This window comes from Argiope bruennichi, chromosome X1, assembly GCF_947563725.1.
Source record: "Argiope bruennichi chromosome X1, qqArgBrue1.1, whole genome shotgun sequence".
Lineage (NCBI taxonomy): Eukaryota > Metazoa > Arthropoda > Arachnida > Araneae > Araneidae > Argiope > Argiope bruennichi.
Genome location: NC_079162.1, coordinates 79496260 through 79630451, shown reverse-complemented (window position 1 = coordinate 79630451; position 134192 = coordinate 79496260). Strand labels below are relative to the sequence as shown.

General features: G+C 31.1%; 4 protein-coding genes across 6 annotated transcripts; 1 reads left to right on the top strand and 3 right to left on the bottom strand.

The window, feature by feature from the left end:
• Positions 1-13755: 13755 nt before the first annotated feature.
• Positions 13756-22769, bottom strand: LOC129959456 (uncharacterized). Of its 3 annotated transcripts, none has more exons than XM_056072292.1 (4): positions 22599-22769; positions 21739-21825; positions 16323-16471; positions 13756-16013 (listed from the first exon to the last, which is right to left on the bottom strand). In XM_056072292.1, exons 1-4 carry the CDS (start codon positions 22625-22627, stop codon positions 15655-15657), a joined length of 624 nt encoding a protein of 207 aa, XP_055928267.1. In that variant the 5' UTR covers positions 22628-22769; the 3' UTR covers positions 13756-15654. The 3 variants fall into 3 exon arrangements, with proteins under 3 accessions (XP_055928267.1, XP_055928269.1, XP_055928268.1); XM_056072294.1 differs by having other exon boundaries at positions 13756-14633; XM_056072293.1 differs by having other exon boundaries at positions 13756-14507.
• A 15927-nt stretch (positions 22770-38696) lies between these two features.
• Positions 38697-39812, bottom strand: LOC129959294 (uncharacterized). The gene is made up of 2 exons (XM_056072114.1): positions 39575-39812; positions 38697-39181 (listed from the first exon to the last, which is right to left on the bottom strand). Exons 1-2 carry the CDS (start codon positions 39810-39812, stop codon positions 38697-38699), a joined length of 723 nt encoding a protein of 240 aa, XP_055928089.1.
• Positions 39813-61062: 21250 nt separating this feature from the next.
• LOC129958642 (protein FAM199X-like) lies at positions 61063-84299 on the top strand. Its single transcript, XM_056071243.1, has 7 exons — positions 61063-61259; positions 62036-62122; positions 67769-67917; positions 68817-68943; positions 77688-77836; positions 79191-79393; positions 81994-84299. Exons 1-7 carry the CDS (start codon positions 61231-61233, stop codon positions 82150-82152), a joined length of 903 nt encoding a protein of 300 aa, XP_055927218.1. The 5' UTR covers positions 61063-61230; the 3' UTR covers positions 82153-84299.
• Positions 84300-96789: 12490 nt separating this feature from the next.
• LOC129958718 (intracellular coagulation inhibitor 3-like) lies at positions 96790-119090 on the bottom strand. Its single transcript, XM_056071372.1, has 3 exons — positions 118973-119090; positions 103074-104234; positions 96790-97481 (listed from the first exon to the last, which is right to left on the bottom strand). Exons 2-3 carry the CDS (start codon positions 104211-104213, stop codon positions 97155-97157), a joined length of 1467 nt encoding a protein of 488 aa, XP_055927347.1. The 5' UTR covers positions 104214-104234; positions 118973-119090; the 3' UTR covers positions 96790-97154.
• Positions 119091-134192: the final 15102 nt, after the last annotated feature.

The window sequence follows — 134192 nt, the reverse complement described above, 5'->3', positions numbered from 1 at the left end:
TGTGGACGGTTGAGGATGATTGTTCAGTATTAACTTTACCCAGGTATAATCCCAATATATATTGCATTGCTTTTACTCCAGATGGAAATTAAATATCATACAGTCGCTCGAAAAAATATATGAGCACCATAACAGTATGAAATTTTTTTTAAAAAATGGGAAACGACACGATTCATTATGAGAATCGAAATATATATATTTTTTTATGATCCTAGGGATAATATAAATGAATGGTGTGATGTTATTATTTTTGGGTTATAATAAATAATTTAATAAAGATGTGGTTTGATAAATAATTTAAATGAGTTTTAATAAATAACTTGAAAGAATGGTGTCATTGTTTTTGGGTTACAATAAATAATTTATTTAATAAAGATGAGTTGTAATAAATGATTTAAGCCATTATTTTTAATATTTAATAAAGATGAGTTGTAATAAATGATTTAAGCCATTATTTTTAATATTTAATAAAGATGAGTTGTAATAAATGATTTAAGCCATTATTTTTAATAAAGATGAGTTATAATAAATAATGATAACTTTTTAAAAGAATGGTATTATATTCTTAAACATGAGTTATAATAAATAATTTAAAATGAAATGTTTCAAATTGCCCTTTTCCAAGATTGGGCATTTAGAGAACCCCCCAAAAAAATAAACCTAGGAACCCTTCCGAAGAAGAGTTCCTAGGGTTATTTTTTTGGAAATAATAATAAAAAAAAAGGAATTCAAATAAATAAATAAATTTTATTTCCATTAAAACAAATAAAGCAATTATATACATATGAAAATACAAGTTCTTTTACAGGGGGCACAATACATTTTTTTACAGGGGACAAAGTCATTTACATTTTGCAGGATATCAAGTTTTTTTTACAGGGGACATTTTTAAATTTTTAAATTTAATGGAAAAGTATTTTCGTTATAAATGCAAGTTTTTATCGGCGCACAATACAAATCTTTTTTTTTAATTGTCAAATTTAAAAGATGGGCTTCCTCCGAATTATCCGGAAGAAGTAATATTGTAGGGGGAGGTAATATGGTGTGATGATTGATATGAAAACACCAAAAATTATCCTGAGGATTCAATACTGCTGCTGGAGAGTCATGAGAAGGAGGCAATACTGCTGCTGGAGAGTCTTGAGAAGGAGGTAATAGTGCTGCTGGAGAGTCGTGGAACAAGTCCCTCCCAAATATCTCCAAAAAATTATTTATCTCGTCTCGTCCTAAAGTAAAGTCAAATTTTGGCACAGGTGAGGGCTCCACAAAGGTCTCGGGCACAGGTGAGTACTCCACAAAGGGGGTTTTGAGTTTTTTTTGTAGGCGGTTCACACTCGTGGGCAGGTGTTGGAGGTGGTAGATTATACACTTGGAGTGTAAACTCCTTGTGTGCCTTAAAGTTCTGGTGATGTTTCACCCGATCCCATTCCAAAATGTCGACGGCAAACAAAGTTTTTTGTACCGTTAGGATGAGGTACACTGTTCCAGGAGGCACGACGTACGTAGAGTTGGGTTTCAGCCCGTACCTGTCGTACAGAAACTGGTCGATTTCGCTGAAACTTCTCCGCGTTATGCAGGGTTTTGCCTTGCACCGAAGGCTCTTGACAGGCAAGTGGTATATCATTATGGGCGCATCCGACGTCTGGTAGAAGTGTCCTTCCGCCTGCGCCACATTTCTCAAACCAAACGAAAAATGTTGTTTTACCAGCAGCATGTTATCCATCTTGAATCCCAGCCGTTGATCCGAAGTTTTTTTCGCGTTGGTGGGGTTCCTCTTTAGCTTCCTCGTTGTTTTTTTCCAGCTCACTTTCAGGGCTCAAAAAACTGAACTTTTTTCGACTCTAGCACGGCCCGCTCAAAGTTGTCAACGTAGAGTCCGTTCTTTGTCCACTCTGGTATTGGATGTTGGAATATCCTCAGAGTGGTCAGATCCATGTAAGATATAAAAGCCTCTACTCTATCTTGCATCATGAGGCTCTCGAAGGGTTCCCATTTTCCAGGATGGGTTACGGGCACCAAGGTTGGCGATTTTGTTGCGGGAAACACGTCCATGCTGGAACGAAAAATAGGAGAGATTGCTGAGCTTCTGGGTGGTACCGACTGCCTGATGGTTGGGTTGACGGGGCGCCTAGCCCCGGTAGGGGCTTATCCCCGGTAAGGAGAGATTTCACAATGCTTTGCTCTCTATACTTTGCCGTGGCCGTCTTAGACGAGATTTGGAGATGGCGACTGTCAGGACTCATTGTGAATGTATGATATTAGGGTGGGGGGGTACGCTGCCGTTAGGCTTACCAAGTTTTAACTGTTTGTGAGCTAGAATTGGCTATTGAGATACTGTTTAATTTGGGTTTGAAAAAATAAAAGTTAGGAAGAAAAACTAAAGGGGTGAGATAAATTAAAGTAGTATATTACGAGGTCTTCTAGAGTTTGTAGAGGGTTTATATTTAGGGATTTTAGCTATTGCTTCATTTTCATTCGTATCCATGTTTTTAACGAAGTTAGTGGCTAGATTTTTAATGAACTTTTTAAGAGGGGGATAGTCTAGGCATAAGTACATATTTGTATTGGGCATGTAGTATTTCATATTGCAGAAATTTCTAATTAAGTTATTTTGCTTGCGTTCAATAAGTCTAAGATTAGTCTTGGCAGCATATCCCCACACAGGGCAGGCATAAGCTAATACTGGACGCAAGTAGGCAGAGTAAATAAGCAGTTTATTTTGTCTACTCATTTTGGAGTTTCGAGAAATTAAGGGATAAAATTTACGAGTAAGGTCTCGAAACTTTTTAGCTGTGTAAATAAAGTGGGGTTTCCAAGTTAATTTACTGTCTAGAATAACGCCTAAATATTTGCATTCCTTAGACCACGGGATAATTTGATTTTTAATTTTAACTGGGGAGAAATTCATTTTACAGTTATTTTTATTAAAAACTATAGCTTTAGCAGTTTTACTAGCATTTATTTCAATTTTCCATTCGACGAATCAGTCCTCAAGAGATTTAATATGTCGGTTTAAAGCTATGGTAATGAAATTTTGATTTTTGTTTCTAGCTAGTATTGCAGTGTCATCAGCTTACATGCACAACATAGTGTTAAATTGCTTGGGGGATATCTTTAATAAACAAGGAAAATAAAATTGGCCCTAGTTTAGATCCTTGAGGTACACCTGCAAGAATAGGTTTTACTTCAGAAAATTCATTGTTTATTTTGATTTTGAAGGATCTGTAACTAAGGTAAGAAATTATAATTTTGATTAGGTGTGGGGATATGTTGTAATTAATTAGCTTGTAAATAAGACCATCTTGCCAAACTCTGTCAAAAGCTTTCTGAATGTCAAGGAAAACCGCTGCAGTTTTTTGTTTATTTTCAAAACCTTCCTCAATGAATTCTACTGCTCTAATTAATTGGTGGGTTGTAGATAGGTTACGACGAAATCCAAATTGTTCAGGTGTTAGTATATTATGTTCTTCTAGGTAATTATTTAATCTATTGAGAATTATCTGTTCAGCAATTTTGCTGACAGAGGAGAGTAGGGATATGGGTCTATAACTGCAGGGATCAGTTAGGTCTTTTCCTGATTTTAATATGGGGATAACTGCAGCTGTTTTCCATAACATGGGAAAATGTCCTAATTTGAGAATGCTATAAATTATATTAATTAAAAATTTTAGGTAATTGTCCGGAAGTGTTTTTAACATTTTGTTGTTAATACTGTCAAGGCCAGGGCCTTTTTGATATTAAGTTTTTTAATATGATCCTTTAATTCATCAGTTGAGGGAGGGGGAATATCGATAAATTTTTGTGGCAGTGAGTCGAGAAAGCTTTTGACTGTATTATTTACATGTTCTGTGGTGAAATTGCTCAATTCCTTAAGTTGAAATTGTTTCTCAAGGCTAGCCGCCAGGCAGTTTTCTTTTTCTTTATCACTTATTGCAATACTAGCAGGGCCTTTAAAGGCCGGAATTTTTTGTTTTTTGCTTTTAAAAGTTTCCAGATTGATCCGTCTTCTGTGTTAACACTAATTAATTTGTGTATAAATTCATTGTTTTGGATTTTATTGTTAAGTTTTTCAATTTCCTTATTAATTTGGTTCATTAGTCTCTTGAAGACTGGGTCTCTAGTTTTTGAAAATTTTTCCTGGCAAAGTTCCTGTCGCTGATAAGGTCTCTAATTTTAGGGTCAATAGAATTTTGACTATTTATAATGGGGGTGGAGGCTAGATTTTTTGCATTAATAATTTGCGATTCGAAGATGTTTACAAAATGGTCAAGTTTATCTGGGTTTGTAAATTCATCAATGTTTGGGGTTTCTGATTGACTGAGGGTTAATTTAAAATTATTCCAGTTTGTTTTATATTTATTAAGATTATTGGGCAGGGAATATTTACAGAAAAATTTTAATAAGATGGGATTATGGTCAGAGCTAAGTTCATGTAAGGAGTGAATTTCATATGGGTACAGGAAGTCTTTAATTAAGGTGAGGTCTATTGTATTGGCTGACTAAGGCCCAAATCTAGTGGGGGTGGACGGTGCTATAATGTCTAATCCGGCGTGAAGGGCGAATGATTTTAGGGAATTACCTTTTGGGCAGTTACGCTTACAATCCCAGCTAACGTGGTGAGCGTTAAAGTCTCTGCAAATTATTTGATTAGGTCCTGTTTGCATCAGGTTTTCGATGTCGAAAATAAAATTGGAATTATCTGCACTAGGGGGGATATAAATAGAGATTAGGGTTATTGGATCTTGATTTTTAAAATTTAATTTTACCACGCTTGCTTCTACATGTTGTAGTAAAGGTGGGGGGACCTCACTGTGAGGTAAACCGTTTTTAATTAAAATTTTAATTAAACCGCCGCCAGCCTGGTTAGCTCTGTAACTGTAATATGAGAAATAGTTTGCCAGGAAAATTTTTCTTTGTGGTCTAAGGTGGGTTTCTTGCAGTAGTATTACATCGGGGTTATACTTATTTACAAAATGACGAAGGTCAATTATTTTATTGTTAATGCCATTTGCGTTCCAGTAGACTATGCGAAGGCTATTGCAGGAGAAAACTAGTTAATGACAGGTTGACTTGGGTTATCGAATGCCTTCATGAGTATGTCCAGTTTTTCCATAACAGTGTTTGCGGTTTTTAGTTTTTTAAGCTGTGAGAAGATTAACGGGTACTCGGTCGTTAGCTTTTTAAGTTCTTTCATTGCTTCTATAATGTCTGCGAAATCATTGCCTTCTAAAACGGTGTTGTTGGTATGTTTGTGACCATAGGTTTGTGGCACCAACTATGGTGGGCTTGTGTCGTAAGGTTGTAATCGAGGCGCCATCTCATGATTTCTTGTGTTTTTAAAAAGACCTGCAAAACTGACATTTGGCCTGATCATAGCTTGATTTTTGTGAAATAGTTGTCCCTATTTTTTCTCGCAGACTGAATTTTTGGGAAGATCTCACAGCCGCGGTAAGATGCTATGTGCCCTTGTTTGCCGCAATTGATGCATGTTGGCTTTTCAATTTTTTCCTTTATCGCTCAGGTATTAGTTTCGTGGCTTTCGCCACACTTCAGACATCTGGGCTTTATGTTGCAGTTATTCTCTGCGTGGTGAAAAAAGTTGCAACGATAACATTGCGAGACTAGGTTGCGACCTCTGTAGGGCTCTACTGTGATACTAAGGTAATCCAGATGTTCTATTTTAAAGATTTCCTCGGCCTTTTCAGATTTATTAAGTTCAACCATATAAAATGGAAGAGGTCTCTTAGTTCTTAGCTGGGTAAGTTGAACAACCCTAGTTACTGGGAAACCACTATCCACTAGGTTTTGAGCTATTATTTTTGTGTCGTATTCGTGGGGGAGCCCTTTGATGACTGCTTTTAATGGTCTTTTGTTTTGGGGGGTTATGATATAATAATCATAATACTGCTGCCTGCAGAAATTTTGAATGGCTTTGTGTTGATCAGCCGATTCTGGGAATATTTTTATGAACCCTTTATTCAGTTTGTTGACAGTTTTGCCGCAGGTTTTGGCATTTTGGGATAAAATTTCATTAAAGTTATCTGTGTATTTCAACATTATTGGTGGTATTTTATGTTCTGCAGTGTTGGGAGTTCCATTTTCAACTGGAATATTATTGAGGACTTGAAATTTGTTGCTTATGTTAATTACATTTTTAGGGGGTTCCGGTTTATTTCTGGCAAGTTTCCTCTTTGTTGGAGAGACAAAATTATCATTACTCAGGTTCAGGGAGGGTTCCTTAGAGTGTTCACATTTCGAGTCCTGACAAGAACTAACAGGGTTCATCTTACACAGAAGGGTCTCCATCTCCTGAATCGCTTGCTTTCTTCTAGACTCCATGGCTGCAAGATGCGGGTGGGCATAATCAATCTGCTCCCTCTTGGCATGCCTTGTGGCTTGGTTGATACCTTCAATTTCTAGTCTTAGGACTATTATCGCATCACGGATCATCAAACTTTCCTTGCAATGGATGCAAATATATTTCTCTTTAGTTTGAGGCACATCACTATGATCGCCATCAATGATCATTTCTTCATTTGTCTCCGCTCTCCGCGAATCGGACCACCTTCCTCGCAAACGCTACCGTTCATGACGGAAGCTAGCACGAGCAACGAATGGTACCGACTGCATCCCTTTTTATACTCAACCTACCCGGAAGTTATAACCGGTTTCTACCCACTACATGGTATCACATTTGCCAAGGACAAACCAAACACGTTTTGGAAGATTTTGGCATTTCACGATTAAATCTCCAGGTTCAGGAAATGTTCCAAATTTGAAAAATTGTATCATTGGAGGAGACTCGGGGGTGGTAGAGGGTCCAACATCCAACTCGGGGGTGGTAGAGGGTCCAACATCCGACTCGGGGGTGGTAGAGGGTCCAACATCAGATTCGGGGGTGGTAGAGGGTCCAACATCGGACTCGGGGGTAGTAGAAGAAGAAGAGGGTCCAACATCAGATTTAGAGATGGTAGAGGGTCCAGCATCAGATTCAGAGATGGGTCCAGCATCAGATTCGGGGATGGTAGTAGTAGAAGGTCCAACATTAGAGTTCCTCTTTGAATCTTGTCGAGTTTCTGTTGACAATCTTTTTTGCGGTAAAAGACTCTTTTGTACCTCTAATCGGTACAATTGCAAATCTTTAATAAAATGTTGAATGCAGTCATTGACAATGATGGCATTATCACCCGGTTCTTCCACACATATGAGCAGGGGTGATTTTCAAACAGTCATCACAAATTTCCTCATGCCATATTTATAAGCAAAGCCATCAAATAGACATTTTACAAATAATTGGGCCATTTCCGGGTTTTCTGCAGCGATCAAATTGTGAGCCACTTGAAAGTTGACGACGTGGGTGTTGAGGGTCTGAAGAGGGTTAGTGAAGCCTTTCAAAGGCAGTATTTCATGTCCTTGAACCGCCAGGAATTTAAATTGATTTTTGTAACTGCACGGTTTTTTTTTTTTTCTTCAACAGCTGTGCAATGTCTAAAAGTCGAAACATCATGTGCCCACTCTCGCTGATGAGTACGGTCACCGGATGAAGATAGGGAGTAAAAGCGAGTTGAAACCACATGATGATACAGTTTTGAAACACTGCAGTATTTGGGTGAAATTATATTCATTCAAAAGTTTTTTTAAAACTAAGCTAAACTAAAAAAAAAAAAAAAATTTTAGGATGTTGTATAGCTTTGTTATAATTACTTTTACATTATTAACATTAGTTTACAGTTTATTTATTATTATACTTTTACATTATTAACATTAGATTACAGTTTATTTACTATTATACTTTTACTTTTTCCAAAGATGGTTTATTTAATATTCCAAAATTAACATTACATTACAGTTTATTTACTATTAAAATTTTACATTTTTTTTTCCAAAGCTGGTCTATTCAAATTTTACATTTTTCCCCAAAGCTGGTCTATTGCCAAAATTAACTTTAGATTACAATTTATTTACTATTATCCCAATTTCTGATAAAGTCTCTCTTCAAGGTTGGCACACTCTTGAACCCAAAAAAATGGGAGAGAGCCGATACGACGCGAGTCAAGAAATATTTTGTCTTATCCACGTTTCCAAACATTCCCCATGAAAGTCGAGAAGCGTCTAGGGGCTGCTCCAAAAATTCTGCTCCGAGGGAAAAAGAAGGTGAAAATTTGCGCAGGGAAAATTGAGGCGATATGGTTGTGTCCGTTATTTATCGGCAGTTGAAAGATGGTTTTGAACGTATTTAAAACACTTTTATTTAATAATAAATGAAATTATAGTGTGCATATGAATAAGTATTATCTTTCAATCATTTACGAATGTAATTATTTTGTGGGAAAAAATTCGCGCGGAAAATCTTAATATTAGCTATGCCTATGGCTGTGTCCATTGCAAGCTGTACACGATACAAATATTTTGAATCGTTAAATGCAATTATAGTGTGCATATGAAAAAGTATTATCTTTCAGTTATTTACGAATGTAACTATTTTGTGAAATAATGTTTAATATGGATGTAAGAATTGCAAGCTGTACACGATACAAATATTTTGAATCATGTACAACTCATCACACATTTCTGTTTCTGTACCTGTTCATGTCAATTAAGAAGTTATAGGATTAGATGATAGTTCTAGATATTTATCTTTGTTAAGAAAATAACTTTTTATGAAATCCTCTAAGTCATTTTTTTCCCAGATTATTAAGCATGTAAATTACATTTAGAAAGTCATACTTTATTTACCTGAAACATTTTGTCCATATATTTTTACAAAGTTTACATATGTTGATAATAAATTTGATACACAACTATTTTTATAATTAAAAAAAAAGCATTTCATTGGCAATTGACGTAAAAAAGATGGACAAAAGATTATCCTCAGTTGTGTAAATAAATTGCACATCAAACTGGGAATTAAATGAATATCTTGCATTTAGCTAGGTAAAAATCTTGCATTTGATTTCTTAAGATTTTAAAATTATATTTACTTATATAATATTATGAAAGTTATTCAAGAGATTTTGTTATTGTTGAAGCCTACTACGAAGGCTTTTTATTACAGGATTTTTCCATGTAAAATTTTTAAAGAAAATGCTTCTCTTTATTTAAAAGCAAAAATGTTTATAAAAAAATCCTTTATATTCAATGGGATTGTATGTTTGAAATTACAGATCTATTTATGCTGTAACAGCTATGACTTCGTAATATGCTGAAAAGAAAAGCACCGCCAATGTTTTTATTTATTCGGAAAGAAAATATTTATATGATAAAATACCTTGTATATTTCATTATATCTGAAAATTTTTAAAGATAAATCTTACTTTATTTTTTTAAAGAATTATATTTAATGATTGTTAAAAGATTTTCATCGTATCATGTTATGAAAACTTATTTGTGTGTACCTGTAATGAGTCATGTTCTTCTATTAAAATTTGACCATATGTTTTTTACGTTTGATTGATTTAATTCAAATACTAGATACTCTTGTGCAATGAAAATATAAAAAAAGGTCAGTTAAATATCCCTAATATAGAATCTAAGTGAAATGAATAATGACAAATTGTCAACTTTTTTAGTGTTATATTGAATATTAGAACAGCTTTAGATTTTTTTAATTGTATTAGACTGACTGTATTTTAGATTTTTTTTGTGTTGTTGTTTTTACCATCTCAATTCAAGAATTTTTTTAGAGGTTTACTATCATGCATTTTAGTTTAAAAAAATATGTATATACAAGTAAGATAATGAAAAAATGTAAACCTTTTGTGTAATATCAATTTGAATGAAATAACCAAACTTCTAATGTGAGTAAATTAGCCAAAAATGCAGTAATTTTTTTAAATAAACATCTTTGTATCGCATAAATATTCTACATTATTTTAGATTTTTAAAGTGATTTAATTTTAGTATTTAGAAATGGAGTTGCTATAACTCTTTCTTGTAATCTATTTACTGAATAAATTATATATGAATTTACAAATTGCAAGTTAGTTTGGGTTTAGATAGAGAGGTATGCACTTACAATGATGGCTTCATTTAACCATCATCAAATTGTGAAGAATTATTTAAAATTCAAAAAGTAAATGATAATTGCAACTGTTCTGTTTGATGTAAAGATTGTGATTGTTGTATCCATAATTATATCTGCAGCTGCATTGATTCTTCAATCAGATGGAATATGTGCAAGCATATTCATTTTGTATGCATGTACAATAAGAAAACAAATAATGTTTCCAATGATGAAAATTGATAAAGCTGCAGAAACCTACAATCTTAATGAAAATATAGCATCAATTTCATCTCCCAGACCAACCAATGAAACTTTTATGAATGAATGAAACTTTTTATGAATTACCAATGAAAACTGAATTTAACTTTTAATGAATCGGATTCACTTATAAAGTATGTAAATAACAACAATGAATCTGTGATGCCTTTATCGCCACAACAAGAAAAACTGAGGGAATATTGTAATAAAATTATTAATTCCCTTGTTACGGCAGAAGAATTAAATGTTGCTCGAACAAAAATTTCTTTCATTATGCCCATTTTTAATGCTTTAAGATGTAATTTAAAACCACATGCTGCTACTTTTCAAACCAAAAGTAATGCTTAAGGAGACGCTTTTTTTTTACAAGAAGAAAAAATTTCAAGTCATGAAAAAATATTTCTGTCCTTTCTGCCAGTGAATCTAAAGCAATAGCTTTAAATCTTTTAAGTCAGAATATTAATTCAGCAAGCCAGTAACAAAAGTAGTGTAATTATCCAGCATACTTTTATATTCATATTTTGTTAATGCATTAAACCCAGCATCAAAAGCCATAATAATTTTAAATATTTTATCAGTTATTTATAAATAAAATTAGATTGTTATTGAAAAACTATTATCTGTTTTCAGTCATTTACAAATGTAATTAATGTGTGAATTTGAAAAATTATGAACCTGTTTTCAATTATTTATAACCATTATTGTAGTACATACTCAAAAGTATCTGAACTTATTTTTTAATTAATTTTAGATGTGATTGTAGTATGTATTTCAAATTTACTTTGGATTATTTCTAAATATGATAGTAGTGTGAATATATATATATGATTAATATAAAATGTTTTTAACCTTAATTGTTTTAATAATCTTTTCAAATCTTAATTTTAGTTGCATTTCAGAATTAAATAAATATATATGTATGTATGTTACAATTAAACTTCCAATTATGTAGAACTTCTTCCTCAATTCTATTTTTGAAATTGCTCATGTCTAGTAAACAAGTATAAGATTAGATGCTAATTATAACTAATATTTATCTTTATTTACAAAACTTTCAATGAATTCCCCCATGTCACTAATTTTTTCAGATTATTAAGCATGCAAATTGCTTTCAAAAAGTTCACTTTATTTACTTGAAATATTTTATCCACATATCTTCAGAAGTTTATATATGTTGATAATACATCTAATGTATAGTAATTTTTATAATATAGATGAATATTTCATTGACAATTGATACAATAATAAATTATTTGTAGTTTTTTAAACAGTTGGTAAGCATGACATTGAATATGAGCAAAAGATTATCTTCAAATGTAAATTTAAATCCTACATCAAACTGGGAATTAAATGCATGTCTTGCATTTAGTTATGTAAAAACATTTATTAAAATACAAAATCTTGTTTTTTTTAATTATTAAATTGTATTTTGTAATGAGATATGATAATAATTCAATATTTTTATTATTACTGAAGACTAACAAGACATGACTAATGTTGTTGTTTTTCTAAAATAAGATATCTTGTATATAAAAATGTTCATTTTCAATCAAAAATAAAAATCTTTATTAAAAAATGTTATGGTGAATGAGAATACATATTTAAAATTACATTTCTTTGTATTCTGAAAAAGAAATGATTTCATTGTATGCTGAAAAGAAGAGCACTGAAAACATTTTTATATTATAACATCTCAGCAAAAAAGAAAAAATATATATATGATAAAATATCCTTTTAATTTGCATTATATCTAAGAATTTTTTAAAAGATAAGCCTTGCTTCTTTTTAACTTAAAATTTCATATTTAATGTCTTTTAATATACTATCATCATTTCATGTCGTGAAGACTTATTTGTATATATGCATAGTTAGTCATTTTCCAATAATAAAATTCCATTTCATTTTTTTATGTTTGATTGATTTGATTTTTAATTCAAATACGAGCTATTCTTGACAATGAAATTATTAAAAAGACCAGTTAAATATTCCTAATGTAATAATGTAATTCCTAATGCAACGCACATGCACATAAAATGTTTAAATACAATTCTGTAGCTTAACGCTTTCAGAATCAACTCTGCCATAAATAATAGTACTACCTTCAAGAATCAGAGGGTTGAATTTATTAAACTATTTACTTTCTTTACATTATATATATATATATATATTGTGCAATCAGTTTCACTTACACTCTTTTTTAAATATCCCTTAGGAATCATTCAAAAATATTAAAATTAGTTAATAACAAATTAAAACCATAAAATAATTTTAGGTATCATCAAACCAACAATTATTTACTTAAAAGGATACTTGACAAATGGATTTAACAATTTGTTTAAAATAATTTCAAAAATAAAATCTTGTTCTTATTACATTTCAAAATAATTAATTTTTTTCATAAACTCCTCCCTTTTTATAGTAAAGATGTCCACCTCAAATGCTAGCTTTAACAAAATAAATAGGGTTTGAGTTTATGTGGGAGAGAAAAAAAAAATGATACAAGGTGAATATCAGTAATTCCGGATCTGACATAAAATTTCATGTCATAAGCAAAAAATAATTGCTCATACTTATAAGTATTTCCAAATGTGGAAATAATTTAAACCTGTCTGAGAGATACTTCTAAAATTTTAGCCTTTCAGCTTAACTGAACTTTACGTAAAAAATGAACAGAATCACATTGATATATTACATATGGTTAAATACCAATATCGTAATAATGGAGAAAATTGAGATCAATCAGTAAAGCTGTACATACAAGGACTTTAAATCCTGAAACTTGTTTTATATGCAATTTCTCAGCCTTAAAAAAAAAATGTCTATATATTTTTGATGCTATGCAGTTTTTCTTAAAATTAATCTGTTGAAGACTGTAAATAGGTATTTTTAAAATTATAGTACAAAAATTTCAATGTATATTAAGGTTACTAGGCCACTGTCATATTTATTGCAATTCATGCTCTTATTGCTCATGTCTAGTAAACAAGTATAAGATTAGATGCTAATTATAACTAATATTTAATATAAATGAGGGATAAAATATGCAATAGAGATGTAAGATTATTAAAAGTACCATAACTTTAACATCTATAATAATCAGATACTTAAAAATATTTTGTCATGGACATTAAGCATTATGTTATTATGTAATTTTTTTTTATTGGCTATATTTCTATACTAAACTTTAATGAACAAAATCGCAGCTTTGGGCCTTTATATTTTATCTTCTACTAACACTGGTTATTCAGATGTGCTTGATTTTACAATGATAAAATTCTAATATCTTAATATTTTAAGAGTTTTAAAATATCATAAGATCCTGTGATTTACAAATGTTGTCAGCAAATAAAAATATTAAAAATTAAAAACTAACATTTCAAATCATAAAATCTCAGTTTATATATATCAATTATTAAATATTAATAAGTAAAAAAAAAAAAAAAAAGCAAACCTAAAAGGCATGGAGCTGACAATAACAAAAGTCTAGTAAAATATTATTGAAGAAAAAAGGATAATTTATTGATCATGAATAATAAATGTTATTTCAAATCGTTAGTTTTTCACATTTTTTTTTAAATATAGGTACATTTAACATTTTCAATAAGCTATTACATATATAACATTTCCAATGGTTAAATCGTGCAAATTTAGATCACAATGTATAACATTTTCAAGAGTTAAATCGTGCAAATTTAGGTTACAATGTAATTATTAACTTTAGTTCTCATTGAGACATGAGTAAGGCTCTCAATTTAATTTATTAAAAAACAAAATTCAAAACTTAAAATTAAAAAGGAAAGGCAAAAAGGACCAGCAATTATGTACTAAAATACATTCTCATAGCAGAATAAGCAATTAACTCCTTCATAATCATCAGTTTAATAATAACTGATTTAACACTAATTTAATAATTTGGTAGTCAAATGAAACATCAAATATTTCAATGACACAGATATCAAGGCTAAGTATGCATCTACTCAAAACTGTAATATTAATTTACTGCAAAATAATATAAATAACTTTTAAAAATTTAAATGTCCTTTCAATATAGTTTAATAAAATTCACTTGAATTATGAAACTGAAATGTATGCACTTTAATATATAAATTTATTTTTCATTTATGGGATCTAAATATTAGACTCGTATATATCGATATTTCTTCATAATTACATTTTCAGATCTATGTATTTAATACATACCCAACTATATGTGTTTGAAAATATTCCTTAAAAATGCACATTGGCGCTGAAATATATATATAACAGTAAATTGATCAAATCATAATTTTCTCAAATAAATACAAAAGCTTTCAAGTTACTAATTGATAATATACAACAAAAAAATACTTGTCTGTTGTCACAATAACTCCACCTAAACAAATAATATGACAGTGTGTTTGGTATTCCGAGATACATTTATAAGTAAACTGAGCTACTTTCAAATTAATTAAAGTATTTAAAAAGTAAAGGAATAAAAAATAAATCAATGATTTGGGTGACATGGATGATAAATCTATAATGTATTCTTTATTTGAACAATAATTTTTTTGCAGCATCTTACTTTTCATATAATGTCATAACTTCTATATAAAAAAAGCGTTGTTATATTTAGTTCAATAACACTATTCTAAAATCAAAGGCATCTACATTTCAGAATTCCGAAGACAAATTTTGAAACATTTTTGAACATATAGAATTATACAGTTCAAGAATCTGACGAGAAATCACGTGGGCTGAAAAACTCCGTTTTCCCTAAACATCAGAAAATCCCTGTTTTTCACTAAGAGAAAAGTTTTGGTGCTGTCCCTAGAGTCTAGTTGAAAGTCGTGTCCGCATAAGGTCGCGATTTTTCTGTGTAAGGGCTTTGTACATATCGGGCAATCTCCCACACAACTTTCTGGCCCTGGGGAAGAGTAGATGGACTGCATGGTGAGTTCCCCTAATCTGGTCCATTTGTCCATTTCCCTCATATGTTTATCGTAATTGCAATAGAGTGTCATGGCAAATTCCATCAGACGGGGGATCCCTACCGTCTTCCACAAAAACCATAGCAGTCCATCCTTTTTCCGTGCAAAAGATCTCAACTCCTCGCTGATGATAGGTACCAACTTCAGATCAATAGTTGGTACCATCTCTTTTACAAGATTCACCATCTCTTCCATGTGGGCCTCACCCACATGAACCTCTGCTGGCTCCGGCAACCGCTCCAACACTGCTCGCAGCAATTGTGTATACAAAGACAGGGACATTTTGCAAGAAATGAAGTGAGACAGTCGCACGAGCTTTTATATATACTGTGAGTAGGCACATGCTCAGTGATCCCTTTTGAATAATATCTGCACTCATTTTTTATCTGCACAAAGTCCAAAGCTAGTTTATTGTAGAAGGCTGGTTCAGTGAGGAATGGGATCCATTTTTATTCTAAAAAAATTCTCGATGCCTCGTACTACGGCCAGCCAACGATGACATTTCTTCTTGCAATATATGCACTTTTCAATTTCATTTCGGCTGTTTAAAATAAAAGTTTGATGTTTTAGTTTTAAACGGCCAAAGATTTTTTTGTAATAACGTTTGGTTTTCCAGTCTGCAAAGAAGAGATGCGTACCAATTGTCTGTGCCAATGCCTTTCTCAAACGCTTAGGGTGCAGCTTATCGGACGAATGGGAGACGTGTCCGTTTGTCAATGTGAATCCCTTTTCATCAATGCATAGATGTTTTTCCCTTTCATCCCTTTTCATCAATGCATAGAAACCTATGTTTTCCAAAAATTACTAAATATTAAAAAATTATTAAAAAATTTGAGTATAATGAAGCAAGAACATGCTTAGTCACTGATCCAAATCAGTTGTGTACAATGCATAAGAAAAAAAAAGTTTTCTAAGCTAACATACATTGCTTTCACAAATCAAACTTTTATTGCATTTTATACCATATGTATATATATCATTTTGATCTTGTCAATAAAAACAGAAAGAAAGTGATTTAAAAATATGAAACATACCAAAATAACATATTTAGGAATGAGTTTCAAAGAATGCAATAATGGCAACATTAAACTCACCTGTAACACTATTATCTAAAATTTCAGAGACAAACGAGTCAGACAGATGAAAGAAATTATCAAAATCATCCAGCATTACAAATCCATCATAATCGGATGAACATGAGCTAGCATCATTTCGAGTTGTGTACCCAGACATCAATTCATCCCTGAAAGAAGTTAAACATTAAAATATAAAACATTTGAAGAGGGGAGGCTGAATATTATATCTCATTCTTGAATATAACATCTATAGAATATAATAATAATCAGTTCAAGCAATTCATTGCATGAAATTAGAGATGTGTACTTCAATTTAGATCTGCATTGCTTCAGATATTAGCAAATTAGCACTTCTAAATTGAAAAAAAAAAAAAATATATCATGCAATGCTTTAAAATTTTTGTAGCTCAAAATCAAAGAAGGTTTAAAAGATCTCAAGGTTATACTTAATAGATAATTTTTCCACCAATACATTATTTGATGAGCCATTTTTTTTACCCAACAGGTAAACAAACAAACAAACAAAAAAAACATTTAAAAAATAAGGATTCTACGTTATTTTTTTTCAAGTCTAGAAGATTTATTACAATTTTTGATTCATCATGAAGTAGTCTAGTTTCAGTTCCTAATATTACTATTTCTGTTGTGATTTAATGCTTACTTAACAATAACTTATTCATTCAGTCAGACTTCATTTAAAAATTGCATTTATTAATAAATATGCTTTGCCTTGCCTGCCCGATCATTTTTAAGGGACTACTGGACAATGTTAAATTCTTGGTGAATTTGAACATAATTTTCTAACCTTCATGTTCTTAATATACCATAATCATTCTTTAACTTACAAGCCCTCACCCATTTCATGCCTTATTTATTTTTTAAATAAATATTGCATTTGAACACTTTTTGCAAAAAGACAACACACATAAGATGAAATTTAATCATTCAAGATACAAAATGGTTACATGCATTAGATTATTTAGGTTATTCGGAGATAAAAATTTATTTGGTTAGTTCCATTGTTTATTTCAGTTGTCCTAATTTTTAAAGATGTACTTAAAATTTAATAAATATTGTTTAAATCGTAAAGAGGAGCATTTTCCCTTTATTACTCCATAGTTTTCAATATTCTACAGGAAAAATTAATAAGCTTTTGCTTTTTTTCTCCAAAATTTTGAAATACAATAATTATTTGGTTAAAATATTTCTAAACATTTCAGAGCAAGAGTTTAACATACAAATACAAAGTTAGATATATTTATCTGTTTCGCAAGATTTGTGCTATTCTTAAATATTTAGAAAACTGTGTGTGGTTACCAAAACTACTCTTTTAAGTAGAACTGGAGAAAATAACATAATAATTAAGCCCTTTCTGCAGATAAGCTCCATAAGTGTAAATAAAGTCTAGCAGACCTTCTTTTTGTAAAGGATTTTCTGTATCAATAAGCATGTGATATTGAAATCTGATACAGTATTCGTACCTTATAAAACGAAAAGATTAAATAGTATGGATATAAAAAAAAATTTCATTCTGATCATGAACAATTTCATCAATTTTCTAGAATTCAAATATACTCATTAATATTAAAGACTATGAACAAAACAATCTATATTTGAATCTATTAATTTTAAATAGAAATAAGCCCAATAAATTCAATATTTAAAATAAAATGTGCCTTGGATGAATATAGAAAAATTAAAAATTCACTAAAATACAAGATTCAAATTTAAGTCTGTTATAGATTACCAAATGCCAGATTGATTTAAAAAAAATAATTCAAATTCAGTAGAAAGGAATTAATTTAATAATCAAGAAGAGATTTTTGCTATTTTTTAATGAACACTAAGACATATGAATAATAGTACTAGCTTTTAAATATAATCTGCCGCAAAAGCAGTTTACATTTAAATATGAATGCTCATTTAATTCTGATCAACAACAGAGCATACATAAAAAGAAAGGAAATCAGTAGATTTAACATGACTTATAAACCTAGGTGTGTTTTTTTCCCCCTTGCTAATAAAAATTGATAATCCAAAATAAAAAGTTAAATATGAAGATCATTTTACTTATTTATTATTATAAGATTTAGAAACTGGCAACATAGAAATTTATATTCTTGTCTAACAGATATTATAACTATTAATTTTTAAGTATTATAGAAAATTATTTTACATTCTGAACTCAAAGCACAAATTTCAACATCAGAACGGTGTATCCATTAAGTAGTTAAAATTCTATAACTCATACTTTCATAACTCAACGAATCTAGGACAACTGTGAAAAATAAATATTTTGAATTGAGAATTTATACAATATTTCTCCATCAACAATTTTACAAATTATATCTTATTTCAAATTATCAGCAATGTAAATACTTTCATTTTATCATTAAACAGATTTTTGGATAGTACAAGCAATTAAAGTTTTTAAAAATGCAAGTTTTATTAAAATCATTTACACTCAAGACAAATGATTATGAAAATTTAATATGCATTTTGGACTCGAGTGAAAAAAGAGTCTTGCTTTGAAACTTGCTAATTTAATATTTTAAAAATAAAATATGCACTGCAAAAATGATTTCTTTAACTGCAGATTCTTTTTATAATTCTAATCATCTCTTTAAAAATATTTTAAAGCATTGACTGCTTATAAAAATCTTGAAACTTTTTTGCATTTATTTGAACTTAACGAAAAAAAAAAAAAATGTTAAAATATCAGACTAGGCAAAATTGGTCCAAATATCAAAAGTAAAGAAAAATCAAATTTACAAATAAAATTGCAGATGAAAATATGATTTTTAAATCCTATTAATTATCTTTTATAAATAAGTTTCATTCAAAAACCTGTTATAAAATTATACATATCTATTTAGCTTTTAATATAAATCCAAAGTCAGCATTTTCTTTTATGTGTTATTTCTTTTATATGATGTAAACTAGTTTTAAGTATCTACCTCTTTGAATTTAAACAAGAATTTCATATAAAAGCTTCTGTGGATAATGTTTTAATAGGTTTTTTTTAAAATTTTATTTTGGTAGTTTTTAACAGGTTTCTAAAAATTAATTTAAAAAGTGTCAGATAAATTTAAAAAAATTCTACTCAGCAATTACATTTTACATTTATAATTTCTACATACAATAATTTTAAAAAATCTAATTTCTCCACATCTTATTTCGTTATTTTTTTAATCTGAATTTTAACTCAGGTTATAAGCAGTCTCAGTCTTTAATCTGAATTGTAACTCAGCAACTAAGTCACGCCTACAGCTGTAATGCATTGTTAACATCTTATCATACTAAGAATCAAATCACTAGATATATGAAAAGATGCTGAAGATTTTATATAGGACAACTTCTGCAAAAATTACAGATATCGCCTACAGAAAACTACAGAATGTAAAATATCGCCAAATGCTACAAAATTCGCCAATTGTCCTCCATCTTAGATTGCTCCAAAATGGCGCTATTTTTACTTAAAAAATGACTCTAATGGGGGGGGGGCAGCCCCCCCGTCACAGAATCATTAAAAAGACTAAATAAAGCAATTTTTACTTAAAAAATGATAAAACAGACGAAAAATTAACCCTTTTAACGATTCTAATGAAGGGGCCAGCCCCCAACCCCCCGATTAGCAAATATTAAACATATTTAAAGCACAAATTTCACAGATCTTTTAATGTAGTGCACACTATCACGACAAACCCAAATCCATCCATCATTCAAATCAATCCTTTCAACCAAATTCTTCTTTTTCCCACACTTACAACACACACTCATTAGCAATCAATTTCTCATTCATACACCATTTGATCACATCCAGTTTCGGAGCCTTTCGTAAGTAAAAAAAAAAAGATCATACAAACCAGCATTGTCATCGAATTGTTTTTGGATTTGAAAACGAGGAAATTTTTTACCGATAGCACCCATCACGAGAAGCACGTGTTCACAAACTAACCCTTTCGAGGAGAAAAAACAAACGTCTGACCCTAACGGAGTGACAAGTGGAAAAGAGCGACCCCTGACCCTTACAGAACAGACCAATTTAGGGCTGCCTTAGGATAGCCACCGGTGAAGCATTTGGCGATATATCGCCAAGAAAAAATTGAAATTTGGTGCCGTACCTTAAACTTTACTTTGGCCAACTAACTATTTTTCTTTGACATTCTAGAAATTTATAATTAAAAAAAAACCTTGCAAATTGAAGATAAATTTTTATTAGTAAAAATGTTATTATTCTACATAAAAACCAATTCGGCTAATTATGTCAGTGACTTTATAAAATGACAGAAAGCATACATCTGGATTTTTACTTTTAAAACTATGAAAGGATTTCCATCATCCCACAGACTTTTTTTTAATTATTATTAAGTAAAGGTATCAAATGAAAATTTAAAAATTACGTACAGCTCAAATACATCATAAAGATTGTTTTCTTTTTTCCACCATTAAAAACGAGATACATATATCCAAAATATATATTTATATTACCAGGAGTGTATATTAACTTATCTCATGAATTTGCCACTTTACTTAAAGATGGTTCATACAAAGCAATTTGTTTTCTAACAAACCAAATTATGTTTTATGCTGGATCTTATTTTAATATTTATATTACTAATGAGAGAATCTAATTTCTGAGAGAATCTGTATACAAAATTTTGAAAATACTTAATTGCCAGATAGTTTTTAAAAATTTAGAGCACTTAATAAAGTTTTATAAGATTTACACAGCAATATTAACATCTAAATTCAATCAAATAAATCATGTTAATGAAATATTTAATATTCTGCATCTAAGTTGAAAAACAATTATACTTAAATTGAATAACTGTTCTTTTTTAAAAGCTTTACATCTCTTCCCCCATTAAGCAACACAATTATCTGAAAGTACTAATTGCAAAACTGAGGAAGTTTTTGTTCATACACACTGTTGTAAAAAATATTTTACAAGTTAAATAAAATGCACAGCTAGTTAGAAATGTAAAATACTTCAACAAATAAATATTCAAAGGATGAAATTAAATTACAATTTTTTAAAATGTATACTCTTGGATGTAAATGTAATAGGTCTAGACGGAAAAAGAGTACTTATGGTTCAAAGGTAACTTTACCATTAGTAAAAAATCCTTAAAATATCAGATGAATTGCACATTTCACGTTGCTTAGTTAACTAGTAAAACATACCATATAATCAACTTTATAAATAATAATACTGAGTAATTATATCTTGTCACATTCATTCATAACAAGTTTATTCATTTTAATAAAGCAATTAATCAGAAAATGCTAGATTAATTGTATTATGATCACAAAAGTATCCAGGACCAACATGTATAACACTAACATTCCAAAAAACTCAAACTCATTTTTCCTGTGAAAAATTGCATAAGAATAATTAATAAAGCTAAGGATCACAGAATAATAAACATACCTGGTCCTGTCAAAATCGCAATTTAGGTCTAAATGTGAGGAAGCATCAAATACATTTCCAGTTTGAAAAAGTTCAGAATCCCTGACACTGTAAAAAAAGAAAAAGAAAAAAAGATCTTCAAAATACAAATACTGACGACAAAATGTAATATTTCTTGAAAAATATAAAAAATAAACACACATGATGTATAACATCAATTTTTTAAAAGTTTTATTTGACATGAAATAAAAAGAAACAATTTAACCTAAAGGCATCGAGTTCATATTCTTCCAATATCCAAATTCAGTATAAGAATCAGCGTTTATTCAACAGCTTAAGCTTAACAAAATCATGTTATCAAGAGAAAAATTATTAATAAATACGCAAATAAGATGTGAAATACCCTAGAACGTCAAGTTACAAGCATTTCTTTTACATTTTTAATAAAGAATCCCTAGATGACTTCTTCCGGTTATAAAAGATACTATTTCGTACGACTTATGCGCCGGAAGAAAATGCAATTTTGGAAAATTTTTACTACCCATTTTTCAACTGCCGATTTGAATTAATTTTAAATGCGATCAAAATTAAATATTTCAGAGTAATTTTAAAATATGAAAATAACTGGAGTAACTGATGCACGTAAAATGATTACCAGGAACCAGAGCCCGCCAGACATGAACTCATTGTGATTACCTTACAAGTTAGGAGTTTAAAGATATAATACAATTGCCAACCACTGTTAAATTCCCCTTGAATTATCACCAACCTAAATGTCAAAATACATTTGTAACTCTATCCGATTTAACAGTAAATTTTCAAATCAAGTAACCACGTTGGCACGGCAACGTGGGTAACATATAAACAGCACATGTTCTTACCTGCAACTCATAAAGCTTGATTCAATCATATCCGAGAGTATTTGTAAAAAATTATTAAATAAACTGTGATGATTAAAATTTCATTCCTAACAGCTGCAATATCAAAGAATGTATGATTTAATTACATCAGAGTATCTAACACCACGCGGCTGCAACGCGGCACTCTTAAAACGTGGATTTGCAATCAAATCAAAGAAAACAATAATGCAACTGTTGCCTTTAACAAATAGAGAATTGTCCAGCCGCCTATACAATTTTTCGATTAAAGTAACGATAAAAGAAGAAGAAGAAAAAAAAAAAAAAAAAAAAAAAAACATCTGATTGTAACAATGGTTAATAAAATATTGGTTTCAGCAAGATAAATATTCTGTTATAATTTTTGGCATAAAAATTTACTTCGAACTACATATTACACACATCAAAAAACTAATATTTTTTTCATTTTAGTGAGCTTTATTCTCTTTTTCTGAGAAACCAGATATGAGAAGAGTGAATAAATGTAGGGATGACGAATATTTTACAAAACGTTATTGTCTAACCAATATTAAAAAGTCACAAATGCCAGTAATCAATAGTTTTTAAAGAAAGGTGTGATTCGTATATTTGATATGATTTTACTCGTGATATTTCGATTACAAATCCTGGATGATGATAGATAGTAAAAATCGATACGATGTGTCCAATTAAAACTAAAAACTACTAGAGGAAGGAAATCTTTCTAGAGATGCATAATCCTCGATTTTTTTGAATAACAAATAATTTTGCTATTGTTATTTTTAAATACTTGCTCCAAATATCTGTTATTTAAATCATATTATTATTTTAAAATTATTATTTAATATTAAATATAAAATTTATTAATTATAATTAATACTTAATTTACTAATTTAAGTAACGTGTGAATGAATTAATTTATCTATTTCAGCTTACTTCTTAAATTTGATTTTTTCAAAACTATTTATTTAATTTCTGTGTTGGAGTAAACCATTTTCAGAAAAATTTGAATTAAATATTAATGTCATTTCTTTAAATTGTTTACTTTAGTTCTATATTCTACCAATAGATGGCGCCAGCAGTAAATGGAATATATACAAAGTCAAATCGCAAGCAATTAAGAACGATTTGTTTAGAACAGTGCATCAACACATACGAATAACTTTTAACTTTTTATTTAATTTTTTTTATTTGTATATATCAAAACATTTTTACCTTGGTTTTTTTTATATATATCAAAACACTTTTACCTTTTTTTACTTGTATATATCGAAACACTTTTACCTTTTTTTACTTGTATATATCAAAACGCTTTTACCTTTCTTTTATGTCCAGAACATATTAATCTAATTGGCTTATTTGCATTTAATTTGCTTAGTTGAATTTGATTCTTTTTTTTAGTAATTACATTTTTGTTTAACATTTAGAATTGGTTTGAGACATGCGAAAGTAAACAATCTTCAACCTAAACTTACAACTACATATATATTTATTCATATATGCCCTATACACAGTTATACTGAAACACCAATTTGATATTTTTATTTATACACATTCATAATTATCTAATTAGATATCCACACCATTCTTTCATGTTTATTAAAATAAATTTCCTTTAGACCTTTGATTAGAACATGCAAAGCGGACATGCAAAGCAGCCATGCATCTTAAATCTAAACTTACAACTAGATATTTAAACGGATATAAAAAAAAATATTTAATGTCATGTCATTAAAATTTACTTAAACTGATATAAAAAAATATTTAAAATGAGATCATCTAAACTTACAACTAGATATTTAAACTGGTATTATTTTCTTAAACATTGTTTAAACTAACAACTAGATATTGAAGCCGATAAATGGAATCATTAAAATTTACTTAAACTGATATAAAAAAATATTTAAAATGAGATCATCTAAACTTACAACTAAATATTTAAACTGATAAATGGATTACCACTAGATATAAAAAAAATATTTAAAATGAGAGCAATTCAATTTAATTTTCTTAAACTCATCGAAAACTAAAACATGATCTAATTAAACTTGCTCCACTAAATATAAAAAAATATTTAAAAGGACCACTTGATGAGCTAAAAAAAACATATCCAGATGACATTTCCATTTGCTTAAATTTATCACTTGATGAGCGGAAAATATTTCCAGATGATATTTCTATTTGCTTAAATTTATCACTTGATGAAAGGAAAATTTAAAGTTAATTTCATTTATTTAAACTGGGCAGAATTTTTTTTCAGAAACCTGTGAACCCACTAGGGTTCACTCCATGGATGATCGTAATCATGCATTCACCGAACTGAGGCTCGATGGGAGGTAAGGCCAGTGTGGATTCGACTGCATCCACAGTCAATCGTCTACAGAGAGTGCAGTTGCTGGGCTATCATATCAGCCGGACAACGTCATCTGCTATAGGAACCTCAGTCATATAATACTGAGGGGGTCTCGTCAGTAAAATTCTGCAAAAAGCATGTTCTTTTTTTTTCAGAAACCTGTGAACTCACTGGGGTTCCCTCCATGATGATCGTAATCATACATTCACCGAACCGAGGCCCGATGGGAGGTAAGGCCAGTGTGGATTCGACTGCATCCACAGTCAAACGTCTACAGAGAGAGCAGTTGCTGGGCTATCATATCAGCCGGACAACGTCATCTGCTATAGGAACCTCAGTCATATAATACTGAGGGGGTCTCGTCAGTAAAATTCTGCAAAAAGCATGTTCTTTTTTTTTCAGAAACCTGTGAACTCACTGGGGTTCCCTCCATGATGATCGTAATCATGCATTCACCGAACCGAGGCTCGATGGGAGGTAAGGCCAGTGTGGATTCGACTGCATCCACAGTCAATGATCTATAGAGAAAGCGGTTGCTGGGCTATCATATCAGCCGGACAACGTCATCTGCTATAGGAACCTCAGTATAATACTGAGAGGGTCTCGTCAATAAAAAGAAAATGCTGCCGGGAAATGACAAAATGCTACTTGGAGAGAGCAAGACTATCGGGGAAAGATCAAAAAGTCAATATCCCGTCAGTGCATAGCAAATATATATATATATATATATATATATATATATATATAAGAGTTTTTGGAAAACCAACTTTTTTTATTCACACCCATTCTATTTCAATCACATTGTCCTGTGTCGACGCTTCTTCTCGCCAAATTTCTGATTTTTACCTTTACCTTTTTCCTTTCCAATTGCTTCTTTCGAGCGTCCATCATATCTAGTTCCACCTGAAGGTCGTTTCTTTTATGATGGAGCACCCTCACTTCCCAAATTCGGTTCTCTTTCCATTCTCGGGGGTAGGAAGGCATCGCATAAAAATGTCCTAGAAGGAAGAGTCTCCAACAATCGATGGCGTGTTCGATCGTGTATTCATGTTCACCAAAGCAGAACGGGCATCGATTCCCCACACCGTGCGCCTGATGAACGTGGTGCAGGTAGAAATCATTAAAAAACTTGAGTTGCTATCACCGGGAACACATCACGGGCGTCCAATCGTATTGATTGTTGTAAGAATTCATGGTTGCAGCAAGTGAAGAGTACAGCGACTCGGGCCGGAATTTTATACTCTCCCGAAACTATTTTCTGACCGGTTTTTTCTGGGTCTTCATGAACCACGTGATTCCTCTTTGAAATTCTTCTACTATTATTTCATTAATCCCTTCCAAGCATGAAGATCATCGTTCAAGAGTGTGCCAATCTTGAAGAGAGACTTTATCAGAAATTGGGATAATAGTAAATAAATTGTAATCTAAATTTAATTTTGGCAATAGATCAGCTTTGTGAAAAAATGTCAAATTTGAATAGACCAGCTTTGAGGGGGGGGGGAATGTAAAATTTGAATAGACCAGCTTTGAGGGGGGGGGGAATGTAAAATTTGAATAGACCAGCTTTGGAAAAAAATGTAAAATTTTAATAGTAAATAAACTGTAATGTAATGTTAATTTTGGAATATTAAATAAACCAGCTTTGGAAAATGTAAAATTATAATAGTAAATAAACTGTAATCTAATGTTAATATTTAAAAGTAATTATAACAAAGCTATAAAACATCCTTAATTTTTTTTTTTTTTAGTTTAGTTTAGTTTTAAAAAAACTTTTGAATGAATATAATTTTACCCTAATACTGCAGTGTTTAAAAACTATATCATCATGTGGTTTCAACTCGCTTTTACTCCCTATCTTCATCCGGTGGCCGTATTCATCAGCGAGAGTGGGCACATGATGTTTCGACTTTTAGACATTGCAAAGTTGTTGAAGAAAAAAAAACCGAGCAGTTACAAAAATCAATTTAAATTCCTGGTGGTTCAAGGACATGAAATATTGCCTTTGAAAGGCTTCACCATCCCTCCTCAGACCCTCAACACCCACGTCGTCAACTTTCAAGTGGCTTAAAATTTGATCGCTGCAGAAAACCCGGAAATGACCCAATTATTTGTAAAATGTCTATTTGATGGCTTTGCTTATAAATATGGCATGAGGAAATTTGTGACGACTGTTCGAAAATCACCCCTGCTCATACGTGTGGATGAACCGGGTGATAATGCCATCATTGTCAATGACTGGATTCAACATTTTATTGAAGATTTGCAATTGTACCGATTAGAGGTACAAAAGAGTCTTTTACCGCAAAAAAGATTGTCAACAGAAACTCGACAAGATTCAAAGAGGAACTCTAATGTTGGACCTTCTACTACTACCATCTCCGAATCTGAAGCTGGACCCATCTCTGAATATGATGCTGGACCCTCTACCATCTCTGAATCTGATGTTGGACCCTCTACTACCCCCGAGTTCTATGTTGGACCCTCTATCACCCCCGAATCTGATGTTGGACCCTCTACCACCCCCCGAATCTGATGTTGGACCCTCTACCACCCCTAAGTCCGATGTCGGACCCTCTTCTTCTTCTACTACCCCCGAGTCCGATGTTGGATCCTCTAGTACCCCCCGAGTCTCCTCCAATGACACGATTTTTCAAATTTGGAACATTTCCTGAACTTGGAGATTTAATCGTGAAATGTCAAAATTTTCCAAAACGTGTTTGGTTTGTCCTTGGCAAATGTTATACCATGTATTGGGTAGGAAACCGGTAATAACTTCCAGGTTAGTTGAATATAAAAAGGGATGCACGCCAGGCAGTCGGTACCATCCAGCAGCTCAGCAGTCTCTCCTATTTTTCACACCAGCATGGACGTGTTTCCCGCAACAAAATCGTCAACCTTGGTGCCCGTAGTCCATCCTGGAAAATGGGAACCCTTCGAGAGCATCATGATGCAAGATAGAGTAGAGGCTTTTATATCTTACATGGATCTGACCACTCTGAGGATATTCCAACATCCAATACCAGAGTGGACAAAGAACGGACTCTACGTTGACAACTTTGAGCGGGCCGTGCTAGAGTCGAAATAAGTTCAGTTTTTTGAGCCCCGGAAAGTGAGCTGGAAAAAAACAACGAGGAAGCTAAAGAGGAACCCCACCAACGCGAAAAAAACTTCGGATCAACGGCTGGGATTCAAGATGGATAACATGCTGCTGGTAAAACAACATTTTTCGTTTGGTTTGAGAAATGTGGCGCAGGCGGAAGGACACTTCTACCAGACGTTGGATGCGCCCATAATGATATACCACTTGCCTGTCAAGAGCCTTCGGTGCAAGGCAAAACCCTGCATAACGCGGAGAAGTTTCAGCGAAATCGACCAGTTTCTGTACGACAGGTACGTGCTGAAACCCAACTCTACGTACGTCGTGCCTCCTGGAACAGTGTACCTCATCCTAACGGTACAAAAAACTTTGTTTGCCGTCGACATTTTGGAATGGGATCGGGTGAAACATCACCAGAACTTTAAGGCACACAAGGAGTTTACACTCCAAGTGTATAATCTACCACCTCCAACACCTGCCCACGAGTGTGAACCGCCTACAAAAAAAACTCAAAACCCCCTTTGTGGAGTACTCACCTGTGCCCGAGACCTTTGTGGAGCCCTCACCTGTGCCAGAATTTGACTTTACTTTAGAACGAGACGAGATAAATAATTTTTTGGAGATATTTGGGAGGGACTTGTTCCACGACTCTCCAGCAGCGGTATTACCTCTTTCTCATGACTCTCCAGCAGCAGTATTGCCTCCTTCTCATGACTCTCCAGGAGCAGTATTGCCTCCTTCTCATGACTCTCCAGCAGCAGTATTGAATCCTCAGGAAAATTTTTGGAGTTTTCATATCAATCATCAAACCATATTACCTCCCCCTACAATATTAATTCCTCCGGATAATGGGGAGGAAGCCCATCTTTTAAATTTGACAATTAAAAAAAAAGATTTGTATTGTGCGCCGATAAAAACTTGCATTTATAATGAAAATACTTTTCCATTAAATTTAAAAATTTAAAAATGTCCCCTGCAAAAAAACCTTGATATCCTGCAAAATGTAAATGACTTTGTCCCCTGTAAAAAAATGTATTGTTTCCCCTGTAAAAAAAACTTGTATTTACATATGTATATAATTGCTTTATTTGTTTTAATGTAAATAAAATTTATTTATTTCTTTGAATGGCTTTGTTTCTTTTTTTATTATTTCAAAAAAAATAAAAAATAACCCTAGGAACTCTTTTTCGGAAGGGTTCCTAGGGTTATTTTTTTGGGGTTCTCTAAATGACCAATCTTGGAAAAGGGCTATTTGAAACATTTCATTTTAAATTATTTATTATAACTCATGTTTAAGAATATAATACCATTCTTTTAAAAAATCATTATTTATTATAACTCATCTTTATTAAAAATAATGGCTTAAATCATTTATTACAACTCATCTTTATTAAATATTAAAAATAATGGCTTAAATCATTTATTACAACTCATCTTTATTAAATATTAAAAATAATGGCTTAAATCATTTATTACAACTCATCTTTATTAAATATTAAAAATAATGGCTTAAATCATTTATTACAACTCATCTTTATTAAATAAATTATTTATTGTAACCCAAAAACAATGACACCATTCTTTCAAGTTATTTATTAAAACTCATTTAAATTATTTATCAAACCACATCTTTATTAAATTATTTATTATAACCCAAAAATAATAACATCATACCATTCATTTATATTTTCCCTAGGATCATAAAAAAAATATGTATATATATTTCGATTCTCATAATGAATCGTGTCATTTTCCATTTTTGAAAAAAATTTCATACTGTTACGGTGCTCATATATTTTTTCGAGCTACTGTATATTGGTACGCATATTTTTATGTGATGTTAGCTGATATACCCTGCGCTATTCTGCGATTAAAAATTTTCATGTCTAATTTTATATAAAAACTACTTTTGCATGAAATATTGTAACACAAAATCCTTTTATCATTTAAAAAACTTTTTTTTAAAATTAAAATGTGATTGTCAATAAAATCAGATAGTTTTCAAAAACAATCACTTGCTAATTTTCTCCATAATTTGCTCTGCAAATACTTCAAATTTTGTTCGGAAATGTTAAAATATAATAAAGGTTTTAATAATTGTTTTCAGATAATAAACTGATTAATTTGTTAGTAATAAAAACTTAACTTCATTGTTTCGCAAAAGACGCAGGTAAGGATGTTAATAGCAGTAATTTTTAATACAAATAAAAAAAAAAACTTTAGAATTCATTTAAAACCAATAAAAAGTGTTGCCAAAAATATTTTAAAAATAAAACAAATATCAAAAAGGAAAGTGTAATTTGAAATCTCACCATTACCTGATAAATGAGGTAATGAAGGTAATTTCGCTGTTACCTTAATGAGCAATGAAGTATCTATAAATTTCCTCGTTTCAAGGTCACCTATATCTATTCAATTATTAAATAAAAAAATGAAATAAATACTGCACCGAAAAAAAACTGGTAGCACTAAAAAAAAAAATGAAATTTTGACTTTTTAGATGGTATAAAAATGTTTTTTGGAGGATGATTTACTCCGATGCTGTCAGTGGCGTAACAAAGGTGGGACAAATAGGGTAAGTACCCTGGGAGACATTACCAAGGGGCATACAACAGAGTAATTAATTAATTAATTGTTTTTAAGGGAAACATATTTTTATTTAAACTTTTTTCCCAGAATTTTAAAAACTAAAATGGTCCCAATCAAATAGGCTGAATATACATAATATAATCTTTTTTACAACTTGTATACTAAATTTTTATTTATCAAAACGAAATAACGAGTAATTTTATGTTAACAAGATTTGAATGGTTGAAACCTCATCCATGAAAGTGAAAAATTCATTAAAGTCTTTTCAAAGTTATTTGTCTCAATACGAGGCGACGTTAGAAGGAGGAGGGGAGGCATTCTTGCTTTTTTTTTCTTTAAGAGCAGGGCAGACGATATATTAACCATTCCAGGGTGCCTTAGTGCTTCTGAAAGCAAACTTGGAGGTCGAATGCTATTGCCTCTAGATTCGGCAATGGATATCGGGTTCTTTAGAAGCTTATTACTGTTGTTACTTTTCAATAATTTCAGCATGGTTTTTGAAGACAGCAGATTTATTGGACATAGAAAACGAAAAGAAAAGAACACAGGTATTGACAATTACGCACACAGCATCTTGTTCGCGGGAGGAATGGTGCCGGAACGAAGCGCCAGAAGTGTATTCACACAGATATTCCTACGCGAGAAAAATAGTCCGCTCGCTTCATCCCAACACACCCCTCCTGCGAGTGACATTTTTCGAGCATTTATAATACACATAAAAATTAAATGCACACAACAATACAAAAAATTATATGTACATACAAAAATTAAGAAATTAACGAAATATTTTTCACAGAATACTTCAGCTTTTCTTCACTAACAGCTTTTGTAAGAAAATCTGCAATTAAACATTCTGTTTGAACATATTCTAATTTAATTACATTATCTTTCAACAAATCTTTTACAAAATGAAAACGTAAATTCATATGTCTTGATTTATTTGAAGACCTGGTGCACTTAATCCACTGAATTGCTGCTTGACTATCTGAATTTAAGATTATAGCATTATTTATAAATTGTTTACAGTTTAACTCAGTTAATAAGTTTACAGTCCAAATAATGTCTTTACATATTTCAGAAATAGCAAATAACTCAGCTTCACATGTTGACAGACTGACACTTTTTTGTTTATGACATTTCCATGAAATTAATGAATTACCTAATTTAATTACACCACCAGAAAATGATTTGCCATTTTCTGCATTCCCCCAACTAGCATCAGAACTTGCATTAAGAAAACCAAACTTACTATCATAAAACAATTTTTTATCTTTTGAACCCATTAAATATCTTAGTACTTATTTAGCTAAATTATAGTGCCTTTTTTCTGGTTTATGATTAAATTGTGACAAATATGTTGTTACAAATGATAAATCAGGCCGCGTTCTATTAGCTAAATATAAAAGTTCAAAAATTAATTCTTGATACATCGTGATGTCAACCAGTTCATTTGTGGAAGGGAAACTCTTATCTTCTCCTTTTACAATTGGAGTTTTAACACTTTTACATTTTTCTAGATTATGTTTAACCAATAATGATTCAATATATTCAAATTGACACAGACCAATACCATTTTCATGTTTTACAATTTCTATACCTAAAAATTCACCGGTTTTGTTCTCTTGTAATTCAAATATGCTTTTGATGCTATTTACAATCTCTTGATACATTTCATCATTATTAGAAAAAATTGCTAAATCATCTACATACATACATAATATAAAAATATTTTTACCAACAGTTTTAATGAATACACAATTGTCAGAGGCCAGTTGCATCAATTCTAATTTTTCTAATTCACCTTTTATAGTCATATACCAGTTTCTACCAGATTGTGGTAAGCCATAGATACTCTTTTGCAACTTACAAACTTTTTCATCTCCAATTAATTTTTCATAACCAGGTGGAGGTAACATATAAACAGTTTCTTCAATATCACTATATAAATATGCAGTTTTAACATCAAAGAACTTAAAAAATAAATTTAATTTAGATGCAAGTGCCATTAACATTCTGAAAGATTCGATGTTCACAACGGGTGAATAAGACTCGGAAAAATCTTTATTTTTTATTTGATTAAAACCTGCTGCTACAAGTCTCGCTTTATGTTTTGTTTCACCAGAGTTATCTTGTTTTAAAGAATATACCCATTTACTTTTTATTAATTTTGTTTTTGCAGGCTTATTTACTATTTCCCAAACTTCATGTTTATTTAACGAATCCAATTCATTTTTCATTGCTCTTTCCCAGTTCTTCCAATCAGCATTATTTTTTGCCTCTAAGTATGTATTCGGAATGTTATTAACTACATTAGCTGACATTTGTTTAGATTTGAGTTTTCCGAACGTCTGACTGGAATCTGATTTACGATATTATTACTACTTGATTCAACATCTGGTGTTTCGTTTCCATCCCCTATAGCGGCGTCTGTCTGACGCGAAGTTCTACTATGGTATAGAATTGATGAATCACTATTCTCATCCTCTGCCGATTCATCAGGAATTTCTAAACTAGATATTTCATTTTTTGTTTTTTGATTTATCTCGCATGCCGCTGGAGAAGTTTCAAGCAGTGAATTAATATCCGAAGTTTCTGCTTTCGTTTTCCCCAAATACGTACTACCTTTTAAAGATTCATTGAATTTAACTGATCTCTCTTCTATTATTTTTCGGCTTTTGATGTCATAAATTCGATAACCCTTTCTTTCTCTAGCGTATCCTAGCATTATACCACGTTTTCTTGGAACTTCAAATTTATTTCTCATTACTTTCGGAACGTGAAAATAAGCCACACAGCCGAATTTTTTAAGATAATTTAATTTCGGTTTTCTACCTGTCCAAATTTCAAGGGGTATTTTTTCTTTTCCTTTACGTGGGGTTACATTAGACACTTGGGTGCTACAATTAATGGCTTCGGCTCAAAATTTTAATGGAAGCTCACTTTCATATAACCAAGATCTAGCCCTTTCTAAAAGACTGCGGTTCGCCCTTTCAGCTTTACCGTTACTTTCACTATTGTATGGAATAGTTTTTTCATGGAATATTCCTGAATTAGCAAGATAAGTATCAAGTTGTTCATTTACAAATTCTAAGCCATTGTCAGTTCTTAATTTTTTAATTCTTTTATCGATTAAATTTTCATATTTGGCTTTAAATTGTGAAAATATATTAAACACTTCATTTTTATTTTTTAAGAAATAAGTAAAATACATGACAGAAAAATCATCCACCAATATCATGAAATATTTTGCGCCATCTAATGATTCAGGTTTAATTGGACCACACAGATAAGCATGAATCAATTCAAGAATTTCAGAACTTTGACTTACATCAATATTAGGATGAGTTTTTCTGGTTATCTTACTTATGTCACAAGTTTCACATCTAAAATCATTTATATCATTAATATCAATATAATCTTTCATTTTAAGCATATATTTAGGATTTAAATGACATAATCTGTAATGCCAAATCTCATAATTACTAGTGGATTGTTCAGAAAAATAACACTCTGAATTATACAATGGTTCCAAATATAATTCTAATCTATTGTTATTTTTAAATGCTTTAGTAACTAAATTATTATCTTTATCAAAAATCAACATACAATTATTATTCGATTTAATTTTACAACCCTTATCCATTAAACAAGTTACTGACAATAAATTATATCTTAGTTCAGGAACATAGCTAACATTCGTAATTGTTAAATTTCTAGGATTATTACTTACAGTTTTTGTTTTAACTGTTCCGATTCCCTCACACAAAATTTTAGAGTCTTTACCTGCTAAATAAATATCCCTTGTTTCAGGGATTATTTCTTCAAACCACATACTGTCTTTGGCCATATGACAAGAAGCTTCACTGTGCAGCAACCATATTTTATCACTTAGGCTTTCTTCTTGATGAGAAGTAGTAAACACATCACTAACACTTCGTCGTTTTGTTGATTGATTGGCACGATGTTGTGCATTTCTCCTTTGATTATTTTCTTTACATGGAGCACTTCTACTAGCATTTTTATTCCTGTAAAAACAGTCCTTGGCGATGTGATTTGGGCGTCTGCAGATGTAACAGAGCCTTACACCAGAACTTTTGTTTTTTTCTAGAATAAAACACTTCCGCACTGATTCCTTCAGCGCGAGTACTCGTCGGCGAATAACAGGTATTTTCTTCTTCACGTAAAATTTCTAATATTTCGTCCATTGACTTGTCACGTTGGGTTTTGAGAATTTCTCGCACTTTAGAGAATTTTCCTTTCAGTCCGGGCACTGTATAATAAACGAGCTCCCTAGGTGTGACATCCAGTCCTAAAGAATGACATTTTGTAGCAATTCCTCTTGCTCTGGCAACATAATCGTTTGTCGATTCATTATTTTTCATTTGAAGATTTTTCAATTCATTGCAGGCATCTATTTTGCGGTGTTCTGCTTGACCCGTAAATATGGACTTTTTTTTATCCCAAAGAATTTTTGCATTTTCCTCTGCTGTGAACTGTAGGGCCTGTTCATCTGACAATGATACAGTCGCTCGAAAAAATATATGAGCACCGTAACAGTATGAAAAAATTTTCAAAAATGGAAAACGACGATTTTTGAGTTATAATAAATAATTTAATAAAGATGTGGTTTGATAAATAATTTAAATGACTTGAAAGAATGGTGTGGGTTACAATAAATAATTTATTTAATAAAGATGAGTTGTAATACGTTAAGCCATTATTTTTAATATTTTGAGTTGATCTAAGCCATTATTTTTAATAAAGATGAGTTATAATAAAAAATGATGACTTTTTAAAAGAATGGTATTATATTCTTAAACTTGAGTTACATTTTTTAAATGAAATGTTTCAAATTGCCCTTGTCCAATAATGATAAGAATTCCTAGAGTTATTTGGTATTATATTCTTAAAAACATGAGTTACATTTTTTAAATGAAATGTTTCAAATTGTGTCTTGTCCAATAATGATGACTTTTTAAAAGAAGGGTATTATATCCTAGGGTTATTTTTTTTGAAAGCCATTCAAAGAAATAAATAAATTTTATTTACATTAAAACAAATAAAGCAATTATATATATTAGAAACTAACCATTTAAATAATTTAAAATGAAATGTTTCAAATTGCCCTTGTCCAAGATTGGTCATTTAGAGAACCCAAAAAAAATAACCCTAGGAACCCTTCCGAAGAAGAGTTCCTAGGGTTATTTTTTGTGGAAATAATAATAAAAAAAAAACAAAGCCATTCAAAGAAATATATAAATTTTATTTACATTAAACAAATAAAGCAACATATGAAAATACAAGTTTTTTTTACAGGGGACAAAGTCTTTTTAAATTTAATGGAAAATTGTTTTCATTAAAAATACATGTTTTTATTGGCACACAATACAAATCTTTCTTTTTAATTGTCAAATTTAAAAGTTGGCCTTCCTCCTCATTATCCGGAGGAAGTAATATTGTAGGAGGAGGTAATATGGTTTGATTATTGATATGAAAATTCCAAAAATTATCCTGAGGAGGTAATACTGCTGCTGGAGAGTCATGAGAAGGAGACAATACTGCTGCTGGAGAGTCGTGAGAAGGAGGCAATACTGCTGCTGGAGAGTCGTGAGAAGGAGGTAATACTGCGGCTGGAGAGTCTTGGAACAAGTCCCTCCCAAATATCTCCAAGAAATTGTTTATCTCCTCTCGTTCTAAACTAAAGTCAATTTCTGGCACAGGTGAAGGCTCCACAAAGGTCTCTGGCACAGGCGAGGGCTCCACAAAGGTCTCTGGCACAGGTGAGGGCTCCACAAAGGTCTCGGGCAGAGGTGAAGGCTCCACAAAGGTCTGGGGCAGAGGTGAAGGCTCCACAAAGGTCACGGGCAGAGGTGAAGGCTCCACAAAGGTCTCGGGCAGAGGTGAAGGCTGCACAAAGGTTTGATGCACAGGTGAAGGCTGCACAAAGGTTTGATGCACAGGTGAAGGCTGCACAAAGGTTTGATGCACAGGTGAAGGCTCGACAAAGGTTTGATGCACAGGTGAGGGCTCCACAAAGGTGGTTTTGAGTTTTTTTGTAGGCGGTTCACACTCGTGGGCAGGTGTTGGAGGTGGTAGATTATACACTTGGAGTGTAAACTCCTTGTGTGTTTTAAAATTCTGCTAATGTTTCACCAGATCCCACTCCATAATGTCAACAGCAAATAAAGTTTTTTGTACCGTTAGGATGAGGTACATTGTTCCAGGAGGCACGACTTATGTAGAATTTGGTTTGAGCACATACCTGTCGTACAGAAACTGGTCAATTTCACAGAAACTTCTCCGTGTTATGCAGGGTTTTGCCTTGCACCAAAGGCTCTTGGCAGGCAAATGGTAAATCATGATGGGCGCATAAGACGTCTGGTATACGTGGCCTTCCGCCTGTGCCACATTTCTTAACCCAAACGAGAAATGTTGTTTTACCAGCATCATATTGTCCATTTTGAACCCCAGGAGTTGATCCGAAGTCTTTTTTGCGTTGATAGGGTTCCTCTTTAGCTTCATTGATGTTTTTTTCCAGCTCACTTTCCGGGGCTCAAAAAAGTTCACGTTTTTGGACTCTAGCATGGCTCACTTGAAATTGTCGACGTACAGTCCTTTCTTCGTCCAGTCTGGTATTGGATGTTGAAATATCCTCAGAGTGCTCAGATCCATATATGATATGAACGCCTCCACTCAATCTTGCACCATGAGGCTCTCGAAGGGTTCCCATTTTCCAGGATGGGCTACGGACACCAAGGCTGACGATTTTGTTGCGGGAAACACGTCCATGCTGACTGCTAAGCTGCTGAATGGTACCGGCTGCTTGGCGTGCATCCCTTTTTATATTCAACCTACCAGGAAGTTATAACCGGTTTCCTCCCCAGTACATGGTATCACAGTTGCCAAGGACAAACCAAACACGTTTTGGAGGATTATGGCATTTCACGATTAAATCTCCAGGTTCAGGAAATGTTCCAAATTTGCAAAATTGTATCATTGGAGGAGACTCGTGGGTGGTAGAGGGTCCAACATCAGACTCGGGGATGGTAGTGGGTGCAGCATCAGACTCGGGGGTAGTAGAGGGTCCAGCATCGGACTCGGGGGTGGTAGTAGAGGGTCCAGCATCAGAGTTCCTCTTTGAATCTTGTCGAGTTTCTGTTGACAATCTTTTTTGTGGTAAGAGACTCTTTTGTACCTCTAATCGGTACAATTGCAAATCTGTTATAAAATGTTTAATACAGTCAGTGACAATGATGGCATTTTAACCTGGTTCTTCCACACATATAAGCAGGGGTGATTTTCCAACAGTCGTCACAAATTTCCTCATGCCATATTTATAAGCAAAACCATCAAATAGACATTTTACAAATAATTGAGCCATTTCCGGGTTTTCTGCAGCGATCAAATTTTGAGCCAATTGAAGGTTGACGACGTGGGTGTTGAGGGTCTGAGGAGGAATGGTGAAGCCTTTCAAAGGCAATATTTCATGTGCTTGAACTGCTAGGAATTTAAATTGATTTTTGTAACTGCATGGGTTTTTCTTCTTCAACAGCTGTGCAATGTCTAAAAGTCGAAACATCATCTGCCCACTTTCGCTAATGAGTACGGCCACCGGATGAAGATAGGGAGTGAAAGCGATTTGAAACCACATAATGATATAGTTTTGAAACACTGCAATATTAGGGTGAAGTTATATTCACTCAAAAAAAAATGTTGTTTAGCTTTGTTATAATTACTTTTACATTATTAACATTAGTTTACAGTTTTACATAGAATTACTTTTACATTAGATTACAGTTTATTTCTTATATTTTACATTTTCCAAAGCTGGTTTATTCAATATTCCAAAATTAACATTACATTGCAGTTTCCCCCCACAAAGCTGCTCTATTCAAATTTTCCCAAAGCTGGTCTATTGCCAAAATTAACTTTAGATTACAATTTCTGATAAAGTCTCTCTTCAAGGTTGGCACACTCTTGAACCCAAAAAAAAAATGGGAGAGAGCCGATACGACTCGCATCGTATCGACTCTCTCCCATTTTGTTGGAGGCATTCAGAGGACATTCATAAGCGATTCCAAGCATACCCGCAGAGGTTCTTTCGGCACAGTGGACAAGAAATGTTTTCTTTCATCCACATTTCTAGACATTCTCCATGAAAGTTGTGCCCGCATGAAGTTGTTATTTTCCTATGCAGAGGCTCTGTGCATATCGGGCAATCTCCCAAACAACTTTCTGGCCCTGGGGAAGAGTAGATGGACTCTATGGTTAGTTCCCCTAATCTGGTCCATTTGTCCATTTCGCTCATATGTTTATCGTAATTGCAATAGAGTGTCATGGCAAATTCCATCAGACGGGGGATCCCTTCCGTCTTCCACAAAAACCATAGCAGTCCATCCTCTTTCCGTGTAAAAGATTTCAATTCCTTGCTGATGATAGATACCAACTTCAGATCAATAGTTGGTACCATCTCTTTTACAAGATTCACCATCTCTTCCATGTGGGCCTCACCCACATGAACCTCTGCTGGCTCCGACAACTGCTCCAACACTGCTCGCAGCAATTGTGTATACAAAGACAGGGACATTTTGCAAGAAATGAAGTGAGACAGTCGCACGAGCTTTTATATATACTGTGAGTAGGCGCATGCTCAGTGATCCCTTTTGAATAATATCTGCACTCATTTTTTATCTGCACAAAGTCCAAAGCTAGTTTATTGTCCAAGGCTGGTTCAGTGAGGAATGGGATCCATTTTTATTCTAAAAAAATTCTCGATGCCTCGTACTACCGCCAGCCAACGATGACATTTCTTCTTGCAATATATGCACTTTTCAATTTTATTTCGGCTGTTTAAAATAAAAGTTTGATGTTTTAGTTTTAAACGGCCAAAGAATTTTTTGTAATAACGTTTGGTTTTCAAGTCTGCAAAGAAGAGATGCGTACCAATTGTCTGTGCCAATGCCTTTCTCAAACGCTTAGGGGGCAGTTTATCGGACGAATGGGAGACGTGTCCGTTTGTCAATGTGAATCCCTTTTCATCAATGCATAGAACCATCATGGTCATTTGATGCTTATACTCTTGAGTATGAGCCGGCTTCAGCACTTGGTTGGTCTTAGCAGATGGCTCCGGAATAGGAGAGAGAGGAGGTGGAACGACGAGCATGGGTAAATCCAACAGCATGGTTGATTGCAATGTTAAGCACTTGAAGCAAGTAGTGCTGTGAAAGTGTCTTCAGAAATATATATACATGAAAAGACAACACACAACAACTTAAAATTTTTTTTTTACTTTCTTCTTTACACACTAACGTTAAACAAAAATTTTCTTGCCCCGCTGAAGGTACATACTTTAACTGTTTAACATGGCATGTTTAACAAAGAGTCAAAGAGTCATGAATATCATGGATCACGGTGCCATTCGTGAGGGTCTTCAATGATGCGGAATGCATTCTATCGGAATTTTTCTAATGAAATTCAGTCCACAAACAGCCACCCATCTCACACAATTCCTTTTACAGGTGGGGCAATCACCAGCATCATTATTCAATACAATGACTGATATGTCATTGGTTTTGTGTAGCAGTCTCCAACGAACCTGGGTGGCCGTATCCGTCACGTACAAAGTAGTTATCTTCATATCGGTCACATGTTGTAATAGCTTCCTCTCAAAGTCTGGATCATTTTCTACGACATAGGAAGTGATACCATTCGTCAGACAATAGGCATAGTTTCAGAAGCACAATACTCCCATACCATGTCGGTGATTGTATTGTTGAATCGATCTCCAAGGAGAAATACGAGTCATTCCTCGTCGACGTCGGCACTGGAAAAATGGTCTTTCTCGCATGGGCACGGCATTAGGGACCGTAGTGGACAGCGGCACAGCATTAGGAGATGACATGACCTCAGTGGAAGACGGCACAACATCAGGGGATGGCATGGTAACATCGTCCAATTCTCCATCGGAAAGGGTAACAGTCAGAATGAGTTCGTCAGACATGGTTGATAATAGAGCAGTTAGAACACACTACCAATTTACAGCTGACAGAAAATATTTTCTTGAAACTATTTCAGAGAACGCAGAACAAACTTAAAAAAAAAAAAAAACACGTTTTTTTTTTTTTTTTTTTTTTTTTTACTTTGTTCTGTGTTCTCTGAAATAGTTTCAAGAAAATATTTTTTCCTATTCATGTCGAATCCAATAATGGTTATATGAAACAAATGAAATCGCTATAGGTGGAAATATTTCCATTCTTGGTCCTCTCAAGAGAATCATTTTCTATATTTATTCCTCGCATCCAATAATGGTTATATGAAACAAATGAAATCGCTATAGGTGAACATTCTTGGTCGTCTCAAGAGAATACTTTTTGTTGTTTTAACTGGTTCTGTCACGTGACCGGACAGTATAAATATCGCTCCAGTCGAAGCGAGAGCTCACTTTGCCTCGTGTACCCTACTGCTACTGATGGCTCTCGAGTATTTGGAAACTGTGCGATACGTTGCACATGTACACATGTTCCGTTTCAACAATGGAATATATCTCCCGGTGGAAATTGGCATCGCTGAAGTGCTTGCAGACGGACAAATGGAGAGCCAGTGCCAGACCCTGCTCCTGACCATTAATCACTCCAATGATTATATGACGATGAAAGACCGGAGAGTCAACCGAGTAGCGAGTGAAAATAGCTCCACGCTGCAGGTTGATTTCCAGGGAGACATGAGACTGGAGGAGGCGCATCGACGGGCCCGGCAATTTGTAGGCCAGGAACTGGTGGCTGTGAAGGGAGAGGAGGCCAAGAAATATTTTAAGTGTATTGGCCTCCCAAGAGTAGTAGACATAAAGACGCAGATTGCAGGAGACTGCCCTCGAGTGAGAGAGCTGAAGTCCACCACTCGTGAGAACCACTTTGCACATTTGATACTCGGGCGGCGCAGCAGAGTCATCGCAGTGGGATACGCTGGATTTTTGGAAGAGAGACGAAAAGAGGAAAGAAAATTAGCCTGCGACGACTGGATTAAAGACCCGGGGGAGTACATCCCCCCACCTGTGCCGGCATCCACTCCTCCACCCGTGCTGGTATTTGTACTTAAAATTTAGACTTAATAAATATTATTTGATTTGAAAACCCATGTGTCGTTATTTATTCCAAAAAAATGGGAGAGAGTCGATACGATGCGAGTCGTATCGGCTCTCTCCCATTTTTTGGATTGAAGAGTGTGCCAACCTTGAAGAGAGACTTGATCAGAAATTGGAATAATCCTCATTTTTTTAGGTCTTTATTCGAAAATATTTTCATTCTTGGTCTCAAGAGAATAATTTTTGTCTTTCATTTAAAGACATTGTTTTCTATATTTTAAAAAAAACTAGGTCTCCAAATTTTTTGATATGATGTTATCTTTCTATATTTTTTATAAAAAAAACTAGGTCAAGGTCATTTAAACATTTAAACGGTTTTTTTATATTTCAAAAGATTTGGATACTATTTCCAAATCTTTTGCTATGTAAAAAAACCTTTTCATTCTCCAATTTAAATACATTCTTTTTATATTTTAAAAAAACTAGGTCAAGGTCATTTAAATATTTAAACGGTTTTTTTAGATTTCAAAAGATTTGGATACTACTTCCAAATCTTTTGCTATCTAAAAAAACCTTTTCATTCTCCCCAAAAATACTCAAAGATCCACCAAACATAAAACGCATTTCTCCCCCAAAAACGCATTTCCCCAAAACATATCAAAGACCCAACAAAAGATATAAAAATGTTTCACCCCAAAAAGATATAAAAATTTTTATGTCCCCCCAAAATAGATAAAAATGTTTCACCTCCAAAAGACATACAAATGTTTCACCCCCTAAAAGATATAAAAATGTTTCACCCCCAAAAGATATAAAAATTTTTATGTCCCCCCAAAATATATAAAAATGTTTCACCCCCAAAAGTCATAAAAATATTTCACCCCAAAAAGGCATAAAGATGTTTCACCCCCAAAACACATAAACGCATTTCCCCCCAAAAGACATAAAACGCATTTCCCCCAAAAAGACATAAAACGCATTTCCCCCAAAAATACTCAAAGACCCCCAAAAGACATAAAAATATTTCACCCCCAAAAGGCATAAAGATGTTTCACCCCCAAGAGACATAAAACGCATTTCCCCCCAAAATACTCAAAGACCCCCAAAAGACATACAAATGTTTCACCCCCAAAAGACATAAAGATGTTTCACCCCCGAAAGACATAAACGCATTTTCCCTCCAAAATACTCAAAGACCCCCAAAAGACATAAAAATATTTCACCCCCCAAAAGGCATAAAGATGTTTCACCCCCAAAAGACATAAATGCATTTTCCCCCAAAAATACTCAAAAATATTTCACTCCCAAAAGACATAAAGATGTTTCCCCCAAACATATCAAAGACTTAAAAATATTTCACCCCCCAAAAAGCCAAGTAAATATCACATACATTACAAAATAACCATTTCAATCTACATAAATTTGATTAACAATATAAATAAAATTTTATTTTTATGTTACTATGCCCACCCTCCCTCCACGCATAGTAACATTACCTTTTTTATTTATAACCATGAATAACCTTTTTTTCATTTATAACCATGAATAACCTTTTTTTCATTTATAACCATGAATAACCTGATTAACAATATAAATAAAATTTTATTTCATGTTACTATTCTCACCCTCCCTCCACGCATAGTAACATTACCTTTTTTTTAATTTTATACCCATGAATAACCTTTTTTTCATTTATAACTATGAATAACCTTTTTTTGCATGCATAACCTTTTACCTTTTATACCCATGAATAACCTTTTCTTCATTTATAACCTTTTATGTTACTATGCCCACCCTCCTTGCATAGTAACATTACCTTTTTTACTCCAAAACACTTTAACCTTTTTTACTCCAAAACACTTTGACCTTTTTTTACTCCAAAACACTTTTACCTTCATGTCCAAAACATATTAATCTAATTGGCTTAGTTGCATTTAATTTGCTTAGTTGAATTTGATTCTTTTTTTTAGTAATTACATTTTTGTTTAACATTTAGAATTGCTTTGGGACATGCGAAAGTAAACAATCTTCAACCTAAATTTACAACTACATATATATTTATTTATATGACAGTTATATTGAAACAACAATTTGATATTTTTATTTATACACATTCATAATTATCTAATTGGATATTCTTTCATGTTTATTAAAATAAATTTCCCTTAGACCTTTGATTAGAACATGCAAAGCGGACATGCAAAGCAGCCATGCATCTTAAATCTAAACTTACAACTAGATATTTAAACGGATATAAAAAAAATATTTAATGACATGTCATTAAAATTAACTTAAACTAATATAAAAAATATTTAAAATGAGATTATCTAAACTTACAACTAGATATTTAAACTGATATTATTTTCTTAAAAATTGTTTAAACTAACAACTAGATATTGAAGCTGATAAATGAGATCATATTTAAAATTACAACTAGATATTTAAACTTACAACTAGATATAAAAAATATTTAAAATGAGAGCAATTCAATTTAATTTGCTTAAACTCATTTAATACTAAAATATGATCTTGCTCCACTAAATATAAAAAAATATTTAAAAGGATGAGAGGAAATATATCCCAAATGATTTGCTTAAATTTATCACTTGATGAAGAGAAAATTTAAAGTTAATTTTATTCATTTAAATTTATCACTTGATGAAGGGAAAATTTAAAGTTAATTTCATTTATTTAAATTTATCACCTGATGAAGGGAAAATTTAAAGTTACTTTCATTAAGGGCAGAATTTTATTTTCAGAAACCTGTGAATCCACTGGGGTTTCCTCCATGGATGATCGTAATCATACATTCACCGAACCGAGGCCCGATGGGAGGTAAGGCCAATGTGGATTCGACTGCATACACAGTCAATCATCTATAGAGAGAGCGGTTGCTGAGCTATCATATCAGCCGGACAACGTCATCTACTATAGGAACCTCAGTCATATAATACTGAGGGGGTCTCGTCAATAAAAAGAAAATGCTGCTGGGAAATGACAAAAGTCTACTCTAACTAGCGGGGAAAGCTCATTGAGCCAAAATCCCGTCAGTGCATAGCAGGTACCTAGTTTTTATTCTCTCTCGAAAATATTTTTCAATACTCTCACTGACGCACAGACACTAATTTTTTTTTTTAAAGTAGTAGTAGTGTTGACAAGAAACACACAAAGAGTTTTCGGAAACCAACTTTGTTTATTCATACACATCATTCTATTTCAATTACATTGTTCTGTGTCGACGCCTCTTCTCTCCAAATTTATGATTCAACAGTCTCTTTACCTTGACTTTTTCCTTTTCCAATTGCTTCTTTCGAGCTTCCATCATATCTATTTCCACCTGAAGGTAGTTTCTTCTATGACGGAGCACCCTCTTTTCCCAAATTCGGGTCTGTTTCCATTCTCGGGGGTAGGAAGGCATCTCATAAAAATGTTCCAGAAGGAAGAGTCTCCAACAATCGGTGGCGTGTTCGATCGTGTATTCATGCTCTCCTTCAGCGCGGCAAGAAAATTTTTGTTTAACGTTAGTGTAAGGAAGAAGAAGAAGAAAGTAAAAAAAAAAAGAAAAAAATTTTTTTTTTTTTTTTTTTTTTTTTACTCTTCTCTTTCTCTTCTTAACTTTACTTGTATTTGTCTTTTCAGTTTTCCTTTTACAAACTATTAGTGAACGTTCTACAGCACATACTGTTACTCATCATGTCGATCTCTTTGTCTGACGATTACTTGCCCGTAACGTGTCCAACTTGTGACAAACTCATGTGGTTTAAAGACTTTTATACGCATCACGTTTATCGAGTGCACGGATTACATATCCAACGATGCCCTTATTGTATGGGAAAGAGATCGTACAACACCATCCATGCCATCTATTGCAAGGAACAGTTTTTGCAAAAGAACCGATACGTCGATAGCGATTTACAGCAAGAACTGGAAATGGAACATAGGATAAAGTGTTTAAAGTCTAAGATTGCATACTTGGAATGCAAAAAGGAAAACTTGGACTTGAAAGAGGCTTACGAGGAATTGCAAAATGAATGTGAGAAATTGAGAACAAATCTTTCTGATGCCTCCACTTCTGATCTGACTCCCAGTGGCAATATGGAATGTGAAAAGAATGTGCGTGACGGATTTCTGATGAAATTCTAAATTGGATTGATGTTGCTTAATGCGTGGAGTACCCGATAATTTTCAGCTTGACGAGATAGATAATCGGAAATGAGTTGGTGATGGAAGAGATTGGCTTGTGAAAAGAATTCTGGCGGCTTGGCCCGAGCAGCCAAAGCCTGAGAAAATAAACTACCATGTTTCCATTTCTTTTGTCGGCGTTTTTTCTGCTGGAAAAAGGTAATATTCCGATTCCAGTCTTGGAGAGGATGCGAGGGATTATCTACAAAACTTACGCACTGCAACCAGTTGTCAATAGTATCAATGGTTATACTTGGCTCAGGTTTAGGCAAAGGTTCAAGTAATTGTAATAAATCGTCCATAATGTTAAACATTAAAAGTATGTATCCTCAGCGGGGCAAGAAAAATTTTGTTTCATGTTAGTGTAAAGAAGAAGAAGAAGAAGAAAAGAGTTAAAAAAAACGTTTTTTTTTTATTATTTTTTTTTTTTTTACTTTCTTCTTCTTCTTCTTCTTTACACTAACGTTGAACAAAAATTTTCTTGCCCCGCTGAGGGTACATACTTTTACTGTTTAACATGGCATGTTTAACAAAGACACAAAGAGTCATGAATGTCGAGAATTTCCTGGATAATGCTGACAAGACTATTCACGATGCCATTCGTGGCATGTCCCAGGCTGACAAGTACCAGTTGTGGTATCGGTTAAACACCCTTTCAAAAGTATTGGAGTTTGCTATAAGATCCACCCAATTGGGTTGTGGAGTCAACCCCTGTTTGATATCTGACTGCGGATGGCATTTATCCTGCTGTGTTTATCCAGACAAGAAAGATTGCAGTTGCAAGTTTCATCTTTTACATCCCAAGCGTTACTTTTTACGTGAGAAAACGTTGATCAATAACGTCTTGAACCGAAGAATTCATTGGGATTATTGTCCCTTGTCCAAAATTGCATGTGAAGATTTAATCATGCTGAATACCAGTCGGCCATTTCAGTGTGAATGTCGCATCGCTATGAATTCTGTGGAAGATGAAAAGGTAAATGAAGAATCTCTGCAGGAAAATGTCATTATTTGCACGGGTACAAAATTTACGTGTGATGTGTAGCAAGAGTCAACAGAAAAATTTTAGGTAAAGAAAAATTTTCAGAGCAAAAAGAATCCAATAATGGTTATGTGAAATCGTAATTAATAAAAATATTTTTATTCTTGGACGTAATTAATGAAATAATCGTTACGATAATCTTCACGCTATATGAGGACGCGATTCATGAAAATATTTTTCATTCTTGGACAATGACCTTCATCACGCTATATCATGAAAATATTTTCATGCTTGGAACCGGTTTAGAAAATAGTTTCGGGAGAGTATAAAAGGCCGGCCCGAGTCGCTGTACTCTTCACTTTGCTGGAAGACATGGATTCGTACAACACTCAATACGATTGGACGCCCGTGATGTGTTCCCGGTGCCAGCAACTCATGTTTTTTAAGGATTTCTACCTGCACCACGTTCATCAGGTGCACGGTGTGGAGAATCGATGCCCGTTCTGCTTTGGAGAGCATGAATACACGATCGAACACGCCACCGATTGATGGAGACTCTTCCTTCTGGCCCATTTTTATGAGATGCCTTCCTACCCCCGAGAATGGAAACAGACCCGAATTTGGGAAAAGAGGGTGCTCCGTCATAGAAGAAACTACCTTCAGGTGGAAATAGATATGATGGAAGCTCGAAAGAAGCAATTGGAAAAGGAAAAAGTCAAGGTAAAGAGACTGTTGAATCATAAATTTGGAGAGAAGAGGCGTCGACACAGAACAATGTAATTGAAATAGAATGATGTGTATGAATAAACAAAGTTGGTTTCCGAAAACTCTTTGTGTGTTTCTTGTCAACACTACTACTACTTTAAAAAAAAAAAAATTAGTGTCTGTGCGTCAGTGAGAGTATTGAAAAATATTTTCGAGAGAGAATAAAAACTAGGTACCTGCTATGCACTGACGGGATTTTGGCTCAATGAGCTTTCCCCGCTAGTTAGAGTAGACTTTTGTCATTTCCCAGCAGCATTTTCTTTTTATTGACGAGACCCCCTCAGTATTATATGACTGAGGTTCCTATAGTAGATGACGTTGTCCGGCTGATATGATAGCTCAGCAACCGCTCTCTCTATAGATGATTGACTGTGTATGCAGTCGAATCCACAATTGGCCTTACCTCCCATCGAGCCTCGGTTCGGTGAATGTATGATTACGATCATCCATGGAGGGAACCATAGTGGATTCACAGGTTTCTGAAAAAAAAAGAACCTGCTGTTTACAGAATTTTATTGACGAGACCCCCTCAGTATTATATGACTGAGGTTCCTATAGTAGATGACGTTGTCCGGCTGATATGATAGCTCAGCAACCGCTCTCTCTATAGATGATTGACTGTGTATGCAGTCGAATCCACATTGGCCTTACCTCCCATCGGGCCTCGGTTCGGTGAATGTATGATTACGATCATCCATGGAGGAAACCCCAGTGGATTCACAGGTTTCTGAAAATAAAATTCTGCCCTTAATGAAAGTAACTTTAAATTTTCCCTTCATCAGGTGATAAATTTAAATAAATGAAATTAACTTTAAATTTTCCCTTCATCAAGTGATAAATTTAAATGAATGAAATTAAGTTTAAATTTTCTCTTCATCAAGTGATAAATTTAAGCAAATCATTTGGGATATATTTCCTGTCATCCTTTTAAATATTTTTTTATATTTAGTGGAGCAAGATCATATTTTAGTTTTAAATGAGTTTAAGCAAATTAAATTGAATTGCTCTCATTTTAAATATTTTTTATATCTAGTTGTAAGTTTAAATATCTAGTTGTAATTTTAAATATCTAGTTGTAATTTTAAATATGATCTCATTTATCAGCTTCAATATCTAGTTGTTAGTTTAAACAATTTTTAAGAAAATAATATCAGTTTAAATATCTAGTTGTAAGTTTAGATAATCTCATTTTAAATATTTTTTATATTAGTTTAAGTTAATTTTAATGACATGACATTAAATATTTTTTTTATATCCGTTTAAATATCTAGTTGTAAGTTTAGATTTAAGATGCATGGCTGCTTTGCATGTCCGCTTTGCATGTTCTAATCAAAGGTCTAAGGGAAATTTATTTTAATAAACATGAAAGAATATCCAATTAGATAATTATGAATGTGTATAAATAAAAATATCAAATTGTTGTTTCAATATAACTGTCATATAAATAAATATATATGTAGTTGTAAATTTAGGTTGAAGATTGTTTACTTTCGCATGTCCCAAAGCAATTCTAAATGTTAAACAAAAATGTAATTACTAAAAAAAAGAATCAAATTCAACTAAGCAAATTAAATGCAACTAAGCCAGTTAGATTAATATGTTTTGGACATGGAGGTAAAAGTGTTTTGGAGTAAAAAAAGGTCAAAGTGTTTTGGAGTAAAAAAGGTTAAAGTGTTTTGGAGTAAAAAAGGTAATGTTACTATGCAAGGAGGGTGGGCATAGTAACATAAAAGGTTATAAATGAAGAAAAGGTTATTCATGGGTATAAAAGGTAAAAGGTTATGCATGCAAAAAAAGGTTATTCATGGTTATAAATGAAAAAAAGGTTATTCATGGTTATAAAATTAAAAAAAAGGTAATGTTACTATGCGTGGAGGGAGGGTGGGCATAGTAACATGAAATAAAATTTTATTTATATTGTTAATCAGGTTATTCATGGTTATAAATGAAAAAAAGGTTATTCATGGTTATAAATAAAAAAGGTAATGTTACTATGCGTGGAGGGAGGGTGGGCATAGTAACATAAAAATAAAATTTTATTTATATTGTTAATCAAATTTATGTAGATTGAAATGGTTATTTTGTAATGTATGTGATATTTACTTGGCTTTTTGGGGGGTGAAATATTTTTAAGTCTTTGATATGTTTGGGGGAAACATCTTTATGTCTTTTGGGAGTGAAATATTTTTGAGTATTTTTGGGGGAAAATGCATTTATGTCTTTTGGGGGTGAAACATCTTTATGCCTTTTGGGGGGTGAAATATTTTTATGTCTTTTGGGGGTCTTTGAGTATTTTGGAGGGAAAATGCGTTTATGTCTTTCGGGGGTGAAACATCTTTATGTCTTTTGGGGGTGAAACATTTGTATGTCTTTTGGGGGTCTTTGAGTATTTTGGGGGGAAATGCGTTTTATGTCTCTTGGGGGTGAAACATCTTTATGCCTTTTGGGGGTGAAATATTTTTATGTCTTTTGGGGGTCTTTGAGTATTTTTGGGGGAAATGCGTTTTATGTCTTTTTGGGGGAAATGCGTTTTATGTCTTTTGGGGGGAAATGCGTTTATGTGTTTTGAGGGTGAAACATCTTTATGCCTTTTTGGGGTGAAATATTTTTATGACTTTTGGGGGTGAAACATTTTTATATATTTTGGGGGGACATAAAAATTTTTATATCTTTTGGGGGTGAAACATTTTTATATCTTTTAGGGGGTGAAACATTTGTATGTCTTTTGGAGGTGAAACATTTTTATCTATTTTGGGGGGACATAAAAATTTTTATATCTTTTTGGGGTGAAACATTTTTATATCTTTTGTTGGGTCTTTGATATGTTTTGGGGAAATGCGTTTTTGGGGGAGAAATGCGTTTTATGTTTGGTGGATCTTTGAGTATTTTTGGGGAGAATGAAAAGGTTTTTTTAGATAGCAAAAGATTTGGAAGTAGTATCCAAATCTTTTGAAATCTAAAAAAAACCGTTTAAATATTTAAATGACCTTGACCTAGTTTTTTTAAAATATAAAAAGAATGTATTTAAATCGGAGAATGAAAAGGTTTTTTTACATAGCAAAAGATTTGGAAATAGTATCCAAATCTTTTGAAATATAAAAAAAACCGTTTAAATGTTTAAATGACCTTGACCTAGTTTTTTTTATAAAAAATATAGAAAGATAACATCATATCAAAAAATTTGGAGACCTAGTTTTTTTTAAAATATAGAAAACAATGTCTTTAAATGAAAGACAAAAATTATTCTCTTGAGACCAAGAATGAAAATATTTTCGAATAAAGACCTAAAAAAATGAGGATTATTCCAATTTCTGATCAAGTCTCTCTTCAAGGTTGGCACACTCTTCAATCCAAAAAAATGGGAGAGAGCCGATACGACTCGCATCGTATCGACTCTCTCCCATTTTTTTGGAATAAATAACGACACATGGGTTTTCAAATCAAATAATATTTATTAAGTCTAAATTTTAAGTACAAATACCAGCACGGGTGGAGGAGTTGATGCCGGCACAGGTGGGGGGATGTACTCCCCAGGGTCTTTAATCCAGTCGTCGCAGGCTAATTTTCTTTCCTCTTTTCGTCTCTCTTCCAAAAATCCAGCGTATCCCACTGCGATGACTCTGCTGCGCCGCCCGAGTATCAAATGTGCAAAGTGGTTCTCACGAGTGGTGGACTTCAGCTCTCTCACTCGAGGGCAGTCTCCTGCAATCTGCGTCTTTATGTCTACTACTCTTGGGAGGCCAATACACTTAAAATATTTCTTGGCCTCCTCTCCCTTCACAGCCACCAGTTCCTGGCCTACAAATTGCCGGGCCCGTCGATGCGCCTCCTCCAGTCTCATGTCTCCCTGGAAATCAACCTGCAGCGTGGAGCTATTTTCACTCGCTACTCGGTTGACTCTCCGGTCTTTCATCGTCATATAATCATTGGAGTGATTAATGGTCAGGAGCAGGGTCAGGCGCTGGCTCTCCATTTGTCCGTCTGCAAGCACTTCAGCGATGCCAATCTCCACCGGGAGATATATTCCATTGTTGAAACGGAACATGTGTACATGTGCAACGTATCGCACAGTTTCCAAATACTCGAGAGCCATCAGTAGCAGTAGGGTACACGAGGCAAAGTGAGCTCTCGCTTCGACTGGAGCGATATTTATACTGTCCGGTCACGTGACAGAACCAGTTAAAACAACAAAAAGTATTCTCTTGAGACGACCAAGAATGTTCACCTATAGCGATTTCATTTGTTTCATATAACCATTATTGGATGCGAGGAATAAATATAGAAAATGATTCTCTTGAGAGGACCAAGAATGGAAATATTTCCACCTATAGCGATTTCATTTGTTTCATATAACCATTATTGGATTCGACATGAATAGGAAAAAATATTTTCTTGAAACTATTTCAGAGAACACAGAACAAAGTAAAAAGAAAAAAAAAAAAAAAAAACGTGTTTTTTTTTTTTTTAAGTTTGTTCTGCGTTCTCTGAAATAGTTTCAAGAAAATATTTTCTGTCAGCTGTAAATTGGTAGTGTGTTCTAACTGCTCTATTATCAACCATGTCTGACGAACTCATTCTGGCTGTTACCCTTTCCGATGGAGAATTGGACGATGTTACCATGCCATCCCCTGATGTTGTGCCGTCTTCCACTGAGGTCATGTCATCTCCTAATGCTGTGCCGCTGTCCACTACGGTCCCTAATGCCGTGCCCATGCGAGAAAGACCATTTTTCCAGTGCCGACGTCGACGAGGAATGACTCGTATTTCTCCTTGGAGATCGATTCAACAATACAATCACCGACATGGTATGGGAGTATTGTGCTTCTGAAACTATGCCTATTGTCTGACGAATGGTATCACTTCCTATGTCGTAGAAAATGATCCAGACTTTGAGAGGAAGCTATTACAACATGTGACCGATATGAAGATAACTACTTTGTACGTGACGGATACGGCCACCCAGGTTCGTTGGAGACTGCTACACAAAACCAATGACATATCAGTCATTGTATTGAATAATGATGCTGGTGATTGCCCCACCTGTAAAAGGAATTGTGTGAGATGGGTGGCTGTTTGTGGACTGAATTTCATTAGAAAAATTCCGATAGAATGCATTCCGCATCATTGAAGACCTTCACGAATGGCACCGTGATCCATGATATTCATGACTCTTTGACTCTTTGTTAAACATGCCATGTTAAACAGTTAAAGTATGTACCTTCAGCGGGGCAAGAAAATTTTTGTTTAACGTTAGTGTGTAAAGAAGAAAGTAAAAAAAAAATTTTAAGTTGTTGTGTGTTGTCTTTTCATGTATATATATTTCTGAAGACACTTTCACAGCACTACTTGCTTCAAGTGCTTAACATTGCAATCAACCATGCTGTTGGATTTACCCATGCTCGTCGTTCCACCTCCTCTCTCTCCTATTCCGGAGCCATCTGCTAAGACCAACCAAGTGCTGAAGCCGGCTCATACTCAAGAGTATAAGCATCAAATGACCATGATGGTTCTATGCATTGATGAAAAGGGATTCACATTGACAAACGGACACGTCTCCCATTCGTCCGATAAACTGCACCCTAAGCGTTTGAGAAAGGCATTGGCACAGACAATTGGTACGCATCTCTTCTTTGCAGACTTGAAAACCAAACGTTATTACAAAAAATTCTTTGGCCGTTTAAAACTAAAACATCAAACTTTTATTTTAAACAGCCGAAATAAAATTGAAAAGTGCATATATTGCAAGAAGAAATGTCATCGTTGGCTGGCGGTAGTACGAGGCATCGAGAATTTTTTTAGAATAAAAATGGATCCCATTCCTCACTGAACCAGCCTTGGACAATAAACTAGCTTTGGACTTTGTGCAGATAAAAAATGAGTGCAGATATTATTCAAAAGGGATCACTGAGCATGCGCCTACTCACAGTATATATAAAAGCTCGTGCGACTGTCTCACTTCATTTCTTGCAAAATGTCCCTGTCTTTGTATACACAATTGCTGCGAGCAGTGTTGGAGCAGTTGCCGGAGCCAGCAGAGGTTCATGTGGGTGAGGCCCACATGGAAGAGATGGTGAATCTTGTAAAAGAGATGGTACCAACTATTGATCTGAAGTTGGTATCTATCATCAGCAAGGAATTGAAATCTTTTGCACGGAAAGAGGATGGACTGCTATGGTTTTTGTGGAAGACGGAAGGGATCCCCCGTCTGATGGAATTTGCCATGACACTCTATTGCAATTACGATAAACATATGAGCGAAATGGACAAATGGACCAGATTAGGGGAACTAACCATAGAGTCCATCTACTCTTCCCCAGGGCCAGAAAGTTGTTTGGGAGATTGCCCGATATGCACAGAGCCTCTGCATAGGAAAATAACAACTTCATGCGTGCACAACTTTCATGGAGAATGTCTAGAAATGTGGATGAAAGAAAACATTTCTTGTCCACTGTGCCGAAAGAACCTCTGCGGGTATGCTTGGAATCGCTTATGAATGTCCTCTGAATGCCTCCAAAAAAATGGGAGAGAGTCGATACGATGCGAGTCGTATCGGCTCTCTCCCATTTTTTTTTTGGGTTCAAGAGTGTGCCAACCTTGAAGAGAGACTTTATCAGAAATTGTAATCTAAAGTTAATTTTGGCAATAGACCAGCTTTGGGAAAATTTGAATAGAGCAGCTTTGGGGGGGGAAACTGCAATGTAATGTTAATTTTGGAATATTGAATAAACCAGCTTTGGAAAATGTAAAAAAATAAGAAATAAACTGTAATCTAATGTAAAAGTAATTCTATGTAAAACTGTAAACTAATGTTAATAATGTAAAAGTAATTATAACAAAGCTAAACAACATTTTTTTTTGAGTGAAAATAACTTCACCCTAATATTGCAGTGTTTCAAAACTATATCATTATGTGGTTTCAAATCGCTTTCACTCCCTATCTTCATCCGGTGGCCGTACTCATTAGCGAAAGTGGGCAGATGATGTTTCGACTTTTAGACATTGCACAGCTGTTGAAGAAGAAAAAACCATGCAGTTACAAAAATCAATTTAAATTCCTAGCAGTTCAAGCACATGAAATATTGCCTTTGAAAGGCTTCACCATCCCACCTCAGACCCTCAACACCCACGTCGTCAACCTTCAATTGGCTCAAAATTTGATCGCTGCAGAAAACCCGGAAATGGCTCAATTATTTGTAAAATGTCTATTTGATGGTTTTGCTTATAAATATGGCATGAGGAAATTTGTGACGACTGTTGGAAAATCACCCCTGCTTATATGTGTGGAAGAACCAGGTTAAAATGCCATCATTGTCACTGACTGTATTAAACATTTTATAACAGATTTGCAATTGTACCGATTAGAGGTACAAAAGAGTCTCTTACCACAAAAAAGATTGTCAACAGAAACTCGACAAGATTCAAAGAGGAACTCTGATGCTGGACCCTCTACTACCACCCCCGAGTCCGATGCTGGACCCTCTACTACCCCCGAGTCTGATGCTGCACCCACTACCATCCCCGAGTCTGATGTTGGACCCTCTACCACCCACGAGTCTCCTCCATTGATACAATTTTGCAAATTTGGAACATTTCCTGAACCTGGAGATTTAATCGTGAAATGCCAAAATCTTCCAAAACGTGTTTGGTTTGTCCTTGGCAACTGTGATACCATGTACTGGGTAGGAAACCGGTTATAACTTCCTGGTAGGTTGAGTATAAAAAGGGATGCATGCCAAGCTGCCGGTACCATTCAGCAGCTTAGCAGTCAGCATGGACGTGTTTCCCGCAACAAAATCGTCAGTCTTGGTGTCCGTAGCCCATCCTGGAAAATGGGAACCCTTCGAGAGCCTCATGGTGCAAGATAGAGTGGAGGCGTTCATATCATATATGGATCTGAGCACTCTGAGGATATTTCAACATCCGATACCAGACTGGACGAAGAAAGGACTGTACGTCGACAATTTCAAGTGAGCCGTGCTAGAGTCCAAAAAAGTGAACTTTTTTGAGCCCCGGAAAGTGAGCTGGAAAAAAACATCAATGAAGCTAAAGAGGAACCCCATCAACGCAAAAAAGACTTCGGATCAACGCCTGGGGTTCAAAATGGACAATATGATGCTGGTAAAACAACATTTCTCGTTTGGGTTAAGAAATGTGGCACAGGCGGAAGGCCACGTATACCAGACGTCTTATGCGCCCATCATGATTTACCATTTGCCTGCCAAGAGCCTTTGGTGCAAGGCAAAACCCTGCATAACACGGAGAAGTTTCTGTGAAATTGACCAGTTTCTGTACGACAGGTATGTGCTCAAACCAAATTCTACATAAGTTGTGCCTCCTGGAACAATGTACCTCATCCTAACGGTACAAAAAACTTTGTTTGCTGTTGACATTATGGAGTGGGATCTGGTGAAACATTAGCAGAATTTTAAAACACACAAGGAGTTTACACTCCAAGTGTATAATCTACCACCTCCAACACCTGCCCACGAGTGTGAACCGCCTACAAAAAAACTCAAAACCACCTTTGTGGAGCCCTCACCTGTGCATCAAACCTTTGTCGAGCCTTCACCTGTGCATCAAACCTTTGTGGAGCCTTCACCTGTGCCCGAGACCTTTGTGGAGCCTTCACCTCTGCCCGAAACCTTTGTGGAGCCTTCACCTCTGCCCGAGACCTTTGTGGAGCCTTCACCTCTGCCCCAGACCTTTGTGGAACCTTCACCTGTGCCAGAAATTGACTTTAGTTTAGAACGAGAGGAGATAAACAATTTCTTGGAGATATTTGGGAGGGACTTGTTCCAAGACTCTCCAGCAGCAGTATTACCTCCTTCTCACGACTCTCCAGCAGCAGTATTGCCTCCTTCTCACGACTCTCCAGCAGCAGTATTGTCTCCTTCTCATGACTCTCCAGCAGCAGTATTACCTCCTCAGGATAATTTTTGGAATTTTCATATCAATAATCAAATCATATTACCTCCTCCTACAATATTACTTCCTCCGGATAATGAGGAGGAAGGCCAACTTTTAAATTTGACAATGGGGTCAATTCATGTGACGTAAAAATCACATGTCATGTACCTCTTGCGCATGGCATTTAAGTTTCATCCGCGCCGCTCTCGTCGATCAGTCTGCCATTAACGTTCTCCGCCAAGTATGAAGCGGATTTTTTGTTTACATTTGAAGTTATAATTTTTATTTTATTTATTTTTTGTTAACAGAGGAAATACTGGTGTGCTGATGGATGCATGCTTTAATGCGAAATACAAGAGTGACTGTCATGATAAAATGTTTTTTTATTTTCCTTTCAACAAACCTGACTTGGGTTGATAGCTTTGGTATAGATTTTTTCAAGCCTTCGAAGTCAATGATATGCTCCGATCATTTTGAAGAATTCCTTCAGTTTGTGTCCATTTATTAAATATAGCTGTTCCAGTAATTTGGTAGAAAAACTCTTCGAAGAAAAAGAAATCGGTAAGCGATTTGCCACCCAAAACAATCAAACAAAATCATGAGTGCATTTCTAATTTACTTCATTCACATTTGATGAAATTTCTGATAATTTTGAATATGCTTAGAAGGTTTTAAAATGTTTACATGAGTATTACATTGCATTTTTTTACAAAATCTTATCTAAATTTAATTAACGTAAGTAAACAAACTCCTATTGCAAAAATAACTACTGCTATAATGCTAAACTTAGGTGGAAGTGAATATTACTAGCTTTCTCATTACATTTGCAGATTTGTGATGGAATTAAAGTGAATTTATATCAAACATCTTTTCTATTGTTCAAAATGAAATGTCAATAGTATATTGTATTTAAACTGAAATTCACTGTTATCATAATATCCTGTAATAACACTGTGCACCTCAGTGATTTCTGTTTTAATAAATAAATATCTTTTCATTGAAAATCACTTTCCATATCAGCATTTATTATATAATTTTTATTCCCAACTTCATTGCAACATGCATGTTTCACTTTTTTTTTTTTTCTTTTTCTTTAACATATCAATTTTGAATTATAAAATACTGTGAAAGCATAAAAGTGTTTCTTTCAACTCCTCTTTATATCCTATTTAACTTTTATCTCTATATATATGTATATATATCATAACCTTATTGTTGTTTATTAAATTTACTCTATTATATGTTTTTGTTTTATTTTATGATATTCATTCAATTTAATTTTTATCAATGTAACTTTAGCATTTAAAAAAAATTCATAAATGTTCTGCTTTAAAAGTATAATGTTCAACATTATGTTTTTATTAGTGATAAAAAAAACTGTTCTTTAGTATCTAGGATGTTTCTGTTGAATAAAATTGATTTCATCATTTACATTGACATTCTTGTCATACTGTGTTTATATTATTTCTAAGTGTGTAGAAAAATAAATGTTGATAAATAGTTAATAGTTTTTTTTTTAGTTGTTTGTATTAGTGAGTGCATTGAAACATACATTGGATCATATTTTTTCAAATAATTATCACATATATTTTATATATATATATATATATATCTCTCTCTATATATATATTTGTAATGTGTAAATAAAAATTATGAAAGCGTGATTTTGTTTGTTTTCCTTTAATGATTTCTACAAATTAAAATGAAATTATTTATTCATAAGTTGCATAGATTTAAAAAAAGGTATCCATACCTTTTATATTTCATAATTTGAAATTGTAAATACAATTTATTCAATATATACTAATTTGAGTTTCATGTTCTTTCTTCTAAGCAAACTGAAAACATCAAATAACTAACTCTCAACATTTATAAAAGTAATTACATAAGAAAAAAAAATACAATAATTTCCTTAGTAAGCTTTAAAATATTAACTTATCTAAGAGTAATAATTATTTTTAAAAAGAACTAACTGGGGGAACTATATTCATAAAATTCAACATTCAATACTATTTAAATAATATGTAAAAAAGAACATATGTAATTTTTCAAAAACACTGCCATAGTCATTTGTCAAAATGTATCCTTCGGATGAAAAAATGGGGGTGGGGGGATATGGGAAAGGAAAGAATAAAGCGGCACCAGACGAATTAAAAAGCGATGTTAGTTAATTTTGCATAAACAATAATTCTATTGAAAATATTAATTACAATTTTAATATAAGAAATAAAAATATATAACTAAGAAAATTTGGAGAAAATAATTCAACATAATATCTTTAAAAAAAGTCAGAAGTTTTTAATAATTGATCGGCTAGCTTAATATTTACTAAACAATGTCAACAGTGTCAACGTTATCGGCAGACATCACGACATGCGCAGAACGGTTGAAAATTGAACAGAAGCGGTTTGTTTGGTACCTGACACGTGACCGTGAATTGACCCCATTAAAAAGAAAGATTTGTATTGTGTGCCAATAAAAACATGTATTTTTAATGAAAACAATTTTCCATTAAATTTAAAAAGACTTTGTCCCCTGTAAAAAAAAACTTGTATTTTCATATGTTGCTTTATTTGTTTAATGTAAATAAAATTTATTTATTTCTTTGAATGGCTTTGTTTTTTTTTATTATTATTTCCACAAAAAAATAACCCTAGGAACTCTTCTTCGGAAGGGTTCCTAGGGTTATTTTTTTTGGGTTCTCTAAATGACCAATCTTGGACAAGGGCAATTTGAAACATTTCATTTTAAATTATTTAAATGGTTAGTTTCTAATATATATAATTGCTTTATTTGTTTTAATGTAAATAAAATTTATTTATTTCTTTGAATGGCTTTCAAAAAAAATAACCCTAGGATATAATACCCTTCTTTTAAAAAGTCATCATTATTGGACAAGACACAATTTGAAACATTTCATTTAAAAAATGTAACTCATGTTTTTAAGAATATAATACCAAATAACTCTAGGAATTCTTATCATTATTGGACAAGGGCAATTTGAAACATTTCATTTAAAAAATGTAACTCAAGTTTAAGAATATAATACCATTCTTTTAAAAAGTCATCATTATTTATTATAACTCATCTTTATTAAAAATAATGGCTTTGATCAACTCAAAATATTAAAAATAATGGCTTAATGTATTACAACTCATCTTTATTAAATAAATTATTTATTGTAACCCACACCATTCTTTCAAGTCATTTAAATTATTTATCAAACCACATCTTTATTAAATTATTTATTATAATTCAAAAATCGTCGTTTTCCATTTTTGAAAATTTTTTCATACTGTTACGGTGCTCATATATTTTTTCGAGAAACTGTAACTTAATGTAAGCAACGACGTCAGTATTTTTCTGGTTCCATTCTGCTGCATCTTTTTCACTTAGATTATCTGGTTTCACCGCGGATATAACAGAGTCCAAACTTTTTAAACTCAGTGCTGCCTGTATTTTCAATGCCCAAATGAAATAATTAGTTCCATTCAGCTCAGGGACATTTAATTTATCCATGCTGGCAATTTCGTTTTTGACAGTTTCGTTTCAGTCACACAGTTCACTTAGAAATTTTAACGAAATATTTACCACAAACCAGAACCACGTACTGCTACCAATTTGTTGTTACTTTTCAGTAATCTCAGCATGGTTTTTGAAGGCAGCACATTTATTGGACATAGAAAACGAAACGAAAAGACGACAGGTATTGACAATTACGCACACAGCACCTTGTTCGCGGGTGGAACGGTGCCGGAACGAAGCGCCAGAAACGTAGTCACACAGATATTCCTACGCGAGAAAAATAGTCCGCTCGCTTCATCCCAACAATTACAAATAAAGAAAACATATTATTCCTACTTTCAAGAACACAGTAAAGCGCTGAAAGAAATGCTTATGTATATTTGGTTAAAAATGAAGGGCTAGTTTGCAAAATTAAGAGTTTCTATGGATGAAAAAATACTGTAAAATTACTGTAACAGTCCCCTTGACTTTAATTTGAACTGAACTGCTAATGCCACCTGGTGCGGCGTTGATGTTAAGAAAGATTTCTTTCCTCTAGTAGTTTTGAGTTTTAATTGGACAGATCGTATCGATTTTTACTATCTATCATCATCTAGGATTTGTAATCGAAGTATCAGGAGTAAAATCATATCAAATATACGAATCACACTTTTCTTTAAAAACTATTGATTACTGATATTTGTGACTTTTTAATATTGGTCACACAATAACGTTTATTCACTCTTCTCAAATCTGGTTTCTCAGAAAAAGAGAATAAACTCCCTAAAATGAAAAAAATATTAGTTTTTTGATGTGTGTAATATGTAGTTCGAAGTAAATTTTTATGCCAAAAATTATAACAGAATATTTATCTTGCTGAAACCAATATTTTATTAACCATTGTTACAATCTGATGTTTTTTTTTTTTGGTTCTTTTATCGTTACTTTAATCGAAAAATTGTATAGGCGGGCTGGACAGTTCTCTATTTGTTAATGGCAACAGTAGCGTTATTCTTTTCTTTGATTACAAATCCACGTTTTAAGGGTGCCGCGTTGCAGCCGCGTGGTGTTAGATACTCTGATGTAATTAAATCATACATTCTGTGATATTACAGCTGTTAGGAATGAAATTTTAATCCTCACAGTTTATTTAATAATTTTATACAAATACTCTCCGATATGATTGAATCAAGCTTTATGAGTTCCAGGTAAGAACATGTGCTCTTTATATGTTACCCACGTTGCCGTGCCAACGTGGTGTACTTGATTTGAAAATTTACTGTTAAATCGGATAGAGTTACAAATGTATTTTGACATTTAGGTTGGTGATAATTCAGGGGGAATTTAACAGTGGTTGGCAATTGTATTATATCTTTAAACTCCTAACTTGTAAGGTAATCACAATGAGTTCATGTCTGGCGGGCTCTGGTTCCTGGTAATCATTTTACGTGCATCATTACCTGCAGTTATTTTCATATTTTAAAATTACTCTCAAATATTTAATTTTGATCGTATGTAAAATTAATTCAAATCGGCAGTTGAAAAATGGGTAGTAAAAATTTTCCAAAATTGCATTTTCTTCCGGCGCATAAGTCGTACGAAATAGTATCTTTTATAACCGGAAGAAGTCATCTAGGGATTCTTTATTAAAAATGTAAAAGAAATGCTTGTAACTTGACGTTCTAGGGTATTTCACATCTTATTTGCGTATTTATTAATAATTTTTCTCTTGATAACATGATTTTGTTAAGCTTAAGCTGTTGAATAAACGCTGATTCTTATACTGAATTTGGATATTGGAAGAATATGAACTCGACGCCTTTAGGTTAAATTATGTTTCTTTTTATTTTATGTCAAATAAAACTTTTAAAAAATTGATGTTATACATCATGTGTGTTTATTTTTTATATTTTTCAAGAAATATTACATTTTGTCGTCAGTATTTGTATTTTGAAGATCTTTTTTTCTTTTTCTTTTTTTACAGTGTCTGGGATTCTGAACTTTTTCAAACTGGAAATGTATTTGATGCTTCCTCACATTTAGACCTAAATTGTGATTTTGACAGCACCAGGTATGTTTATTATTCTGTGATCCTTAGCTTTATTAATTATTCTTATGCAGTTTTTCACAGGAAAAATGAGTTTGAGTTTTTTGGAATGTTAGTGTTATACATGTTGGTCCTGGATACTTTTGTGATCACAATACAATTAATCTAGCATTTTCTGATTAATTGCTTTATTAAAATGAATAAACTTGTTATGAATGAATGGGATAAGATATAATTACTCAGTATTATTATTTATAAAGTTGATTATATGGTATGTTTTACTAGTTAACTAAGCAACGTGAAATGTGCAATTCATCTGATATTTTAAGAATTTTTTACTAATGGTAAAGTTACCTTTGAACCATAAGTACTCTTTTTCCGTCTAGACCTATTACATTTACATCCAAGAGTATACATTTTAAAAAAATTGTAATTTAATTTCATCCTTTGAATATTTATTTGTTGAAGTATTTTACATTTCTAACTAGCTGTGCATTTTATTTAACTTGTAAAATATCTTTTACAACAGTGTGTATGAACAAAAACTTCCTCAGTTTTGCAATTAGTACTTTCAGATAATTGTGTTGCTTAATGGGGGAAGAGATGTAAAGCTTTTAAAAAAGAACAGTTATTCAATTTAAGTATAATTGTTTTTCAACTTAGATGCAGAATATTAAATATTTCATTAACATGATTTATTTGATTGAATTTAGATGTTAATATTGCTGTGTAAATCTTATAAAACTTTATTAAGTGCTCTAAATTTTTAAAAACTATCTGGTAATTAAGTATTTTCAAAATTTTGTATACAGATTCTCTCAGAAATTGGACACTCTTTTAGCAGAGTTACTGCATTGAAAATCTAATTCTTTATAATGTTTGTTTTTATATTTAAAGTTAACACATGTTTAAAGATACAAAATGTAAATAAGAGGTATTTATAATGCAGGATTTCCTTTTAGATAATTGAAAAAAAAATTAATGCAGACTTAACTGTTTCTGGTTTGAAATTTTTAATTATTTAAAAATTTCAAGGAGTAACTTGAAATGTTTCATAAATTATGCTTAAAATTATCAAATGTAAATGCTGTTATAAATACTTAAATAATCAGCTTTACAATTGAACCCCTTATTATAATTCTTTAATATTTATTAGCTGGATTAATATTAATCTGTAAATACTACATCGTAATAAGATTAAGTTATTAGTAATATAAATATTAAAATAAGATTCAGCATAAAACATAATTTGGTTTTTAGAAAACAAATTGCTTTTCATGAACCATCTTTAAGTAAAGTGGCAAATTCATGAAATAAGTTAATATGCACTCCTGATAATATAAATATATATTTTGGATACATGTATCTCCTTTTTAATGGGGGAAAAAGGAAACAATTTTTATAATATATTTGAGTTGTACGTAATTTTTAAATTTTAATTTGATGCCTTTACTTAATAATAATTAAAAAAAGTCAGTGGGATGATGGAAATCCTTTCATGGTTTTAAAAGTAAAAATCCAGATGTATGCTTTATTTCATTTTATAAAGTCTCTGACATAGCAGAATTGGTTTTTATGTAGAATAATAATTTTTTTACTTATAAAAATTGCATTATTTAAGAAGTTTTTTTCCCAAGAGAACTTTTTCTGATACTGTCCTTTTTTAAAAAAGTTTATCTTCAGTTTGCAAGGTTTTTTTTAATTATAAATTTCTAGAATGTCAAACAAAAATAGTTAGTTAACGAAGTGAATGGAAATAAGCATATTGCATCAGCTATAAATGGTCCAATATTAATTGAGGTGAAGTCTAACAGGCATATGGATTCAGCTTGAATCTGAAACTTTCATTTTCATGAAAGCAGTTACTGGTGAATCTTATACTTGCAGAATATACCAAATAAGTTTTCAATCTCTTTCTGTGCTAAAAAAAAAAAAAAAAAAGAAAGAAAGCTATTGTATCTGAGCTCTTTTAGATCATTTTTTGACAGCAGAAAAAGATCTTTTTATATGAAGACCAATTGGGTATGTTTCTTTTTTCTAAAAAGTGCTGCATATAACTACTAAAGAACATACTGATCAGACAAAGAATAAATGGTAAACTGTGCTTTTCTTATTTTTAATATCTTAATAATAATCCTTTTAATATTCCTGACATTATTCCAAGGAATTTTTGACATGTTCTGATCTGAAGAGAGATGAGGATAGATTATTAGCTATGTAGCACAGTGAAAACTTTTATTTGGGGTAGATGGAAAAAATTATTTTAAAATAATTTGGTGGACTATATTGGTTTTCAAATGTTCAGAGAAGGGATTGAATAAATTTGTATATCTTCACACAGTTTTCCTGCAAGAACCTATGCTGTAGCTTACTGGATTGAATTGAGTAACTTAAACTAACTTGACAACCTTCAAGGATCTGAAGTTTTTGCAGAAGTTGTCCCATATAAAATCTTCAGCTTCTTTTCATATATCTAGTGATTTGATTCTTAGTATGATAAGATGTTAACAATGCATTACAGCTGTAGGAGTGACTTAGTTGCTGAGTTACAATTCAGATTAAAGACTGAGACTGCTTATAACCTGAGTTAAAATTCAGATTAAAAAAATAACGAAATAAGATGTGGAGAAATTAGATTTTTTAAAATTATTGTATGTAGAAATTATAAATGTAAAATGTAATTGCTGAGTAGAATTTTTTTAAATTTATCTGACACTTTTTAAATTAATTTTTAGAAACCTGTTAAAAACTACCAAAATAAAATTTTAAAAAAAACCTATTAAAACATTATCCACAGAAGCTTTTATATGAAATTCTTGTTTAAATTCAAAGAGGTAGATACTTAAAACTAGTTTACATCATATAAAAGAAATAACACATAAAAGAAAATGCTGACTTTGGATTTATATTAAAAGCTAAATAGATATGTATAATTTTATAACAGGTTTTTGAATGAAACTTATTTATAAAAGATAATTAATAGGATTTAAAAATCATATTTTCATCTGCAATTTTATTTGTAAATTTGATTTCTTTACTTTTGATATTTGGACCAATTTTGCCTAGTCTGATATTTTAACATTTTTTTTTTTTTTTCGTTAAGTTCAAATAAATGCAAAAAAGTTTCAAGATTTTTATAAGCAGTCAATGCTTTAAAATATTTTTAAAGAGATGATTAGAATTATAAAAAGAATCTGCAGTTAAAGAAATCATTTTTGCAGTGCATATTTTATTTTTAAAATATTAAATTAGCAAGTTTCAAAGCAAGACTCTTTTTTCACTCGAGTCCAAAATGCATATTAAATTTTCATAATCATTTGTCTTGAGTGTAAATGATTTTAATAAAACTTGCATTTTTAAAAACTTTAATTGCTTGTACTATCCAAAAATCTGTTTAATGATAAAATGAAAGTATTTACATTGCTGATAATTTGAAATAAGATATAATTTGTAAAATTGTTTATGGAGAAATATTGTATAAATTCTCAATTCAAAATATTTATTTTTCACAGTTGTCCTAGATTCGTTGAGTTATGAAAGTATGAGTTATAGAATTTTAACTACTTAATGGATACACCGTTCTGATGTTGAAATTTGTGCTTTGAGTTCAGAATGTAAAATAATTTTCTATAATACTTAAAAATCAATAGTTATAATATCTGTTAGACAAGAATATAAATTTCTATGTTGCCAGTTTCTAAATCTTATAATAATAAATAAGTAAAATGATCTTTATATTTAACTTTTTATTTTGGATTATCAATTTTTATTAGCAAGGGGAAAAAAACACACACCTAGGTTTATAAGTCATGTTAAATCTACTGATTTCCTTTCTTTTTATGTATGCTCTGTTGTTGATCAGAATTAAATGAGCATTTGTATTTAAATGTAAACTGCTTTTGCGGCAGATTATATTTAAAAGCTAGTACTATTATTCATATATCTTAGTGTTCATTAAAAAATAGCAAAAATCTCTTCTTGATTATTAAATTAATTCCTTTCTACTGAATTTGATTTGTTGTAAAATTAGTTCCTGTCTACTGAATTTGAATTATTTTTTTAAAATCAATCTGGCATTTTGTAATCTATAACAGACTTAAATTTGAATCTTGTATTTTAGTGAATTTTTAATTTTTCTATATTCATCCAAGGCACATTTTATTTTAAATATTGAATTTATTGGGCTTATTTCTATTTAAAATTAATAGATTCAAATATAGATTGTTTTGTTCATCGTCTTTAATATTAATGAGTATATTTGAATTTTCTTTAAAATTCTAGAAAATTGATGGAATTGTTCATGATCAGAATGAAATTTTTTTTTATCCATACTATTTAATCTTTTCGTTTTACAAGGTACAGATCCTGTATCAGATTTCAATATCACATACTTATTGATACAGAAAATCCTTTACAAAAAGAAGGTCTGCTAGACTTTATTTACACTTATGGAGCTTATCTGCAGAAAGGACTTAATTAATCTGAAATTTTCTCCAGTTCTACTTAAAAGAGTAGTTTTGGTAACCACACACAGTTTTCTAAATATGTAAGAATGGCACAAATCTTGCTGAACAGATAAATATATCTAACTTTGTATTTGTATGTTAAACTCTTGCTCTGAAATGTTTAGAAATATTTTAGCCAAATAATTATTGTATTTCAAAATTTTGGAGAAAAAAAGCAAAAGCTTATTAATTTTTCCTGTAGAATATTGAAAACTATGGAGTAATAAAGGGAAAATGCTCCTCTTTACGATTTAAGCAATATTTATTAAATTTTAAGCACATCTTTGAAAAATAGGACAACTGAAATAAACAATGCAACTAACCAAATAAATTTTTATCATCTATGAATAACCTAAATAATCTAATGCATGTAACCATTTTGTATCTTGAATGATTAAATTTCATCTTATGTGTGTTGTCTTTTTGCAAAAAGTGTTCAAATGCAATATTTATTTAAAAAATAAATAAGGCATGAAATGGGCGAGGGCTTGTAAGTTAAAGAATGATTATGGTATATTAAGAACATGAAGGTTAGAAAATTATGTTCAAATTCACCAAGAATTTAACATTGTCCAGTAGTCCCTTAAAAATGATCGGGCAGGCAAGGCAAAGCATATTTATTAATAAATGCAATTTTTAAATGAAGTCTGACTGAATGAATAATTTCTTGTTAAGTAGGCATTAAATCACAACAGAAATAGTAATATTAGGAACTGAAACTAGACTACTTCATGATGAATCAAAAATTGTAATAAATCTTCTAGACTTGAAAAAAAAAATAATGTATAATCCTTATTTTTTAAATGTTTTTTTGTTTGTTTATTTACCTGTTGGGTAAAAAAAATGGCTCATCAAATAATGTATTGGTGGAAAAATTATCTATTAAGTATAACCTTGAGATCTTTTAAACCTTCTTTGATTTTGAGCTACAAAAATTTTAAAGCATTGCATGATATTTTTATTTTTTCAATTTAAAAGTGCTAATTTGCTAATAATATCTGAAGCAATGCAGATCTAAATTGAAGTACACATCTCTAATTTCATGCAATGAATTGCTTGAACTGATTTCTATAAGATTCTATAGATGTTATATTCAAGAATGATATATAATATTCAGCCTCCCCTCCTCAAAATGTTTTATATTTTAATGTTTAACTTCTTTCAGGGATGAATTGATGTCTGGGTACTCAACTCCAAATGACGCTAGCTCATGTTCATCCGATTATGATGGATTTGTAATGCTGGATGATTTTGATAATTTCTTTCATCTGTCTGACTCATTTGTCTCTGAAATTTTAGATAATAGTGTTACAGGTGAGTTTAATGTTGCCATTATTGCTTTCTTTGAAACTCATTCCTAAATATGTTATTTTGGTATGTTTCATATTTTTAAATCACTTTTTTTCTGTTTTTATTGACAAGATCAAAATGATATATATACATATGGTATAAAATGCAATAAAAGTTTGATTTATGAAAGTAATGCATGTTAGCTTAGAAAACTTTTTTTTTCTTATGCATTGTTCACAACTGATTTGGATAAGTGACTAAGCATGTTCTTGCTCCATTATACTCAAATTTTTTAATAACTTCTTAATATTTAGTAATTTTTGGAAAACATAGGTTTGTCTCAATTAGTACTTTAATAATCACTATCAGTTTCTTGTTGAAGTCATCAAGATGAGCCTTTGTGAAGGTTTACATTGAATATATATTTTATAGTATAACTTTCCTGAATTTTGAAAATACTTTCTGTTTAATAGTTGCCAGTTACATGAGTGTTAAACTTTTACTAATTGTAAAAAGTTAATTTGAAATTCAAGAAGGTAGTTATGTTAATTTCTTTCTTTCTTCTTAAATGTTATTTTAGCTCTATAATTATTGATGAAACCTTAATTGATTTACTTCCCAATGCCACATAGTCCAATATAATCCAACATTCCTCTTGCTTGCTCTAAGACAAGAGCTTCTTCAATGTAAGTGTTTTTCTACATTCCAAAGGAGCAAGCTTAATTGTTTGACAGCAAATTTGTTCAATGCATATATGTACACCTATTACTGTATTAACTCTGCAAGGCATATATATAATATGGCTCATAGTACTTAAAGGATTAAAGGAACTGAAATCAGCCCTGACATTTATTATAATTTTCGAATGGTTAAAACTTGATATGATGGCATTTTGCTAACTGAATTTTTTATCCCTTTATCAGGTATTTCTGAACTAGATCGAGTATCATCTGTGGATAGTCCCCAAAAAGATGCAACAGTTTCTAGTTATAATCCTGGAACTAGTGCGCAAAGAAATGCTATTGACTATTTATTATCGTCAAAATTATGGTAAATTTACTTTTCTCTGCTTTATTTTTGCTTAAGTTTTCAGACATCTTTTCTGTCAGATATAGATTTGTATATATTTGCAATTGACAAATAAGTGCATTAAAACTTTTGAATCTATTCACATTTGGTATATGCTTATTTGTTTGATCTTTAAATTATGACTTTGTTTGAGCCAAGATAGAAATTTGTACTTTTCTGAATGTGCATTTTATGTTGTCATTGGATGATTCAGAATATGAAACGTTATCAAATATTTGAAGAATTTATGAAAGTAAACTGAAAGCTATGACTGCTTGTATTTTTTTTTCATGGTTACTTATTTGTAATAATAAATTTTAAGAAAGATAGCGGTCAATCTGATTTCAGGAATTTCTGAAAATTTATTTTAAGCAGAGGTTTCTACAGTTCTTCTTTCAAAATGTAAAATGTTTTTAAACAGTTCTACTATGATAATTTTGTTGCTACTGCTGTGCTGAATTGTTTAAGGATTTGTACATACAAATGCAGTTTATTTATATAATTAGTGGATTTTTTTTAAAAATTGAGGAATCCCCTCAAGGGCTCACAATTCTTTAGGTGAGTATGAGTGTCCCAAGCCTGAGGTACCCAGGGATAATTCCTCCCCTTAAGTTTCTTCTTTTCTACACGTTTTGCTTTCAGCTTTTTACTTATATCCCCTGCCAGCAAGTAAGGAAGCTCCCCATGAGATGCTGTCACCACTGTCTGTTTCGTGCTTCTCATGGACTATCAAAAACCCAATGTGTTTATCGTGCGTGGCAACCCACTAGATGGGTGGTGTACTGTTGGTTTCCGGTGTATCAGTTCGGCTGGTAGCTTAGTCACTTAATTGACTCAGTTTGCTAGGGATCTAGCAAAAATGGTCAACTTCCGCGGCTTGGCGTTAAGGATGGTCAGTGTTCCTGGAAGTGGCCCTGAGTGTATAGATTATAGATCTTGGCTAGCACCAAGTTAAGCTCCGAGGCTAGGCAGGGAGTAGCTGCCATCCTTTGTTGGGCTCTGTGGTGGACAGCACTGCAGGGACACAAAACAATTATTGGTGCCAAATTCTTCATTATGCACACTACTAATAACTTTCACAATGTTTCACATTCTTGATTCATAGATCTATCATGTCAACAATTGGCGAAGTAAAGAATGTCAAAAAATTATGTTCTGGCGATTTGTTAATAGAAACAGCAAATCTTGCCAATTAAAAGGTGTGTGTTCTGCTTGTAGAATTAATATCAGGCATAATGGCTGCATATCTGCCCAGCATATCGTTTTGGCATTTACAATCCCAGAAACGCCCAAATTTGTCCGAGTTGGCTATATACATAGCCATGTCTGCAAATATGCGCTGAATCCTCTTGGATGTTTTAAGTGTCGACGATTCGGGCACTCTCGTGCAAATTGCCGTGGTACGCCAACATGTGCGAAATGTGCAGAGATCAGTCATGTCACAAATTCTTGCAGATTAAACGTATAAACAACTCAGGCCCTCATCTAGCGTATTCACAAAATTGCCAAAATGAAACATTAAAAGAGGTTTTATCACTTAAAATTAAACAAAATTTATAATTTCCTGAAGCAAGGAAATTCATTACAAACCGGGCACCAAAAGAAGGTATTTCATATCCCTCAACTCTTAAAACTCCCTCACAGACACATGCAATTCAGTGGAATTCAAAGAATCTCTCGGCACCTACCAAAGTTCTTTAACTTACAATAACTCCAAAATTTCTTTAAAAAATTGAGAGAAATTTCTAGTTCCAAAACAAATAAATCAGTAGAGCATTTTAAATTGGAAAAATCATCAGTTGTGACTTCTGTTCTCCCAATGTCTAACAAACCCCCAAATAAACAAATCGACCAAAAATTAAAAAAAAAATTCAAAATCTGACCTCTCGGAGAAGGGGGTAGATAAACGCCTTTTTTTAAAACGCTTTCTGGGAAACAGGCATTTACCAAACTACCAGGCCTTCCTTTAACTAAAGATGATTTTCTTAAGAATTAGAAAATCAATAAAAGCGACGGTGACACTATCGCTGCAGATCCTTTAGATACAGATGAAATGCCGACTAGTGAAATTGAAGATTTGGCATCCTCTACATGTGATGTGATATGAATGAAGACACTTTCAAATACTGGGTCTGTAAGTAAAATCTTAAAAGAAAAACCTGCAAATAATTCCCAAACTATCTGGCTTTTTTTTCCGTGGAAACGTCTTGATTCCTGTCGACCATATCAAAAATCTGATTTATGAGAAATTCCAGTTTGCATTGCATTACAAGAAACTTTAAAACCAATGGACATGGCTAAAATCAAAGTACAGTACAGTGCATAAAGATGTTCTCTCATAAAACTTCAAGAGATGTTGCTATACTTGTTTCACATGACAGTTCATCCTCTGTTATTCTTTTGCATACTAGCCTGCAAACTGTAGCTGTGATGGTTTCCCATACACTCATCAATTACTGTATGTAGTCTATATCTACCTCCCTCTGTTTCCATTTCTCGGAGAGCTTGATGAGCTGATAAGGGAACTTCTACCTGTCTATTTTTGGCGACTTCAGTGACCATAACCCACTTTGGGGAAATGAATCAGTTGATACTCAAGAAAGACAGAATTTATCAATGATCACTCTCTCTACATATTGAACAATTGTGAACATACATACTTCCATCAACAGAATAGAACATTTCATTCTATACATATTGCTCTTTGTTCTGTATCCTTAGCTACTAAATTCAATTTGAGTTGGGAAAGATTTACTTCAGAGCTTATAATTTTCCCCTTTTTTATCGACTCCGTTTGACCAAATGGCTCCTTGTAGCAATGCCCATCTCGATACATCTTCTCCGAAGCTGATTGGGAGGGTTTCTTGTTTAGGGCTGTTATTGCAAGAGATATGGTAGACACTGATAACATAAATGAGGTAGTTAATTTGTTAACTCACACTTCGGTTGTTTGCTGCAGGTGCATGCTTTCCAAAATCTGGGAATTACCCCAAACATCGCTACATATGGTGGAATTCGTATTATTCGGAAGCCTGACGAAATGAAAAATGAGCATGGAATAAATTTAGGAGGTGCCTTACGACATCGAATCTTATCGCTTCCCAGCGAGCAAAAAGCATTGCACGGTCAATTAGATACAGTCAGTGAGGCTTCTGGATAAATTTTGTGTTGGGAATTAATTCCTCTATTACAGCTGAAGAAATGTGGTTCAATGTTAGAAAAGCTTGTGATATCTACTCAGACCCCCCCCCTCTCAAAAAGGATGGCAGAGATATTTGATATATAAGAAATAGCTAACACCCTCGTGGAAGCTTTTATATTTGCATGCACTTCCAGCAACTGTGGAGATCCTTTCACCTCAATAAAAAGAAACTTGGAAGGCATACCGGTACGATAACACAGATCGCAGCACCTTTTGTATAGTTCTGATTTTACTTTTCTGGAATTGCAACGTGCATAATGAATGCAAAACATCACATGGACCAGATGGCATTACCTATTCATTGCTGAAACACCTTTCCTATGATTCTCTTAAAAATATCTTGCATTTGTTCAATCGACTCTGGAGGCAACATGTCTTTCCTATCCAATGGAACTATTCAATAGTAATTCAACATTGCAACCAGGGTGCGATGCTCATGATTCTTTCAGTTACAGACCTACGGCATTAACTAGCTGTCTATGTAAGTTATTTGAAAAATGTATTTACGGCTGATTTACGTATTGGAAGAACATCGCTATGTTTCGTAATTTCAAAGTGGTCTCTGAAAGGGACATTCAACCACTGATAACCTTATTTCGTTGGAAATTGACATTCGAACTTCGTGTGTGTGGCGAATTCATAGTTTTTGTATATTTTGACATAGACAGGGCTTATGATAGAACCTAGAGATGCGGTATTTTAAAAGACCTTTACGATTTTTTACCCCTTTTAAACTTTTTAGCACATAGATGGTTACAAGTGAGTGTGTGTGTGGGGGGGGAATACTTATTCGGATGTTTATTGCCAAGAAGAGGGAGTGCCACAGGGTAGCATTTTGAACGTCGCCTTGTTTATTTTAAAAATTAATCAAATCCTATCGGTTATACCACCTATTGTGAGTAAAAATATCTATGTGGATGATATATAGATCTCTTTCTCAGCAAGAAACATGCGTTTCATTGAAAGACAACTGTAGACAGCAGTTAACAACATGGTGTCTTGGTCTAATCACAATGGGATTTCGTTTTCAACTCAGAAGACCCTGCGTGTACACATTTCTGCAGACTTTTGTATTTGGAACCAGAACTATTTTCCCGTGTTTTCCATGAACTGTAAAGGATCGACGCAGTTTTCTTGGTGTCATATTTGACAAACGCCTGATTTTTATTCTCCATATTTCTTATTTGCGAAACAAGTGTCTGCGATCATTTAGAATTCTACTTAGAATAATATCCAATATAGCTTGGGAAGCTGATCGGATAGAAGTCTTTTACGTATTTACCATAGTATTATCAGATCCAAATTAGATTATGGGTCTGTTGTGTATAGTTCTACACGGTCTTCCTACCTTTAAAATCTGAATTATGTGCACCACCAAGACTTGGCCGTGCTGTAGGGCTTTCAGAACCTCTTCAGTGAACTTTTTATGTGTTGAGAATCATGAACTACCGCTATTTCGTAAGTGGAATATGATCTCAATTGACTATTTCTTTCGGGTTTTAAACAATCATTCTCATCTTCTGCGGAAAATCATTTCAACTCAATCATACTCAGTTATTCAATACTAGTCCTTCCTGTATCCCTTCATTGTAAATATGTATACGCCAATTGCTTCCAAATAGCTTCTATAGCATCGATGTAGCTGAAAATTTTCTTCAATATCCCTCTGTGGTTTGGATATAAAATCACTTTGCTTCATCCATTACAAAACTTCACTAAAGCAAGACACTTATGACTTGGTATTTAAGTCCATTTTTAACTCTCACCGACAAATGCCATTTGGGTTGTACCTTTACTTGCGGAGATGAAGTTTTAAGTCGGAAACTTTACGTTTTCTTCAGTATTCATCTCCGAAATAACTGCCATTTAACATGCACTTCAATATGTGATAAAACAAGGGTTTCAAAAAGATCATTATCAGGGTTGCCACGCCACCGGGGAACAGAGAAATCGCAGGGATTTAAAAAATCGTCTAAAACCGATTGGAATGCAGGAAAATTTTCATAAAAACAGGGAAAATTCAGGGAATTTTAAGTTTTAGTTATTTTTCCCCATCTAAAAAATGTCTTCTAACGATTGCCAGAATGAAAGATCGTAGTCATAGCTTCTAAGAATGAAATAATACCGTTCGTGATTGTGTAATGTGGAAATTCACCCCTTTTCTCTCACCCCCTTTTTTTCAGCATTAAATCATTCTAGTTTCGATTTGCGAAGCAGTTCTTTTTCCATGAGATGCCCGAATTGTAGCTGATGAGCATGCGAGAGATTTGTGTAACTGCGTGTAAGTAATTCTCTGGCGGGAGTAGCAGCATTCAGTCTGCGGAAGCAGCGTGATGGTGTTTAGTCAATCATACTTGAGTTTAGTGAATGTTTATTTGAAAAACTGTTGGCTTGTTTAAAGTAGGTTAGATAATTTTTTTAAAGCAATGAGCTGCTAAAATCCGTATTTAATACGAATTGGACGGATAAAAAAACCCACCCAAATCCTGATTTTGCTGAATGGGTTAGAGAAGTTATGCAAAATCGTCAACTGCACACTGTTCGCTTTGTAAAGAAGATTACAACCTTAAGTAATACGGAGAAACAAGCACTTAATGGTCATGCTCAAAAAAATAATACAAGACTGTTTGGCAGTTGAAAGGAATGCTGGATCGGAAAGGAATACAAGAAAAGATGACGCTTGAAAGCCGAAACCGTCAAATTTGATGTCCGAAAATAAACCAATTTCAAATTTTTTAGTGCTACAAAATCACTTAAAGCTCAATTTTTATGAGTATTAAAGCTTGTTGCGTCACATTCGTCCTTTAATCCATTCAGTAATATGTCGGAAATATTTTCACATGTTCACTAAAAGTGAAATTGTTAAAAAATTTATGTTAAGCAGTACAGAAATTCGTACCATAGTTGTTACGATATTAATGTACGGTTACGGTATTAGCTCCTTGAAATTGATGGCCAAATATTTGAATTGGCAGAAATGAATAAATGAAAGAGTTATTTTGCGTTGTAATGTTTTTTAACCTCTTCAGGACCGAGCTCTCTGAAGTGGAGCGTCACCACGGGCACACACAGTTAAGCTTAATTTTACAAAAAAAATTTATATAAAATCATCATTTTAATGTAATCAGTTCACAAGTAACATTTGTAATATACTGCTACTTAATATGTTCTAATATAAAGATTATAACGTTAATGGAAATAAATGAAATAAGCAAAACATTTAACAACTATACCCACGAAAAAAAAATATATTTCATGTTTATAAAATATTATACACTTGAAAACAAAAGCTATAAAAATTGTATAATATTTCCCTCTCACCCCCAGTAACAGACATCTGAACGCACTTTCCCATATTCTCCTAACGAGGGGGGGGGGCGAAACAATCTACAAGAACGCTGGAATCCCTTTAAATCACACATGCACTTTCAGAGAGCCATTTGTTTATACCAATAAACCTATCAAATCTAGAAACCCGGAACAGAAACTAATGCCTGCTCAAATAAGAAGGTCGAATGCCATACAATTAGACTGTTAAATATTTCACTCTTTTCATAATGAAAAGGCAAAATAGAACTGATAAAAAAACATTCAAAATACTATGTAGCAGTTCCAAAACTGCAAACAGTAAATCTGTTCCCCCTACATAAACCGATAAGCATTCCATTCTCTTACCACTCAGTCAAAATATAAACAGAAACCTAGAGCAAAATAAAAATGACCCTTTAAATGGCCAGTCCTCTTGAAAGAGCTGAACATGTGCACTTACTTAAATGTTTAAATACCCCTAATCAAGTTAAAAAAATAATCTCAGAACCGAAAGCGTATATTGAATGTCAAAGTTATAACGGTATTTCAAAGATATAACGGACTTCAACCGCCATCTAGTGTTATTTAAATATTTAAATAAAACGTTCCAAATAGAAATCGCACCGGCATGATCGTGGACCCATATAAACGGAAAGGCTAATCGCGTATATGATACCGGGGACCGTGAAAAGAGACTCGCGTGATCATGTATACTTGATCATGAGCCTGAACGGGTTAAGTAATCATGAAATGCTCTGTATCATAACAAAAATATTTAGTGTTTTATTTCACTCGGATCCTTAACTATGCCTGACTTCCAATTAAAGAGTATGAGAGGTGATCAGTATTTCTCCCCACCCAATATATAAATTTTGTCTTGTAAATTTTAGATAATAAAGATGAAATTGTTTTTGTTTGTAAATATAAACCTTCTTTTAATATGCTATTTTGAATAATGTTAAATTGTTGCTTCCTTCCCTTGCCTTTTCCTACTCCTTAAAACCATATTCCATTATAACCACAGCGTTATGGAGGTTTACTGCAGTTCATTGGCCACCAGCTTTGGCCTTCAACTGCATTTAGGGAAGAATTTAGGTTTGAGGCGAGTGAAATTCCGTGGGATGATCCCATTATAGCCAGCATATGAGTGCTATTCGCGTATTTCCTTGTATATTGAATATATGTACAGGGAATTTTTTCCAGATTTGAGTGGCAACCCTGATTATTTACTTTTGACTCTTGGAGTGTTCTGCAAGCTGTCACTAGCTCAAATCCAGATAATCCACTCATACTTAAAATTCATTACTTACACCATATTCTATTCCAGAATGATTTTTATATTTTATTTTCTTGGACTTTTGTTGTGGTATCCAGGGCCGATGCTGCTGCATAATCTGCAAATGTATTTCTTGTGCAGTCTTTTCCTTATGCTGATGTACGAACACATGTTCCAAAATTGGTTTTTAAAAACTGGTTAAGTCGATGGAATTTAAGTACAGAAAATAAATTGTACAATGTAAAATCTATAACAACACCATGAACTTCTACTTTAAACCGCTGATACATTGTCATCTTAACTGGTTAAGGATTGGTCTTTCAAGACTAACCGACAAATATCTACTTCTGTCAGAGCTATAGGAACTATAGGACATGTTTTAATAGATTGTTCAAATTTGGCCTCCTTACATTTTAAGCATTTTGTTTCGGATATTTGTGATCTGCCATACCTATTTGGTCAAAAAGCGTATTTAATTTTATTCACTTATACTTTTTAACTTTTACCATTTCCGGGTTTACTTCATGTATGTGGTTTTTAATTCTCTTTCTGAATAGAATTACAATTATGTTTTAAACCTTAAGCTTCGGTGTAATTTTTCCTACAAAAGGTATCTTGCATCAGAATAATACCCATATCTACCCACAATATAGAAAAGATAGATGGAAGATAGAAAAGATAAAACTTCATGCTAACACAATTAGCATATTGGTTTGTAAACATGGATTTGACTCAGAATTTGAGTTAACTTTTTGCAATCTTTAAAGACATCTGTGTTCAGATGTAGATTATCTGCATGTTATTTGCTGTATTAATCATGCTTTACAATTTTCAAATATGGCAAATTTGTTATGTGAAAACATTTTTGATTTTATATCAAAATATTTAAAGGAAATTTGGTGGCTATTATACATTTACTTAGATTCTGTTTGTTTTTAGGTCCCATATGTCTCCTGCAGAACAGCTAAACACATTACATGCTTTATCAGAAGTTACATATTACATGGGATTGCGTGAACAGATGGAAATTATAAAAATAATTGACCCAACAGCTATAATAGCACCTGATTGCAAAGAATTTGCATTAGGTAATTCTTACATTATCAGTTTGAATTAAATTTTTTATTTTAAATTAAATTTTTAATTTGGAGAAATTTGTTCTCTTTTGATTCATCTTTTATGATAATTTATTAGTTTGCATGAATTGCTAGACAAGCACAAATTACGATAAAATGTTTTCTGAAAACGTTGTTATCTGATCTTGAATTTTGATCTTGCTCTGTATCATTTGTTTATATAATGAAAATAATTTTATAAAGATGTTGAAGTAGAAAAAATGTTGTAAAATGAGATATATACAAATTGTTAAAAAAAATCCTGTTTTATCGGCAGTTTTAATTTTGGCTTCAGATTTCTTGATTTGATGGTCTGATATAAAAGATATTTCATTTACAGTATTTAACCCTTTTTTATATTTTTTACTGTCAGTATCATATATATAAATTTTTTACTGTCAGTATATTCACTTATGATTTTGCTTGCATCTAAATCTATCAACAATCTGTTAGCATTCCTATGAGGATTTTTAGAATTCAGGGGAAATACACCATAAAATAGTGTGCAACTTGTTTGAAAGGAAATTTCTCTGATAATTTTCATTAAACATTCTCAGTAGCAAATTGTTTTCCATAGTTTGAGGACAAAAGGTGCTGTTGGGAGAATAGTATCAGCTTGAGTCTTTGCACTCTCACAATAACCTAGCACACTTTTTCTTCACCATAGCTGTTGCAGAGTTAAAAAGTCATTGGTACACATCTTTCACTCCCAGAAATAGTTGAAGTGAGATTTAAAAAAAAAATCCTGTTTCAGGAATATATTTCTCGAAGCTCAAATTTTGAGTATTGATATAAAAATAAATATTGATGAATATTAAACAATTAAATATTTTGCAAATATAAAAGTAAAATCTCTGCACATGTATTTATTTATATTTATATGATTTCTTTTAACTGTTCAGCCACAATTGAATAAGTTGAGTTGAATAATTGAGTAGGGAATGCTAGAAAAAATTACAGTCAATATTTTTTAAATTTAATTTTTAATTAAAGATTAATTACTTGATTTTTTAAAGAGACATGGAGTGGAAAAAAATCTTATTACCTTATTGACTAATAATTTAATTATTCAGAATTATTAGATAAGACAAAATATAAGTTATGCTTAAATGCATCGCTTAGATTTGTAGAAAAAAATTTCAGCAACCTCCTGTTTTTAAAATGCATGTGCCCACCATTTGTTATAATTTTTTTTCTATGTGGTATTTGTTTTTACATTAATGGCATAGTTAATCAAAATATTTATATTATGCATTATTAATAAATTACATATTTTGTTTTAGGAAATGACTTGTCAGCTTTAATCCTATTGTTTTTTCTTTTGCAGATAGCACAAACTTAGACGACTTAAAACTGAAAAAAATTGTTAATTTTATCATGAAACAGAGACTTCATTTAAAGAATTCCTCACAGTCATTAAACAACTTTTCCTCTTTAAGTTCTAAAAACAAAAACAGTTCTTCATCCACGTTGCTTTCTAGCAAAAATGATAGTACATCTTTTGCTAGAACAAAAAGGAAATCGCAAAAGGTAATATATTTTAAGGAGTAATAGTAGCAACGTTTATCTTTTATTTTAACATGATTTTATTTTTAAGAATAATATTGTGTTCTTTTATGATTAAGCAAAACGATGTGACAATAAAAAATAAATTTTAAATGAATTAACTGGCCACATCGAATTAGTTCTTGTGGCATATAGTTTGTTATAAGATGTTTAATATTCTTAGTATTAGTTAACTCTTTGCAACACACTACCTATTAAATTTTAAATTAAAAAAACAACAACAACTTATAGGTGACCTATTTATGCCCACAGATAAAATTTCGTGAAGATTGTACTCATTGTTTTGATTCTGTGGGTGTTCCATCAGTTGAGTACTGCACCATTGGAGCTCTGAAAAATGCAATTGAGCGAGCATTACTGTGAAGCGCAAAAATGAATGAAATCTCTTGTATTTGTATAATAATAATGAGCAAACACTTAACACTAGTGTAGCAGATGTAGCATGGCCCAAGGCGCACCACACGAAGACATGCACAGATTCGCTATTCAAGAGCAATGCCTGAAGCATTTTTGGTGCTGCGGATAGGTTCTCCATTTTCGATACAATTAATTTGCAATAAAAATTAACTGCTCTTATATTTAAAATAAAAAAAGAATTTGTTAGATATATAATTAAATAATATTTACACTATTATTTGAAGCGATCGTTAGCATAAGTCCAAGAGCAGATAACTCCGTGCAGCTCTACTAGATAAAAATGATTAAAGTTGCTCATAAAAAAAACTCCTACAAACGCCTACTTGAGGGAACACGCATATACCTGATGGAACGCCTAAATTTATCCAACGATTATACGTATGCTTTATTTTTAAAGAATTAAATATACATATAGAATAAATAGTTAAGATTCAATCTACAAAATGATATTGAAATTTTTTCCTATAATTATTTTTTATTGGAAAACAAAATTCCTTGGGGGAAAGCATGCTTTTACTTTGCTGAAAATTATGGATCTGCTTGATTTACACTCGTTTTATTATTAAAAAAGAAAGTTAAAAGTGAATTCTAAATTTGTTTTTCGTTTCGTACGAGTGGAAATGAATTGGAATTTATAGCATCAATGGCTTTATCTTTTGTTACTCCTGCGCATGCGTGAATTTTCAACGCCAATTGGGGCAACACAAATTACGCCAGTTGGGGTAACGCAATATAGATTATCAGTTTTTAATTTCCTTTATTCTGTTTTATTTTAATTCAAAAGTACTTCAGAATGAATAAGAAAGATCGATTAATTAACAATGCTTAGTTTTAAATGTATCGAACACTAAGAAAATAAACAGAATCGTTTGAAATAAGTCAATCATGTTAAGCCTAATCCCATTGGCGTCGGGGGAAAAAAAAACACCCCTGAAGCCTTACTCATTTGGCAATTTGTGGCGGGAAGGTTAGTTTTTAATTAATAAACAATTAACCATTCAATGAAACGGAATAAATAGTAGCCTATGTCCTATTCCAGACTTTAATCTATCTCTCAGCTAAATTTCATCCAATTCTGTTCAGCCGTTCTGGCGTGATTGACTAACAAACATCCATCCATCCATCCAAACTTTCACATTTATAATAGTAGTATAGATATAAACACAATTTAATTACAAAAGCATTCAACTAACCTAAAAACAATTATTTACATAGTATACCTGAAATTAAACAAATCAAGTTCGTGTTTCTTTAAAATCATGTCAAGTCTATTTTATTTATCGATCGATATTGAGATAGCTACAACAGTATAATTCACATAATTTTTAAGCTTTCAATTAAAATGAAAACACAGTTGTCAACAATCAGAACACACTGCGAATGCATGAATTTTCTACGCCAGTTGGCGTAACGCAAATACGTGAATTTTCTACGCCAGTTGGGGTTACGCAATACAAATTAGAAATTTTCAATTTCCTTAATTCATGTTTTATTTTAATTTAAAAGTACTTCAGGATGAATCCGAACGATCGATTAATTAACAATGTTTAATTTTAAGTGCATCTAACACTAAAAAAATAAATAGAATCGTTTGAAATATTCGGTTGAAAACACGTTAAGCCTAACCTGATTAGCATGGGGGGGGAATTGAAGCCTTATTCATTTTTGGCCTCAGATTTTTGGCGAGAAAGTTAGTTTTTAATTAATAAAAAATTAACCACTCATTTAACCGGAAAAAATAATAGTACCTCTATAATCTACCTCTTTGCTAAATTTCATCTAATTCCGTTCTGACGTGATTGACTAACAAACATCCATCCAAACTTTCACATCTATAATTTATAACTGATTTTAACGATTTTTAAAACCGAGCGAAGTTAGGCGTTTCATGTAGTGACACTGTGCTGCAAAGGGTTAATGTGTTACAAAAATCATGAGGTATTCACAATAAATTAAATTGTTGCTTGTTTTGTTTCTTCTTAGCATCTGTCTATAGGTTTATGATGGAAGTTATTTGATTTTATTTTAAATGAGAAATTTTGTCTGCATGGAGTAATTGTTCATGTTTCAATATCTATATTTAAAATTTTTTAAACTTTTTTTTAAAAAAAATTATTCGTTGATTTTAAATTTGTTATCTGTTACAGAAGCAGAGGAATATTTTATTTAATGGGGAAGAGAAAGAGAAAAATCTTAAACGAATAAAACAGACAAGAAAAGAAAGACGAAGTGGTTTTTTTGTATATGAAAAGAAGATGGTTATCAATCGAGCACTTGAAGATGAAGATATAAATATACTAGAGTAGAGGAAGAGAAATAACAAAAACAATTTCATCAGAGTATTTTCGCCGTGTGATCTCTGTTAAAACTTCTCATTCTAGTTGGTTGCTGTTCAAAATCAGTGGTTATAATATCAAGAATTAATTTGTTACGGGTTAGTGAGGAGCTTCAATTTATCTGTAAAATATATTGATGTGAAATAAGTGTCAATTTAATATTGTTAATCTGCATGAATTATTCAAAAAGTTATATTGTAGTTTTAGATCTTCTCTCATGAAATGTATAATATATATCTGTTCTATTGATTATTGATACATTTTCCACCAATTGCTTTCCAGCCTATATTGTTGGGTATACTAATAGCAAACTTTTTATTTGTTAATGAATTTTGAAATGTGAATATTTTGTTTTAATTTAATGATAAGTTTTATTCCATTTAATGTTTGAACCAATTTTTTTTTCAAAATGACTGAAATTGTTAAAAAAAGGAATTCAGCTTATCGTTTGATTGTTATTGAAAACCTTATCTTTTACATTTGTTGAAATACTTTTGGAAATGCCTTGCACTAAGTCAATGAACTATAAATATACTTTGACACTACAATGTTATAGAAAGATGAATTTCTTTATATTGATTATAATTGTTATGGATTATTATATTATTGTTATTATTAATTAATATCAACTTAATGAAATCAAATTACCAAATCTTAATCATTTATTCAAAATCGAAATTTGTTTTGTTCAATCTTATTGTTTTGTCAATTGATTGTGGTGTTGTATTTTCTGACTTTATGAATCATTCAAGGTTAATTTCTAAATGCACTATATAAAAAAAAAAGTAATTTCTAGTTATAGTTTGCCCATAATATCAGCAAATTAAGGCTGAAGTTTAATTACATTTTTTTATTTAAGATTTAGATGGGGGGGGGGGTCATAGCAATATCTGTTAAATTCTGGGACCATTAATTGTAACAAATTTTAGCATGAAAAGCATCTGAACTTTTTGTGTGGTTTTCTGAGGCGGTAAAATTTATTTTGATTTTGACTAGTATGTAACTGGAATCAAAGAAGTACACAGTGATTCATAGTTGGAATTCTTATTTATTACCCATATATGTTGCACTGAAGTGTGTTCTTTTGTACAGAATATATTGTTATGTAAATTTGTGTAAGTTTCTATTCCAAATATGAATCGGTTCATCCTTATTACTAATTAATACCAATCGTTGTAATAGGTTATTGAGTTTAATTTGTTTTCTTCAGTTGCTTATGTAGTTCTCATTCAGTAGTTCACAAAATGGCAGTTTAAGATAAAAATTAAAATTTTAGCTTTTTTTTTTAATAATTTACACAGGGGTTGAAGTCAGCTAAGAATGAAAAAGATTTTTTTAAACAGAATTATGGTGGGCATTTCTAAAAGTTCTTTTGAACTAAGATAAATATTTAAGTGTTCGAGGCAGTTAATCTTTATTTTAAATACTCTATAACAAATGCTCCGTTTTATACCACATACTCTGTAGTAAATAACATTTTAGTTATTAAATTGTTCGAAGCAGTTAATTTTTATTTTAAATACTCTTAACAAATGCTCAGTTTTATACCACATACTCTGTAGTAAAGAACATCTTTATCTAATATCAAGTTTATTAAACTTGTTATCATGTACAGTAGATGAGAATTTTGCTTAAACTAATCCAATACTGGTTATTTTTAGTTTTTTTAGGTTGTATGTGCAAAAAAAAAAAAAAAAAAAAAAAAAAAGGTTTTTGCTTACATGAGGTTTTTTTTTTAATTTTATGAATGTTTTTGATTTGAATGAATGGATATATAAGAGAAAAATTCATGACCAGTATTGGATCTGCTTTATTGTGTATTGTTGAAAAATTGCTCTTCGTAAATTAATTTCTTGAAAATTTTTTCAAATTAAAGTCTTATAGAATTGTGTGAATTATGGGATCGTGTTTTCATATGAGGTTCGGAATATTAGAAAGAATAATGACTATTCAAATTTGGCTGCAAATTGCATATATTAAAAAAAGAGACTTATTAATGATTTAAATGACTTAGTTAGAAAATGACTGAATTTTTGAATTTGAGAACATCTGAATTGTAAATTTGACTTTTTTTTCTACTTTTTGTAAATTTGAATAATAAACTGTTCAGTTTTGTATTTTATTTGTGATTATTTACAGCGTTTTAAGAACATTGAAGTTGATATTAATTTTATTGGTCATATTTAGTTGACAAATTTTAATACCAAGGTTGCTACCGCACCGGGAAAATGCACTGGGAAATATTGGGAATTTTAAGTTTCTTAGTTTTTGTTTTGTTTTGCTTTGTCTAAAAAATGTAGATCTGTGAGCATTGCAAGAATAAAAGATCGTTGCCATCGCTCCAAATACGGAACACCACTCTCCCTTTATATTACTGTTAAGTTTAATAACGATTTGAGAGAGTTGTTTTCTTTCTGTGAGATTCTAGGATTACAACTAATGAGCATGCACGAGACTGCCCAAACATTGTAAGAGTAGAATAAATTTTTCTGGCGGGAATAGCAACATTTAATCTGTGAGAGCACGCTGCGATGTTTAGTCATTCACATGTAAGTTTATTGAATGATTTGTTATTTGCGGTAGTGAGCTTATTCAGAGTATATTAAGGATATTTTTTAAATAATGATCTGCTGAAAATCCTTATTTAATACAGATAAAAATAGTTGCTAATTTTGCTGAATAGGTTAGAAAAGTTCCGCAAAATATGACTTATTATGGCGTATTGCTCGCTCTGCAAGAAAATAAGCTTATGTAATATGGGATAACAAGCAAACAAGTCATTCCCAAAGAGGGAAACAAAATTGCGTGCAAGTTCAAAAAAAGTCTTTACTGATATTGAACTTTGCATCTGACGGAATACAGGAAGAGACGACAGGAAATTTGATGTCCGAAAATAAGCCGATTTCGAACTTTTTAACTCTAGAACAATCAATTTAAAGCTGAGCTTTTATGGGCATTAAAACTTGTCACATTCTTCCTTTAATTCATTCAATAATATATCGGAAATATTTTCACATATATTTACTGATAGTAAAATAGCCAAAAATTGTGCTTTTGGTCATACAAAATTGTGCAATATTTGTCATGGATTAGGTCCGTTTTTTGAAGAATCTCTTTAAGAAATCTTTAAACGATAAAAAGTTGTAAAATGCTTTGAACCGTGTTTCCCAAAAATATCAAATGGATCTTATTTTTTAAAAATTGGTGCGAGTCAATCGGTAGTCTCTAGAAGATACTGGAATTCAATATTTTTAAGGCATACCACTGTTCTAGAATTGTTTAAGAATTTTAAAGAAGCTATATCAAGTTTGGACATACAATTACTTTTACAAATTAGTATGGATGGACTTGAAGTAAATTAAAATTTTTAAAAAACATGCCAAAGAATTTCTGTACGAAAATGACTAAAATTTTAGAATTAGGTACTTGTAGACTACTTGTAATCTGTTGAGATTTTCGGTATGATCATAAATCTACTGAATGGGAAAATAGATGTTATTCTAAGAGCAATGTATAGAATATTTAATGACAATCTACACGTGCCGATTCCCTGCAAGTTACTGGTTCCGAGTTTTCAGTAAAGTTTTGTTCTTTCCACTGGATAGAAAATATCAGTGTTTGCGAAAGTGTTCTAAAAGTTTTTGATGACATAAAGGAATACCTAAATTCCATTAAATTTTTCCTGGATCTGCCACAAGTGGTATTATTATAAATGCTTGTCAGGGTAAACTGATCACAACTAAAATGAGCTTGTATTATACTGCCAATATTCTTCAGCCATTTTTTTTAAAACAAAACTCAGACATCTGAACCAATGGTGCCTTTCTTATATGAAATCTCTTCATTTTTGTTAAACAGTCAATGAAAAAACATTATCAAAAGAAACATAATCGAAGAAGCAAGAACATTACATGCTTATTTTGATAGAGCTTGATGATCTTAAAAATCTGAGCTTCGCAGAGCAGTCCCCTGGTGGGAGGGATTCAGGCAAAGCGCTGGTGCTCTACATTTTTATGGCAGCTATGTCTGTGGTGCGCATGTCACGTATAAGTAATTCGCGTATCTCCTTACAATGTGTGAACCCTAATAGCGCCATCTATCGGCACATTTTGGAACTATTTTCCTTCACCAAACAAAATTCCATTGCCTCACGATTGTTCTGCTAAAATATCAAGTCATTCTAACCAATAGTTTAAAAATTATCGATTTTTGAAATCGTAACTTTAATTATAATCACCCTGTACATAGAAGAAAAACAGGGATTTTTTTTTCCAGATTTGAATGGCAACCCTCTATATTCATTCACAGATATAATGAGGTTTGTTCAAAATTAATCCAAGAGGCTTATTTCTGAATGTACATCCTACATTTATAAATACATGTGTAAAAAGATACGTAATGCTTATTAGAATGTTTCTGTTACTCTGATATGATCTCTGTTTTGGAATGGGATGATTACAAGTTCGAGACGCGATTCCACCTGAAATCCGACGTGTATATCGACCTAATACACGTTGATTATGCCATCGTAGTTCACTTTTCCTTATAACATTGCACTTATTTTAGAGAGTAGGGTACTCGCTCAGATTTTAATCTTATTCAGAATTATGAGGTCTGCCTGAGAATAGCCATTGTATAGCCTCGAGATGTGATATTTTTTCATAGTTTCATGCATAATTTTAGAAATAATAGATTCATTTAAAAGCTGATATGAGCATTTAAAAAAAATTTCTAATTGAGTTAGGTGTATATTGCCTTTCTCGAGTGTTGTTTTTTATCCTTAATATGTGGTAAAGTTTTAAATAATAATTTTTACTTTTCCTTTGTTTTCTGTTAAAGGCAAAATTGCAAGGATTGGAGTATCCTAAATAATTTGCATATTTGCAACGAATATTTTTTGTCCTAAAAAATGACGAATCAAGTTGAACTGAAGCAAGCATATGTTGTTACAACGTGTATTTTAGTATGTTTTTGATGTCTAATTAATGTTTCGACTGGAGTACAGCTATGCAAACATCATAGAATCTTCCTTCTGGTTTTCAATGTTGGAAATTAAACTATGTATTGCAGCATCAAAACTCTTTTAGAATTGATGGTTTCAAAGCTTGGGGATGCTTCTTCCTGGAACATCCAGATACGATTTATAGGATTTATTTTAACGACCACATTACTGGCCACAATATTTGGAATACTGTCGTCTTTTAGAAAATGGATTGGACGATTGCAATATTGTTTCCAGTTTATAAGAACAACATCGTCTCCAACAGAAAATAGAATAAAAAGCGTAGCATAAAGTTCAAGAACCTCTTCCTGTTGCACTGTGCAGTCCCAGTGCTTAAAGTTAGACAGTTATGCATGGGTTTCGAACATGATGCTTCCCCAATCCAGGATTCCATTTTTGTACTGAAATAATGGCTTTTCCTTATGTTGGAGGTACGATAGCAGGTCCTAGGTCTAATTTTTCGTTTTTTAACTGATTCTGCATAATAAGAAATCTTCAAACACAAAATCTTGGACAAATCGTTTTAAAATAAATGAAGATATTTGAGAAAATATTTAGGGCTGTTTCAATATATTTAAAAGTAGAAAATAGGTCATTCTATTAATACATTCCTTTAATGCAAGTTTTTATTTCGGTCGTATATGGTAATTTTGTTTTAAGATTTTTTTTTTTAATACATGACCTTGTTAGGAATGAAACAAGACTAAATAAGAATTCGAAATGCATGCTTTTATTTGTATATTTAATTGTATAATAAATGATATTTTCGAGGCTTATTATTTAAAAACAATAATTTTTTTTTGGAAAAGTTTAGCAATTAATAAAAGTAGCTTAAATTAAAAGGTTTTTGGAGCAGCTGAAAAGTAAAAGTCAGATGTTTATTTTCTGAAACATTCTTTTATAATTGAAAGACAAACAGCATGCTTTTGATTTGCGTTTTCGAGTTTCCGTCGAACTTCAAATCATTTTTGGATTTTTTTTTTACATTCGTTATCTTTTTAACAGAAATCGTATTAAATAAAAGAAATAATTCACGAATGGTTTGAGTTGTTTCATTAAAAAAATGGTATGTGAAAATCCCGTATTATTGCGTTATCTGGGTATGAGGAGTTTCTTAACCGGAGTCAATCTGTTGCATATATCAATTCCCCCCCCCTTCCCCACACACACACCATCATTGGCTTAACTAAGGTGGGCAGGCAGGGCACATATCCTGGGTGCAAAATTAAGGTATCAGTTTGTTGCATTTAAAATGAAATTTTATTATAAGTTCTTATTCCCAAGATTTTTAAAAATGTAAACGCTTTCAGCAAAATGAGAGAAAATTAAATCTTTCAAAGACAGTAGGCTTCCCTTATTGGGAATAAGAGTTTATTAGATGCTTATGATTATTACTTATGGCGCAAAGCTTATGGTTATTTTATGTGTTAGAGAATAAATTTTAATAAAACTCATATTAAATAACTTTTTTTTTTCCATGGAAAGCGAGGAGTAGGGCTTTTAATTCGGATTTATGTGAAAAGAAACAGTTTTGTTTTTTGATTCTCTCAAAAGCAACGAGCACATGACAATAACATAATTGGAGATTGTATAAAATTCAAAATCTTTCATTCAGAGTTTCATGTGTTCTATAAATGAGACGTTTTTCAAATATTTGGGCAGTACAACAAATGATCGGAAACTACTTTCCTGAAAATTGAATAATGAATATCAGAAATATTTATTGATAACCGAGACATATATCTAGGTAAAATAATGAATGGAAAGTACACTCATAATAAAATTAAATTTCCCAGTTTCTTTATTCGGAGTGTCAAAAAGAAGAGGGAGAAAGAACTGCGACTCCAGACTAGATGTAAATCAGCAAGAAAGATGCATTTATTCTTCATTCATTTAAATCTCTATTAATGAGGTACAAAAATAAACGGTATTCTAGACGACTGATCTTTTACATATTGAACTAATGAAAACCAGAAACAATTTTCATTAAAAATAAAAGGGCCTATCCTAGAAATTATAAGTAACAAAAATACTGCTCGTTTCAGTATTCCGAGACGACCACTTTTCGACGATTCTATCTCATGAAGGGGAGAGACGCGGAAGGATGAGCGCATTTCCGGAATTATTCGTCATTCTTTGACCATAATTTTCGCCCTATTAGATACTTTTTTGTTTAATTTTTTTTTTCACGTGTATGCGATTAGCGTGTCGTTTCTGACCGTATTATTTTAATTCAGTCTGCGAATAATCCGAGTTTATTTTATTGGTAAATATAAACATCCCCTCCTTTCATCTTTCCTCCCACCCCCATTTTGATGAATTAAACTCATCCTAACACATGTGCAAAAGCGCGGAGGGTTTTAGAATCCGTTGCCAAACAATACATACTAAGATTTAATAAGGTGCAGATATAACCAAAAATCATTTGGATATTTTTACCGCATATACACATTTATAAATTTATTATTTTTATTTTTAAATTATGCGAGTCATCTCTGCTCATATTTTTGGCCATAGAAATATCAAGTGCCAACAGCAAGAAGTCTTTTGGTTAATTAAAGCTTCTATTTTTGAATCTCAGAGCTTCAGTGCAAACACAATGATCTAGCTCTTTTGAGTATGAATTGACTTCAGCGAAATTATAGTTTCGCGTCTTTAATAATGAATCAGGAGAATTTATAACATTTCTGACACTTAAAGCTCCGCTTTCGGAAATAATCTCATTTTATATGTATTAAAAATAATTTTTTAAAAATTATAGCAAAATGCAATTTTGCATATCAGACAGATTAATAATGTGCTAATTTTAATTCATCTTTGAATCAGATCTTTGAGTTTTGCTGCAATTTCATATCTTTTTTATTTAACACAATGCATTTTAATTTTGTCACTGAGTGCTAGAGATATTGTGAAACGTTATTGATAGTAAATTTTGATAGATAAATTTAATGATATGCACGAAATAATTTTGCAGTTTATTATCGATATTAACTTGATTACCAAAACTTGTGAATATTTTTATATGTGTTAGCAATGGATTTATTTCCACGTTCAGAACTTTCGCATAATGACAAGGGCAAAAAAAGTGATACATGTAATTTTTTCATTATTATTTGTACATATAATCCTCTTCATTGGATTAACGGGTTTATACACATTTATATATAATTAAGTATGATATACATAGAAATCTTTTTTGATTTCTATTTTTCTAATATATTAAAAGTTTCGCTCTAAAACTATTTGAATTTTTATTTGGGTCTCATTTAAATTATTGAAATTAGAATGGAGAAAAATTCTTTGTGTAAGTTTAGCTTAAAATTTTCGCACTGAATTTATAAAATTTGTTTTCCAAACATTTTTTGAAATATTTATATTTTAGGGCTGTTCATTGTGAACTTATTTGTAATTTTTAAATAATATCAATTACAAAATATATTATTTATTATTATTAATTATTTTATATATTATTATTTATGTTTAATACCACCTTCTTTGTGTCAGAAAAGATCATAAAAATATAAAGGTTGCGTTTCAAATATATATATATGTTTGTGTATGTGTGTGAGTTCGAAGAGAGACTGTAGAGCGCAGTTTTGATATTTGCGTAGGGCGCGCTTTTACGTATGTACATCACTACCCATCAAATTATTTTAAAAAGAAAAAAAATATATCAATCGAAAGCAAAATTGAAAAACATCCTTTGTCTTGTACATTCATACATATACATATGATATTTTAAACTGTAGAATTCAAATATGTAGTCAAAATCAGGCGTTGAGTTTCGAAAAGCTGTGAATGTCACTAGCGCCTAGATGTTTTATTTTCATAGTTCCGAGCGTGAGCATTTTGTAATTCGCAGTACTTTTGTGCTTGAGTGTACTACAGCGAATAAAACCTAGTAAGTATTTTGTACGACATTTTCCCTTTCGAATAAAATCAAAATATTACACAGAACTATAATTTAATTAGAAGATCACATCTAAATTTCACCCACCTATGTCGTTGCATTTTTGAGTTATCGCGTTTACATAAATGTACTGATCGACAGACGGTCAGCATTTTGACGGATTTGCTTCAAAATTTCACAGGGATATTATAACTTTGTACCACATTTTATTAATCTAACTCTTTGTATTTTGTAATTATCGTATCCACTTGTATTCGAGCAGAGAGATAGACTTTCTGAGATTGGATTTCGTTGAAAATTTGATAGAACTCTATAAATTTGATATGAAAAATCACATGCCAAATTTTATATGCTTATCTCAAAGCGTTTTTGAGTTACCGTAAAATTAAACATTGTTAATTAATCCATGTTTCAGATTCATTCTGAAGTAGTTTTGAATTAAAATAACACAGAATAAAGGAAATTAAAAATGTATAATCTGCATAGCGTTACCCCAAATGGCGTAGAAAAATTCACGCATTTGCGTTACAGGAGCTGGCGAAGAAAATTTACGCATGCGCATTCTGATTGTTGCCATGACAACCGTGACCAACGGATGATTTAAATTATTTTTAGGTTAGTTGTATGCTTTTGTAAGTAAATTGTATTTATGTTAGTTATATATTTTTTTGTATATGCTTATAGTTTTAAGTACATCGTTTTTTAAGTAGATTTTTTTAACCTGTTTTCAATTATTTCAATTATTTTTAGGTTAGTTGCATGCTTTTGTAATTAAATTGTATTTATGTTAGTTATATATATTTGTTGTATATGCTTATAGTTTTAAGTACATCGTTTTTTAAGTAGTTTTTTAAACCTGTTTTCGACCGATTATTTTAAACGATTCATTTTATTTTCTTAAAGTTTGATGCATTTAAAATGAAACATTGTTAATGAATCGATCTGTTCATGATGAATCTGAGAAAATTTTATTGGCAAATTCTTGAGATATTACATAATTTAAGAAAGATATTCTTTAGTGCCCATAAAGTTTAAACGCTCAGTGACTCTATTATCAGTAATCATATTATTAAAAAAAATGCTTTGTTTCAGTAAAAAATATTATTATATTAATTGCAGTTTAGTCATTTCCATTTTAATTTTAAGCATAAATTCTACCGGAACTAACAGAAAATTAGAGAGATACATATTATGTTATAGCTGAAGGACTTTATATTATTATGAGTGAATTACATGACTATCAAAATTTGAAGCTTTAAAATATTTGATGAAGAAGCTATTAAAGTAGGAATTACATAAAATAGTTAATTATTAAAATTTTAACGAGCATTAAGATTGGCGAACCGGCTGGTCGCCAAAGGCGGCTAGTACTTATAATAAAGCTCAATGTGTGTGTGTGTGTGTGTGTTGGCGCTCTACAGGCCAGGTCATTTGACATACAGCTATCAAATTTGGTACATGTATACCTTAGAGGTCGGGAAAGTGCACCTGGGGTCCCTTTTTTTGAAATTTTAATTATTAATTAAAAACTAACTTTCCCGCCAAAAAAATCTTCCATTTTTCCCCACCGCCAACTTTTCCGCCAAAAAAAATCTTCCATTTCCCCCACCGCCAAATGAGTAAGGCTTCAGTTTATTTTTTCTCCCAACAGTAATGAGGCTAGGGTTAAAGTTTTTCGGCGGATTATTTCAAACGATTCTGTTTATTTTCTTAATGTTTTATGCATTTAAAATTAAACATTGTTAATTAATCCATGTTTCAGATTCATTCTGAAGTACTTTTGAATTAAAATAACACAGAATAAAGGAAATTAAAAATGTATAATCTGCATAGCGTTACCCCAACTGGCGTAGAAAAATTCACGCATTTGCGTTACCTAACTGGCGAAGAAAATTCACGCATGCGCATTGTTCTGATTGTTGTCATGACAACCACTATCAACGGATGATTTAATTTATTTTTAGGTTAGTTGCATGCTTTTGTAAGTAAATTGTATTTATGTTAGTTATATATTTTTTGTATATGCTTATAGTTTTAAGTACATCGTTTTTTAAGTAGTTTTTTTAACCTGTTTTCAATGATTTAAATTATTTTTAAGTTAGTTGCATGCTTTTGTAATTGAATTGTATTTATGTTAGTTATATATTTTTTGTATATGCTTATAGTTTTAAGTACATCGTTTTTAAATAGTTTTTTTAAACCTGTTTTAGACCGATTATTTTAAACGATTCATTTTATTTTCTTAGTGTTTGATGCATTTAAAATTAAACATTTTTAATGAATCGATCTGTTCATGATGAATCTGAGAAAATTTTGTTGACAAATTCTTGAGATATTACATAAATTAAGAAAGATATTCTTTAGTGCCCATAAAGTTTAAACGCTCAGTGACTCTATTATCAGTAATCATATTATTAAAAAAATGCTTTGTTTCAGTAAAAAATATTATTATATTAATTGCAGATTAATCATTTACACTTTAATTTAAAGCATAAATTCTACGAGGGGTAACAGAAAATTAGAGAGATACATATCACGTTATGACTGAAGGCCTTTATAATATTATGAGTGAATTATATGACTCTCAAAATTTGAAGTTTTAAAATATTTTGCTGAAGAATCTATTAAAGTTGGAATTGCATAAAATATTTAATTATTAAAATTTTAACAAACATTAAGATTGGCGAACCGGCTGGTCGCCAAAGGCGGTTAGTCTATACTTATAATAAAGCTCAATGTGTGTGTGTGTGTGTGTGTGTTGGCGCTCTACAGGCCAGACCGTTCGACCAATAGCTACGAAATTTGGCACGTGTATACCTTGGAGGCCGGGAATGTGCATCTCGGGGTTATTTTTCCAAATTTTTAATTAAAATTTTATTTATTTAAAAAATAAGCGAAATTTTAGCGTGTTTCTGCTATAACTTCCGAAAATATTACCGCACAAAAAAGATTTTTACATCAAGTTAAAGATCAAAAATTTATCTTTTAAATGATACCAATGTTTTAACCTTAAAATTAAATTTCTATTTTTAATTAATTTTTAAATAAATAATTTAACTATATTTTTCAACAATTTTTTTCGTACAAAATAAAAATAAAATTTAAGCTGCACGAGCACGTTTCGCATTCATGGGGAAAAAATTAGCTTTTTTCAAAGTGTTGCCATCACATCGATTAAAGCTCCATTTAAAAATAAATTAAATCTTTTTGGAAATGAAATCTGCTAAAATATGATTTTCGTCACGTGTCTGTAGTAAATGAAACAAATATGAAATATTATTTTTTTTCTAAAAAATAAATTCAAGAAAAATTATTTTATGATCTTTTACACTATCTGTATTATTAATCCAATAAATCAGTTTTATTTTAAGGCAAGTTTTGTTTAATATGAACAGGATATCCATTCAAATCAGGGCCACACTGCTAATTTGTAAACCTTTAGTAATAGACACAGATCTGCTAAAATGGTCTAAATGGAAAATGATTATATTTTATGTAACTTGATCCAATAAATACTCTAATATATAACGAATTTTTGATTTTATATAAAGCTTCTGCTGTGGAAATCACATTTAACAAAATGTTCTTGAAACACTAATATTTTAAATAAAGAATTAATTTCCAATCAACAAAATCAATCACTTAAACTGACTGATTTATAAAAATTTAAATATCACTATTCAAAAAAAAAAAAAAAAAAAGGATAATTTTAGATTTTCCATCGATTGTTTTAAAGAAAATACGCCAATCAGCGCGCAGGTTTCTCAAGATTAATTGGCCTAAGATTATGAAAATGTTGAGTTTTTCTAAATTTTTAACATTCAAAACTTCATAAATCAGTCTTAGTTAATCGTGGAAAATAGAAACATTCATTCATTCATTTATTTAAAATTTGGTGTGTCCAGAATATTTCTCAGAATATGATACCTTACTGCATAAAATTTAGACTTCATAATTTTTGAAATATATTTATAGGCCGGAACAAAATATTATTATTGATTTCATTTCAATCCTTTTGAAAGCAAAACTAAAAACTGAATTTTATGCTGAATCTGAGAAATTTTTGTTGAATTATTCTTTGAGATATTACGCAAATTATGAAAAATATTTTGTAGTCCACATAAGACTTTAATACCGAGCGATTCTGTTTGCAGTATTCATATTCAATAATAAATAACAATAAAAATGATAAATAAAATAAAACGCTTGGTTTCATTAAAAAATATCTTTATATTAATTGCAATCTCAGCATTTCCACTTTAAATTAAAGTTGAAGTTTTACCGGAAATAAAAACAAATTAGGAAAATATATATAGTAAATTGAACGAAACGATCTAAACAACAGTATAAGTTTGGTATGACTATCAAAATTTGAAGATTAAAAATGTTTTGTTTGAGAAGCTATTAAGAGACAAGTTACTTAAAATATTTAATTGAAAATTGTAGCGAGCGGTAATACTGGTGAACCGGCTGGTCGCCATAGGCGGCTAGTAAATAATAAAAAGTATATCTTAATTTTGTGTGTCGATAATAATGTTTACTTCCATCACCGATTATTCAGTCCAGTGACAACGAAATAAATATCATTGATCACAAATTTTTATTGTCAGGACATTCATTTCTACCGAAGGATCGTGATTTAGGAGTGGAACTATCCAGTAACTATTCAATCCAGAAACCAGTTCCTTGCATATTCCCCAGGATTATTATAAAGTAATACAAAATTGTCGAAAACATAATAAATTTTTAGTACATGAACTTAAACATGGAAATTTATTTTCAACCCAACCTCTGGAAAAAGCGGTTTTAAAAAGAAAGAGAAATACCGATGGGGAAACCGTGAATTGATTAACTATATGTTGGATTAGATATACAAGGGATGCTGCACCATACAAAATGTTCGATAGAACGAGATTTTGAATTTAAAATTATCGATTTGTCAACACAACGAGGAAGGTAAATAATTCCAAGTAATTTTAGAAATATAAAATTATCTTTTATGTAAGAAAAAAAAAGGAGATTTATTACATCTGAAAAATACATGGATATGATGGATTTATTACCATATATACCTCCCGTTCATCATGAATTTTTTAAAATGTTAAATCTTGAATAAAATTCAAATTAATTATACCTACGTATAAACTGAAATATATAATTTCATTGAAATTCTTAATAAAACTGAATGGTTTGTTGTTATGCTATACTTTCTACTAGAATATTCTTGGTTTTGTTTCCCTTTTTATCAAATGAATAAATATTTATAAAAATTTGAAAAGTATTTTATTTTTATTCTTAAAAAATGGCTAATGCAACTGAAATATTATTTCCCAATTAAATGAAGGATTGCAATAATTCTTTAATTTTGAAAGTGAGGCAAGTTTATTTAGTTATAATGGAACTTTTATATTTTTAGTCAGCACTGTAAATACTATTGGCTTATCAACCTACATTATCTGGTACCACAAAATACAAAAAATATATCTATTAATACTTACCAATATTTTTAAATTTATTGAAACGCAAACCTTTAAATATCTCGCAATAACAAAAAACGGACTTGCCCCATTTTCAAAATAAACGGCTCAAGTATCTACTCTTTTATTCTTCGTATACGAGAAAGAAAGAAAGAGACAAATATTGCACACAAAATATGAGTAAATTCGATGTTCTTTATTTCAAAGCGAGATGAAATGAAAGTCATAAGATACATGCTTCAAAACCGTGAACAAAAACTTTCAAGAGGAAAAGAAATAATAAAAAAACACATATAAAATCACAGTAAACTCTTAAAGGTGAAATGAGACAAAGATCCATGACAATAAAAACAGTAGCTGGTGATTCCATATGAACACATACCAAGCTGCGTTTTACAAGTGTGTGCAATATCAACTGTTTAACCATGCATACGGTTTAACTTATTCAAAATAACTTAACTCATCCCAAAATATAAATAGATACAACATAATAAAAATAAAGTCTGAGTATCGGTGAGTGATTATTTTTCTTTTATTTCATCTTGTCCTGTCTTCAAATGTATATTTCATGTTTTGAAAATGTTTATAAACGACGGTTGGCGGCCATTTTTCCCATCACCAAAGCCAAACCGCTGATGTTATCGATGACGAAAAACAAGAAAGGCTTCTCTTGGATATTCATATGAAGGGTTTCTTGACCACTAGCCGGAGCTGGGGATTGATGGTTAATTCCATTGCTGTTTTTGATGTTCACATTAATCTTGTGGATCAGATTGGTAATATGTAACCATCGGAAATCACTCATGCCGAGAAGTTCTGCAAAACCAGGCGTGAACAGGTCAACAAGGCCACTTCTAAAAAGGGCCTGGGTCAAGTTTTTTGGGCTATCTTCGAAAGAAATGTGAGGCATCTGCAACGGAAAAGAAACCATGTTAATGAAAAATAACACCATAAATGCATGCAAACAAAGCGGAATTCAATTAATACAGCCTTTGGCATCAAAAGATTGCAGAGCAATCTTGAAATACAAATGGAGAACTCTACATAATCTATGATCAAAACTTTTAACAATATATTCTTTTTAAAATTTGGTGATCCGATGGATAGTTCATTAAATGCTTGACTAAAATTCTTTAGCTTTGTAATTGGTGGTCTCCACGAAAGAAATAGGCGCATGAATTCAGTTAACGAATGCTATCTAAAGTGAATTTTATTTTGCTATTTACTTTATTGAGTTACGTTTATAGAAAGGAATTATGTCGATATAGATTTGTTTTAATTTATGGTAGTGATATAGAAATTAGAGAATGGGTTAAGATATTCGTATTATCATTTAATATGAGCTTTTTATGTATTTTGAATGTCACTAAAGTTCAGAATCGTTTTTTAGATCTTATACTTATGAATCTGATGAAACTACTAAGTTATTTTAATAAATTAAAATGTCTTCTCTGATACGTAAAAAATCATGTAAAGGGAAAAAATAAAAGTAATTTTTTCCTTATTCAATACTAGCTTAGTATAATATTTTTCTTAGTCTTTATGTCGTTGAGAAAGAAATAAAAAAACCTGGAGAGTTCTCGAAACCTATTTAAATAGCTGATATTGAACTATAATTTCTCTATAGTAAATATTTTTAGCAAGCTGATAATGTTTGTTTGATTAGATAGTTAAGCTGCATCAGTAAAGTTTGTATTTTTGACTGTGTAATTTTAAAATATGCTTCAAAATTTCTGTTACTTTAGCATGACATATGGAATACTGACATATAATTTCTCTTGAAAGTGAAACAAGAATTTAAATAACGGCTCTAAATTTTAACCTATTTAGGAGTCGGATAAATTAGAGGTAAAAACCGAGTTCATAAGAAATAATTAAGGATAAATAAAGAATCCCAAAACTAGTTAAGTTCTCTGTCTATACTGAAAATTACTTTCTTACAATTTTGCCCTAATACAGATTTGCTAACATTTTGTAATACAATTTATCAATATAGTATCGCAACATGAATTAGGTGTAATTCCTGTCGCTGTCCTGTAGGTATAATACCTAACTTTATAGCTATAATTCAATTCAGAACTAGGGTAACATTTTAAGCTCATGCTCTGTTAAAAAAAAGTTTTTTAAATGTGCGCCTCGTGAAAGAAACTGAATTTAATTTAGAAAGGAAAACGAATCTTAACCATAGGGGAAAATGAAATAACCCTTTGGAACAAATTCTTGTTATTTATTACTTTACAGTTATAGTTGAATTATTATAACTGTAATAATTACTTGGGTTGTACTTTAATCTTATGTTTTGTGAAAAAGTTATTTTCTTTTGATATGTGGATATAAATATTTTACTATAAAGGAATCTCAACCACGATTCAAAATGAAATAATACTTTCCAATGAATTTATGTCAGCTATTTAGTACATGCATAAGTTATTTGATACTTTCTTGTGGATGATTGAATATATAAGTCTGTGAAACGTACACAAGCAATTAGGCATAAATATTTGGCGAATGGAATCGATACATGCAATCATACATAATTCAGATATATACTCAGGCGAATTACATGTAAATCACTATTAAAATGCAGAAAAAGGAAGCCATTGGCATGCAAATATAAGAAGGCAATTTGAATGAATATGTATAAATCTTAAATTTGTCGTGACAGTATTTACAGCATGAGCTGGTAATGTTAAGTAGAAAACGATTCTGCATCAATTTTAATCTTAATTATAAGCAACTTACGTTATTTCTAGATAGTTGCTTAGTTTATTTTATTTCTAACTTGTTAATTGATATTTTGGGGTGAATAATTCATGTAGGCAATTACACATAAAATGTTTCGTAATAAACGTATATGAATACTTTTTTTCATGTTTTTGTGAGAAAATGAATGAAATTGCAAGTAGGGGCAAGAAATGGCAGATTTCCAACTAGCAGATGTCTAGGGCCAAGCTAGGATGCAGGCAAGTCAATTAAATATATGTTATTAGCTTAGTTGCCTGATAAACTGAAAAAAACAACAACAACAAATTAAATGAATTATAAAATATTAGGACTTCGTAAAACATAGTTGATCAGGTTCCTATGTGCTTTATTATGTTCACATAATTATTTATTGACATAAAATATCTGCTGAAATAATAGTGATACAGATGTGGATGCCTCGAAGTCAAGAGTTATGCAAAAATAGATAAACTCCCATACATTTTCACAAAATTACTAAAATTAAAAAGTAATCCGAAATAATTCATTACCTTGCTAATTGATTTGAATTACATTGAAATGGGAGACTAAATTGGTCAATTAACTAAAAGAAGGGAGTTTCATAATATGCACTGTCAAAGGCCGTAGAAAATCTAAATCCGCCATTGGCAAAAAGGTTGCCCCGTCGTAGTATGCTTTGGATTTAGTTTAGTGACACCTTTTAATAACCATAGTTATTAAAAGTTGTCCACCATTTTGTTACCCATAAATTTATCCATTTTATAGTAATTAAATTTAAGCACTTTCCTCCAAATATGCAATAAAAAGAATGAAAAAACAGAACAGCTGAAAATTATTTGTATTTGCAAAGTATACAAACCATTAGCTATATGTAGAACGTAAAAAATGTTTCGATTTAAAAGTATTTAACAAAGTAAGAGTTAGAAGATATTTTTTCTTTATTAGCATGGGCTTAATAAAATGACTTATTGAAAATTATGTTCATTTAAGATAATATGTTTATTCTATATTATCATAAACTTTGAGGTACACAACTTCTAAACCTTGAGGGTGTAGATAGTGTCTTATGCTAAAATATAAATGAAATGAAATGAAATTATCATATTTTCATGTTTTCAGAAAGAAAAACAAAAACAAAATGCAATTTATCATCGCCATTAAAACTCCCATAGTATAACGGTTTGAAAATTGCTTATTAACAACTAAAAATTAATTATTAATATTCAAATGTATATTTCAATTAATGCATTTAGTATATTTCATCGTAGCGATTTAACTTGACAATTAATGCTAGTAGTATTACTTTATCCGTAATGAAAATATTTGAAATAATTTTAAAGTCTCAAAGATTTTTATTAAAGCAAAATGAGTTCAAAGACAGTTTTCTGAATCGCAAATTAAATTTATCCTTAAAATATAGACAAAATTGATTCTTACACCTGGTTCATATTTTTAGAAATATTTACAAAAACATTTTGAATTTCATAACGACAAACCTAACAGTTAAATCTTAGATTTTGATTTGATTTCAGCTTTATTTATACACAACAAGAATTGATGGGATGAAATAAGTATATTTCCATTAATTACATAAATTTATTGAAAAATATAATTTTCGGAAGTTGAAATAAAGCGGGTAATTTAATCAAGTTAATCAGCGTAAATAAGAAATGCATCGAAAACAAAAATATTTTTAATGTACTTATTTATCATTTCAATAAAGGCTCGATCATTTGTATATTAAATTAGCCAACAATTATACACCAGTTTTAAGAATAAAAAGCATACAAAGATGCATTTGTCAAATGTTTCGATTTTAAAAAGCACAAAGGCTTATACAGTATTTCTCATTTAAGCTGTTTAAGAATTTATTATTGATTATCCTCACGAAAAAAGAACTGAATGAATTGGAACTTTTTAATAAAAAAGAAATCAATTTGAATTTTGTTTTGAAGAAAAGAGAGGGCTTCTTATTAAGTAGTTGGCAAAAAATGTGGGTTCGAATCCCTTTCTAATTTCAGTAAGTTGCCGAATTGAGCTAATTTTGGTTTAATACAGATCGAACAACAAAACACTTTGCGATATTATACTAAACAAATTAATCTCTGTTACAAAAGTTTTACATTTATTTTAGGATCAGTATTAAATAAAAGAAATAAAGAACTTAATTTAAGTAATATTTTTCAGTTTTTGAGTGTAGTTTATTCAATTGAAATCATTAATGTAAAAAAATAACCATACGTATCGCAATTATTTTACAAAGCCTATTATTAGCAAGCTTTATTTTTTTAACATGAAGTGTCTTTATAATTTTTTATTAATTATTAATTATTATATTTGCATTCAGTATTTTAGCATTGATTTGTATGTAAATATTATTTTTATATTTATTTCGTACTTTTTAAATGTTATTCACAATGTATCATTGTATTTATTTTATATTTTTTAAGTATTTATTTACTGACTTAGTTTTACGAATACGAATGATGTTATTGGGAATCAATTTTGCCTTCCGGAAGTGATGGCATCTGTTAAAAGGTAATACAATGCGTGATCGTACCTATTCTAGTATCACAGGTGGACATTCAATGACCTCTTTATCAGACAGCAACAAATACGACATCTTTTAGGACTTCTGTCATCTATATGACTGTTTTAAAACGCATGAAATGACAGGTTTAAACAGGACATTCCTGTATTCCGTGAATAAGCGTTCTGACTGCTTTTTCGTCGCTCTTTTGTGCCATTGATCTTTTGTATTTATTTATGTCATGCTCCAAAAAAAAGTCCTGATCGATATTTGGACAATAATGATGTAAGTATTAAGCTATTTTCGAGCATATAATTCACAGAAGATAGAAAAGCTATTTTTTTAAAAATTGGTTGATAGTTTGCGTTTAGAAGGCGAAAGAGCCAGATTCAACTATACTGAGCTAAATATATTGTGATAATAAATCTGCAATAAAAAACTCTGAAAAAAATTAATTTAAGATCTTTTATGGTAAAAAATAAAAAATGATTTGAAATGAAGCGATGAATATTTGTCATGTAAGTTAAAGGCAAGAAATACTGCAATAATAGAAACACCAGAAAAAAAATTAATTAAAAAGTTTGTTGTTAACACTTTGATAACATTGTATGGTTAAAGACAAAAATGCGATATTATTGTTAACGAGTTTAGTTTAGCTTTATTAATATCCTTTTTAGAAGCAAACTAGAGATATTGTAAGTCGAACCTCTCAAATTTGAAATGTGATGGGATGACGAGGTAATATCTGAGTCGGTGTTTCCCTCTTCATATATCCACGTTATACGAGTGGGAGGATGTTAAACCCTCGATGAATCTTACACATATTAGGCCTTTACACACATCGGATCTTTCTCAGAATCAAGTTTTTAATTTGGAATCCTCCATTTCGGAAAACAAGACTATAACAAGACCCCTTGAATGGGATTGTAACAGAAACATAAAATAAGCAGAAATGCTAAAGTAAAAAAAAGATTTAAAAAAAAAACTTTCCTTCTTCAGTTGAAACTATTTATGAGGTTGCGAAAGATAAATTTTGAATGTAGTTTTCTATCAATAAATTTTTGTTTAGTAAGATTATTAAATATTTCAGTTTCACACTCAAGATTTTTTTGGAATGTTTAAAATGAAGCCCAGACATTAATATATTGTTTCTACTCTAAATTAAAATAGATTTTTTTCGAATGGGAGCATCAGCCTTGAAACAGATTTTTGTACCTCCCTTAGTGTATTAGAAAACAAATTACTCACCTCAAGTATTACATTCTTGCTCTGCATTGTGCCCAAAATATCTGTTATATGTTGGGCATTAAGTCTTGTTTCTAGCATATTTATACTAGTAGTATCACTTGGAATCAGTAGCACCAGAGACAGCAATCCACTTCGGAATGGTATTTCGACACCTGTGCAACCCAAGTAGTCATAAGTACCATGGCGGAGACCACCTTGTCTTGTTCTTGTTGGTGCTGTGATGAAATTATGGGAAGTGTAGGGACTTGCAGCAGCATATGGCATGGCTTGGGCGAAAGATGGTGCGTAATAAGAAGCAGCAGGACCTCCCATTGGTGGCAGACGACTATGAGTTGGTTGGAAAGCATGGTTTAGACTGAAAGAATGACCATTGTAGCCTGTGGAAGAAAATTGATTGTACGATGAATGACGATGAATATCCTCTTGCGGAGGGTTGACTGTCGATCCTGTAGTGTCTAATATACCTTCAAAAGACAAAGCGTTCAGCAACAAAACACTTGTCGTTTTTGGTAACGGCTGTGATAAAATATTTTTGATATTTCCTTTGGTCTGCTTTTCTACGATGGCATTTATATGAAGTCTGCTTTCTTCTCCATACATGCTGAAGTCCAGAGGATGCACAGATGTATTATAGAAACTATGCAAGAACTTTTGGTAGTGATAAAGAATGCTATATTCTCTTTGGACATAGATGCTGTTAAAAAGCAATATTTCGAAATCCTGAACTCCATATTCTTGGCGATATCCTCCATTGTTATTAGAAACGTGATCAGCTATATGATGGCCAGGAGTCACCTGCAAATTATCTCTCAAGTGAATCAATAAATCGTGGAAGGCTATATGCACATCTTCTTGTCTTACGCCCCACAGATATAAAGCCTGTTGCAAAGCATTTGCTGATCGACCCTGAGCTCCGAGAAGAATCATGGCCAGAGAGGTACTTATGCAGAAAGGACAGAATGCAACGCCTTCATTTTTTGGCACTTTCAGTGCTCGGTAAAGATCGATTCCGAATTGATTCGTAGAGAACGCAAGTTTCCTCATTGCAAATGTGAGTGGTCTCATTTGTGGTTCGGATGAAAGGAACTGTGATGACACTAAAGTCCATGTCACCATCCAAATGCTCAACAAACGAAACATATTGTCTGCTACTAATAGAATCTGGAGAAGAAAGAAAAAATGTTAAAATAACATTGATGAAAGTTAAGAGATAAGATTGTCAAAATTATTATAGCAAATGATTATTATACGAACTGTATTATGATTGTTGTAACTCCAAGGAAAAAGTAATCATTCAATTTATCTTTGAAATAAAGTAATATTATAGAAGAGACTTAGGAGATGGATATCACATATTTTAATCCATAATACGTTAATTTATATTCTGAAAAACAAGTAAAACAATAGCAAATAATGGCAAGAAAATATATTATCAAAGATCTATAGTCTTTAACCCTTTTTGTTTTTCTGATGTCTAATTAGATGAAAACTCGTGTTTTGGGTATATATTGTATTTATTTTACTAAGTCCACAGAGCACTTGAGTTTATAAATTTCGCGCTCTTTTTGTATAAAATTATGATGTTTATGAATAATTCAATTTTAGTTGTAAAGCTTTAAAAGTTTGCTGTCACGACTTACACTTGTGATTAGAACATTCTAATTAGATGACTCCGTCTTTGCTATCTCTTAGTCGCAGTAGAAAAGGGGGCATCTAATTGGAAAGTGTGAATTACAGGCGCCTCACGAGGCAGCCAAAGTATGAGAAGTGTGACAATCCAATGGATACGTAAAACACAGGTATGAGAGTTTAGTGGGTAAAAAGTTGGGAAATTATGGTACTAGCAAGAATAACAAATAAGCTTATGACAAAGCAACTTTGCATTTGGACATGCTTAAATCATTTATGACGAAATTGGGTCGATGAAATTGTTTATCGAAAATATGTTTTGAAAACGTTTTAATTTCATTCAACATTTTTTTTCTAATACAAATACAATGTGCTATCAACTGTAAAAGAGCATTTGTAGTTAATTAAAGCATTTCGATGGGATTGTGGCAAATATTTTTCATTACTGAAAATCATTTTGGTGTTATTCTAATAAAAAGCGAAGCATATTTTATATCAAACAACAGAATTGTTTTGCTTTAAAAAGTTTTTGGTATTTTTTAAAATAAAACTATTATGTTTTCTGAAAGGAATGTTATAGCATCTTCACGTGCATTAAATTACGCATTATAAGCAAAAGAATTCAAAGCTTAAAATGCATTTTTGTTCATTTATAATATTTAACAACAGGTTATCTGCTATAAATTCATACTTATAAAACCCATTCGAAATAGGCGTGTTTGTTGTGGATCTAATCTCTGTGTGCAGGACAGAGTAAGCGGATGTTTACTTCTGAATGAAAGCAGAAGAGCTGTGGAGTATTGACACGCAAGCTTTCAAACGGTTGATAATAGTTATTGTTCTTTCTGAAAGCATCTAAACGGATCTCGAATACAATCAAACTGTGTCGTCTCAGACGAATACATGGATTGACCTAACTTCGAGAATGGATAAATGCCTTTCAACAGATGAGCAATTTTTTAGATACTACATGCTCTAAAACCTTTAATTGACTGAATTCGAAAAACCAAGTTAAGAGTTTTTATGTCTGTGAATAACAAAAATTAAATAACTTTGCCGGATAGAATATTTTATTCGATGCAATATCCCAAATATCGTTTAAATAAAATAGCTGTAAAATATAAATATTAGGTAATGTATTATACTTTTTTTACTTCTAATTCTTACCATGATTTACAAAAGAAAGATCACCAAAATTATTATTTTCGATCGTCGTAGCTATAATCTAATAAACATTTTGTTAACCATCTGATGGTTAAATAAACCACTCACCATTAAATTGTGATAACATTCGATTATTGTTGTTGTGAATGTATTAATGGTAAACTCGAATTAAACTATTTCGTCGCAAATGAATGCATGGATTTGTTTTAATTCCAGAATGCAGAAATGCCGTAAAATAGATGAGCAATGTTTTAAGCGTCACATGTTCTAAAATTTTTAACTCACTGTATTCCAAATAAGTAAAATGAAAATTTTTACGCTTCTGAAGAGCGGTAATCCAATAACCATACGAGTCAGAATATTTCACTCATTATGTCATAAATACTATCTAAATAAAGCGGTCATAAAAAGATATTATGTAAATAGATATCCTTATTGTTCTTGCCTTTTTCTATTACCTTATTTACAAATGAAAAATTGACGGAATTATCATTTTTGCGGTTTAATGACGATAAACGTTTTGAATTTTCTATATAAGGGTAAATTAAAAACTCGGCAATATTCGATATTGCCATGGTATATATATTCAAGGTAAATCTCATATTATTTGAGGTTCTAACATCTTTAACAATTAAATAATTACTTGGCTAAAACTGTATTTTTTATTAATTCAAAATGTACGAAACATAGCAAAGAATTTAGTTAAACTCTCTCTAAAGCTACAATAATCTCATCATTGTTACTGTATTGGTGAAACAGGCAATTTTTACACAGCATGATTTTCTATTTACCAATAAAAGTTGTGTAAATCTATGTCAATATAGGGAATGAAGGGAAAATGAGTTAAAAATGAAATTTTGAACCTTATTTTTAAATCAAAATATCATCAAAAATATTAATTAGCTCGTTAAGATTTCTGTACTAAACAGTTCTGTTCTATTTTTTGTTCTGATTAAAGTAAAGAAATAGCAAGTTAATAATGTTACTGACAAATTATTAAATTATTCAAAATTAGCCTCCAAAATTTAAAAAAAATGGTAATGATTCAAATATGAATCATTGGGCAATGTAGGATTAAAGCGGACTACAATCTTCCAGAGGCCGTGAAAAAAGTGCTTTTCACTTCAATAATCTTTTATGAAGGTGATATTAATGAATTTCATGAAAATAATTGCTTCCGGAAGTGAAACTTATGTACCTAACAAAAGAGTTAAATGGGAGAAACGGACCGAAAAGAATGCGATTATGAACTGAACTCGGCACATCCGAAATATCCTAGTACAACAGAGATAAATACTTTGGAACGATAAAACGAGGGATAAAGATGATATATTTTAAGTAAATCTTTGCTCAAAAAAACTAAATGTGCTTTAAAAAATATATAGTTTGGATACTTTTTTTCAATTATTATTTAACTTCTCTTTCTGATTTTTTCATTTTTTACAATGTTGTTAATAATAAAATTAACTTTTATTGCTACACTAACATATGGTTTCTGGAAATAAAAATATTATATAATGAAAGGAATACTTTATCGTCAGACAGTTCTTTTAAAAAACGAAACTTAGTTCTGAAATAAAATTACTGTTAAATAAAATGAGACCACGATAAGATCAAGCAAAATAATCAAAAATATTTTAGATTATTTTAGTAAATATTATGCTAATCATTTGGGCTTTTTTTGCATTATAGTGAAGTTTATTCATTTTGAATTCATCTTTCCTCATTATTTTCTCAAATTAATTTCTTGAATTTCTTTTTATCTACTTACTATTTTATTACCTTTTACGAATTTTATTTATTTGAGATCTGATAATCATGAAAGATAATTTCTAACTGTACCGATTTAATTAGTATCTTAGAAATAATTGATCTATAAAAATTAATTTAGTGGGAGTGATTATTGCTAAAACTCACGGCAGCAAAGCCATTCTGAACAAGGTATTGGGGAAAAGTATTTCCAAAGTTGTTTCTATTTAGAAACAACTTTAAGAATTTAATTGTACAGTTAGAAAATTTGATATTTATAGCTGACTGATATTTTTTCAATTAAATTTATAAAGACTGTTGTAAGATATTATTTATCTCTATAGCATATTCTTGGTTTTACATTTCTATAGTAGTGTTACGGATTGATTGAGAATATATTGAGAATATATACTCCCTATTCGAACAAGATACTCTACAATACTGCAATGATATTTTCACGATATTGTGTACCATTCAGAATATCCAACATCTAGTAGATATCGTACATTGCATGCTAAAGGGCATTGATTTATTTAAAAAATGAAGAATTGTGAAATAAAAAAGAAAGCAATAAAAAGTGAATCTCTTTCCTTAGAAAAATAATTTTCTGATAAGGGAAAAAAAGTCCTTCAACAGAGCCAAAACTTTAAAAAAGGGAATTAAATTTATAATTATAGTTCATATTATAACATTGCTTATTTTTTATGAAAATTTCAAGGAAAACAATTTGGTGCTCTTAAAAGTACAACGGTTTTGCTCTTTATGAAAACCCAATAATTGTAATTTATTTATTGTAATACTGAATATAATCTATCATATATTTATATATGCATGTTATCGTTTGGATTAACTGAGATAACGATGTTGAATTTGGCAGTTTGATGATGAAAGCGTTTCAGGAACTGTTTAAAAATATTCGTATTCTCCAGCTGAAGATCGATCATAATTTTCTATAAATGGTATGTTTATTGAAAGTAAACCTACTGTAAGTTCAAATATTAAAAACTTTTAAGTGATCAACGCAATATCTTTGATAACACTTGATTAAAGGACAGACAGAAGGAACAAAGTTAAAAAATTCGATAGAAGAAGAAGAAGACATAGAAGTTTCATTTTAATAAATAAATATCCTGAGATTTCCTACCAAAAGTATATGGATGAGAAAAGGGCTGGTATAGTAAGCTGGTTCTCACTCCCCTTGGATGTTAGTAATGTTGTTATTGTCTGCTTATCGAATTGATAATGTTCATAGGACGTATCTCTTCAGGGACTGATCGGTGCAATGGGGGCTCGTAATGGGTGTTATTTTGTGCAGATCCCAGTACTGATATTGTTCTCTGCTAAAACTTAACCATCCAGATCAACCGAAAGGCTCAGCATCCAATCAGGGGTTCTCATATTTCCTTCTCACATTCGTTTTTTCAAATTTTAATTTTTACCTCTTGTGAACATTTAAGAAAATTATCACGATGTATCATTACATGAGAAGGCACAAATCAATTTCTTGTATTTTAGATTTTCTTTTGAAGCAAAAAAAAAAAAAGTTCATTCTTTTGAAGAAAGATTTTTAAAGGATAGAAAAAATAGCGTTTCTATATTTTATTCGCAAGAGTAATTAGGTAATTGATATCAATAGAAAAGCAATGCATTAAACACAATTATAAATCCTTTTATCTAAAATAATAATTTCATATCCATTTAACTTACTTCACATCTGACACATGTATAACGCCTGTTAATTTTGAGTTGCTCATCTATAAAAAAAGCGATTAGTAAAGTTGTGAAGCACCTTTTGAATGGTGGACAGTTTTGGCATTTCTATTCAAACTTCATTCCTAATTATTATTCAAATGATTAATAACTGAAAGGTTATTCCTAGCGGCTAGGTGAAAACTGGAACCCGTTATTTCATCCGCTGGGATGTCAAAAAGTATCCCTTTCATTTCGGTCGTGAAATCCGTGTAATGTTTGGCCTTCGCGGAAGAGTTGTTTTACGGCCATTCACCTGAACCGTGCATATCATAAAAATTAACTAGAAAGTCAAGCACTTTGACCCCGAGTATGTCTATTTTTTCACCTTTCTTCTTTTTATGTCATAGTTAGATAATCAGTATCCAAAAAAGAAAGTTATTGGTAGTAATAAAAATTGGTATTTAAAACCACCTTTTAAAACTAATTAAAAAAATATTTTCTACTATTTATTTTTGAATTTATATTTTATTATTCTAATAACTTATAATTATAATTATGAATTTTATTTACTACTTTATAATTCAATATCGCAATTATGTTTGATTTTTTAATTTTGAAATCTATTCTTTATCAAATTCGTAACCAGGTGGCGTTACTGTTATTCAAACAGAAATTTAATTATATTAATATAATGAGAGATAGTTTTATTCTGAAAATATTATAATATTGTATTGTCATGAAAAATATATAAGTGTAAGGAATTTTAAAATTCTAGCACATCAGAAAGTGAGCGCAAAATCGATTGCATCCTTACAAATATGAAACAATTTAAATAAAAATGTATAATATAATTACTGAAAAGCTAAATTAATTAAAATAATTCAGGAAAGAATTTCACAATCATGCATTTTGTTCATGCATTTTGTTATGATCAATAATAGTTAAATCAGACAGTTGCTGGTTAATAACTTACTGGTGATAGCTAAACATCTGAAACATTGTTTGGGTTTGGTAATTTTAGAGTGCTTACTTACGGTCATATATATCTATTTATTCAAATTATATCCAACGATAATAAAATATTTCTGTATTGTTTTCAGCAGAAATGTGATTGGAAGTAATTAAAATTTACATTATTAAACTTTTTAAATCTCATTAATTCTTTATTTCGAGTTAATCTGATACACAGATTTGTTAACGTATTCTGATTAAAATTAAAATCTGATGATATTTTTTAAATCGATTGCAAAATTCCGTCCAACACAGATTTGTTAACGTATTCTGATTAAAATTAAAATCTGATGATATTTTTTAAAAAATTCATGCCGAATAAAATTTTTAATATATTAAGTTTAAACTATCATAAATTTAAGGTTGGTGGTTAAATAAAATTATTTTCACAGCTGTGAGTGTTCCGCAACGTTCAGTTTGGTGGCCTGAAATTGTCCATTTCATGATCATACAGGCCTACTTATACAAATTGTAGATAATGATATTAAAATATTTCTTTCTTATTTTCTGAAGAAATATGATTAGAACCGATATTATGTTTTTTTTTTAATTAAAGATCGTTTATTGCCAGTTAGTCTCAATAGAATGAATTGATTCTGATTAAATTCTAAGATAAATTATATATATATTTGCAACTTTCGTGCCAGTTACATGCAGATCGTGGTTTCAGAAGCTGCAAATGGTTGATTGTATAGATGATTCCGTTAATGGTTTACTGTGTTTTACAATTAGATATGGTTTAAATACAAATAAATTTCTATACATGAGTGAGATGATAAAGATTGGGGAGTTGGATAGTTGTTATTTCATATCAAAATTATTACCATCATTCCAAGGGATAAAATAACGAAATCTTTGACACGATGCTTTTAGAGTGGAATGCTTATTCAATAAATTTGCAAATCTGCAAGAAATTTGAAGGGATAGATATTGTAAAAAATAAACGTATTCCATATTCACAAGACATATTCATATAACTTTATTTACATATATCTGCATTTAATCATGATGGTAAAGCTCTATTCACCCGAAAGTTATAAGAAATAAAGAAGCGCATTAATTTTTAATTATTTTCTACAAAAATACGATTAAAAGCAAGTCCAAAATTTTTTTACTGCTATATGTTACTTACTGAGGATATTTCTGTTACTTTTTCAGTTTTTTTTTATAGATAGAAAATTTTTCACTTTCTTTATAATCTGAGATGCATTTTTCCTAAAACAAATTTAATGATGAAATAATAGGAGTAAAACGAATCACATTTATCTTAAGGAAATAAAAAGAAGAAAGGAAATAAACAAATGGACTGAATATTTTCTTATAAACTGAATGAATCATATAAAGTACTTACTAATACTATCCATAGATGTGTTATGCAAAAAGTTCTTTTCATTAAAAAAAAGAAAGAGGGGAAATTACTTATACTTACTGCATTCCTTTGGTTAGAATTCAACTAAGCTTACTTACTAAGATAAAAATTTTCTGTACTTACAAATTTTGTCAAAACTGGATTTTGCTTTAAAAAAAGTTATAAAGAAGAAATATTATTGTACTTACACCACAAAACGGTGTACAATACAAAGTTGTAGAATAAAAGGATCTTAGAAACCAAACTTTTTTGGAATAAGTCGTTTGTGTAAACATAATGTTATATATTAAGTATAAATTAAAATTTGTATTTAAAATAACTAAATGAAAATTGCTATATATGCACATTTCATTTGAGAATTACCAATGAACGAATGTATAAGTTAATAAATATTACATTGCTTTACTGCTGAAAGTGAAAGTTAACAATTTGCTATTAATTTCCTGATGAAAAAATAAGTTATGTTTTTATTTACCGATTATGGCAAATAACTTTAGGCTGTGCGTTTTAAATTTGAAGTTTTTCGAAACTACTCAAGAGCAATTTATTTGAAGTTTAATGATTCACATTGCAAAAGTAACGAATGAAGAGCACTGAGAATATGCATGATTAAAAATAACAGCTATAAGGAAAATGATTTACAGATATTCTCCAAATTTTGAAGCTACTGCATTGACAAAATAACTTAATTATTGTAAAGTCAGAATAATTTATATAATGACCACTCTGATTATATACACAATTATCTTTCGTGAAAGGGAAATCTGCTGAATTTGTCCGAATTTTATGAGTTTTAAAATATTCCTTGCATGAGAAGTGCAAAAGATTTCAAAATTGAGATGATTAATTCTTATTAAGTGTTTTTTAGCCTTTAAACATTTAATAAAATTGTAACTAGTAAGCATTCTTAAATAGAATGGTTTTTAATTCTTAGCATAATTCTGTTAATCAATATATAGTATTATTTTAGAAGTACATCTTAAACCAAATATTTCTGATGATGATGATATCGTGTCCGCATTACCACGGAAAGCGAGTGCAGTAGCTTCTGAGGGTCAAGACCCTTGAGCACCCGAGAGCAGAAGTCTGACTTCAATAGCTCAAATGAAGATGAAACACATACATTCACTTGCACAACCCCATTTTAAAGGAGGGCTCATTCACACACCTCACAGATAGATCACAGGGGAAGAACGGCCATGCCCGAAGCAGGACTCGAACCCGAGACGCACAGATCACGGGGAAGACGCTATACCCCTAAGCAAGGACGCCGGCACCAAGCATTTCTTTAACAACCAATATAAACGAAATATTGTAAAGTCGAAGTTAATTTTTAAAGCAAATTTTCACCGCTTGGATAGCAGAAATTTATAAAATCTCCCATCCAAATCTGTTTCATTTAAAAATGTTAAAATAAAGTGAATATGTAATTTATTTTTTTACCTTAGTAGGTTGAGAGTAATCTAAGCAGTCAAATATTTATAGCATACTCTTGGTAAATGTGAGTATAAAAACAGGTTAAAAAAATTATATTTAAACAATGATGTTAGAAAATTCCACGAATTCACACTTTTTTAAACACAAAAATCACAAATGATTTCATAAATATATAAAATTTAACATATTGTTTTACATTGCAAAATAATTTGTTTAAAGTCCATTATTGCAATGCTATATTAAAATCTATTTATTATATGTTCAAGTTAGCATTTTGAAAATAATATGAGTAATAAAAAATTTATAACACTTCTCTTTTTTATAGATTATTAGAAATATTCTTAAGAATGATTTATTGCTAAATATTGATAGAAAATTCTGAGAAGTGTTTTTCTTTTTTAAATAAAAAGAAATTCACAAACAGCTCCTTAAAAATGTAAATAAATTTAGCATTTACCAAATTTTGCAAGTAGAGACGATTTTATTAAAAATGCAATATTGTAAATTTTCTATCTTAACAGAAAATATTTCTTGGCTTTTATGGATTTTTACTTAAAATAGAATGCTGCAAATTTCCTTTAAAAAAGAACTTAACATCAAACACCTCTTTGTTTTCATGCCTTGCTAAATTTTGGACATGTTCTACTGACTCTCCCATCCCGGGCAACTTCATTTCACCTTTTGATTCACAATATTTCAGTTGCCTGTGAAAGGTTGGGAATATTATGACTTGGTGTCATTTCTGTTCCGATTATTTGAATTCTTATGTGAGCATACAATGATTACATTTCCAATAGTACATTCATGAAACACCGAGAGATTCTTTCAGAGGATATTTCCGGGAAACTGGTGTCATGACAAAAGAAATCCTGTTGAATCACCCGAAACCCTGCTTGGGGAATAATGGTAGAAACTCATCGGGTGATTGCTCTCTTTATCCCGCAGGTTATCTCTCACTATGTGGCCAATAGTGAGGATTGCAAGAGCGTGATAAGTTCAACATGGAAATGAAATATTAATATATACAGAGGAATTATACATTAGGAGAAAATTTATTGCACTGACACTTAACTTCCTCTAGCTAAGTTCACCTCACTCTAAGCACCGAATATATAGAGTGGTTAGATCGATGTATTTCGGTGATAAGCATTTCAAAAATCAAGGAAAAAAAATGAGAAAAAAGCAGAGATCGGGTAAAAATGAAAATTTTTACCACTTAAGCTTTTAAACATTAATTAAATTGAGATTTGGATGTTTATAACAATTGGTAATACAGTGGATTCTCGTATAACATAAGTTCGTATAATGTGACAAAAAATTGCGATTTGTTCTCATAGATAGGGCCGAAGTAAGCTTTGTAGAGGGTCTTTAGGCAATATAAAATTTCAGAACCTTTTCCCTTTCCAAAGTTAGACATATTTTTAAATGATTTTAATTTAATATCTGTCCAATCAGTTTTTAAATAACAAATATTAGGAAATGATGAAATAGCAAATATTTAATTGGGGGTTAGTTTCAAGAAAATTAGTTCCAGTGTTTTGCGCATTATTATTATTTAAAAAAAATTTAAATTCAAAAGTAATTTTGAACAAAATTGTTAGAACATTATACTACAATTTTAAATAAAATTTTTACATAACATTCTAAATACTCAAATACTGATTATAACTTACTATTACAATTATTAACTTCTGTTACTTGGGAAACAGTTAATAATATTTATTATTTAAGGTTGCTAAATTATGAGACAGTCATCAAATAAAGAACTACAATGATCTACGAATGGTATTGAAAACCTGAAAAATAATCCAAAGAATAGTATAACATGAGCTTTATGAAGCATTTGAAAGGACAAAGATTAACCTGAAAATATCTTAGGATCACCTATATTGGAGTAGTTCCGAGGCGACTAGGCAGCTGCCTACTTTGCCTATTTGATAACCCTTCCCTTCTAGAAGAGAATCTCGCCTTATAAGTAAGATAAATTTAGTATTTTTATATACTTTTTTCTTACAAAAGCGAAGAATATATGTATTCTTACCTGTTGTATATATAATAATATTGAAACTGATTGGTTAAAAAAACTACATCTCACTAGAAACGTACGTTATTTAGAGACACGTTTAAACTTACGTCCAATAATGCATATTCCGATTTATGTGATTTCCTGTTCAGCGAAACGTATCTCGCTTGTTATACGCGAGTCCACTGTATTTATAGTACTCCAAAGCCTCTTTAAGTTTATAATTAATATACAAAACAACCATAATTGAATTATTATATGATGACGATTGAATTCTGCTTATTATTCATTATTTTATTTATATTAAGGCCTCCTTAATGAACTCTATTAAAAACCCCTAATGAAGGTGTTGTCATTTCTTTTCTCCGCATGGATACAGTACTCAGAATTTTATTTTCATGGTCCTGTTTATGAACTTCTGAGTATAGTCAAGAAAACTGAGTGTGAATTTTGAATACTTTTTTTGACCGATATAAACCAAAATGTGATATAGAACTACAATTTTAGTAACAAGATGGCATGAAATTTTAGTCTTCCAGTCGTTGCGGTTTTGAGTTTACATGCATGTGAATGTAAGACCAATAGACAATCACTCGATGGAAGGATTCGATTCCAACTTTGCTACGGATCTATATTTTAAATGCTAAATCTATCTACAAAATTTTTATCTATCTAGCTAAATGAATTTTCAATATTCCTAGAATTCTGAATAGAGCAATGAAGTTTAGTTAAAATAATGCTCCATTTTGAAGATATACGGAGTTTATTAAGGACGAATCTCTTAATTTTAAACTATCATCAAATCATGAGTACGGCACCTTAATCGACATTTCTTCTCCTAGTTTCCATGCCACAGGAGCAAGATAATTTTTGACTCTCGACGTCATATTTATCATGTTTCTGACGCGAATTCACGCCGGATCTTTTGCGGGATTTCAATTCTGAACCCTTCGGCTCTGAAATAGAGACTTTACCACCTCATTTATGACTGAATTATTTCTTCTCCTTCCGTAATATATCTATATCTTCAGGAAGCACCTTAAATAGGGGATGAAAAATCACTGGATAAATAAGCGGGTTCTTTCTTCCCCTGTAAGTATAATAATGGTGGCGTTTTCATCACCGATGATGGAACACCCCTTCTATGAGTAGGGTTTGTGCATGGACAAGTGATGGTTATTTTGTAATTGACCTTAGTATCCATGTTGTTATTCAGACGATTGGTTATTCAGATACATCTCCATTATCTGGATAACCTGACAGGGTGGAGTGATTCTTTTATGTCTTCCATCCCACGGTGGGCACCTCAGATATGGAAAGAAGGAGCTTCCAGTATTGTGGTTGATTCTCGCTTCCCTTCTGGGTACAAAAATAGTATGGGATCGAGTGACCATCACTTCGATGGCGAGTGATATCTTTATGTGAGGGATGGATGCAAGAGTCGCGCCATAAAGGGCCTATAACGCACTTATTTTAATTTTAGCCCAGTGTTATATTTCAATTTTTCGTGGCGACTCGGTCATTCAGATTACCCTGGACGCTAAGTCAGGTTGGGGATAATTTGTGATCTTTTGGGGTTTGTGCTGTTATGTTTTCCAGTATACCATTTTTTTTGGTGCTTTCTGGCTGAATTCTTTTCCCCATGATATGAAATATATTCCATGGATATTTGATATTTTTATAGCTGCAATTTTTTCTCTACAGTTCTTTGAATAGATATAACTTAGATACTTGTCATTTAATTTTACTTGATCGAAATTCAAGTAGGGTAAGTTTTCTGGTGATTCAGCTCTATATATGCTTATAGAACTTAATCGAATAATAATCTTACAATTAAAAAAATTAAGAGGATAATTTTTCATATGCATATTAAAACTTATATGAGAATTTTAAAAGGTCAAATACAAAACTTTTTATTAATCACCCACTTCAATTTTTCAAGCATTCGTTATTTTATCTATGTTTTTATTTAATTTTAAGGCAAGTCGTAAAATTTTGTCCTTAAATTATTGACGGAAACATTTATATATTTGTATGATTTGGAAGTTTCGGAGAATATGGATGTTGGGCCATAATTTTCTTTTATATCCGACTTTAGATACGCATTTTCAGACATTCACAACATTTTTCACTGTGAAAATGTATAAATTTAAAATAGGTTAGAATTCAGCAAGATAAAAATTCCTTATATCTTAATATTCAAATTGGAACTAAGTCACCAATTTTTTTTTTATATCGCAGGATCTTGGTTATTTTAAAAAAATATCTGAAAGCTTTATAAGAAAATTAGATCCATTAAGTCTTCTGTTAGGTTGAGTTAAATTATTTTCTACATTTTTAAATACAATTTAAGTTGTTCGTAATGGCAAATGTCATTAGCATTAAAAATCTTTGCCATTTTCAGAATTTCCATTTTTGGTTTAAATATGTTTCAATAAAAGAAATTTTTAATTGTACATAAACATTTGATATGTTACCTAACAACTTAAATAAAACCATAAAAACAAATATTTTTTTTTTAAGACATAAAAAATAATTAGCATAAATGGCAAACTATTATGAGAAATTGTAATTTTTTACATACATTTATTAAACATCTATCTATCTATCTATATTTTAAGTTGGATTATTTAATTAAGTTTTACAATCATGAAAAACAGAGCCATTAGCTTATATGGATAGATTTAAATTTAGAAAGTATTTTAATGTTATTTTTCAGCTAAATAAAATTACGATCTTTGAGATTGCATAATTATTTCTGTATTTTGTTAAAAAGAGAAATTCTTCTTTTAGTAAAAGAAGACAAAGGATTTCATATGCAGTTAAGTGTTTAACTCAGCGATTTGATTCTATCGATTTTTTTCTTATTTAGATGACCTCAATGAGGAAATCATTTTAAATAAATATAATGAAAAACAGAAGATTCGGGATTTTCTTGGTTAATTATTGAAGTTCAATAGATAATATTAATATGTTTTTTATCTTTGGTATAAAATTTGATTTTGTTTTATAGTCAAAGTAAGGCTCTAATATAAATGTGGCTCTTGTCATGAAGCAACACGACTTTTTCATAAAATGAACTTATTCTGGATGCTTATGGAAATTAAATATTTTTGAGAACTCGGAGAAATATTTAATAAGATTCTCGAATTAAATGAGGCTATTTTAACTTCAGATTTTTTAAAAACTAAATTAGACATTTCTTAAGAGAAAGGTTTAAAAGCTAATTTTTTAACGCATATTATAAAATAAATATTTAAATTATTATTAAGTAAATTATATAAAATAAAATATACAAACAAATAAGCGAAAACTCATTTAAAGCATTTTGAATTAAATTATAATCATAAAAATCCACAGATACTTAAGTACTAACACTTTCGAAAACTTTTATACTGATATGAACAGATAATCACTTCTTAAAAATTTAATACATATATGAATTAAAAATGAACTTCTGAGAAGTTTCATAAAGATATACAGCCATAAATATTTCAAAGTTTTATATGGGTAGCAACGAATTATTTCTCAAATATTTTATATTGACATAATTAATTTTTTAAATAAATATTAATAGATTATCAATTTTATACAGATTTATGTACAGATATATGAAACAATTAATGTTTTGAGACTACATATTAATGGATTAGTTCTTATCAAAAGCTTTATATAGATATATAAAAATTTATGAATTAAAGTTTTATATATATATTAAGAGATTATTACTTCTCAAAAATTATTTTGTAAATGGATTTTATCCTTGTGATATTGATATTTAGTATTCGGCAATGATTTCGGAGGTTGAAAAGTGCTTTTGCCTACCTGCAAGGTTTTTCTTAGGTCGAAATATCCAGAGGCTCTGCTGGTATCTCAGTTGATGCACTGATCGAAAAAACGGTTATCTGAACGCTTTATTGAATAACCCATCCTTATAACACACAGGAGAGCCGGCATTGGGCGGTGACATAACAGTGACCACAAAAGAATTTTTAATGCACCAGTGATAGCGATACAATAGTTTAGCGCCATCTTTTGGCGTGACACAGGCTTGTTAGTTTGGAGTAGGGTTGCCAATCTACTTTTTTTTTCTTTCTTTCTTTCTTTTTTTTTTTTTTCTGCTCTCTCATCACACATTTTCAATGTCAATCGGGAAACACGTGAGAAACATAAATCACGTTTTGCTATGATTCAGTCGCGTGACTCTGGTCGAAGTTCCGACAGTATTGGTCAAATATTCCTTTTTTTTAATACAACTATTTCATAACTGAGATTGATCCAAAAGAATTATGCGGCTATAAATGAGTTCAACAGACTTATTTCCGGAAAGGGTCTCTCTCTCTCTCTTTTTTTAGTATCTTCCATGGAACTTATCATCAATCCAAAGTCTCACACCTGTTGTTGGTATGTCAGACGACCGAATTATTATTTTACCATATCTGAATCCCAAGAACTGCTTCAATCAATCTATAGATCTCTGCTTTCTGTTTTTTAGTCTAGAAACTTCTAACTGTTTTAAGCAGTTCCGAAGCAGAACACATATTTTCTGGAAAATTCCAACAGACAGAGATAAAATCAATCAGAAAAAGAATTTTTTTTTGTGGAGTAATTTTAATGAGAAACATTTCCACAGAAATCTGTGGTATCTTGACTTTTTTTCTGAGAATAGACTATTTTCAACCTTTAACAATGTTTTTTTCTGAAACGATACCGTTTCATTTAAAGCAAACGTTCTATGGGTTGCTTTATTAAATTCGTAGAACGTAAGATCAAAAATGCATTCCAGTGGCATTTGGCTAGTTCGAAGCTGATGAGATTCGATTTAATCGAACATTTAGAAATAGAAAAATTAGGTTTATCAATGGGTACAAGAAAAAACAGCTATTTTTAAACTAAAATAATAATACAAAACATAATAGATAAAATGTAAGTAATTTTTAATAAATTAAATAAATTTAATATTTTTAGAACTACAGTAATTTAATGAATAAATAATTTAAATAAGCTAGCAATATGTAATACTTCGAATACAATTGTCAACAACAACTATTTAAAAAATATAAAATAAAAGTTTTTAGGTTATTAAGCAATTCTCAATTCAAGTATTTAATGTTTTTTTTAAAGTGGGACATTTTTTAATTGGTTTTTTTGATGGAATATACACAGAGCAGAATAGTTTTCGCGAGAATTAAGAGTTTTGTTCATTATTATCACTGAGAACAGATAATATCGGCTTATTTAACTAAAGAAAACAACTCAGAAGTACTAACATCTTATTCAATTTTTGATTTTGACTTTGAATTTAATAAAATAAATTCGAATTATAAAATATATTTTAAAATTATGTTAATAAGAAATTAAAGGAAGCAGTGGAAAATTCGAATTAAAACTATTTGAATTAGTCGAGTTTCAAGTTTCATTGCATTTAGAAGTGGTAAATAATTTTTTTTCAAGATACTATATTAAATTTATAATCGGCATGTCAAAAGTAATCATTTTTTCAGTTGAGATACAATTTAAGCTTTCATTTAAACTCTTTGAGGTACTAAAGTGGTATAATGATAATTCCACCACTGAGTGATCACATACTGTAGTTCTGATCCCACCAAAGACTCGCGAAAGTGTTAAGATACTTTGCTTCTGTGATGGTTTGATTTTCTACAAGTTGGTTTAATTTGGATACATAATCATTTTGTATCAGTAAGATAGTTATTTTAAATCGGAAGTTGTAGTTTTGAATTTTGGTCAGATGAGGAGAATAACATCTGAGCTGATATCTTCGTCTCAACTTCTTCGTTCGAAGGATATTTGGCCCTCGATATCAAATTCAGTTTACACACGTGGTAGTTAGATTTAGCATACATGCATACATTTAGTCCCACATTCATGGATTACATGAGATGAAATGTGCTATAAATTTAGAACTCTCTGTCTCGGTGCCGAACACGCCTCTGTGTATAGGAGCATGGCGTGTCATAGATAATATCGTTCTCCTCCCACGGTCAAAGTGTCAACATACATAGTTTGTCCATAAGAGAACTCGACTAACTTTAAAACGGGACGTTGTTGTTGTTTCCAATGGCACTTGCCATGAATAAGCTCGCTGACGAAGTCACCGATTTAAGCCGAGGGTGCGTTTCTTGTTTTATAGTAGCGCCAACTAGGGCCAAGAGTATGTCTTAGCTACTCACACATCGCATTCGCTTGCACAGCCCCTTTTTACAGGGGGTCACATTCACACATCTCACAGATAGAACAGATGAAGAACAACCCTGCCCGAACCGGGACTCGAACCCAAATCACGGGGAAGGCGCGCTACCCCTATGCCAGGACGCCGTTTAAAACGGGACGTTAATCTAACAAATAAGATTAAAAAATTCCAAAAGGCAATACTATTCAGAAGCAGAGCAGTCTAAACTGGAGAATTGTTGAAGTTTGAACTGATGAGATATTAAGGTAAAATGCAAAATATGAAAACAGCTCATTCAAATATTAATTAAGTAATCACTGACATTTTAACATGTAAATAAGATTTTTGAAAGACCAGCCCCGTAAGACACTAGACAAAATAACTAAATAAATAAAATAAAGGGACATACTTTATAAAATTAAAAACAATCAATTAGAACATCTTGAAATTTATAATGTATTTTTAGTTTATTGCAACATTAGTCAGGCATGATATATGTAAGTGAAGATAATTAAGAAAGCAGTGTTCTTTATTCAGAAATTATCCTCTAGGAAAAGTAATTTATGATGATTAATAAGTAATTTTTCAGTCCAGTTATCTCGCTGAAAAAGAAACCCCCCCTGTTATAACAACTATTGTCTTTAACCAGAAAATACGCTATTGTTTCAACAGTTTTTATGAACGTGCTCTTGTAAATAATACATTTTGCAGATTTCTTAAGTAAAAAAGTTCCTGCTTTGACCAAATTGCATATTATAATTTTACGTAACTATGGCGGTTCATAGTAATAGTGAATACTGACTTTATTTATTGAAAAATAAGAAATATAATAACAATTATCTTTCTCACAATGACCTTCATTTTTATAATTATATTTTAGTTAATCAAGTTCTTATTATTTTCCTTTACATTGTTGAATTTTTCATATCTAGTTTTTAATTAGTGCTGTTCTAATCATTTTCTGCATGATTTGTAATGATATTTAGTAGCTCATCAGTACAGATAATTATGTCATCGGAAAGAATATGATAATTATTTAAGATATGAATTATGACATAGAGTCAGTATTTATATTATAGTGATCAAAATATATGAATGTTAAAAATAATTTTAATAATTATCTCCCTATTTTCCTTGGTATAAAACTATAACTGTCGACCTTAGAAAAAACTCTTATCATAATTAAAGATGCTACGAAATTAAGAACAGTAAAAATAAGCACACAATTAATTGATTTAATTTTTTTAAGATATAAGATAATTACCATATTCATTCATTATTATTTAGTTTTTTTTCTTTACGCATCATGCTTATGAATTAACCGGAATGAATTGTAGAGACCACCCATATTTTATATTTATTTGCTATTAGAAATAAAAAAATTGTTTTCGAAAGGAAAAGTTTTATTTAGCCTGAAGTCCTTTCATGTAAGAGGTATACACAAATTATTTAAGGAGTGCTTTGCAATGACAATTATCCCCCGCCCCGATAATAATAATGAACCAACATATTTATCAGAAGAAAAATAGTCTAATATCTTTTTTGGATGATTTTTCAAACAAACCTTTGTCTCATTTAATTACTGCCATTAATTAAGTAATTGAGAATTCGACTGCAATTGATCATCAAAAATAACTGGACGATAAATCCAATTATAGTGTAACATGAATAAATCGAACTTTTTAATTTAAATTCATTAGTAATTCGTAACACTCCTCCCCCCCCCCCCCCTATCCCCGATTCCACGAATTTCCTATACAAAATAAAACTGAAACATCGTTGATATTTTCGAATTTACTTTGGATAGCTCGAAGTTAATATTAGAAACTCTAATTTTCTTTAAATTTCTGAACTGTTTTTGTTAGGTAAAGTTTTACCTGGTGCTCTCAGTCATCGTGACATCATTTAAGTCTCAACATAACTTACTTCAGAATTTTAGCACCGTACAATATATTTAGTTAAGAAAGATGTAAAAAAAAATTTTCTTTTAAAAATCTTTGAAAGTGTCAAATATAAATTTTAAGATTTTATCTGATAAATATTATTTTCAAAGCGCTGTATATTATTTGAGTTATGAAATTGTTTATTTATTGCAGCTTCTTCGTTTTAAGTTATTACAGGCTTTTAATTGCATTTATTTTCACATTACATATTAAGATTGTTTATTCGTTAATTATGTTTTATTCATTAAATCATCCCATATTAAAAATAAAACTTTATTACCATTGATGTTTTAGACATTTTAGTTTGCTTTTAGTGTGATCATTTTTAAACCTCGTTTTTCTCCTTTAAAATTTCTGGATAAAAAAGATCTTTATTGTTGCTGCAATCTTTTAAATAGCCTCTTTCCATATTAACTTTTTTATCATGCATAACTGGTTAATTAGATGGTGAATTTCACAAATTTTAGAGTCGTTAATAACTCAATTTAAATTTTAAAACTATTATATTGTTTATAGATTTATAATGTTACTGAGAATATATGGCTATTTCTCACAAAACGTTTTATTTAACGCAAAATATGAGTCACAATATTTGGCTTTTGTATTTCTTTCTTACACAGTGTGATTCATATTTGTATCACAAACATTTATTTCTTTTTCCCGTTAATTTTGAATAATTCAATAATTGATTAATATGATTATTATCTTAGTTTATTTTTAGCTTGAAGTATAAAAATATTTTTATGAAAGAAATTTTAACAAATTTTTTTTATTTATACATTTTATTTAACAATTAAGTTCAAAATAATTTTTTTGATTATTTACCCTGCGTTTCTTGCATTTAATTATCACAATTTACAAATTTTAAATAAAAAATAAAAATATGTGCAGTTTAGAACTAAACTAACTCTAAATTTAAGTATAACTTTCTTCCCTAAATTATAGAAATACATTCTAATAATTATAAAACTTTAACCAAATCTTGTAAATTCACAAAAGTACGAAAGAGGAAATAATACTATATATTGTGTACTATATATTATACTATATATTATAAAATGGAAATTTCTCAATAAAAGTGATTATTTCATTTACTATCTACATCCCTTTTTAGACATTAGATATATACAGTGGGGAATGTATTTAATACATTCTCCAATGTATTAATTCTCCGATTTCATCAGAATTTTTATCTTTGCCCTTTTCTTTAAAACTATCATTAAAATCGCATTTATTATTTACCGAATAAATTTGTAGATTTATCGACAGGGTTCTCTGTATGAATTTGTGCTTAATGTCTTATAAAGAGGTAATTGAGGAAACGGTTAGAGGGATGGCAAAAAATGTTCTTACATATTATGATCATCAAATATAAATTTAAGCATTTTCTTGTGTTGCAACTTTCTACTTCATGGCGAAAATTCTCTTAGTATGTTTTTGTAGTTTCGTAAATTGTTTCATTATTAAGTCTCGATAAAACTGTTTATCTGTAGAGCAGAAAACGTTTGAGAATTGAATGTTTTGAAAAGGAATGCGATAGAATATTTTTTTAAATTATAAGATCTCAAAGATCCTTCTAAGATCCCAAAATATTTATAATGCTAAAATTATTAATCAAAATCTAAACAGTAGTAAATAATCAAAATAACAAAATTTCTACTTTTTAATAAATTTTTTGAAGTAAATCTTTTAATACTTTTTTATTAAATTTATTTATAACAACTGATGTAATTACTTAAGAATATAACTAAGTCTACTGTTGTGAAATAACTAAGGAAGTATCATTATACAGTAGATTATATTTTAATCTGCAATAGCGGGACTTTGCTAATCCTCGGTAAGTGATTTTACGGATAATTGGATACATGTTTCTAGAACTTATATTTTGTAACGTTATTTATCGAAATTGTACCATTCGAAATTCGTTTGTCATGCTTTTTAATCGATTTACCATAATTAAATAATTAATATTGATATCGTACACATTACTTAAAATTAAAACACATGACAAGAAAACAAAGATAAGTAATGTACTAAAATTGCCACACCTTACATAAACATAAAATTTGAGTATTTCTTTGCGTGGTGACATATGGTTTTGAATGTCTGCTTAACTGTAAAATTGTCACCGGAATTCGAAAAATTCACTGTGTAGAAAGCGAAAGTTCGTACCATCTTGTTCTGACATGAATAAATATTTCTCGAGAAATTTCAGAAAGTTTGTAATCCTTCACCTGCTTCATTACCCGAAACTTTTCACCCGTGTATCGGCTTCACCTTGATCATTTCTCTTCTCTTTTTCCGATAAATTTACGATTGTTTCATTGCCATCACGCGAGAAAATCAAAGAATTGATTATTTCATTCTTCATCAAGAGAGATTTCATTACTTAATATTCATCAAGAGAGATCAACAGAGATTTGATTATTTCATCTATTATATGAGATATAAATATTTCACCATCATCTAAGATAATCAGAGATTTGATTATTTCATCGCCATCAAAAGATATCGGTGGATAGGAACAGAGTCTTCACAAACCCATTACATATTTTTTTTTATCTTCACAACCTTAATTCCATATTTAAAAATGTACCTTCAAAAGTGTCGCATTTTGATACTGTTAACTGGATGACAGTTACCAGAGACTGCTATTTAACAGATTGATTGTTGATTAATTAGATATTAAAATATTAATTATTGACATCAATTTATGCTCACATGTTACTTATCCCATGTCCCTTAAAAATATAAATTTTTATTCCAATGTTTGCCTTTCAGATAAAAATAAGTAATCATTTCCCAGTACATAGTAGAACATTGAGTAGCTAGAAGTTGGATTACGAGCTTGGTTATATATCAAGCAATTGTTCCGTTGACTACATCAACAAACATTTATTAAATTTCAAATGTGTTTTTTCTTGTATTGTGCATTAACTCTTAAATGCCCAATTTTCTTAGATTTTATAAAAAATATTTTAAATTAGTTTAGACATCGTAGATTAGATGAAAACTATTAAAACTTTTTTTATTTAAAATTTAATTATTTATTGTTATAAAAAGGATATATATTGGAAAAATATTAGTGCTAATCATAGTTCTTGCTCGATATATTTTGAAAAAGGAATAAATAGATAAAATAATTGATGTTTTATGGTACAATAAACAATTCTTTTTGCATAATGTAATTAAAGGTCAAATAAGAGAAAACTAGATTATACATGGGAAATGTCTGAATCAGTTCATTCTTCTTTCTGAATACAGCTGAAAATTTTGAATATAATTTTCATTATCTTTATTTTCGTTGAATAGTATTTTTATCATTGGTAAATAAAAATGATAAACGTTATTTTTTAACTATACAGCCAAGATAGCTTTAACTTTTAAGTATTGATTGCATATCCCTGTGTTTGAGAAATACGCTGAGTTCCTTTTGCTAAATTATTATTTTTATTATTTTTAATGAATTTTACTTATCCAGGCTTTTGACTTGAGGAATGCAAAGAAAAAAAAAAGCATTGTTATGTAAGAATGTGTCACATTGATGTATATTTCTCGACGCATTATGTTTTACGCGGAAAGCTGTTGGAGCGTATATTATTCAGTCTGGTAGAATTTTTAAATTTTTTTTCTCCTTAAATTTTGATTTGTTACTTATAAAATAGAAATGTTTTTTCTCACTTAAAAAGAATGTATAGACATTGCATCAAATATGATATGAAAAAAATTGCATATAAATATTATGCAATCCATAATATGATATGAAAAAAACCCCCATAGTTTTATTTAGAAATATATAATCGGATGTGGATTCCTATATATCTTGGAATAGATGACTCATCTAAGGCCCTAATCTATTAATTAAAATTAAAAGAATGAAATAAAAAAATGAATAAAATATGCTTTAAACTGTGTTTAAGGTAAATTTATAACATTTATAAAATCTTTTAAAATAAAATTTATAACATTTATAAAATCTTTTAAAATAAAATTTATAACATTTATAAAATCTTTTAAAATAAAATTTATAAAAACTTGTATGTCTCTTGTTAAAAATTTGATTTTGATTAACAGGCGTGTCTTTCAATGCCATTGTTCCAAGCATCTCCATCTTTTTTCAGTTTTTTCAAAGTAATGACTTAACATTATTGTTCCTCGCATTGCCATCTTATTTCAGGTATTACAAAGTATTCAATTCAAACATTTAATGTGGAAACCTTTTGAAAAATCTTGGTTAATGATACACATTGAAAAAAAAGGAAGAAATAAAACTATGTTTATAATTTTTAGATCTGGAACACCTGGACTGGCATTAGGAGGAGAGGGGCCTATTTAGAAACTATATTAGTGATCCGCCCTGGTTTTCACTAAGCTTATACCGTGTTGTTTTTATCCCTTCTATCTTTTACACATTTCCGATTTTAGAGGGAAACAAAGAAAACAAAAAAATGCTGCCTTGAAAACAGAAAACAATGCAGGTTTAAAAATTTCTTTGACATATTTATTTTTATAATTTATTAAAATCAGACCAGACATTTTTGTTTTATTTTTAATTGAGTCTGTGCAGAATGTTTTGCTTTTGCTATTAATGGTGCGAAAATAAATTCGAATGAAAAAATATCTGGATTAATCTAGCCAGTATGCAATATTAGATTTTGAAAAAAAAAAAGACTATATGCATTAATTTTTTCATATTTGGTTGTAATACTTTTTAAAAAACAATTTAAGAACTTTGAGTTAATAAAAATGAGCTTTCGTAAGTTTTTAACAGTTTTGACACACCTGAAATGGAGTTAATGGAGTTAATTAGTTAAGCTGCAGAATTGATCTAATAATAAATTTGAGTCTGACCCTGGGCCTCTTAAGAATGGGATCCAATTGGGGGTAATTGGTCCAATTGGCTCAAGACCATTCTCGTACAGCACGAAATCATTTTCTTGATTTTATTAAAAAATAATCGGCCAAATATTATTTTAATATTTTAATAAAAATGAGATTAAAAGCTTAATATTTATTTATTATAACTATTCGTAGTAGAAATAATAATATTTGAACTTGATCTTTCAACAACGTTAACAGAAATAAGTTTCTAAAATTGTTACACTAAAACTATTAGGAAAAAGAAAAAAAAACTTTATGGTATAGTTACACCAACTGTTTCAAATATCTTCTTTTTGTCAGGATGTGTATACAAATTCACTTTTTCAAACTTGAAACCGTTCTATGGGAAGTTGAAAGTTAGATATTGTGACGACACTTGTTATAACAATGAGATTCATTTGTCTGGTAGTTATTTTCGTGAAATTTTCCTTTTAGTTAAAAGGAAATCCGGTTTTGTTCGTATTTAGGGATAGTGGTAATAATCTATTCTAGGAATCAGTCTTTCAGCAAACTACTATAGAAGAATATAGTACAGTATGCTATCTTATATTAAAGGATATCAACATAATTTTATAATAAATATAAGAAATTGACTTTGTTTGATAAATATAAATTCATGGTAATTCTGGAAGGTTGTTAACAAAATTCCAGCGTTGGTCAGACAATGCAACATGGAGTTCAAACGCGAAGGGTGTTCTTTAGAGGGGGCTTATTGCCACTTATTAACTAAAAGAAATGGATAATCAGATTTAAGTGTACAATAAGGTTTATGAAATATACATCCAAAGCAACACAACATCACAATTTCCATGAATTGCGACTTAAAAGTCGTCTGTCAAATGATAGATATAATGTCAAAAAGGACGTCATTTCGACAACAAACCAAAGTAAACGTTCAAACGACATGCTGGGAGGCAGATGCTGCACACGATTCACACATTGTTATGAAGCAACTGTGCTGTGAACTATTAAATCTGTATTTTATAGTTTAGTATCCTTTACCCATATGTAATTCACTGGCAAAGTGCCTCCTGTGTGTTATAATACTTTGTTGCCAAAATTGTTTGTTTTGACGTGCATGATAACCCCTGGAAACTAGTTGATGAGGATCTATGTAAACCTCTTTGTAAAGTCAATGAAAATGTTCTTTAAAAATTATTTTAATTATTAAATGTCCCTCCATAGAAAATCATCAGTATAGGTTTGGACTCACGTTTATTGAAAGACATTTTGCTTTTTGACAGAAAAAAAAAAACTAAATGCATAGTTTCAAAAAATTAATTTTGATAGATTCTGAAGCTAGAGTAACAAAATATGATATTTATAATAAAATGATGTATTGAAAATTAATACCATTACAATAAGATAATATTGATTCAAATCGTTAGAGATTAACGTAATTTATCTATTTTATTCAATATGATAAGGGATAAGTATTGTTTAGATTTATTTTAAACTCATCTTAAGAAAAAACTCTTTAACTTTCACCATAAAGAAATTACGTATATAAGGACCCCAAACTTTTTTTGTTAGTTTCTGAAGTAAAATTGCTTTGCTATTAAATAACATTTATGTGTACAGTACAAATTAATATTAATTCAACAAGTAAATTTTTTTATTTATAATTTGAAAAGCTTTATATGAAAATATTTTTAAATGTTTTATTCTATACAATAAGGAAGAAGAATATGAAAGAATAAGGAATGAAATAAGGATCAAACCAAATTCTTGCAATATAGCACAGATGTTTTATAATAATTTATAAACAAAGCAATTCACCTCCAAAATTGTATTGTTTAATCATGAAATAATTATATTTTTATCTGTCGGTAACGAATTAATATAATAGAGGAATATTTTCGATTCGAAACATTTCGGATCAAAAGAATTTTTTTAAATTTTTTATTTAGAGCGACAAGGGAGGAGAATATGAAATATTAAAGGCAAGGAAAAAACAGGCATTGAAATCAAATTCCTGTAATATAACACAGGTATAGCCGAAAAAAAATCTGACACAATTAATCCCTTGCTTCATTCGAAGTAAAAAAAGTCGAACACAGAATAAAAATGATTTAGATGTATTCGTGCCGCCGATGTATTGTCCCCAAATCCGAGTTATTTTGTGCTTATTCATAGGATGCATTTTTGTCCTTTTCACACCGATTTGAGTTAATTTGATTCACGAGACAGTTTACTTCAAAAGAATTAGGCTGATCCGTTGACTGGACTTCAATTTTACTCCAGTTTAGTTTTAGTGACCTTTTAAACGGAAATGGGCTCCGACTAAACGCCATAAAATTGAGCCTGTAAATACAATTCAGAACTGCATTCAAAGGTCGTGTTTTGCAAGCAAAAATTAACTTTTCTTTTTCTATGGCTTTTTGGTGGGATAAACGCTTGCTAGATTTGGTTTTGAAGATATTTCGTATAAAAATTGACTTCAAATTGCGATGAAAAAATTTGAATGGGAAATATGATGATTTTTCATACCCTGCTGTTGCTGTTCACAAAACTTTTTCATTAATATTCATTTTTTCATTAATATTTACAGAATTTTTAATTCTTATTCCAATAGCATGTGCCGTTATCGACCTTAGAATCCTCCACACCCTCAACCCCCCACAATCCTCTTGAATTTATGGTCTAAATCTCTTAAATTAAAATTTCTTTTCTAAGAAAAAAATTTCAAATGAAATCGAATTTTTTTTTAAAAAAAAATTATCTGTATATTCGTTTTGTTCATGCAAACAAATTACCTGAAAAACGCAACAACATTGATGGATGAAATTTGGTATACCGTTTTATTACATTTGTAGATAGGTATCTGATTTTTGATGAAATCCGTTAACAAATTGACTGTTTGTCGGTTCGTTTTTATGTTTAGTTTAGTTATATTAACGTCCCGTTGTAAAGCAACATTAGGGATATTTTGCGACGGACCTCGTAATTTTGAACCCGGTCAGATGACGAGGACGACACCTGAGCTGGCACCTCCCTCTCCACGCCACACCACACCAGCGGGGTTCGTTTTTATGAGAATGAGAAAACTGTGCATGTAAGTAAAGTAATACAAAGAAGCAACAAGCTAATAAAAAGAATTATATCTCATGTCCTTTACATTCTATTTACTATACTCCGAAGTTAAAGACAAAACGCGTTATATTGTGATAGCATATAAAAGGTTCAATGGAAAAATATTTGAAGTCATATTCCGAACGAATATTTCCCTAATACTTTGGGGTTTAAATAAGACCACGACGGTTTGTTTGAAGAATCTTGATTTTCGAACCAGAGGGTCATGAAATCTAGAAAATAAATATCAATCAAGTACGTGGATCTGGTGCATATTAAAACTGTTTGAATTGATTGTCATCAGGTAATGGATATAATCAATTACTTGAATCACAATCTGGAAAATGGATATTATCTTCACTATCTGTTTCTGGTGCAAAATTATCATCGAAGAATAGCTTTTTAGTACCTTCAAAATGAGGCATTATTTAAGTCAACATATTTTGGAGTTTAAACATTCGATTAAGGAATCTTCAGTATAAATACTGGTATGACCAAGCAGTCTGGGGAGTAGATGTCATCCTTTTTATCTGATCACGGTTAAAAAAAATCTGAGCTTTTTTTCTGAGTAGTCTTGTAGTTTTTTTAATACCTTTACAACTGAGCTTTATTTAATAGTTTTTGTGAATAATGTTCGATTAAATGTCTTCACGTTGGTACGGCCCATAATCTTGAAGAATGGATGTATCGTCGCTATATGATCCCAGTTCAAGGTCTATCAGAATAACTCCTCAATTCCTTCAAAATGGCACTTTAATCTATTTATCTATTTTTGGGGTTTAAACAGTGAACTAAATGTCTCCATATTCATATGGCGTAAAAGCTTGATGAACAGATGTCATCCTCACTATCTGATCACAGTTCAAGATTTTTTAATATCCATATTGGAACAGTTTTTTAATACCTTCAAAACAGAGCATTAACCTAACTGTCTTTGGAGTTCAAATGCTTGGTAACTTGAAAGTCGTTTTCTGCTCGAATAACTGAATATGTATTTTTCAGGAACAACTATTACTCTTTGTAATGTGCTTAACAATTGCTTATTCAATAGCTGTTTTCCTCTTCAGTTATAATATGTTTTTAAAAACATAATTTAAATTTCTCATTATTTCATAAAAATGTTTTTTAAAAATCAAAATGAGGGAGGAATTCAACTTAAAGAGCCTTTTAACACTTTCTGTCATCAACACTCAACTTGAGAAGAACAGTTCTAGAATCTGCAAATACCCGACTTTACGGTAAAAAAACTTTTGATAAGAAAAATTTAATTAATGAATTTCCCTACCGGATATCCTGTCACAAATAACTTCCATTTTTTACTGAAAGCGAAAGGAATTTTTCATTTAAAAATAATTAAAGCAGCTGATACAACCGTATTTCATGGAAGATAAATAGATTAATAAACAAAAAAAGTAGAAAATACTCCAATAGCCTAAATAAGATGAACTAATTGCCCGCCATATTGCAAGAGACCAGTCTCTTTTAAAATGAATGACAGAAGTAATATAACCGGGAAAACTAAGCTACCGGAACGGTAATGTTGGTATGCAAATAACATTTAAATCATCTAGCAAATTTTTTTTAAAGTCAAATCGTCTAAACTGATTCCGTGATGTACACTAACAGAGCCATAACTTTAACAATTTTATTTTTAACGGTCACTTAACTTTAAGCATAAGTTAAGCTTTGTTGTTTAAATGCCGGATTTGCCTTTACATTTGCGTTTAGAATATGTCGAATTTTTTGCTTCCAGTTCGTGAAGACCACATGCGATGGTTAACAATTGGCGACTTTCGTGATATGGTTGCTAGATTGGAAACGTTTTCGCTGTTTATTATTTTTTTCATTCTGATATTCACTTTGAACTTGACCAGTCGTGATATTCATACCTATTAAATAATATTTTTAAAAATCAAGGATCAGTGGAGGGTTAATTGAATGTTTAGCGTTTTTTAAACCAGTTATTCAGTTTTTTAAAAACAACAAAACAGATGTAGCATTATTCAATAAACTGAGAAAAAACTTTTTAATGTATTTTTTCTTTTCGTTTTTCTTTTTTCGCATGGGAGATATATTATTCTAACTACTGAAAACCTGACTTCGAAATTGTGAGGGATATTCACGTTTTATCTGCCTCATTTCGAATTTTTTCTTTGCAATTATATCTATTTGCCCATTTGTGTCCGTGCATGCAGTAATTCAAAACAGAAAACTTATAGATGGACTCTCTTTGGAATGTGTTCTTTACTCTAAAATTATGGATCTGTATTGAATTTTGGATTAGATTCTCGAAAATGAAAGGGAAGGGTATTTTATTTATTATGAAACACGACGTTTATTTTAATGAAAATATAAGTGTATTTAGAATATGACAAAGGAGAAAAATCTAATTTAAAATAACAAAATGACGTAGGCGATTGCATATAAGATAATAAGATTGTTAAAAAATAATTATTTAACCTTTTCTTTATCTCTATCCAGGACCGTGGTGTTACGGTGGTAAGGTCTCTGCTAGGAGACCGGTGTGTTCCATGTTCGTACCATCTAAGAAACGTCAAGTAAGTGGGGCAGGTGTCCTCCCGATAGTGCGGAGTGGACGTTGGATGGTCACGGATTGCCACTGAAATCGTTCTCTTCATCAGACCACGATTGAAAATTACAAATATCTCTACTAGTGTTTAAAAACGAAATGCAAACCTAACTGAACTAAATTGGAGCACCATTCTCTACTTGATATTAAAATAAAAGCACTTCATTTTCAAGTCTTCATACCAGTTTAACTTTAAGTGGGATTCTTCTAAGCAGGAGATGGAATATTTATCTCTTAGTAAGGGTGATTTTATAAAAGTGATCTTATTTCCACTACTTAAATTAGTACCTAATCTTTTCATTTGCGTTACATTTTTAAAAAAAAAAATCTTCCGATTAGCCGCACCAATAAAACGTCTTCATGCTCAAT

Bases quoted from the DNA above. Each gene is read 5' to 3' on its own strand.
- LOC129958718 (XM_056071372.1), bottom strand. From the start codon at position 104,213: ATGTTTCGTTTGTTGAGCATTTGGATGGTGACATGGACTTTAGTGTCA. The intron at 97,482-103,073 runs GTGAGTAATTTG...TTTCCGTTGCAG, and splicing joins GCAAGAATGTAATACTTGAG to ATGCCTCACATTTCTTTCGA.
- LOC129958642 (XM_056071243.1), top strand. From the start codon at position 61,231: ATGATTGAATCAAGCTTTATGAGTTCCAG. The intron at 62,123-67,768 runs GTATGTTTATTA...AACTTCTTTCAG, and splicing joins TGTGATTTTGACAGCACCAG to GGATGAATTGATGTCTGGGT. The intron at 77,837-79,190 runs GTAATTCTTACA...TTTCTTTTGCAG, and splicing joins TTGCAAAGAATTTGCATTAG to ATAGCACAAACTTAGACGAC.
- LOC129959456 (XM_056072292.1), bottom strand. From the start codon at position 22,627: ATGATTGAATCAAGCTTTATGAGTTGCAG. The intron at 21,826-22,598 runs GTAAGAACATGT...CTTTTTTTACAG, and splicing joins TCAAGCTTTATGAGTTGCAG to TGTCAGGGATTCTGAACTTT. The intron at 16,014-16,322 runs GTGAGTTTAATG...TGGAAAACATAG, and splicing joins TTTAGATAATAGTGTTACAG to GTTTCTATGCATTGATGAAA.
- LOC129959294 (XM_056072114.1), bottom strand. From the start codon at position 39,812: ATGCTGTTGGATTTACCCATGCTCGTCGTTCCACCTCCTCTCTCTCCT. The intron at 39,182-39,574 runs GTACGCATCTCT...TGCTGCGAGCAG, and splicing joins GGCATTGGCACAGACAATTG to TGTTGGAGCAGTTGTCGGAG.